This window comes from Hakea prostrata, chromosome 4, assembly GCF_041222555.1.
Source record: "Hakea prostrata isolate BN-2017 chromosome 4, UWA_Hpros_2, whole genome shotgun sequence".
Taxonomy (NCBI): Eukaryota; Viridiplantae; Streptophyta; class Magnoliopsida; order Proteales; family Proteaceae; genus Hakea; species Hakea prostrata.
This window is the reverse complement of record NC_142603.1, coordinates 37,015,088-37,143,673: the sequence shown is the minus strand read 5'-3', so window position 1 is coordinate 37,143,673 and position 128,586 is coordinate 37,015,088. Positions and strand designations below refer to the sequence as shown.

At 38.5% G+C, this 128,586-nt stretch overlaps 1 protein-coding gene, 1 non-coding gene and 1 pseudogene across 3 annotated transcripts; 1 reads left to right on the top strand and 2 right to left on the bottom strand.

Moving 5' to 3' along the window:
• Positions 1-22,339: 22,339 nt before the first annotated feature.
• LOC149018775 (uncharacterized) lies at positions 22,340-58,122 on the bottom strand (annotated as a pseudogene). The gene is made up of 3 exons (XR_016172981.1): positions 58,014-58,122; positions 57,822-57,894; positions 22,340-28,072 (listed from the first exon to the last, which is right to left on the bottom strand). The product of XR_016172981.1 is annotated as an uncharacterized LOC149018775 (transcript).
• On the bottom strand, positions 22,446-23,191 carry LOC149018777 (uncharacterized). The gene is made up of 2 exons (XM_089153964.1): positions 22,987-23,191; positions 22,446-22,822 (listed from the first exon to the last, which is right to left on the bottom strand). Exons 1-2 carry the CDS (start codon positions 23,189-23,191, stop codon positions 22,446-22,448), a joined length of 582 nt encoding a protein of 193 aa, XP_089010090.1.
• Positions 24,210-24,316, top strand: LOC149018776 (small nucleolar RNA R71). Its single transcript, XR_016173219.1, has one exon. It is a non-coding gene; the product is annotated as a small nucleolar RNA R71 (small nucleolar RNA).
• Positions 58,123-128,586: the final 70,464 nt, after the last annotated feature.

The window sequence follows — 128,586 nt, the reverse complement described above, 5'->3', positions numbered from 1 at the left end:
ATGAATATCTCAACCATGTTAGCTTGCAATCTTGACTATTCATATTCCCATATTAATTGAAGATTACAACAATCTATTATTCATTATCAATATCAAGAGTATCTTAATTTGTGCAATAATCATATATTGTATTTCCTTGTAGATTCTAATATTTTCGTATTAGAGAATATGTTATTTCTATTATAAACTAGTAATGACACACGTGCATATGCACGTGTGGTTTGTTCACGTGGATTAAACATTCGTTAGTAAATGAAAGAACTTACGTGAATTCATAAGTGAAATGTTGAAACCAAGAATAGCCTGCAAAGAATATAAGTTTCATTACATTTTTAAGGTTATGTGGTAATATATATAATTGATTTTCTGATTTTGTGTTGAAAATGTGTAAAATATCACTATTTGGCCCCCTCCAAAAATTAAAAATAAAAATTTAAGATATAAATTATAGATACAAATGTCATTCTTAATCATAATCTAATGGTTATCATTAAACCCCTAGTTTTAAGTAATAAAATGTTAAATTCTAATTAAAAACTAACTCACGATCCATGAATTTCTCCTATATTCTCTCTCATATTTTCATTCCAATTTACTCTCTCATGAATCTCCTCTTTTATTCCTATTTTTTTTTTCTCACACGTCTCACAAAATATTGGAGTACTTAGGAGACATTGGAATTTTTCGAAATCTTCTCCACACTTATCAGTATTCACTCTCTTTCTCAAATTATTCCTCTCTCTCTCTCTCACTCACTATTTTTCTAGTATTATTTTCATAAAGCATAATTTTATTTTATATATTTAATTGTTATTTCTTTCTCCTAAAATTTGACTCTACTAATAGCAATTTAAATCTAGTTACAATTCAGCCATTGATTTTATCAGATCAAATCATAGTCATTGATTATTTTTTAGTCCTTCAACTTTTTTCCTACAATTTCATTCTTATTAATGGAAATTTAAATCTCGTTTAGAATTTCAGCTATCAATTTTATTATATCTAATCATAATCATTTTATTTTATTTTTGAATCCTTAAAATTTCTCATAAAGTTTCCATTCCTATTAATAGCAATTTTAATTTTAAGTTTTATTAGATAGATGTTTTAAATTTCTGCCATTAATATTATTATTTCTGATCATAATCATTGTCTTTTTTAAAAATTAATTTATGATAAATTGAGTGTTTATCCCCCGAATTTTGGAATTTTAAAAATCCTTACATATTTGCCTAATTTTTCTCACTTTACTTGTGAAATATGATTATTTGGCCCCTCCAAAAATTAAAAATAAAAATTTAAGGTATAGATTATGGATACAAATGTCATTCTTAATCATAATCTAATGGTTATCGTTAAACCCCTAGTTTTAAGGAATAAAAGGTTAAATTCTGTTGTGGGGAAATATGGTCCCGATTCTCCCCCCTCGGGAGAGAGACACCCCCCTCGGGAGAGAGGCACCCCCCTCGGGAGAGAGGCACCCCCCTCGGGAGAGATGCACCCCCCTCCGGTTGATGCATCTCTTCCCTCATGAAGGGTCCCGAGTGCCTCACTCGGGACAAATACACCTCTCTTGGTTATCTGATTTCTTCCTTGAAGAAGGTCCCGAGGGCCTCATTCGGGAGAGACACCTCCCATGTGGGATGGCTCACCTCATGTGGGAGGGCCTCATTTGAGAGAGACACCTCCCTCTTGGGCAGGTTCATTTATTCGTCGGAGAAGTGCCACATTTGGGAAAAATATCCAACTTTAGCATTTCTCAGAAGACTCTCTTGACTAAGTCAAGAAGAGTTAGCTACGCATAAACACTCAGCATATCTATTCCGAGAATTGGGGAGGTGAGTCAGCATAACGGCGTTATCAGGTGCGACAAAGAAGGAGCCGTTATTCCACTACTCCACTCACTCCTCAACTATCGATCCGGAATCTAAGGAATCGCCGCCTCCAGGTAACTTCTATATAAACCTACCTCCAACATGGAGAAAGGTAACGAGAACTTTCATCTGAGTACTTACTCATTACGTTCTTGAGAACTCTCTCAAGAACCATTATTGTTACCTAGGCTGATTTGAGCGTCAGAGGCGGTTCCCCGGCCAAAACTAGGCCGGACCGTTCTTGCTTTCTTTATGTGTGCAGGCATCTCAGTTATTCCAACTTGGTTGGAGAGCTCTTAAGGTGGTCATCTCAATATCCGGCTCTCGAAGAAGTTCTAGACGCAACAAATTCTAATTAAAAATTAACTCATGATCCATGAATTTCTCTCTATATTCTCTCTCAATTTTCATTCCAATTTACTCTCTCATTAATCTCCTCTTTTATTCCTAATTTTTTTTCTTACATTTCTCACAAAATATTGGAGTACTTAGCAGACATTGGAATTTTTTGAAATCTTCTCCACTCTTATCAGTATTCACTATCTTTCTCAAATTAGTCGTCTCTCTCTCTCTCTCACTCACCCTTTTTCTAGTATTATTTTCATAAAGCATAATTTTATTTTTTTTATTTAGTTGTTCTTTCGTTCTCCTAAAATTGGACTCTACTAATAGCAATTTAAATCTCGTTATAATTCAGCCATTGATTTTATCAAATCTAATCATAGTCATTGATTTTTTTTAGTCCTTCAACTTTTTTCTTAAAATTTCATTCCTATTAATGGAAATTTAAATCTCGTTTAAAATTTCAGCTATGAATTTTATTATATATAATCATAATTATTTTATTTTATTTTTGAATCCCTAAACTTTCTCATAAAGTTTCCATTCCTATTAATAGCAATTTTAATTTTAAGTTTTATTAGTTAAATGTTTAAATTTCTGCCATTAATATTATTATTTCTAATCAAAATCATTGATTTTTTTAATTAATTTATGATAAATTGAGTGTTTATCCCCAGATTTTTTTGAATTTTAAAAATCCCTACATATTTGCCAAATTTTTCTCACTTTAAATATCAATATTTGGCCCCTCAAAAAATTAAAAATTAAAATTTAAGATATAGATTATGGGTACAAATGTCATTCTTAATCATAATCTAATAGTTATCATTAAACCCCTAGTTTTAAGGAATAAAATGTTAAATTCTAATTAAAAATTAACTCACGATCCATGAATTTCTCCCTATATTCTCTCTCATATTTTCATTCCTATTTATTCTCTCATGAATCTCCTCTGATAGAACAATTTTAAGTTTTATTAGTTGGATATTTAAATTTCTGTCATTAATATTATTATATCTAATATAGAAGAAGAATAGTTGAAGGGAGTTGGTTTGTAGTATTATAAAATCTGAACTTAACCAAATATTGAGTTTTCAGATAGCATTAATTAATACAAATGAGAAGTAATTAAACTTGACAATGTTCATAACAATTTAAAAAAAAATGAAAGGTTCAATATCTATCTACAAATCTAAGTTTTAGAAAAGGAGCAAATTTAAATTTTAACCACATACCTTTGAAGATAATGGGGGTAAACAAGCTTGCCAAACAGGTTTTCCAGACTCAGTTTCCTGTGTAATCTCTTGAAGTTGTTTTGCAATATCCTCCAATAGCTGCAACTGTATTTTCTCGTTATCCTTGTGCTCCACAAAAAAATTCAGGAGGAAGAATTTGAGCGGACAATGTATTTTCTCCTTATCCGTGTGCTCCACATAAAAACTCAGGAGGAAGAATTTGAGCGAACAATGGGGCAGCAGGAGGAAGAAGAGGAAAACTGTTGTCGGATGCCTAATTTATGATAAATCACGATTTTGGGTTTTGTTAGCACACGATTTAGTTAATTGTTTGAAAATTTAAATATCGTTTAGTTATTTGGAAAATTACATTTTTGGATATTTCTTTTTAATGAATTAAAGGTTTAGTAGTTTTAGAAGGTAGGGGTGTTTTGGGAAGTGAAATGTATACTGCTTTTAGTGGAGTATTTTAACTACTTTTAGTGGAGTAGTGTAACCGTAGATATATGTTAATTTACGATTATAGAATTTCAATTATCGATGGAAATTTAAATCTCGTTTAGAATTTCAATTATCAATTTTATTATATCCAATCATAATCATTTTATTTTATTTTTGAATCCCTAAACTTTCTTATAAAGTTTCCATTCCTATTAATAGCAATTTTAATTTTAAATTTTATTAGTTGGATGTTTAAATATGTTTAAATTTCTGCCATTAATATTATTATTTCTAATCATGATCATTGATTTTTTAAATTTAATTTATGATAAATCACAATTTGGGGTTTTGCCAGCAAACAATTTAGTTAACAGTTTTTGAAAATTTAGATTTTTTAAAATTAATTTATGATAAATCACGATTTGGGGTTTTGTCTGCACACGATTTAGTTAACAGTTTGGAAATTTAAATCTCGTTTAATTATTTGGCAAATTATATTTTTGGATATTCTTTTTTGATAACTTAAAGGTTTAGTAGTTTTAGAAGGCAAGGGTGTTTTGGGAAGTGAAATGTAGCCATCTTCCCTCAGTTCGTGCTTTTATAATAGTAGTATGATATGATAGTATGATATGTGATGTAGTGTTGCTCAGTTAAAAAACCAACAATCCTCTACAAAGAAGTCGTGAGTTTGATTCTTATTGTCTTAATTTTCTTCTTTGTCTCTAATATCTCTTCTCCATTTTATAACATAAAAGAGTTTGTATTTTCTTATTTAATTTTTATTTAAATTTGAGAAGTGTCAGGATTTTGGGAAGTTTCATCTCATTTTCAATTTAGTTAACATAATTTTTATATTATATTTGTTAGACTAAGGCTCGGACCAATAAGAGTTAGGGACAAACAGGAACAACGCTAATCAGGGATGGTGATAGGACCAATTAGCGACAAGTTCAACCAACCCTTCCCAAACCAGCTTGATAATTTGGGTGGTCCATAAAGGTTTACATCAGGGACAAGAACTTTTTTTTTTTTTGGGGGGGGGGGGGGTGTGTGTGGTGGGGAGAGAGAGGGAGATTTTATATTAGATAAAAATTATATTACAAAATTCAATAATATGGAATTAGGATATGAAGAACTAACGACCCTTTTGCTCCTCAACTACATACCGAGAAAGCTATTCAAGTAATCCTCTCGGGACAAAAAGGAATTCCTGATAAGAATCTTAGACACTAAGGGCTCTTTTTGGTATCAATTCTCATTCTCTATTATGCCTATTTAAAAGAAATAAGTACAAGAATTAATTATTGGTCAAGAATGAAAAATGGTTTGGTGAATTTTATCGAAAATAAATTATGAAATGAAAAATAAGTTTGCTGTCAAAATAAAAAATTGTTAGAAAAAAGGGAAAAAATATAGCTTTTATAAAAGAATGTGTATTGATTATTTTTGTGAAATTCAACCCTAACCTTGACCCGGAAACCCTGTTGTTTGTAGGTCCAAAGACCCGTGAAGGAAGAAGACAACTATGGGCCCTCTCAGTAGAAAACATGGTGTTTTACTCCGAACCCATGGAGATTGATGATGGTGCTCCATACTTGGAAGCTTTGGTAATGTTTGATAAGAAACTGTACCTTGAAGAAGGAGAGATTATTTGATGGACATAATGTACTCTTGGACATGATTTGAAGGTAATTCTATGACCTAGACTAGTCAATTGAGAAGTAGGAAGAAGCCCGCTTGATTTTGAGTTGATCTAGGCTGTCAAATCCCTGTCTAGGCTTGTTGTCCTAGCTTGGTCGACTAGCCAGTCGACCAGCCAGTTAGCCAGCTGATTGTAAGATCCGAGAATATTTGATTTTTAGGTCTTTTAAGGTTCTATTTAAGTAGACTTCGTGGTTATTAGCATCCTTTGTTGCTAGAACTCTATGAGAACGTGTGAAGCCTCTCTCAAAGCCTCTCCTTGGTGGTTGTGAAGAACTCTTGCAAGATCTTTTGTTCTTCTTCTCTAGTTCATCTTCAAGGTTACTAATCTCTTGTTTTCTCTTTGATTTACTCTTGTTTGATCTTGTTCTTACTGTTGTGATTAAAAATGAAGAAGGTATTGCAACCTTGCAAACACCTCCTCTACAGTCTCCTTTGAGTTAGAATGAATCTCCATTCATTCTCTGAATGCTATGATCATCATACTTGATTTTACCTATGTTTCTTATGGTTTCTTCATGAAAGCATGATCATTCGTCTAATCTGATTTCTCTAGCATATTAGATCTAAGTTTATGATAGTATTCATCTCTGATCTATTGCTAATGATTCTCTTGATATGATCCTTCATTCTCCTTTGCATCCATGGTTGTTTTTCATTGAAAACCATGCTTTGATCAAAATTAGAAAGTCATGTTTTCAAAATAGAAAGTCTTGGTTTTGATCCCTGTTTGATGTTTAAATCTTGCTAGATAATCTTAGTTTACTGTTCCTAAGATTTCTTTCAAATTTTGGAGAGTTTCGAATCCCGGAAGTATGGTTTCAAATAAAAAATTCAGTTTTGGCTTTGGGTACTATTCACTTGGTCAACTGTCTGGTCGACTGGATCAGTCAACCAGCCAGTCAGCCAGTTGTGGACAGCATTGATGCTTTCGTCCGATTTGATCCGTTCGACCTCCGATCTTCTAGATTTTTCTCCTAATTTTGTATTTACGCTTGTCTAGGGTTGATTTGCTAACTTTCGACTTGATTTCTTTGACTTTCGAAATATCTTCAAATCTATTTAAGGTAAGGACAATTGTTTCCATAATTATATAGATTGCGTGAATCTTAGTTTCTATTTTGGGAATTTCTTAGATTCACTACCACTATTGTATTTTCTTAGTATTGTATTACTGCTGTAAGTACTTCAAGTATAATTGTACCATATTCATGTATTCTTTTGTTATTATGAATACTTATTCTTGTCATTTACATATGTGATTGATCATGTTGTTATGTATCTTTCTGTATGATGGGATATCGATGTGTATGTTATGATTGAATTGGGAATGTGATTGATTAGGTATGATTTGGGATTGGGGAATGTCTTTTTGACATTTCTGTCCTTGGAATCAGTGGGAATAGTATGGGATATTTCCGATGGTGCCCTTCGATGCTTTCCCGGATTATTGGTTGTCATACTTAGGGCTTGTCTAGCGGTGTTTGGCTAGGATGTCCCTATTATATTAAACCCGATTCAGAAGGGTATTGAGACCGAGTAACCCGTGGTAGCAATGGGGATTTGTGGGTGCTCGAGATTGGTAACCAACCCGTGAGAGGACATGAATCACATTGTGGATACTCGTGAGAGGCCATTCATTGGTAGGGTTGCAAATAGTAGACTTGAGCTCATGAGCGCTCGAGATCGGTGAGTTATATCCGTGAGAGGACATGAGAGCTTCCCGTCTATTATTTTTGGATGACCAATGAGTCTATAGTCCAAGTTGGTTATAGCCATAGGATACGTTGACTCTAGTGTGAAGGATATCGGAAATGATCGCCCGGGGCAAGGAATGGACGTATCTGCATTTGAGTTGATATAACCAAGTAGATGACTTGCATTGGGCTAGGCTTTACCTTGACATGCGCCAATACTTAGACCAAAAGGTGATGTGAGAGAGTGGTGACATATGGATTGTCCGAGAGGGATACATGACCCATTACCTACCGATGTTGAGTGATTTGAGACCTTCCCAAAGAAGTATGGTGCTATGACTTAAAGCATGTCTTCCTATAGAGACTAGCATACATAGAGTTAGATTCATACATGCATTGTCTGTTTCATATCATATTGCATCATGCTTGCTATCATGTTATTTATGTTGTTGTGGAATAACTTGCTTTGCTGAGTTCTTTGAACTCACTCCTTTTTGTGCAAATATCTTTGTTAGATTATCCTGTGGGTACTGAAGAATATGAAGGTCAGTACTACGAGACGCAAACCGATGAAGCACACTTCACTCAAGGTGCTATCAATTACGAAGATTACATTGAAGATCTCTCAAGTGATTATGTTGTGTACCAAGATTAGCCCTACCTGGAGTGGAAGCGGCTATGCTTAGTTTCTTTTGTTTATATTTATGAAGACATTCTTTATAAGATGGAAGAGACATTAGTCTAGTTGATTTACTTATTTTCTTTCCTTTCTTTTGGAAATATGTTGTAATCTTCCTTTTTGTTCGAGCTACATTTTCGCTATAGTTGTGGAGTGATTTTCCGCACACTCTACATTTTGATTATTTATATATTGTTATTATTTTTTTCCGCACTTTGTTTATATTGTCTCTAATCTTCTCATCTTGATCTCATTGTTTATATTATATTACATTGATTACATCCTGTTCATGATTATGTTATTGTGTATGTAGGAGGTTGGTTTTCTCGATACTTGTTCTTGGGGACTGTGGATCACACACTCGGGTATGCCAGGTAAGGTACCGGTTGGGTGTATGTGACAATTTTACCCTCATCTTAACTATAAACTTTAAGCAAACTTGCATATAAATAAACAAAAATGAAATTCTCACCATACTCCATAATACACAAAAAGTCCATTATGGATTTTGGAGGTTTTTCTATTATTTTAAATAAAAATAAAACGGATAATAGATGCCAACAATTTAAAATAATGAAAAATTCTCAATTGAAAATGAGAATTGATACCAAAAAGAGCCTCTCAATTGTCATTCTCTATTATGCCTATTTAAAAGAAATAAATACAAGAATTCACTATCGGTCAAGAATGAAAAAAGGTTTGGTGAATTTTGTCAAAAATAAGTTATGGAATGAAAAAAAGTTTGGTATGCTGAAATAAAAATTTGTTAGAAAATGATAGTGAGCAAGTGAGAAAAGAGGAAAAAAGAAGGTATAGTTTTGAAGGGGGGAAGGCTGTGTGTAAACCTCACCAAAGAGGGGGAAAAAAAGGCTGTGTAAACCGCATGACAAGAACCTAAATAAAGTGAACCATATTATTAATTTCCACTTTGAACCACTTTATATTGATTACCAGGCCAAATAGTTGATTAGGTTGTAACTTTCCTTTGTTTTTCTGACAAATTTTTCTTCTCATAAAAATGAAAATAATAAAGAAAAAAACTAAAACATTTGCAGGACTACTGACAATGACTCATTCTCAGATGATTCGGTTTTGATTTCATCTTACAATCAGACATTTTCTAATGGAGAGTTGGACACGACCGAAGCCGGAACAATCTGATTAACAGAAGCAGTTTTCACTGAACCTGTAGATGACTTGTTGCCGTCTTTGTAAAAGATACAAGCACGGTATACAACCAAGAAGAAGGCAGAGCCGCAGAAGGCAGTGGTAACAGACAAGATGATAATTGTAGCAACGATACCAATAGCTGTAGATACATGAATTATGACAGCAAAAATTAGTGCTGTAGAGAGTACCAAAGCCATTAATATCAGAAAATATTTCCTTGTTGATTCCTCTTCGATTGGAATGAAACTAAGTGCAACAAAGCAACAGATGGTGGATACTGATAAAAGGTAGGTGAAGATGACTCCACCAATCACGGAGGAGAGATGGCCTTGTGCATGAGCTCTGAGTAGTACAAGCACTGCATTCACTGTTAGGAAACAGATGCAACTCAAATCTATAAGTGCACGGTAGTTACTATCACCTTCCCTGGCGGAGGAAGTGGTGGTGCTGGTGGTGGTTGTGATGGGAGTGGTGGTGGTGGTCATCGTGGTATGCATTTCCTTTTCCTTCTTTTTCAGGGCAAAAACGCAAGTAGATCTTGTGTTTGGAGTGGGAAGAGCTTACATTAAATAGATTATAAAGAATGAACCTTCCTGGAGACCACGTTAAGGTACAAGGAAGCATCTCAGATTTCCACAGAAAAGCGTGCTTTTCTTTTTTTTTTCTATCTTTTTCGTTGGAGTGTTTTTCGGTTCAGAGTTTTTCCTGCTGTTTCCTTTAAACAGTTCACATTTTCAATCTTGAAGTTTCTAGGAAATGATTCATTTGGAAACATCATTTTTCAAGACTGAAGTTTCCTAGCAAGGACGACTTGGCGCACCAAACAAGATGGATTGACCTCCGTGCCATCATGATAAGTGGAATGTTGACCTTGTTGATTTTCATTTTATGGGAGTCGAATTTCATAGGAAATTTGTGCCCTGATGGGTGATGGGTGGGTTAGTGGGTAAAAAATCAACATCTGAAAATAGGAGGTGAAATTTCCAGTCTCTTAAGCTCTACTTTGTATTATGTAATAGCTCAATCCCACTATATGAACTCTCCTATTTTAAAAATAATTATTAATAATAGAAAAAATTCTAGGGATATTTTGACATAATTGATGAAAAGCATAGACATCTGAAAGTTATTTCAAATTGGCAATCACCTTGTCTTCTATTAGAACCATTAATGGTTAAAGGAAATGATAAGTACACCTTAAGTTGTATTATTCTATATCTTATAGCATAAAAACACAAACGGAAGCCAATGCAGAACTATTCTAGTGGTGAAACCAACACCTCTTAGTGAAGAGGTCGTGGGTTTGACTCTTGCTGAGGCATATTAATATTCTCAGAAAGAAAAAGAGGAACTCTTGGATGAAAAAAGAAGATGATATTTAGGATTCTATTTTACTAAAGTTACACCATAAAGTCATTAAAGACAATTTTGGAATTATGAAATATCTAACCATGACTTGTCAGAATTTATAATGTAGTGCACTATGATGCAAATTTAAGACATATTCTGGGGTCATTGCTAATTTGGTATAACTTTGAATTACCTATACTTTTTTATTAATTATTTTGGGGTGTACTTGCAATTTGCCCTAAGAATTAAGTAGCTTGAATCACTTACACACTATATGATGATGATGATGATGATGATAATAATAATAATAATAATAATAATAATAATAATAATAATAATAATAATAATAATAATAATAATAATTATAATAATAATAATAATAATAATAATAATAATAATAATAATAATAATAATAATAATAATAATTATTATTATTATTATTATTATTATTATTATTATTATTATTATTATTATTGGTGATAACCCAAACTTCTATTCAAAGTAAGTGGGAGTGGAAGATGAACATGAATTAGTAACCACTCAGTGAGAAGCGACCATTCTTTTGGGCTTGAAACTAAAAGGGTCTTCTTGACTAAGAGATTCACCATAGTGTTGGACCTCCTTGAGATATAAAATGGCATACAACAGTCAAATCATTGAAAAAGAAATAAATGTCCTAAATCCAACGGATCCAAGCTAGATGGGGGTTGTACTTTCCCTTGATATATTTAATCAGTTGCTTGCAGTTAGATTCAATAAAAATCGAGTCATATCCATTCACCAAGGCCTCTAGAAGTCCAATTTTAAATTCCACCGTCTCTCCCTCCTTTGTTGAGTTGTAATTCCCTTGGAACAATGATACCCAGAGGGGTTTCCCATGAGGATCATGGATAATAATCCCTGTTGTTCCCTTCTTTAACTTCTCCATCCATGATGCATCTGTGTTCAGTTTCACAAAGCCTCGAGGGGGGGGGGTCAGTTTCCTTTTTCTTTGATGCATTCAATATTCTGTAGCTGTTGTAGTTGCTGCCTTTATCTCTATAACCTCTTCAGGTTTCCAAGTTCTTTCCCCTGCCACTCAATCATTCCTTGGCTTCAATACAATGAAGGAACTCAAGCTTCTCAAAATTTCAGCTTCCAAGTTACCTGCTCTCTTGAATTCTTTCCACATATTAATCCATTGCATTAAGGATGGGAAATTATCTTTTGAAACCTTCGAAGACAGGGGGCCACCAAACCACACTTTCTTTGCAAATGGGCAATGAAGCAATACATGGATAGTTGGTTCCTCTTGCTGGCCACATTCCCCACATATAGCTTCTATCTTTACCCCTCTAATGTTAAGACTCATTCCAGTAGCAAGAACTCATTACACACCCTCCATAGAAAATTCTCAACTTTTGGAAGTGTAATACAATTCCACACTTCTTTCCAAAGCTCTTTTTCCATCTCCTGCCAACAATAGGTTTTTGATGATGATGGGTTTTCTTTTTCTTCCAACTCTTTCTATTGCACCTAAGTTTTATAAGCCTCCTTGACCAAAAACTTCCTTGTTTTACTCCCTCCCCACACCAGAACATCTATCGACGTGAACAATGCCAATGGAATGCTTGGTATGGCCTTTGCTTCTATGTGAGTAATTCATCTAAATATTTCACTACTGTTCCATGTTCTCGTGTCATGATATATCATATCAACCACCTTAGAGATCCCACAATTATCTTGATTTTAGGGAGTTGACTTTGAAGTTTCTCAATCTCAGTACTCATGAGTCATTCCAAACATCAATTTGATCCCCCAATACCTATCTTCCAAATCAATCTTTTTTTTACTATTAAAAAAAAACTCCTCCCTCCCTTCAATGATGCTCCTCTAAGCCCATGATGGTTTGTCCCCTATCTTTGCTTAAGAAATGAGTATTTGGGAAAGTATGTTCTTAAAAAATTTAGCCCACTTTGGCTGTGGTTGCGAGACCAACCTTCAAGCCACTTTACATGACAAAGCTTTGTTTTGCATCCATGGATGTTTCAGACAAATTCCCCCTTTGCTTTTGTCATTACACAGCCTCTGCCACAACATCCAGTAAATGGTTGACTTCTCTTTTATACCACACCAAAAGAACCTTCCAAACCTTGCCTTGATTTATTATGTATGGACTTGGGTATTCTAAAATGGAAAGTACCATAGTTTATTGATAGCCATGCCACCCCACAGCCTAAAGGAGGACTTCTTTGCTAGTATGATTCAACTTTTTTGTCCAACCTTGAAATTTGTTCTCAACCACTTATAAGTGAAAAAGTTCTTAGAAATCACAAAATCAGTTGGCAGCCTGAGGTATTTGGAAGGACCTTCCCCATAAGATACCTTAAGTGTTTGGGCTGAAGCAAAAGCTTGACTTTTAATGTTGATAGCTTGTCCTGAGGCTCTACAATAAGCATGCACACTTTCCTTCAATGAGTAAATGCTCTTCAAACTTGCCTCTGAGAAAATAACACAATCATCCTCAAACATCAAGTGTGTTGGATCAATTCGCCACCTTATTCTAGCACCTCTAATCTCCTTTCTCCTTTCCCATTTTCAATCATGTTGGTGAGACCCTATGAGCATATTACAAATAAGGTAGGGGAAATGGGTTCCCTTTGTCTAACCCCTTTCTCAGGTGTCACCATAAACCTCTCTAATCCATTTATAAAAATGAGTATCACACAAATGATAAAATCTTCAGGATCATGTCTACACATTTATGACCAAAGCCAGGTTGGGAAAGGACTGCTGCTACATACCTCCATTCTGGTGGTCATGTGCTCTCTTCATGTCAAGCTTAAGTTGCCTTTTTCCCTTTCTTCTTCTTTTTAATAAAATAGAAGGTTTCATGTGCTATAAACACGTTATCAAAGATGAGTCTACCTTTCACAAAAGCTTATTGAGATGAAGGAATGATGTCTGGGAGCAAAGAGTTTTACTTGGAAGTTAAAACTTTGATGGCTACCCTCACTGTTACAACACAAATTGATTGGTCTAAAGTCTTCAACCATATCTAGATTTTTCTTCTTTAGAATCAATCAAACCAATGTATTGGCCCATTTTGGTAGAAAACTTGAGTAAAAGAAATCACAAACAAAACTTATCTACAGATCCACTTGAGTTCGCTCCTAAAATTTCTGAAAACATAAAGGGGAAAAGCCATCCACACCAGGGCTTTTTAAGAGATCCATGTCAAAGAGAGCATCCTTTACTTCTTCTAGAGAAGGGGAAGCAATCACCATTTCATTCTACTCCCTTGTTACTTTAGGATGAATCTCCTCAATACTTCCTCCAGATTATTATCCTTTATGTCCTCCTAAGAGAATAACTCATTATATTATGCTTCAAAGAGGTCATACAAATCATCCTCACCATCACACCATTCCCTTTCTCCATTTCTAATTTTTATGACACAGTTATGTCTTCTTCTAGCCACTGTACTTGCATGAAAGGAGGTGTTCCTTTCACCTTCTTGTAGCCACTTTTTCTCCAAAAATTCCCTTCACAGCTTAGGTGTTCTAATTCATTAGAAATTTCATTCTCATGCAATTGGGAGGCTTCCTGGCCGGAAAGCCTTGCAGGTAAGCATTTTTTTCTTCAACTTCACAATTTGTTTATGGATGTTGTCAAAATATTCTTTATTCTACTTCTTCAAATCATTTTGACACCATTCTAACTTTTTGAATAGTAGACAAGAGACTGAAGCTTCAACTTCCCTATGCCAAGACTTCTTCACAACTTAGGTCCTTCAACCACATTGCTTCACATCTGAATGGTCGAGGACCTCTTTGTAGTCTACCATCCGTGTCAACTGCTAGTGGGGCATGGTCAGATGCAATGGCAGCCTCTACAAAGACAACAGTTTCAGGAAAAGAACATAACGAATAAGCATTGGCCAAAGTACAAATAAACTTCACCTGAATATTCCCCATTGCCCAATCTCTTATTGCTCCAAGTGTATGTTGCCCCATGATAGCCTAGATCTTTGAGACCATAGCCACCCACCATTTCCTAGAATATTTGGCAAACGTCTCCACTCCCCTTACAAGATCCACCAATCTTCTTATGCTAAACAAAGAAATAAGCCACCTGCACATAACCATTTCCCATTCCTACAGTGGCTCAGTCTATCATTTTGTCCCAAACTTTGTATTGAGTTGCCTGTTTGTTTCCCCATATACAAGTGTCAAGAATGATTGTCCTTTTTGGAAAGAAATCTTACATTCTCTATATAAATACTTCCTCTTCAAAACAACACCAATCCACCTGATTTTCCTTTAGGATTTATAGTAGCACGGTTTTCCATCCCTATCCTCTTTTTTACTTTCTCTAGTTTATCAGATTTGACCTTGGTCTCCATGAGAAGTAGTACATCAGGTTGCCACTTCTTGGTGAGATTTCTTAGCGCCCAAATTGAAGAGGGACTCCCCAAACCATTGCAATTCCACAATAATAGTATCATTGTTACATGCGGTCCTTGTCTCCTGCACCACAGGGCCTAATAATAATAAAATGCTCCTCTTCATGCCGTCTCTACCTATTTTTGCTCATGTTCATTCAAATCACCCTTTCTTTTCTTCTTGTTTGAAGATTTTAGTTGTGTAGGGTCATCAGAATGAGGATAAATAGCTCTTTGTATCTGTTGAAAGGGAATTGAGGAATTTAGAAAGGGTATTGGTTGGGTTAAGTCGATTAGGTTTGCATTGTCTTGGGTGGTTGGGGGTGGCTTCATGGATTTGGGTACTTTGGAGCAGAGGGTTGACAGATGGAAAAAGGGGATGGGTGTAGGTACTAGGAGTAGTTGGGCAATTAACATAGTGGATTGGTTCAATTTTGAGTGGTCAATTGGGTCAGATTGGGGTTGGTAACATGGGCTAAGGGGAGGACTATTAATAGTTACGCTTAGTGGGCTTTGGGTCATGGTAATAGGTGTTAATTGTAGTTAGTATGGTGGTGTCATCGGGTTAGGGGTTTGGCGGCTGATTAAGAAAAAGGTTGCCAAGTTAGGTAGAAGCAACAAGAGGATCATTTGTACCTCATGGTTTGAGAGAGATGTCATCGCTTCATGAGAAAGAGGGATTTGGTTGAGAGAAAAGGAAAAGTGTGTTTGAGACAAGCCATTGGAAAGCATATCTTATGGCAAGAGTAGTGGTTGTAGGGGGTTTTGTCAAGAGAGTTCTTGTAGCAGGGAATTTGGGTAGAAACTGGGTGTGAGGTTGGTTAAGAGGAGCTTGTGGTCCTGATCTGAGGGTTTGATGCAGGTTTCCAAATGCATTTGAGACAGGGATTAGTGATACCATGTCAAAGCTTGTACCCCAGGTGCTTCTCCCCACCTCCGTTCACTTCCTCCAATGACTTGGCTTGATTTCTGCATCTAAAATTATTTGAAAAGGCTAGGCATAATGCATCGACGAAGCCACTTGAGTCCCTTGAATAAGCATTCCTTTTCCAAGTTCTCCCAACTTCAAGACTAACTGGAACAAATCACTAGGGATTTCATGAAATTGGTACCAAGAATCGATATGGGTGAAGGACCACTGTATGTTTAACCTCCATAGCTCCATCAATAGATTTCCTCCAACTACCCATGATGATTCCTCAAGCATGTTGAACATATCTTGTTGATGTTCAAAATAGAACATATATTGATCTTTCTTCATCTATGTGATTTCTACAAGACGGACCGTGTTCCAAGCCATTTGTAAAGCTTCAAATACTACTTGTCGTCAGTATGGCTTACTAGGTAACACCCTCCCCACCAGGGTATCAATTCTTACTTCCCTAGTTCATCAGCAATGTTGAGACCTTCATCATCTGAAAGGAACAGGTCTGAGTAGTTTGACTTGCCCGCAATCCTCTGGGATGTGTTCCTCCCTCTATCTCTTCCCTTGTGAGCATACATGGTGCTCGATAGGTAGAGCCTTTGCTTCTATAGAACTTCCACACCAGAACAAAATCTCTTCTCCTTCGATCCAGATCAAAAAAGAACAATATAATACTCAGTTTATTTCAACTAAAAAACTCACAGATTGTGGAGGGAAGAATGTTTTTATTTTTTTCTTTCTTTTGTAAGCCTTTGCTTCTACATAACTTTCCACACCAGAACAAAATTTCTTTTCCTTCGACCCAGATAAAAAAGATCAATATACTGCTCAATTTATTTCGACTAAAAAACTCACACACTGTGGAGGTAGAGTGTTTTTATTTTTATGTTTTGCTTTCTATCATAACAAAGAAAGCACACGATTTTATTGTATTAACAAACATTGGTTGGTCCATATGAGGAACTTACCTCAGGCTGAATTTTTTAGAGTCTAGATTCTCTACTCCCAATACCCCTATGCCTCCAAAAATTTTCGAGTCTCATGGCCCACCTAAAATAGGTGGACCAGAGTGGTCAGTGTCAAGTGAGCTTTGAGAGGGCATTTTGGAGGGACTGGACAGGGCAGGGGTGGAGGGATCCCAATTGGATATTTGATGCCCACAATTCTTTTCCTAGAAACTCCCTCTAGAATGCATACATTTGTCTAGACAAAATCCAAAGGACATTTTGCACTCATTCCCTAATAATGAATTACAACAAAGGACAAATTTCTCTCACATGGCAACATTGTGGTAAGAATGTCAAACAGTACAGTAATGGCATAGAAAATCAATATCTATATTTTTTTTCATACTAAATTTATAAACCATTACAATTGATATGAGTGTTCTACTTCTACCCCAAAAAAAGGGAAAAAATTGTCAATATGAGTGGTATCAAATGATACAAGACGGTTTTAGTATAGTATACAAGTCGTACAAGAACAGTATAAAGTGATACACTGAGAGTATATACAGTAAGTACCACACTGAAAACTGTTATTATACCACACTGTAACAAGAACCGTTTCTACAACCCATGCCTTTGCCGCTTTTGAGATGGTTCGGGATGCTATGGCTCCAGTATATGTGATAAGTTGATTTCATGCATATTATTTTATATGATTAATTTACTATATTTCCATGTATTTACAATTATTTTATATCAATTTACCCTAATATGATATGAAAATGAATATGTTGCACCCTTTCCTTTAATTTTGCTGATTTTATATACTTCATAACAAATTCTAATTAAGATTTATTACTTTTACGAGTAGGAAATTATCAATCAAATCTGGGTATTATTGCAAGAATCTTACCGCAAGTCAAAAACATAGAGAGAATGAGTCCTTGCATGCTTCTATGTTTTATTTCCTATTTATGATTTGATCAAATAAGGGAAAAGAGGAAGAAGAATCGAATTCAAATAAGGAAGACAGAAAAATCCCGTTTTTGAGTATCTCTGTCCAGTTTTGATCAAGATCTTCATCAGATGGTCATATGGTGTCCGATCGAGCTGATTTTTGGAGGACAGCTTCACAATTTCTTGGTCTTCAAATCCAACGGTGGGATTATGCATTGGATATCTCTAAGTTAGTCCGATTCATACGTCAAAACACTTCTTGGTTAAGTCAGATAAGAACTCTGAGTTTGATTCAAACTCTGAGTTTAATTAATCTATAAAAGGAGAGCAAACTCCAGGAAGAAGGTGAGGACGTTTTTGGGAGCTTTGGAACACCAGAGAACCTTCTTGGAGCTTTGGAGGAGCTGAGAGGCCAAACCAAGAGGCGTTTGTTGGCTTTGGAGATCTGAAACTTGGGAATAAGTTTTTCTTCACCTTCTTTCAATGTTCTTGAACTCTTCTGGAATGTTTTTAATTTCAAATATGAACTAATTTAATTTTTCTAGGGATCAGATGTAGCCTATCTTTGAATTCCCACTCTTGAATTCATCAATATAATTTTGAATATTGTTTTCTTTGATTGAGTTTTTACTTCTATTCTTCATGCTTTTGATTAATTGGCCACTAATCAATTGATTTGTTAATCATAATGAACTGAGAGGGGATTTATGTGTCTAGTTCATTGGAGTAAAAGTCATGAATTACATTTAGAATAGAAATATACTTACATGGTTTGTGTAGTTATTACATGAGAATCCATAGAATTTAATGATTTCTCAGTTGTTGTAACCCACATAGAAATATAGTGGGTTAGCAATTGAGTGAATTTTTATTAGTACTCGAGAGAGACTAGTAGATAGGGAAGGGAATCTCGACTATAAATCATTAAAATATTTCTCAAATTATAAAGATGGATAAAAAAGTGGGAGTGCTTAGTTATGGTGAAATATGACCTTTAGGTTTTTAGTTATTAATAAATTTCAATTTAAATTTCAATTTGCATTATAGTATAGAATAATTATCTTCCTTATTATTTGTTCAAATAAAATTGGTATAATTAATTTGGTACTTAATCTATAGTCTTCGAGGGAACGATCTTTTATCATTATATTACTTCTTACGACAGCGTACACTTGCATTGTACATTTTCACAACAAGTTTTTGGCGCCGTTGCCGGGGACTATTAGATTAATATCAATATTAGTTACTGTTAGTTTTAATTTGAATTCTTTTATATTTTTTTCTTTCCTATTATTTTATTTTATTTGTAGTTGTGAATTGGAGATCTTTCAGATCCTACTGATTTTGCATGAGAATGAGAGGAAACGATAATTTACTTCCTTTTGATCCTGAAATAGAACAGCATGAAAGAAAAAAGTATAAAATAATTCAAATTAAAACTAGCAGTAACTAATATTGATATTAATCTAATAGTCCCCGGCAACGGCGCCAAAAACTTGTTGTGAAAATGTACAACGCAAGTGTACACTGTCGTAACAAGTAATATAATGATAAAAGATCGATCCCTCGAAGACTATAGATTAAGTACCAAATTAATTATATCAATTTTATTTGAACAAATAATAAGGAAGATAATTATTCTAGACTATAATGCAAATTGAAATTTAAATTAAGATTTATTAATAACTAAAAACCTAGGAGTCAGATTTCACCATAATTAAGCATTCTCACCCTTTTATCCCTCTTTATAATTTGAGAAATATTTTCATGATTGATAGTCGAGATTTCCTTCCCTATCTACTAGTCTATCTCGAGTACTAATAAAAATTTCCTCAATTGCTAACCCACTATATTTCTATGTGGGTTACAACAACTGAGAAATCATTAAATTATATGGATTCCCATGTAACAACTACACAAACCATGTAATTATACCTCTATCCTACATGTAATTCATGGCTTTTACTCCAATGAACTAGATACATAAATCCCCTCTCAGTTCATTATGATTAACAAATCAATTGATTAGTGGCTAATTAATCAAAAGCATGAAGAATAGAAGTAAAAACTCAATCAAAGAAAACAATATTCAAAATTATATTGATGAATTCAAGAGTGGGAATTCAAGATAGGCTACATCTGATCCCTAGAAAAATTAAATTAGTTCATATTTGAAATTAAAAATATTCCAGAAGAGTTCAAGAACATTGAAAGAAAATGAAGAAAAACTTATTCCCAAGCTTCAGATCTCCAAAGCCAACCAACGTCTCCTGGTTCGACCTCTCAGCTCCTCCAAAGCTCCAAGAAGGTTCTCTCTGGTGTTCCAAAGGTCCCAAAAATGTCCTCACCTTCTTTCTGGAGTTTGCTCTCCTTTTATAGATTAATTAAACTCAGAGTTTGAATCAAACTCAGAGTTCTTATCTGACTTAACCAAGGAGTGTTTTGACGTATGAATCGGACTAACTTAGAGATATCCAATGCATAATCCCACCGTTGAATTTGAAGACCAAGAAGTCGTGAAGCTGTCCTCCAAAAATCGGCTCGATCGGACACCAGATGACCATCTGATGAAGATCTTGATCAAAACTGGACAGAGACACTCAAAAACGGAATTTTTTTGTCTTCCTTATTTGAATTCGATTCTTCTTCTTCTTTTCCCTTATTTGATCAAATCATAAATGGGAAATAAAACATAGAAGCATGCAAGGACTCATTCTCTCTATGTTTTTGACTTGCGGTAGGACTCTTGCAATAATACCCAGATTTGATTGATAATTTCCTACACGTAAAAGTAATAAATCTTAATTAGAATTTGTTAGGAAATATATAAAATCAGCAAAATTAAAGAAATTAAAGGAAAGGGTGCAACATATTCATTTTCATATCATATTAGGTTAAATTGATATAAAACAGTTGTAAATACATGAAAATATAGTAAATTAATCATATAAAATAATATACATGAAATCAACTTATCAAATTACCCCCAACTTTAACATTTGCTAGTCCTCGAGCAAATATTAGGATTAGACAAACTCTCATTTTGATTAAATATTCAATCTTAGTCAAGCTCAACCATAATTTAAAGGAATGTATAAAATTAGCTAAATAAGAGATGAGTAGATAGATCACAAAATCAAAACTTTGACCCCATGTGTGTGTGTATATCTTAACCAATCAAGTGCATGCATGTTTAAGATCCCAAATTCAACCGACAACTCCCTAGTTTCAAGGTCAATTCTTATATGTCCAGCCTATCATCCCTCTCTCCACTAATGAAGAGCAATCACTTATCCAAGGTCAAGAGGACTTGTGAAGGTGGAAGAAATATAGACTAGAGCTTAAAAACATATATGGAGAAGATAACATTGAAGCACCAATTTTCTTTTCTTTTCTTCCTTTTGCCAAAAATTAGCAATTTCATACTTCTTCTTCTTTCTTATTTTTTTTTATTTATTTTTTATTTATTTTTTTATTTTTTTATAAGTGATAACACATCTCCCAAGAAGTAGTCCAAGACATATCCTACACCCGTATCATGACTCTCAAATAACTATCTATCTAAGCGTTGCGGTGGCCTTTGTCCCTAAGCCCCAATTGTGCAATGTTAACCCAGTGAGAATCCAAAAGGCTCACTCAGTGGCATTAACTATGGAGACCCGCAACTACAAAGAAGATCTACTCACAATGCTTTTAACCCTCACCATGCTTTTAACAATCCATATCACCTTCGGTCTATTCAAGGGGTCACACGACTTGGGAGAGTCACCAATGAGATATAACATATAAATCATATACATCTCCACAAAGTGAAACATGGCATAGTAGAAGTGGAACATATTAGAAGAGAATATATATTTTTTCAAAAATTTAAATCAAAGAAGAAGAGCCTCTATCATATTCCTAAACAAGTGGCACTCATGAATTTCGCCTCCAGAGGAAATCTTGGTGGATTCTAATATGTTGACTGACCAAGAAAATTGCAGTCTCATTTGAAAATCCCTAAATGCAATAACTCAATAGCAAGGTTTAGTTCTCAAAGGGTGGGTCGCATAATCAAGGTTAAAGTGATTCACATACTCATTTGATATTTAGCGAAGTCATCATATTCAAAGAATTATAGAAGAACACAACTAAAACATGAAATGCTAAATAAGATTAGAGATTTACATGTCATAACTTCCTTCTATTTTACTCTACTAACTAAACAAGTAAGCTTCAACCACTAATAAAAAGTTTTGAAAATGATTTGAAAAATTCTGCTTTTGAAAAGAAATTTCAGCATAGTGAGTCTCAACCCATAGACAAGAATCTTAACATCCACCCCCAACTTTAAAATGAGCATTGTCCCCAATGCAGCGAAAAAATGAAAATATTAAATGCATGCAATGGGAAAGAAATGTAACAAGATGTGAAGTAAGGTGAAGGAGACTCCCTTGATTCATAGCTTTAAGAGTGATGTAGTCCAAATCCGCCTTCTTCTTTTAATTCTCCTAAAGAAAACAAATTATGAAAAAAAAAAAAAAAAAACATCGAATCTAAAAAAATTAACAATTGAAAAATCAAAGTAGTAAAGAAAAACTTTGGGTTGCCTCCCAAACAGTGCTTGCATCATAGTTCGTAGCCAAACTACCCCCAACTTTAGGTCAAAGATAAGAGTGACTTCTGGGGGTCGAAGCCACTTCCAAATGAGTGACTAAGTTACTAGCCATGATCCTCAATAGGAGATTTGTCAACATATATAGGTAATAAAGCTTCTAACTGCATCTCATATTCGGAAATTTCTTTATTTTCTGCATTTGTCACACCCATCAACCAAGCTTCAACTGTATCAACTGGATAGCTTATTTGAAATATCTCATTTGTGCACATTTCAATAGAGTCAATTATGAAGCAATTATCTGCTTCATTTGGAAACTTGATGGCCTTGAATACATTGAATGTGATCTTCTCATCTTGTACTCTCATAGTAAGTTCACCTGTTTGAAGATCAATCAGGGTCCTCCCAGTCGCCAAGAATGGCCTACCAAGAATAATGGGTATGTCTTGATCTTCTTCTATATCCAATACTAAGAAATCCGCTGGAAATATAAACTTGTCCACTTTAACCAAGACATCTTCAATTATTCCCTTTGGATATTTAATTGACCTATCAGCTAATCAGCCATTTGAAGTGACAATGTGGCCGGTTTAGCTTCTCCAAGGCCTAGTTTCCTGAAAATAGATAGAGGCATTAAATTAATACTAGCACCAATATCACATAAAGGCTTATCAAAATGAGAATTTCCTATAGTGCATGGTATTGTAAAACTCCCTGGATCTTTTAGCTTAGGTGGAAGCTTCAGCTGTAGAATAGCACTACATTCCTCTGTCAATGCCACAGTCTCATAATCTTCAAGTTTCCTCTTGTTAGAAAGAATGTCTTTCATAAACTTGACATAACTAGGCATTTGTTCCAAAGCATCTGCAAAAGGAATATTAATATGCAATTTTTTAAATGTATCAATAAATTTAGAAAATTGCTTATATTGTTTCTACTTTCTGAACCGCTGAGGATATGTAATAGGTAGATTATAAGGTGGTGGATTGTCTGGAAACAATTTGGATTTTGGTTTCTCCTCCTCCTTAATGTATTCATCCGTATCTTTTTGCTCATCATGAAATGCCTCAGAAGAGGGTTCAGTTACTACGGTTTTCTTGAAATGTTGCTCTAATACTTTTCCACTTCGAAGCTCAATAGCATTTGCATACTCTCTAGGATTTGTCTCAGTATTACTAGGTAGTGATCCTTTTTGCCTTTGATTCATCCCATGGGCGATTTGCCCCATTTGTACTTGCAAATTTTTAATGGATGCAAAAAGATTCTGATTGGTGGTCTCTTGCTTCTGCATAAATTGTGAAGAAACTGTAGCCATTTTCTCAATAGCATCTTCCATGGAGCTTTTTTCTGAAATGATTGAGCTTGTTGATTTTCAGGTTGTCTTTCAGTATCTTGATTGTTTTTCCATCCAAAATTTGGATGGTTTCTCCACCTTGGATTGTATGTGTTGGAATATGGATTGCTCTGTCGATTAAAGTTCCCCACATATTTTGCTTGCTCTAACTGATTTTGCTCAAAATGATTAGCCATTTGACATTCATTGCTATAATGTATTTCCTCACAATAATTGCATATTACTGCTGGAGGTTTGGTGCCTTGAGTTGCTAACAACCCTACTTGCTTTGTTAATGCTTCAAGTTGACGGGCCATGGCTGTCATGGGATCAGTTTCATTCCTCTGCAATACTCTTCTTGGGGCAACTCTATCCCTTGGCCTTTGATATGCATTTGAGGCCATAACATCAAAAAGATAAAAAAAATTATGTTGGATCCTTGTTTATGATTGATCATTTTGCTGTAGCATCTACTAATGTTCTTGTTGAATTAGATAGACCATCATAAAAAATCTGAACTTGTCTCCATTGCTCTATTCCGTGGTGTGGACATTTCCTTAGCAAGTCCTTAAATCTTTCTCATGCCTCAAATACTGTTTCTGAATCATACTGCAAAAAAATAGAAATATCTATTAATAAACTAGCAGTTTTAGATGGTGAAAGAATTTTCCCAAAATTTTTTGAGCCATTTGATCCCAAGTAGTGATGGATCCTGGTTGTAGAGAATGCAACCAACTCTTAGCATTGTCCCTTAATGAGAAAGGGAACAATCTCAATCTTATAGCATCATCAATAACGCCATTACTCTTGAATGTGTCGCGAATGTCCAAGAACTCATCAATGTGAAGATTTGGGTCTTCACTAGGCAATCTAGAAAATTTATTATTTTGCACCATTGTAATGATAGCAGGCTTGATTTCAAAATTGTTAGCTACTACAGGTGGACGCCTTATAGCTGTTCTATTATCTCTCACAGTTGGTGCAACATACTCTCCTAAAGTCTTGCGCCTTGGTGGTTGATTATTATCAAGATCCATTGCTCTAGAAGTGGAAGATGAATTTATTCTATCTTTCTTTGCTTTTGAGTTCCTTCAACAAGTTGCTTCAATTTCAGGATCAAAAGGAAGTAAATTATTGTTTCCTCTCTTTCTCATGCAAAATCAGTAGGACCTGAAAGATCTCCAATTCACAACTACAAATAGAATAAAATAATAGGAAAGAAAAAAAATATAAAAGAATTCAAATTAAAACTAGCAGTAATTGATATTGATATTAATCTAATAGTCCCCGGCGACGGCGCCAAAAACTTACCATTATACCACAACGACAGTCTGTATCATTTTCATGCTGTTCTATAACTTTTTTGTATTGTTCATATACTCTATTCTGCCATATGGAATTGAGCATTTTAGTGGGGAGTAGGATTACTGCATTTTATTTGTGCATTATATTCCTCTCAAAAATTTTGCTCTTGGTGGCGGCAATTTCCATTTTCACCTGATGTTCCCCTTGGTACTTCTGTTGTAGTGTTCTACCCACAAGAGACAAGATGGGAGGGGGAGAGCTAGGGGAGGATTCCGTTTCATCGAGGAAAGCCCCACCTGAGGAGCAGAAAGATAGGAGAGAAATGAGGAAAAGAAGAGACAGAAATTAATTGGCATCAATTTTTAACCGATCCAGATCCTAAGGTTTTTTTAGTACCACTTGACCTGGTTCCAGCTTCAATCCTTATCTGCCTCGACGGTTAGAAGAGTCTACAATCCACACAGATTGGAGGAAAGAAAACAAAATGACACTCACAACTTGCGAGCTAAACAAAGCACTCTAATATGGGTACAAGGTGAAACAAAGCTATTCATGTCATAAGTTGTAACTGAAGATGGTGGAAATGAGAATGCTCGTAAGGGAAGCAGAGCACCGAAGCATTAAGAGAGGCTACTAACATTACAATCTTTGATGTAAGGGTCGCAGGAGGCAGTTCAAAGTAGGGTACTGCTTCAGCTATTCTACTGCATAAAGTGGCCAGTTCAATCATTTCAGGTGAGCCATGTTTGTAACACCACCACCAGGCCTACTCATTTTCTAAGCTAATACAGAGTGCCATGATAGCCTAAGAAGATTACTTCCTAACTAAAGTTGAAAACTGTGCAGGCAATAGATTTGATTGCTACTAAAACATGAAAACTGGGAAGACAACAAATTCCATTGTTGCCAAAGCATGATAACTGGGAAGAAAACAGAGTTACTTGTCGTTCAAGCACCCAATGTGAGAATGCTTCTGTAAGAAATTATTGAGACATGGATCCAAGACAGTAGCATGGAGAGAACTGGATGAAGCACTTTACCTAAGTACAAGAATAACAAGTGGAAGAAAGTAAAAGTCAATAGACACCCGGGGGGGTTGGGGGTGGGAGAACAAATCAAAGATACCAATTCCCTTCAGAGGCACAGCAGGATATTTTGGGGGGAACATACTAAACACGACAGATGTTTGTGAAGAAATCAACAATAGCAGTTTGCTTCAAGCCACTGAACATTTCATAGTCTTAGAGAAATTGTAATCTCAAATATGGCAAGTCAAGATAGGGTTCAAATAATGGACCAAGCTTAGTGACAACTACCATCAAAGGCACATTCTTTTACATGACACAATCCCCACAACTAGGTGGAGTTTGATAAATGCAACTACGTTCCTTAAGACTTGCTAAATTAAAGGTTTGAGTATACTTTGTTTGATTCACATTTAGTGAGTTCACTTTATCCCTTGGGTTGTCTTGATGAACAACATAACTGACTTTTCTGGCTCAAAACAGGTCAACCGAAACTTGGTATAAAATCATCTTGACTGGTAGAACTTATCTTTTAGACTGAATCATGGTCTCGAATTCCTAACCCTCCTCTTCAACCCCCCCCCCCCCCCCCAAAAAAAAAAAAAGTAAGGGCTATGGGAGATGTGCAAACAGTGACCACCTAAATACTAATAAACACATCCTGCATACCCAAATACTTTGCCTAAAGCTTTATTTGGTTTTTGGAGGTGGCAGGAGGCTCACAAAAGGACATGGAAGAACCATGAAGTGAACCGATGTCACAGGTTGAAAACTTGAAGCAGACAAATCTCCTAAACTTCAGCTTGAACTTGACAGCGTGCTTCCTCATCTGCATTCCTCAAGAACTGATCCCATCCACTCCCTGGGCTTGTATCCAAGTAATCATAGGGGACTGCTGTCTTTAGCCCTGGACGAACTGTGCACATATGTCACAGGTTTAAAACTTGAAGCAGACAAATCTCCTAAACTTCAGCTTGAGCTTGACAGCGTGCTTCCTCATCTGCATTCCTCAAGAACTGATCCCATCCACTCCCTGGGCTTGTATCCAAGTAATCATAAGGGACTGCTGTCTTTAGCCCTGGACGAACTGCGCATCTGCTCTCTATAATCCTAAATTCAATACAATCCCCCTCTTGCCTAAAGCTGTGCTCCAATTTCTCCCAACTGAATAGCAACGGCAAAGTGAATTCTGCCCAAGGATTAAAATCCATAAGCTTAACCCTCTGATCCCTTGTCACATAAACATCAAATGTGTACTCTGATTCAAATCTTGGCAGCACATAATTGCTAAAAAATTCAGAGATCAGGAGTTCAACCTCATCTTTCTTCTCTTTAAGGACAGGATAGAAAACTGTAACCTCCCGCTGGGAGATACCAATAAGTCGACGATCCCGAACAAAGCAACGGAATTCCATCTCAGGGAGGAGAGATGGATACCACTTACGGAGTGCAAGAAAGAACGTTATGGGTCTTGAAGATGTCTTATCAGAGCATGAATCATAAGCATGGCAGCAAAGATCATGAAACAAAGATTCAGAAGATCGTAAGACAAGTGCAATCTCACTGAATGAAGTACAACAGTGTCCCTGATGTGGTAATCCAAGCAGCATCCTTTGGCGCACTCCAATTCAGCTTAGGGAAGACAGCTCCACCAAGGGTCTTGATGGATTCCTTGATCTTCAACTCAAGTTCTGGAAAGCAAGGTGCAGGTGGGGATCTTTCTGATTCATCTCCAGACTCTTCTGAGACTTCATAATCCTCCTCTTCTTCTGGATTGTGGATTCTCCGCGGCAGGGCATCATCACCAGAGACAGACTGAGGAAGGATGAAAGGTCCAGATTCCTTAAGAAGGTAACATATAAAGGACTCTGGAAGTTCATGAATTAAGGTTTTGATGGAGACAGATTTGAATTTTGGGTACCATTCATTGATCTGGCACCTATCAACTTCTGCTTGTTTCATATTCTTTTTGTGTTTTGTGCCGAAAAGCAAAGGTGTCTTCTTTTACTCCTTGCTTGATAACCAAAAAATTTCAGTGCTTCAGGTTTCTTGTTCTTACCATCTTTACCTACATCGATAGTATATCATAAGCATTTCTCACAAAAAAAGTATAGATCATTTAACAATTGAAGAAAAATGCAAATGCTGCAAGCCTAGTTCTGTTCCAACAAATCAACGAATTACAATAACATGAGGGCACCTATTTGTGTTTGCAGAATTGACAAGAGCTGGCAAACTCAATGTATTTGAACCATTACCTATTACATTCAGATTGATCATACAACTAACCCCACAGTAGGGAGGAGCCATTTAAACCATTTCTTTATATCTTCAAATAAAAATGTCCCATCATGACCATGGCAAGTGATATAATACTAATGCAATTCAAATAACCGAGAACAAAAATGAACTCAACCAGCCTTTGTTATGACCGAGGATGGATAAATATATGCCTAGTGGGTAATATGGGCCTACCCACCAAGGGTTTTTAGTATTCCTTTAGTTTTCTATTATGACAGGCCAATTCTACATGCCCAAATATCAGAGATTTGGGTCCTATATGGCATCAAGTTCTACTTTGTTATGTCCTAGAATAACTTCCAATTTAAACAGATGTAATGCAGTTCAAGGAAGTCAGGGAAGTTAATGTTTATGAAAGTTTACATGGTATTGCTCATATGAACAGTTCTGTGGGCCCATTGGTGATATTCAAGGGAAGAACCAGGTCTGTACTAAGTCAGTTTGGTTCAGGCCAGATCCTAAAGACAATATTCTATCGCAAGTTGTCAAGATGGAAAAAGTAACTGATGCATATCTGCGGAGGAACATATCGATCAATTCAGATCTTAGATTTGGTCAAGAAGTTCCAAAAGCAATATCTGCCGGAGAAGGAGAGAGGAAAAAAAATAAAAAATAAAATTCAGTTCGTTAGTTGAACCAATATTTAAAGCAGAAGTCTCATTCCAGTCCACTGTGCCAGTTTCCTTGTTAGTTGTGAAAGACCTTAATAATGTAAATGATGCAGAGTTGGTTTGAGTTGGGTCGATTAGTTCAATTAACTTGTGAACCTGGAGTCCTATCTAATCAAGCCAGTTAGCAGTTCAGAACATGGAGCATCTCCTTGGCAGATTGTTTTCAATTTTTCATCTTATTTTATGTTCTTTATTGTAAGTAGCTAATGGATCACTTTATAAGTCCAGCCATATTCAAAGTTGTCTTAGTCAGTTTCATTGTCAGATTAGGACACTGACACAGACAGGTCGGACATGGTTCCCTTTTGGTTTAGGATTTTATTCCTTTTGGTATTAGTGTATGAGTCTGAGCTAAGGAGTTTTCCTTTTAGGCTATCCAAGAAAATATTACTTTATCCAGTCTTCTTCTCAAAATTCTCCTAATAAATACCCTTGCTTTACTTACTGTTTGCTCTCCCCTATGTTCTAACCTAGAAAGGGTTTGGATCTTGTCAGCAAGGCCAAACCAGGACATCATCATTTAGTATCACGTGACTGCCATAGAGAACAAGATTGAAGCCAAATATGGAACTTCATTATGTTCTGTCATAAAGCCCAAGGAAAGCTTTCACAGCATGCCATTGACGCCAATCTAAATACAAAATTCTTTAATGCAGTAGGAGGTTCAGGAACAACCTCCCAATAATGATATGGCAGTAGTGACGGAGGACACTATGCCTTATGTTTGGTTCTATAAAAAAAAAAAAAAACCAAGGATTAAAGGATGAGGAATTTAAAATATTTACTACCACAAGGGAAGTGGAGGAAGAAGAAGCCAATAAAACATTACGGTAGATAATACAGGTAAACTCTTAACTCTTGATGATGATTGCAACGTAATATGCATTGATTCATCATTCAACCATAATACCTTGAAGAAGAAGCTCCTCAGGTAGAAAAAATTGTTCGTAAAGTCCATACATCACAAGAGATTTGTTTGGGATTGGACAGAGCTTCTATTCACATGTTGCTACTCCATCTCTATGAAACTCTTTTTTCCAGGCCAGTGAGAGCTGATGTAGTTCAAGGAAGTTAAAGTTCATGTAACACTGTTCATGTAAAAAATGGGGTGGGCCAACTAAGTTCAGTTGGTCATGTGAAGACCCTACAATCCTAAATATTCTAGCATAAGTTTCAATAACTCCAATCAGGATGGATGAAGAGCTGCCTCAAGTGACTGAGTGAGTCAACAACTCCACTGCAACCCCCCCCCCCAGCGGGGGGTGGAGAGAAGGGGAAAAAAAACTGCCCAAGCTGCAGTACATCCACTGCCCCTGTAGCACGAATGCCTGTACATGAAGCTCAACTAGCTGCGTACTTATATCAAACCCATATAGACCTGAATTCACCCCATCCTCTTTTTGTTAAAACCCTAAATCTTTCCCAAAACCTCCCACACCCAAGTTAAACAATGTATATTTCTCATCTTTCTCCATCCAAACCATCCCATAGCTTATCCGGTAATTTTTGGCCATCTCAAAGTGTGTGTACCCAAACCCTCCCATAGCTTATCTTTTTTTATATAATTAATACCTTTATGCTCCTAATTGAATAAAATTCTAATGTGTGAATTGATGTAGATACTCTAAGACGTATATACTGTTATTGGACAAATTCCATTCTACATGGGTTCCAATGCACGAGGTCTTTATTCTTTTCTTACTATTCTTACTATACGCCTTGTTTTGACTGTATCGCACTATGTATCATTTGAAAACCCAAGAAATACCCGGCCTTTGATTCAAACCTCATTTCAAATGGAGGAATTCTTATCGATACTGGAACTCATAGGGAAGAAAATGGATTTATGGATGGAATCAAATATGCAGTATTTACAGACAAAGGTATTCGGTTATTGGGGAACAATCAATATACTTCTAATGTCGAATCTATACTATCAATAGGATCAATTATAACAAGTCACACACTCATATTCCAGAAATACAGAAACAAAGGAATTCTGCGATCAAACTACCAAGCGGGTAAGTTTCGCAGGATTGTAATCCCGCAACAGGAATACGAGATGCAACGAAATCAGTTCCGTTTTTCATTGATTGGGCGAGCTAATTTTCGCATCACAACCATGGATGAATTGCGAGAGCTAGCTAGGGGTGCTTGGAAATTGTCTCAAGGGGTGATCTTACATTCATTGGGGAAAGGGTTTATCATCTTTCAGTTTCATAGTGAGGCAGATATGTTTGAGGTGTCGCGCAGGGGTTTTTGGAATGTTGTAAAGCAATACATCCGTTTTCAGCGATGGAGGCCTGATTTTAATATCCACTCTCCTCAACCAGCGGGTAAGTTGGTGTGGGTTCGTTTCCCTGATTTACCTCTTATTGGCATGAGAAAGTGCTTCTTTCTATAGCAAAATCTGTCGGGAGACCTGTTTCTCTTGATAGACGAACTCATCTTGGTTCTATTGGTCATTATGCTCGAATTTTGGTTGAACTGGAGGTCGATGCTATTCGAGTGAATGAGGTTCTGATTGAGCGCCTTGAACCAGGAACTCTTCGAGTTTTTAGTTTTCTTCAGAAGGTAATTTTTGAGGATGATATTCTGCGGTGCTCATGGTGTAATCGAGAAGGCCACTTGGGTCTTCATTGTAGGTTTGCTTCAACAATTCTGTGGATGGTTTGCAGGTTCAGCCCTCTATCGTTCCTGTAGAAAACCTCCTAGCTGATAATCCTATTGTGGATGGGGATTCCTACTGACGGTGTGAGAGTGCAGACTCCCAGTTCACTCCAACATCAGATTCGTGTGGCTCTAGAGGTGGCGGGTTTGGAGGACTCTATTTCATCCAATGAGGGTGCGGCAAATTCAATTTCAAATTTCAATTCAAATTTCAAATCAACAAGGTTGGTTCCCTCTGATGTGGTGATCGCGTCTAGCGAGAACTCTTCTCTTGATCTTTCTCTCTCTCTAGAAAGTGATCCTTTTCAACTTCAAAAAATTTTAGATAAGGGCAAGAGTTCGATGTTGGTTGGTAATCTTTCAAAGAACGTGATTACCTCTGTTGGTCCCACGACTAACCAACTTCCACCTAATTCAGCCACTAAGGATATTGGCTCTTTTGAACGGTTTGAAAAGCTTAATGAGAGGCCTTGTGGGGCCTTGCTGAATTCGGTTAGAGTGGAAGACTCTTCTACGGAACAGAATTCGGTTTATGTGGAAGACTTTTCTACACAACAAAATTCGATTAGATTGGAAGAAGCTGCATTGGACGTGAACTCTAGTTTGGAGCTTCAAGTGGGGTCATGCGGGGCCCAACAAATTTGAATAATTTTGAAGCAGCTTCTTTGGCCGTGGACTCTAGTTTTGAAATTCAAAATTCCTTAGATGCGGCAAAGTGTTTTAATTCAATTGGTAAACTTCCTTTGGGGAGTTCACTAGTGGGACCTATAGATAAGCTCGAAAGTGGTTCGGCCAGCCCATTTGAATTTCAAAAAGTGCTTGTTGCAGGTAAGAGTTCTAAGCAAATTGGAAATCCTTCTTTGGGGAGTTCCTTGGTGGGACCTGAAGTTGCAAATATTATTAGAAGTTCGGTCATTGAAGGAACTAGGGAGGATGATTTGGACTGTTGTGGGGCCCATCAGAATTCGGCTAGGCTAGAGAGTTCGGCCAATGATGAAACTTTGCAATTGAAAGTAGTTCTTCCACCTTCGTCTTCGTCTATATCAATGCGGGCTGAAGGTTCTCCTCGTCGGAAACCTGGTCGTCCGAAGAAGGCTCACGCAGTGAAGAAAGTAGTAACAAGTAAAAAGGGTTCTATGGCAGAGGAATTCAAGAAGGTAGATGCAACTTTAGAGAAAGTATCTACAAGTGCATCGAGCCTCCCATTGGGAGAAGATAGTGCTGTTATGTAACTATTGCTATGAAGCTTTTCTTAAAGATCTTGATTTGGATGCATCTAGACGTCCTACATATCGTTTCTGATGGTTTAGTTGTTGTCAATGATGAGTAGGAACCAGTGAGGAAAGGGTGTATTAGGGGCAACTGTTGTTGCGGGTGAGCAATGTAGGTACTAATTGCTGTATTTCTTTTCTTTTTCTTCTTTTCGTTATAAAATGACCCTTTTAGCAAAAAAAACCCCGAACTTTCCCCTTATCAACCCATATAGTTTTGTCAAATCAAATCTTGTTCAGAACCTACCCATGGGAATTTGGTAAAATCCTAACCTTCCCTGGCATCCCATATCCCTTTCCATAATTATTCCTTGTCAAGTTAGGTCAACCCATTGACCTTTGGTGATTATTTGTTGGAAGATTTTGGGCGAACTCTAAATTTTAGGCAATTCTTCCAAGAAATCCAACCGTTCACTTGGTATCAGAGTATAGAACCAGCAAGTCCAAGTACCAACACCTCAGAGCTAGACAGGCCATTAACAACCAGAGATAGAGGAAGCAATAGTAGCCAAAAGCATGTAGGAACTAATAAGAGACTATGATGGCCTCCAAAGATTAATGAGCTAGGAACATATGATGCCGTCCATGACCTTTAGGCTTTCTATGAGTGGTTGTATGATCTAGACAAGTGCTTTGATGGGAACTACTTATCAGAGTATCCCAAGATGGGGTTAGTACATAATCAGCTGGTGGGAGGTGAGATATGCCTGAGAATAATAGAACCACAAAAGGAGATGAATGAGATATGAAGGTAATGAGCCTAACACTTGAGAAGAGATGTCAGAAGCTTTAAGCCATCTATTTTACCCACAGGAACATCAAGCTAGGCGATACAAACAACCCTACACTCTCCACCAGAAGTTCGCAAAATCTGAAGGAAGAAACCAGGACTGGTGGTAGAAAGGAGAAAGAAACAGGGATAATCACATCAGCAGAGTCAGGTTTGAGAACCCACTGTTTGAAGATAATGAAAGGCCCCTTAATCACTCACCACCCAGCACCCACTCTAGAAGAGCTTGTCAGGCCATATTATTTTCGTGATTATTATCAAGGGTTACACAACAGCAACAGACTGTCCATAGAAGGGATCCACCACCCACCAATCCTTCTCCAACTTTTTCACAACTTCCTAGGACAGACTACAAGGGGACAAGCTACACCAACTACAGCTACTCTAGATACTACATCAATGGTCATATAGCCAAAGAATGCCCTCCAAGAGGAGGAGACAGAATCTCCCAAATCCACCAACTAGTTCTTTAAGGAGAAGTCCTTTGTCTAGCTCTAGAGGCAGCCCTAGAAGATCCCATTGATAAGGTAGCACACTTGGACCATCATCAACGTCTAAGTGAGATGAAAAAAGAAACGAAACAGCTGTTCATGCCGACTACAGCCATACTAGAAATATTTGATGGTGACCAAAAGGGTAAAACAATAGAAGACAAGGAGGACACCCAAGTACTTGATGGCAAGGGCATGACTATTGACAGAGCTGCCCCCACGGACTTCAAAATCATGGCCAAATCAGTAACTGATAGGTCACTTAATTGTATTAATATTATATCAAATCCTTTGTATTTTAATGAGACTAATTGGTTGTTTTATTTGGATTTATATTATATGGACAGATTATAGCATTTGGATATCGAATCCATAAAAAGAGTAGTTTAAAACCACATCGCCACATTTTTATATCAAATCAAAGAACCAGCCCAAATTAAGATGGAGGATTTGATTATGTCCAAAGCTAGAGATTTGATTTTGTCCAAATCAGAAGGATTTTCGTGAAATCTCTTAATTCAACAAACAAAGATTTCGTTCTCTCTTGCGATCGAACATCTAAGGAAGAAGCTGAATTGGAAAGTGACTAAATTAAAAACCACTGCATTAGCAAGGAGGAAGATGGAAACTATCAAATGGGCAAGGAGAAAGAAAGGAAACAACTGAATTGGGAAGAATTGCATTGCTAAAGCGAACAATGGAAATGACAAAATTGGAAAGGTTACAGAATTGGCAAGAATCCTCTATAAGAAGTAAGGCATTTCAGAGATTTATCAACACAAACTACAACAAGAGGAAGCCATAGTTCTGAAGAAGAAACGACACGATGTTTTCTATTTTCATTTCTTTATTCTTCTTTTCCACGTCTAACTAATTCCATCTTTCAATCAAGATTAATAGAAGTTTGATTTTCGCCAATTGTGAAACTTCGGGTAATTAGTTTTCTTTAATTCTCAGGTATTTATACGTTTTCCATGTTTATTATGTTATTGGATTAATCTTTAGACAAGAGGCCTATTGTTTGATGATTAATACAATACTTAGTCAATTAGAATAATTATTTATTATTCTCATATAAGTGACAAATAACATCCTTGAATGGGTAATCAATGCCCTAGAGAGTTTGCTATGAGAATGTATGTCCTAGTTTAAATAAACAAGGCTTTTCCGGGTTTATTGACTAGGGATTGGGTCTTTCACTTTTTTATGCGATTAATAGACATAACTCAAAGGATAGATCCGAAGGTTATGTTTATTAATTAAGGTAACTCAAAGGATGGTTCCGAAGGTTATCGATAAAGTAGGGAAATATTGGTTGTTAGATGACTGATCCTCAATGACCATAACCAATCTACCCGAAATTAAAGTTTTTGTTTTTAAATCAATGATCAATTGAGAGAATCAATACTGAAATTAAATCTTGACTGAAAGTTTTTATTATTCTGAATTTCTTGTTAACTACTGCATCCGTTTATTTTATTTAGTTTATTGATTCAAAACCCCACAATTTTTATCAAGGAATAAATCTTCACCAATCTATGTGGATTTGACCCTACTCACTGCTATTACAAATTTAGTTGAGAGAAGGATTATCTTTGGCGGATTCGACACCCATCAGTAACACCAGTCAAAGTACACGGCAGAAGCATGGTGGAACAAGGAGACTACAGGGTCATAAGGGTAGACTTCGAGTATGAGAACATCAACTCTAAATACCCCCTAGATACTTTGAGAAGGTCCCCAGACTTGAAGATTACATTCCTCGTCCTATAACTTTGACAGAGTTCTGTCTTGGGGCACAAAATGTGAGGACGAGTTCACACTAAAGCATTCCAGAGAATCAAACCAGGAGCATTTGATCAGCAAATTCATCAGGGGATGGATGCTTTCAAAAAGGGGACAACTGATGGGAACAAAGGCACCCTGCCTGACTGAAACCCTGGCGTGGGCCCCAAGGCTCCACCCAGGTGGAGAAACAAAGGGCTGGCCAAACCCCTAAAACGGGCAATTTGGTCATTCTCTAGCTTAATTAGCTGCTGATTCTTATTTTCAGAAGTTTGTTTTAATTTTCTGAGTCCAATCCTATTTAGAAGTCTTAGTTTGAATTAGTTGTTTGAGTTCTAGTGTCATAAGAAGTCACTCTTTTAAGTAGGACTCTATAGATAATTAGGTCTTTTATCTCAAGATAAGCTCTTTATTATATGTTGCTGTTCTTTATTTGTCAAGGGTATCCTAACTTACAAAGGAAACCCTAGTAGAGTTGGTTTCTAATTCCTAGTTGAGTAAAGTTAGGTTTCCTTATTGGAATCCAAGTTTTTTCCTTCCACTTGTAAGGCTATACTTACTTCAAAAAGAGAGAGAAACATTTAATTACCTTCAAAAGTAGACATCATAGAAGCCAAATAGATTGCTTCCTAACTAGAAGGACTGATAGAATGTTGCGCAAGGATTGCAAGGTGATACCAGAGGAAAGCTTAACTACACAACATAGATTTGTGGTCTTGGATATGTGTTTAATCCCAAAAACTAATAAAATGTGCAAGGTTAACTATCCAAGGATAAGATGGTGGAATTTGAAAGGAGAGTGTTTGAAATCCTTCATTAATGTAGTCAAACAGCGAAAGTGGGATTTTGAGGGGGACACTAATGCGATGTAGAATGAGAAGGCTATGTGTATCAACAAAGTGGCTAAAGATATTCTAGGTGAATTAACACTCCATTCTTATAGAGAGACTTGGTGGTGGGATAGTGAGGTTCAAGCTGCCATTAGGAATAAGAAAGCGAGTTTTAAGACATGGCAAATAACTAAGGATGTTGAGGATCCTCAAAGGTATATGTTGGTTAGAAATGAAGCTAAGAAAATTGCGGGAAATGCAAGGGAGAAGTATGATGAGTTATATAATAAGTTGGGTAGGAAAGAAGGGGAAATCTATTTATAAGATAGCTAAAATAAGGGATACGAAGAGTAGAGATCTTGACCACGTTAGATGTATTAAAAATGGAGATGGTAAAATACTAGTATGTGATGAGGACATTAAGAAAAGATGGGAAATCTATTTCTCTATTCTACTAGACGAGCATGCTTCAAGTATTTGTGATTTGGATGATTACACCAGTCACCAAGGCACCAATTTTCAAACATATATGTAGATAATTTCTATGTCCGAAGTAAAAGAAACATTAAGGAGGATGAAACTAGGCAAGACACAAGGTCCTAATGAAATCCCAATAGAAGTATGGAAGAGCCTAGAACCCGTGGGCTAGTTTGGTTGACTAAGCTTTTTAATAAGATTATGAGCACAAGGCAAATGCCAAATGAATGGAGAAGAAGCATTATGGTTCCAATTTACAAAAATAAAGGTGATATTCAAAGTTGTAATAACCATAGGGGCATTAAGCCGATGAGCCATACTATGAAATTATGGGAGAGAATAATTGAAACCTGTTTGAGACACTTAACCACAATTACGGAGAACCAATTTGGGTTTATGCCCGGAAGATCTATAACAAAAGCTATTTACCTAATTAGTAGACTTATGGAAAGGTATAGAGAGTGTAGGAAAGACCTTCATATAATATTTATTGCCTTAGAAAAAGCTTATGATAGAGTTCCTAAAGCATTAATTTGGCAAGTACTAAAGAAAAGAAGTGTTGCAAGTAAATATGTAGACATAGTAAAGGATATGTATGATGATTCAGTGACAAGTGAAAGAATAGTGGGGGGACAAAGTAATGAATTCCTAATTACAGTTAGACAACATCAAGGATCAACTTTAAGCCCATATCTATTTGCACTTGTAATGAATGAATTAACCAAAGACATTCAAGACGAAGTCCCTTGGTGTACGCTTTTTGCTGATGATATTGTGTTGATATATGAATCTCAAGTGGGGATTAATACCAAGTTAGAATCATGGAGAACAGCTTTGGAATCAAAAGGCTTTAAATTAAGTAAAAAGAAGATAGAATATCTAGTCTAGTAATTTAGTCATGATCGGGTAGACGATGAAGTAGTGAAACTTAATGATAAGGAGATTCCTCAGAGGGAATGTTTTAGGTACCTAGGTATAATCATAAATAAAATAGGGAAGCAAAGAGTGAGACTGAAAAGTGAAAAGATAGACTAGACCAATATAGTTGCTTATAGAGGATATCTAGCCTTATGCCAAGAGACTAAAAAGGGAATCTCCAAGTGAGAACCTCTAAGATTAAGATTGATGCCACTTATGTTGTCTAGACTAAGGGTTTCTTTTCTAGAGGTAGAGCTTAGGTCTAGAGTTAATAAAGAAAAAGGAAAAAAAGAAAAATCTGAAGTGGGTATCAAGAAGTAATGAAAGTAATTTCATGCTAAGGTACTTTAGTGAAGTAATGGATGTATGATTTATTTGGTTGGCTTACGTGCATGGTGGGAGATCTCGCGAGATATCTCGCCTTTTTAGAAAGGCGAGACGAGATCTCTAGCGAGATCTGTGAGATTGCAGATCTCGCTCGAGATCTCGCCCATCTCGCGAGATCTCGCCAATATCTCGGCGAGATCTCGCCAACGGGACTTTTTTGGCTGCTTTAGGGGCTTTTTAAAGCCCCTGTCTCGCTCGAGAGAGGCATCTCTCGCCTCTCTCTCTCCTCTCTCTCTCTCCTCTATCTCGCTGGAAGCCCATATTTGGCCGGAAAACTTCATTTTTGGCCGGAATTTGGCCGGAATTTGTTGGGGATTCAACATAGCAACATCATCAACTATTCAACTCATCTATAACAACAAATTGAAGCATATTTGTAGTGATTCAAGCATATTTCAAGGGATCTTCAAGAAATGTAAGATTTTCCCCCAAATTTGATTTTTTTCAAATGCAAGGTTCTACAATGATTGTATGAGTGTGATATAAATATATATTGATGTTCAAGCTTAGATCTACACTTTCATGGAAAAAATTTTAATTTTCTGTTATTAATTTTTTTTTTGAATTTTTGTATTTAAAAAATATATTATCTAAAAAATTAAAATTAAAGATTATAAATAAATACTTATGATATGAATGTGATTATTATTTATGTTAAACTACATTTAGAGGGCTACAATCTCATGTATTAATATTTTGATTATCATGCTTGCTGTATTTTTTATATTTAAATAATTAAATAAAATAATTATGAAAAATAATATTTTATTAAAAAATTATCTGTTTTTTTTTTTAAATGATGCATATATTATGTAGTTTATTTTAAAAATACAAACATGTCTTATTGAGCATTGTATATATGTTATCTTAGAACAAAGTGTGTGTTTTGTTGTTTTATAAATTATTTTTACATAAAATAATTATAAAAAATAATATGTTATTATAAATTTATCTGTTTTTTTTTAAATGATGCTCATATTATGTAGTTTACTTTAAAAATACTAACATGTTTGTTTAAGCAGTTTATATGTTATCTTAGAACAAAGTGTGTGTTTTGTTGTTTTATAAATTGTTTTTACATGTTTTTATGTATCTAAAAATGATTCTAATGATTACTTGGGAATATTCATGATTCATGTATGTATTTCAGACTTTCAGTGCTGTACATTTGAATCTTAAATGGCAACTAGTGGGAGTGGCGGCACTGGTAGTGGGACTCAGGACATTGCTTGGCAACATGGGGATCCACTGACTGCTGACAAGAAGAAATCCCGATGCAAGTATTGCCTCAAGACTTTGAATTCTGGTGGTTCAACCAGATTAAAGCAACATTTGGCTGGTGGTTATAAAGATGTTGCCAAGTGTCCCAGGGTTCCTTATGAAGTCCAAAAAACAATTGCAGCAACTTTAAGGGGAGGGAAACAAAAAAGGAAGAGATGGCACAAAAGCAAAGGGAATTTGAGGATATAGTGCTATCTAGACCTACTCTTGATGTTGATGAGGAATCAAGCGATGATGAAGAGAGGAGGAGGGTTATGGGTGTTGAGTCACGAGCCGAATGGAGACAGATGAAGGCTGCAATGGAAGCTAGCAAACAGTCCTTACATGCTGATAGTGTGAGGCAATATGAACAAACAAGGGGAGCAGGTGGTTCGGGGTCAGGGGCATCCATGCCACCTAGACATAGTTTTCAGGGAACTGAGACTGAGAGGACCGAAAGGAGGAGGAGGAAGACTACACATTATGATTCCACATTTGACCAAGACCCCTCCCTCTTCAACCAACAAGACATCTATCAAAGAAGCATTCCCTATATGTTTGCTGGAGGTAGAGAAGGCAGTAGGGAGGAGGAAGCTAGGTTATCAATCAGCAAATTCATGCTCTATAACAACATTGCACCCAATGTAGCCAAAACACCATACTATCAGGGGATGATCAATGCGGTTGCTAGGGGCAGGTGTAGGGGTTAAAGGCCCAACAGCTTGGGAAGTAATGAATAAATATTTACCCAAGGTAAAGCAGGAGGTGGATGAATACATTGAATCATTAAAAGAACAATGGAGTACATATGGTGTTACTGTGATGGCTGATGGATGGACTGGTCCTACTAGACAATCCATCATTAATTCCATGGTGAGCTGCAATGGAAAGACATCCTTCCTCAAGTCAGTGGATGCCTACTGAATGCCTCAAATAAGATCAAAGATGCTAACTACCTTTACAAGCTTCTTAGGGAGGTGGTCCTCGAGGTAGGGCCAAAGAATGTTGTCCAAATTGTCACAGATAATGGTGCAAACTTTAAAAAAGCTGGTGAAATGTTGATGAGGAAGAAGAGCAGCAGGATCCACCTCTTTTGGACACCATGTGTTGCTCATTCGATTGATCTTATGTTGAAGGACTTGGGGAAAAGAAAGTCAATCAGTACTGTGGTTGAGAGGGCTAGAAGGGTAAGTAATTTTATTTATAACCATGGTTATGTGCTGAAGATGATGAGGAACCACTGTAAGGGTGATCTAGTCAGACCTGGATTGACTAGATTCGCCACCAACTATGTAGCTCTGAAAAGCTTCTAGAAGAAAGTGGTGGGTCTTCGGCACATGTTTGCAAGTGAGGAGTGGTTTGGTTGGCGTGGATCTAGCCATCCTGATGCAGTACTAGCCCAACAAACCATTGCTGATGATTCCTTTTAGAGGCAGCTGAATAGGACACTGGGCATTATAGAGCCTATTGTGTTTGTTTTAAGGATGGTGGATTCGGAGAAGAAGCCCACAATGCCCCACATATATGCTGCCCTTCAGCAAATGAAAGAGTTGGTTAGAGCTGCTGCCCCTAGCACCTTCAAATCCTACGAGAGGATCATCGATAATAGATGGGAGATGCACTTGATGCATCCTTTGCACTTCATTTGGTGAGTCACTTTTAAGTCTTTAAGTTTTTGTTGTATACTTTAATTTAAATTCTTTATTTGTTATAACTTATAACTTATAATTTATAAACAAGTAAGTTAGTAAACAACCAAATCACTAAGTCACTAACCAAATTTTTTATTTCCACAATGCAAGCTTACTACCTCAACCCAAAGTACCATTACAAGAATGATCTGGGGCTTGATGTAAAGTTGATGACTGCGGTGCAAGAGGTGGTGGAGAAGCTTGTGTCAAATCCCATCATGCAAGGGACAATTAATGGAGAGGTGAGAACTTATTCAATTGTTTCTTCAACTTCTTGCATTAGTGCATTAGCCATTAAGCATATACATAATACAATAATTGAAGAATTGGTGTACAGATCAGGGAGTTCAGGGATGCCTCTGGGAGTTTTGGAAAGCCTTCTGCAGTTGCAACTAGGAAAAAAACTGATCCTGGTAAATAGTTCACTACTCTATAAGTCATTAAGTCTATAAGTCTATAGACTATAAGTCTATAACTTTATAAATGATAACTGATAAGTTATATAAATATAAAGATTTGCTTGCCTAATGCATTCTTATTTTTGGTTATGCAGTTGACTGGTGGTTTCTATATGGAATTAGTGCGCCAAATCTCAGGGACATAGCAATTAAAGTACTCTCACAGACTTGCTCATCCTCTGGTTGCGAGAGGAACTGGAGCACCTTCTCGCTCATCCATAGTAAGGTACGGAACAGATTGGGGAGTAAGAGGCTCGAGAACTTGGTGTATGTGCATTACAACATGAGATTGAGAGTAGGGCACATACAAGATAATATAGATGACGACAATCGTGAACCGATTGAGTTGACTGATATATTCCACGAGCCCCCCCGCGAAGATGAGGAAGATGATGTCATATATCAGTGGGTTAGGGATCGAGGTGGCCCAGGTCTTGGATGGGCCGAGAAGGGCAGCCCGATCCTACCATTGCTGCTGTTGTGGGCCCAGATGCTGTGGCTGAGCACCTATCTTCTGATGAGGGTCAGGCTGCTGTAGCGGCATCAGAAGGATCAGTTGTACCATTTGTGGAGCCACCTGGTCGACTTCAAACAACTGAGGTGACAACTAGTAGTGGGGATTCAGATGATGATGCCGATGATACCACTCATACCAGACGGCCAAGTGGCCCAAATCAGACATCGAGTTCGAGTCATGGAGGCAGTCAGGCTGGTCGTGTTTCTGGTGGAAGTCAGCGTCAACAAAGGGAGTCACCTGACTCACCTCCACCAGGTCCGAGTCATCCGACACATGTGAGCCACAGTTCCCCTATCTCTTGGACTTATAATAGGAGTCGGAAGAGCAGATCAAAGCAAGGGCAGGGGCAACCGAATGATGATGTGAGCATGCATGATCTTGAATTGAACATGGGAAGCATGAGCCTAGATCAGAGTGATTCACAACAGCGAGCTTCGTCATCGGGGTACCAATACGGGGATCACAGCACCGGGTCAAATTACAGTGGGTATTCTTCTTATGGAGGTCATACTATTCCTCAAGACCCTTCACCTGGAGAGTATGCATATGGGAGTGAAGGTGGGTTGTTAAATGAGTGGTTTAGAAACCCGTACCCAAATACTCAACAACTATATGAACAACAACAACAACAATGGCTCTTTCACCCACCCACGATTGACGGTTATCCCAGACTGCTATTCCTCCAGTATTCTGACATGCAAACATATAATGATCATATAAACCGATATGTGACATACTTCAGTGATCAATTGACTTGGGAGTCATATGTGGCCACCGTTCAGAATCAATTGATGCGGAATGTTGAGTGATACTCTTAGTCTTGTAACTTGTAAGTTGTAAGTTGTAAGTTGTAAGTTGTAATCTTCTTAATTCTTATGGAGTTATGGTTGTAAAATTTTGAAGACATTTAAGTGTTTAACAATTTATTACTTTGAATCTTTGATAGTTTGAAGTTTGAACTTTGATCACTTGTTGACTTGATTCTTGAATACTTGATGTGTAATGTTATTGTATATTTGTATTTGATACTTGATGGTTGATAAATGATAACTCATTAACTTGAAGTCTTGAATTACTTGATATCTTTACATAATTACATTACATGTTGTCTCTAACTCTTTAAGACTCTAACTCTATATCTATAATCTCTATTCTCTAAGACTCTAACTTTGCATTTCACAGAATTTCGGTTTTACACATAGGGTCGACGTAGGAGACATAGTTAGGGTTATTTTCTCACAAATCTAAGGCCACCAATGTGTTCAAAAGGCCTTAAATAGGTTAAATACCAAGTTTCAGCCCAACCAGAGCCCTAAAACTCACCGAGATGGGCTACCGAGACTACCGCCAATTTTCTGGCATATCTCGACCGAGATCTCGCCATCTCGGTCGAGATCTCGGTATTTCTGAGTGGCGAGATCTCGCTCGAGAGCGAGATCTCCCACCATGCTTACGTGGTTGTTTATATCGCTTATTGAGATCGCAAAGCTTATCATTATTTATGTTGATAGGTCCCCAAATACATAGAAAGGCAAAGGATGCTCCTACCCAAGAATATAGTTGAAGAGGAGGATGGGAACTACTTTTTCGTAATTGATGTTGTATTAAACTGAATTATGTGAAATTTGTATATTTTTTCCAGGTAGTTTATAAGTAACTACATACTTCTATAAAAGGCTTACATTTGTGCAAATCAAGACTGTGGACTGTATATGAAAGTAGGAGTTTAATGTTGAATGGGTTAGTTAGTTTGGTCCTGTGCTATGCTTATTCAACATAGATTATTTGTGGCTCTTTAACAGGTTGATATGGAAAGGAACTGCCACGTGCCCCAGTTGGATTCTTGTACAGTTGACCCCAACAAATATTTAGAACTGGGGCCGTGACACCCTAATCCTTCCCTAAACCTCCCACAGCCAAGTTAAAACAATACATTTCTTATCTTTCTTCATCCAGACCATCCCATTGGTAATCCAGTAATTTTCAGCCATCTCAAAGTGTACCCAAACCCTCGCAAAGGTTATCCAATAATTATCAACCCATTTAGTTTTGTTAAACTAAATCTTGTTCAAATCATACCCATAGGACTATGGTAAAATCCTAAACTTCCCTAGCAACCTATATTGCTTTCCATAATTATTCCTGGTTACCTTAGATCATAGAAAAAATTCAAGAGAAACTCAAGTTTCGACCAGGTGAAAATGGGAAACCAAGGTGGGAAATTGGGAAATTTCAAAGAAACTTAGGACTTTTTCGTGCAAGTTTCGACATCAAGTTTCGATAGGTTTTAGGGAGTATTTTAGGGTGAGACTCTACATTTAAGCCACTTAGAGTATAAAGAAAAAATTAGCACATGCATTTGGTAAAAAAATCAATGTAGATATGTTATTCAATACACGTAACATCAATGTAGAGTTGTCTGAAAAGTACACTATAAACTAAACTACTTAAATACATAACATTCAATATATAACTTTTAAGTACAAGACATCAAATACAAAGTAACCAACAATAAAAGGAAAGTACAACTCAGTGCCAAAAGAAATGCCTCGGTAGATCCATTCATTCAGCTTAGTACTGTGCTTGTAACATCCTCTCCTCTAACCAACGACATAGACATCCCATGACATTTTATGCCTATGGTTGTCAAGGTAATCGACAACTTGCACCTTTATAAGTCTAGTCATCAACATGCTTAAGCTAACCAGTCTGAGGGAATATGCAATTTGAATAGGGAAGTCCTGATAGAGGGGATACTTGTTGTGGTATTTGGGGAAACATAAAATAAACAAAAGATCGAAAATTTGGGAAAACTATAAAACTTGGAGGGAAAAAATTCTTAGGTTTCCACGAAATTTTCCATGTTCCCTACGAAATTTGGCAATTTTTTTTCTCATGAACCAGCTGGTCCAAGGGGATTGAACCAGGTTTCGACGAATTTTCAACGGTTTCAATTGAAACTTGGGACTTTTTTTTATCACCCAAAGTTTCGTTTAAGGTTCGGGTTCCATAAATGCATGTTTTGATCGAATTTTGTATAGTGCTTTAGATTAACCCCTTAACCTTTGGAGAGTATTTGTGGGAAGATTCTAAGCAAACCCTAAATTTTAGGCAATTCTTCCAAGAAACCCTAACCCTAAAATTGGGTTTACATCACCGTGTATATATTTTGGCCAAATGGAAATTGTCTTTTATTAAGCATACAACCTTCTACTCAGGACAAGAATTATGATAGTTGGTCCAAGGACAATGTTATTATTATGATTTGGTTGTGGAATAGTATAGAACCTAGTATTGTGGCCAATGTCATGTTTCAATCTATTGCTAAGGGAGTTTGGGATGACTTAAGAAAAGACATTCCCATAAAAAAAAATATAAGTCATGTCTACAACATCTATGAGGAACTTCCAGATCTATTAACCTGGGAAATCCTTGCAAGATTTAAGCCCATATCTATTTGCACTGGCAATTGATGAATTAACCAAAGACATTCAAGATGAGGTCCCTTGGTGTATGCTTTTTGCAGATGATATTGTGTTGATTGATGAGACCCAAGTGGGGATTAATACCAAATTAGAATCATGGAGAGTAGCTTTAGAATCAAAAGGCTTTAAACTTAGTAGATCGAAGACAGAATATCTAGTTTGTAACTTTAGTCATGATCGGGCAAATGATGAGGTGGTGATACTTGACAATAAAGAGATTCCTCAGAGTGATTGTTTTAGGTACTTAGGTTCAATCATAAGTAAAAGAGGTGATTTAGAGGATGAGTTTTCCCAAAGAATTAAAATAGGGTGGATGAAGTGGAGAGGCGCGTCCGGGGTCTTATGTGATCAACGTATTCCATTAAAGCTTAAAGGAAAATTTTATAGGACTGTTGTTCAACCAGCTATGATGTACGGTGCAGAGTGTTGGGCTGTTAAAAAATAATCATATAGATAAACTCAGTGTAGCAGAAATGAGGATGCTAAGATGGATGAGTGGCAAAACTAGGATGGATAAGATAAGAAATGATCATATAGAGTTGGTCTGGGAGTTGCTCCTATAAGTGATAAGCTTCGAGAAAGTCGTTTGAGGTGGCACGGCCACGTTCAACGAAGACCTATAAATGCCCCTGTACAGAGAAGTGATATAATCCATATTGAAGGAACTAGAAGAGCTAGGGGTAGACCTAAGATAACCTTAGGAGAAGTGGTGAGAAAGGATATGTATAGCTTAGGCCTTGTATCTAGCATGGCCTCGAATAGAACTGATTGGAGGGCAAGAATCCATGTAGCCAACCCCATTTAGTTGGGACAAGGCTTATTGTTGTTGTTGTTGTTGTTGTTTTAAAGGAATGATGGAAGAGTTAAATACGTTCCAGCCCCTAACTATAGATAATGAGAGACTTAAAATCCAGTGTGATGAGTTTTTTTTGACTTTGTCTATATGTTTCTTGTTTGCCTAGATCCTAAACTCAAACAAATAAAAGGACATTTGTTGGTGGGAGGAAGCATGCCTACTCTGAGTGAAGTCTTCTCTCGTTTCCAGTGTATTGTCTCGTCTAGTGATTATACTCCATCAGCTACATCCAAGTGAGGAAATCTAGCTTTTGCTACCTTCCTTGGCCATGGCCATGGTTGTGGTTGTGGTTTTGATTCAAGGGAAGGCAATTCATCTAGTGGCCTTGGTGGTCAGCATATAGATCGTGCTTCCTGTCAATGTACTTTTTGTGGCTGGACATTTAGAGGATACTTGCTAGGCTAAACATGGCAACCTAGAATGGGCTCATCAATTAGTGCATCATGTGGTGTCTGACAATGGTTCTAATATTGTTCATCATACCGATACTGCACCCATTAAAACTTCAAGAGATCAATCCAAGAGTACACATGATGATGTGAGCTAGCTTAGGCGCTGCTTCCAGAACATTTAGGCATTTGCTTCCAGTTCCCATTGGGCTTCTACATCCCTACCACAATATCTCATGCAAGTACTACATTCTCGTCAAAAATCTGAAAATAAAGGGTATTATAGTCAATAAGGAATTATTTGTAATAGTCCCACATCAGGAATTTTCTTTATTATTGTACTCTTCTATTATTATAAATAAAGACTGACTGTGTCTCTCTAACACAAGTCAGAAGTTCTTAAACCATTCAACATGGTAGTAAAGCCATATGATCTAATGATTGTTAACGTTTCCTTCTCCCATAATCAAGCCACATTTGCCTCATAATTGCCATCATAATCCTTGCTCTTTCTCCCGCTCTACTAAAGTGGCACTATGTAGGCATCAGGCACAGGTTCACTATTCACAGGATATAGTTATTATTGCTTATCAATGACTATTAAAGGTAATCATCTGGCATAGAAGTTCTTATGAGATTATGCACACAAGAAGTTATAACAATGTTAACTTGCATCTGGTATGGATACTTAGGCTTGTTATGTAGAATATTAAATTGATACTTCTCGTAATGATGAATATCTATGATTAAATAACTCGATCTCATTTTGAGGTGTTCGACCCCATACTTCATTAAGATGATAGTATACACCTCGAAAAAGGGTTACTGAGAAGATGAATAACAGAAATGGACATATATCAAAAAAGCAGATGAATACTAGATAAGTAAGAAGAACCAAATAACTTCAGATCAACATTAACATTGGACTCAATATTATGGTCAATGCAGGTGTTAAAGGTCCTTATTAAAGGGTGGAGGTACTTGTGTAGCACCACCCATTAGAAGACTATAGAAGGATAAAAACAACCACAATATGCTATACCTAAACAAAAATTGATAGCCAAATGACCTGATATGGAAGACTTTATAGCAGTGGTAAAGGAAATGTTCAGGTGCACCTTCAGTCTTCAAACAACAATCATGGTGGGAGATCTCGCGAGATATCTTGCTATTTTGAGATAGCGAGACGAGAGGAGAGAGGAGATCTGAGAGATGGGAGATCTCGCCAAGATCTCGCCGAGATCTCGCCTCTCTCTCGCTGCAACCATCAAAACTTGCTAGAAATTTGATTTTTGGACGGAATTTGTTGGAGAATCAACTTCTAAACATCTTTAAGACATCTACAACATCAAACTATCATCATTCAAATTTATTTCAACTAGATCTTCAACACAGGTAAGATTTTCCCCCAAATTTGAATTTTTTTCAAATAGAATATTTTACAATGGTTGTGTGAGTCTAGTGTAAATATATGTTGATCCACAAGCTTTGATTTACACTTTCATGGAAACCAATTTAATATGACATTTAAACCGATATGTGACATGCTACAGTGATGAGTTGAGTTGGGAGTCATATGTGGCCACCATTCAGAATTAATTGATGCAGAACGTTGAGTGATACTCTTGTTGTCTTGTAGTCTTGTAATCTTATTACTCACATACTCTTGTGATTGTGAACTTATGAATTATGATTTATGACTTACTAGAAGTCTATAACTTCTTATGGTTGTAAAATTTTGAAGACATTTAAGTTCTTTGATAGTTTGATGTGTAATGTATTTGATACTTTATAGTTGATAACATGAATTACTTGATATCTCTACATTACATGTTGTCTAACCTTGCATTTCACAACATTTCGGTTTCACAACATTTCGGTTTTACACATAGGGTCGATTTAGAAAACATACTTAGGGTTATTTTCTCACAAATCTAAGGCCACCAATGTGTTCAAAAGGCCTTAAATAGGCTAAATACCAAATTTCAGCCCAACCGGGGCCCTAAAACCCACCGAGGTGGGCCACCGAGATTACGCCAAAATTTTGGTAGATCTCGACCAAGATCTCGCTATTTTGGAGTGGCGAGATCTCACTCGAGAGCGAGATCTCCCACCATGACAACAATCACAATGGCAATAGAAGTCTCACATGCAGCAAGAAAAATGTAGGAAAAAAACTGAAAGTTAAGAAAGGGAAAAGAAGGAAAAGTGGTCTGATTTGGCCACAAGACCTGCAGCAGGTTTGAACATTTTGTTTGCACTTGATTCACTAGGGCTATGCTTCATGGAGAGAAACAAATGTTTGAATGCTCAAAATGATGGGCTTGGTTCCCCTTTCACATCCATTTATAGAAGTAAAAGCTTGTACAAGAAGAATATAAAGCTAAGCTACAGAGTGGCTTCACCACTCTGAAAAATCAAAAACTTACTTGAAGATCTCATTGCTGATAGACAAGCACCTAAAAACTAATATGAAAACTGAAACTATGATAAAATACTAAATAGATATCCTTCATATGTGGCAGCAACATAGGCCCTAGAATCTGCCAAAATAACCCTTACAAAGCTGCAGATCAGTGGCTGCATACGGGGCAAAATGCTTGAAGATTGGCTCTAAACAGAGTAAATCATACAACAAATTTTGATGGCAAGTTTAGCTGAAGAAGGCAGTTAATTGTTAAACATCTTTTTGACATAAGCAGCCTTCTAAGCAGACATTTTGTAACTTGTAAACAAATGGGAAGAAGCGCCAGATATTCAGCACCTTACTTAATTGCAGTACAAATCCTAACATAAGGGAAAGTGGAGGTAGGACATAAGTTCCTAGCTCAGATTGAAGATGACTAGGTACATAAACCAAAAAGGAAAGAATCATCTATAGATAAAGGCTTAACATAGATTTAATTATACTTTCACAGAGAGAGAGAGAGAGAGAGAGAGAGGGGGGGAATTTGAATTAGGAAGAACATAAATAAGTAGAGAATGAAATGTTAGAAGAGAGGGTGGTGAAAATTAAACACAAAGAAAGGACAGCAAGATGGATTCAAAACCAACAAGGATGGATCTAGAATCACCTCAACTTGAAGACAAGGAAGACATATTAACTAGGAGTTAGTTTCAGAGATTAATCAGCAGCTCCAAAACACAATGAGAAAAGCCCCAGAAGATGTAAATAAGAATAAGAACCTTGGCCAATTGTATCTAGTTGAGAATTGAGATACAATAAGCTGGCCGTTAGAATCAACAGACCCTAAATTAATGCAGCCGCAACCTATAGAAATTGCATCAAAGTGGAAAAAAATTCCAATCATGAAAGATTCAACAATCCAAAGAGCAGACTATAGAACATTCACAGGGTCCATCCAAGACAGAACCATCTATTATCCAGTCCAAACAATACAACAAACAGCCAAGGTATAATTAAAGCAAATTCATTCTTAGAAGATAGCAATTATGCAGTTCCAATATGCATCTATCCTATGCTTTCTTTCTCCCAATAAGTAGACAAGATTCTAACAAGAGGACGAATGGATGAAGAACCACAAGATAATAGCTAGAAGAACAAGATATATAAGTCACAGTGCTACATAAAAGTACCCTGTAGGAACTCCCTGGTTAATTAGATTTCCTGCTAAGTGATCGATTAGATAATTTAACAGGATATTCTCAGCAATCAAAGTCTATTTAACCATCCGCCTAATAAAAAAAATCTGAGCAGCATAACTCTCCAACACCTAGTCAGGAAATTTTTGGGATGGCAAGAAGTTCAAACTGAGGTAGAATTTTCAGTTGCCAGAAATAACAACAGTCTATTACAAAAGCAAAAAAATGTGTTTTCTTTTACCCAGAATGATAGAACACATATGGCGAAACTGCACTTACAAAAACCACAGGAAAAAGAGGATCCTCTGCAGCTGCCAATGATGTATCACCAATATTGGGCAGAAAATGGTTCCGCTTTTTAAGCTAAAATCCAATACTCGACTAAGCTATTTTGGACTTGCATCAAGCAACTGGCGGGGGGGGGTTTTTTTTGTTTTTTTTTATTAAAACCAAACAAAATAAAAAAAAAAAAAAAAAAAAAAAAAAAAAAAACCCAAAAGGGAGGAAACCAACCTGGGGTCGTAATATCAAAATTCCTCATGCCCTAATCGTTTCGGACCGATCATACAAGGGTAAAAACAAAACAAAACAGAGAAGACAATCGACTGATGACGGAGTTCGGCAGAGCCTACTCTCCGGGACTCGAGTGTGAATCCAATCCACTATAGGTTTGGGTGATTACAAACTAAAGAAGAAGAACAGCAAGGAACATATAACCTGTAATACACTGTCTCTGGTTCTCATAAGACCATCGAACGATCGCCTTGCTCATACGATCAGAAGCCCTATCTTTCCATCATCAACAACCACCTAGAACCATAGGTACAGAAGATCGAAGACGAACGCCATGAACGAAACCTCAAGAAGCTTCAAGAACCCGTAGCAGAGAGCAACCAAAAATCAGAAAAACGAGTTGCATAACTCGTGCGAACCAAAACCCCAGCCCTAATATAATAAGGCTTGAACCACATGAACCAAAAGAAACCGGTTCGGTTCAACACTAATAATACAAGATTACCAGATTACCCCAACATTCTCCCCCTTAATCTGTATCCCCAAAGAACTAACTATAGTGAATTGGATGCGACCGTCATCGTCCACGTATACCTGCACACACAAGACAAAAGAAAACATAGTACAAAACAAATAAAGAATATGCAAAATACCTAGACACACTAACCATGCAACACTAATGACTCCATGCAGATATACCATGCAACAGACTGCACTAGGTAGAGAAAACCCTAAACATAACTCATAACTCATAACTCACTCATACAACAAATGAAGAGCAAACATGCACACACCAGGCATATATTCCAAAAACAGAGATAAACAGAATAAGAGTTATAAAAATTTGGGCAGCATCTCCCCTAAAACTGCAACAAATGCAAACCTGATAAACAAACAAATAATCACAAGACACACACCACAATCTAAACAAGTAATATACAATTCAAAAAACTTACAGAACATATGTACTAAAAGACAACATTACCAATTCCCAACAAATCAAGACAATGTAAAAATTTAGAAAGAGGCAATGACTTAGTACCACAAATACAGGATTATGCTCAAGATTTACCTTTTCAACTAAAAGTGAACCATCAGTTATTTTATCCCTGAGAAAGAAGTATTTAATATCTATATGTTTGGTTCTATCATGATAAACAAGATTTTTACATAAGAAGATAGCACTCTGGTTATCAACAAAGACAACAGGTTTAATCTTCAAAATACCAAGTTCACATAACAAACCATTCAACCATATACTTTCTTTAACACATTCAGATGCAGCAACAAGCTCAGCCTCTGTAGTGGACAGAGCAACTATAGGCTGTTGTTGCACCTTCCAACTGATGCAATTACCAGATAACAGAAAGAAATAAGAAGATAATGATTTCCTGTTATCTATATTACTAGCATAATCTGAGTCAGTATATCCTTCAAGAATAAGATCACCAGGTGTGGACTTGAACACTAGACCTTTATGAACAGTACCTTTCAAATACCTTAAAAGCCACTTAAGAGCAAGCCAATGTTCTTTACCAGGGTTAGACATAAACCTACTCAATACACTAACAAAGATGAGCAATATCAGGTCTAGTACATATCATAAGATACATAAGAGAACCTAAAAGACTAGAATAAGGGATCTTTGACATTTCATCTTTTTCAAAAAATATTCTTAGGACAATGATCATTTGAGAGTTTAAAATGTGAAGCTAAAGGAACATTTACATGTTTACAATCAAGCATGTTAAACTTCTCAAGCACTTTCAATAAATATAACCTCTGACCAATGAACATAGTATCCTCCCCCTTATCCCTATGAATCTCAATCCCTAAAATTTTCTTGGCTGTCCCAAGTTCCTTCATCTCAAATTCAGATTTCAGCTTGTTCTTAACATCTTGAATAAGACTAGAATCAACACAAGCAATCAATATATCATCAACATAAAGTATAAGATATAACACAACAGAATCCGAAATGAGAAAATATAGGCAACTCATCATAAACACTTTTCTTAAACCCTACACTCAACACAAATGAATCAAAACATTTATTCCATTGCCTAGGAGCCTGTTTAAGTCCATAGAGAGATTTCTTCAACAAGCAAGCTTGTGATTCATCTCCAGCTGCCGAGATGCCTAAAGGTAGTTGCATATATATCCTTTCTTCTAAATTGCCATGAAGAAAGGCAGTTTTCACGTCCAATTGCTCTATTGTCATTTTGTTCTGAGCAACAAGGGACAACAACAACCTTATAGTCTTATACTTGGCAACCGGAGAGAATATTTCATCATAATCCACCCCTTCTCTTTGAACAAAACCTTTTGCAACAAGTCTGGCCTTATATCTTTTGGAATTATCAATTCCATCATCTTTGATTTTAAATATCCACTTACAAGGTAATAACCTTTGATCCTTGGGCTTCTGAACTAATTCCCAAACCTGGTTCTTATTTAATGAATCTAATTCATCATTAATGGCTTGAACCCATAAATCTTTATCTTTGGAACCCAAAGCTTCTTCATAGGAATTAGGTTCTTCTAACCCAATATCGAGACAAATATCGGTCTCATGTGCAAAGTTGGCTACAAACCTTCTAGGTGGCCTAATCATTCTCCTAACTCTATCCCCCGCCAATTGGTAACTACTCAGATCAGGAACTTCTTCCACCTTACCAGTAGAAGACTCAGGAGAGGGCATTGGCCCACTCTCACTCTCAGAAACTACAACCTCAGACTCTTTATTACCAAAGCTAGGTTGAAGGGAAGTCAAGGGTACTTTTGGTATACTAGAATCAAGAGTCTGAGCAGGACTTAAGAAAACATCAGCCGCCCTAAATCAAATTGAGTGAAGTCCGTCATTCTTTGATCAAGTGGATTCAAGTTGGTATTGTCAATGGAAAGACAAGGGAACACACTCTCCCTAAAGAGAACATCCCTACTAATAAAGGTCTTAACACCAGGCACAGTCCTATCCCATAGCTTGTATCCTTTCACCCCCTCAGGATAACCTAGAAAGATGCTCTTTTTACTCCTGGGTTCTAATTTTCCAATACTCTGATGAGCAAAGGATTCACACCCAAATACCCTGAGGTAACTAAGACTGGGAGGTTTACCCCACCACATTTCCTCAGGGGTTTTAAACCCTAAGGTAACAGAGGGACTCCTATTGATTAGATGAACAGCTGTTGTAACAAACTTCACCCCGTAAAACCCTTAGGTACCCCCCGAACCGATGAGCATACATCTAGTCTTGTTTAAAATTGTCCTATTCATTCTTTCAAGCAATACCATTTTGCTTGAGGGGTGTATTTAACAGTCCTATGCCTTTGAATCCCTTTATCATTACAAAATCCATTAAACATTTCATTAACAAATTCTAATCCATTGTCAGTCCTTAATGTTTTGACTTTCCTATCACTCAAGTTTTCTACCAAAGCAACCCAATACTTGAACTTTTCAAAAGTTTCATCCTTGGTCTTCAATAAGAAGATCCACACTTTCCTTGAGTAGTCATCAACAAGGGATAAGAAATAAGAATTTCTACCATAAGACAAGACTGAAGCAGGTCCCCACAAATCAGCATGTACATACTCTAATATATCCCCAGATAAGTGAGACCCAGCTCTAAAGCTTAACCGGTGCTGCTTACCTAAGACACATGACTCACAAAACTCTAAGTTATCAATGACATCCTTGCCAAACAGGCCTTGTTTACTTAGAGCTTGCATTCCTTTATTGCTTATGTGTCCTAGCCTAGCATGCCACACACTAGTGATATTTGATTCACTTGACAGACAACAAGTATTGGAGATATTATTAAGGAATGTACTACCATCAAAAACATACAAACCAGATCGAGAAATGCCCTTTAAACATACATGAGATCCCTTAGATACGTAAAGACTACCCCCAGAGATACAAGTTACAAATCCAGCCTTGTCAAGGCTACTAATTGAAATCAAGTTTCTCTTTAAGTCAGGTATGTATCTAACATCATGTAATGTAAAAACAGATTTATTGTGATTTAACAATTCAACAGAACCAATACCAACTACATCACATAAATCATCATTACCCATCATAACTTTGGCATTATTCAACTCGCACAAGTGTGTAAACCAGTGTAAGTGTGGACACATGTGATATGTACAACCTGAATCTAAAATCCATCCTTCTTGCCTACTAACCTCAGAAATGGTAAGCACCTCACTGATGTCTTCATAGACATTGGCTTGACCATTCTTGGGTCCAGGCATATCAGAATGGGTATTCTCCAATTCCTTCATTTTTTCTCTTATAAGCAAAACAGTTTTTCTTAAAATGTCCTACTTTCTTGCAAAAGAAGCATCTCTTGAGGTTTGTATCAGACTTGTTGTTCCCATTATTATTCTTATTGTTAGACTCATGGCTTTCAATAACTTTCCCTTTTCCTTTTGGTCTCCCTTGTTTGTAAGAGCCCTTGCCCTTTACAAACAAGTTTTCCCCATCGCCCTTAGTCTTACCGGAAGCCAATAGTTCGACTCCCTATTCTTTAAGGCATCAATCAATTGTTCTAGGGAAATGTTTTGACATGCATATTTGATTGAGTTCTTCACAACAAGGTAATCATTATGTAATGAATTCAATAGGATAATAGACAAGTCCCGATTTTCCAATTTAGTCTTTTCACCGTATTGGCTAAGTCTTGAATAAGCTTCTTAAATATATCTAGGTTCTTGTCAAGGGTAGTTGTAGGGTCCATCTTAAACCCATACAACCTCTCCTTCAAATAAATTTTGTTACCTAGATTCTTCTTCTGGTATATCTGCTCAAGCTTGTTCCAGACTTTTATAGGGGTGTTGTCTTCATCATCAAGACACCCGATGACCCCATCTCGTGATGTTCCGAGCATGCAACCAATTGCATTCTCCATCACTTCAGTCCTCAAGACCGGATCAATACTTTCAAAGAAAGCATCCGGGTCATCAATTGATCTTAGGAGCTTCGTTGAGCCATTAAGGCTCGAACCTTCCTCTTCCAAATCCCAAAGTCCCCAAAGTGCCATCGAACTTCTCAATGTCTACCCTGGAACTCCCCATAGGAGTATCCAAACTTAGGTAACTAGGATCCCTCCCTAGTCCTACAGCTCTACTAGAGCCTGTGGTTATAACACTAACCACACTGGGAGGTGTATCCTCCCCTGGTAGACTTAAACCCTTTCTGGGCTCCACTTTGAACCCGGTCCAAAACACTAATCAGTATATATAAGAATCCAATTCACAATACTGATTAATCAATTCTGAAAAATGAAGATTATTCTAACAAAGTGTTAAATAATCAATATTAATTAATCACAAAAAAAAAAAAGAATAATCTCAGTTTATACAAATTATAAAAACAGCAGCCTAATAATCAAATGTTAACACCACAGATCAATACATACCAAGTATTAGATCAATACTAACACAGAAAAATTAGACAGCATATAGTATAATGAGAAATTCAAGATTAAATGAGATTAATTAAAGCCAAAATCATATCAGAATCATATATCTATACTCAGATTGTCACCTTAACAGATTATAGACAGCTTAACAGAGCAAACAAACAGTTATATGAAAATATAACAGAGATTTATATAACCCGAATCAGAGTCATATCACATACCAAACATATGAGATGAGAATCAATTTCATACGTTAATACTTATGACAGAACTTGAATGGAAATTATACAAACAACATCATCATTCATATAACAGAAATGTCAGCAGCGAAAGAAATTAAAGAAAATTTAGAATAACCTGTTACAACCTTAACCGTATAGACAATCTTCACAATTTAGGATTTAATTGTTTTCACAAAACCTAAACGAAGCAGGGACCATGATTGAGATGGCTCTGATGCCAATCTGTGATCGTAATATCAAAATTCCTCATGCCCTAATCGTTTCGGACCGATCATACAAGGGTAAAAACAAAACAAAACAGAGAAGACAATCGACTGATGACGGAGTTCGGCAGAGCCTACTCTCCGGGACTCGAGTGTGAATCCAATCCACTATAGGTTTGGGTGATTACAAACTAAAGAAGAAGAACAGCAAGGAACATATAACCTGTAATACACTGTCTCTGGTTCTCATAAGACCATCGAACGATCGCCTTGCTCATACGATCAGAAGCCCTATCTTTCCATCATCAACAACCACCTAGAACCATAGGTACAGAAGATCGAAGATGAACGCCATGAACGAAACCTCAAGAAGCTTCAAGAACCCGTAGCAGAGAGCAACCAAAAATCAGAAAAACGAGTTGCATAACTCGTGCGAACCAAAACCCCAGCCCTAATATAATAAGGCTTGAACCACATGAACCAAAAGAAACCGGTTCGGTTCAACACTAATAATACAAGATTGAACCCAAAAAACACAAAAAAAAAACAAAAATAAAATTTTTAAAAAACCCAGATTTTACGTTGAATAACTTGATTTGAAATTCCTAATTCGGTTGAAGAATCCCACTGCTGGATTATTAGAAACAGACGCAACTGAAAAATCTCAAAGCAGAGATAGGGAGGGTAAAAAATATACATAAGAACAACTACAGGCAAGAAGGAATGTTAAACGGAATTCAATGGCAACCGTGAAGATCGAGAGAGGGGAGAACCTCAGAATATGTTCGGTTTCAACTGTGGTTGAGAGCCTGAACCAGATACAGAGAGAGGGGAGTTGGGAAGAACCTGAGCGCCATCGAGAGAAAGGGAAGAAGCTGATGATCGCGAGTCACGGAGAAGGACCAAGGAGACTCGGTACGGTTTTGACAATTCGGTACAGTACAAATTTTTATTTTTTATTGTTTTTTTAGAACGGTACGGTACCAACTTTGAATACAAAAGTCAGAACCGTACCGAATTTACACGGTACAGTACAAATTCGGTAGTTGTAAAAACGGTTCAGTACGGTTTCGGTATTAAATCGGTACGAAAAAATGATTTAAATACGATATTTAATGGGGGTACACTTTTGATACAAGCAAACCCATACCACTTTTGTTATTAGTTCATTAAAATTTTAATGAAATTGTAATCGAACATTCGATAGAATTTGATATTACCAGAGGCAAAACAAATAAATCTAATTAATAGAGACAACACAAATAAATCTAAGAAGAGGAGTGAAAGATGAAATGAAAAATTATGCTACGTTTGTTTCTGATGCGTCCAAAATCTGCTCAGCCCTTAAATATCCTCGTGATGACCTACAAAACGAAAGCGTCAGATGTGGCCCGACCGCTGGGGTCGGGAGTCCACCTCCGAAGGCTAAGTCAGTTGATGAACTTAATCACAAACGGCTCTGCTAGAAGCACAGAGCTAAGGAATGAAGAACTGGGAAAGGTGATCTAGATAGCAGATCGCTGATAGTTTTGGTCTATCAGTATGTATCTGAACCTGAGTCTCTGATAGTATTCTTTTCGATCCCCTCACCTTGTATGGTAATGAGGTTTATATAGAGTGTACCTTCGAATCTCCTTCGTTGGATGCACTTGAGCCTTCTTCGGGTAGTCGTTGGATCTTAACAGTTAGATCCGTTGAGCAATAGACTTCTACTAGTTTGGACTAGTAGAGGACTCCTGAGATAACCTTTAGGTTATGTGATGATTATCCCTTCGATAATGATTATCCGCAGCCGTCAATTTGAGTCTGTCATCATTAGGGTGATTACCCTAATCCATAAGTAGGATTAGGGCACGCTTGTAGCCGAATAAGCTTTCTTCATCAGCAAGCCATCTTCTGGATCCGGTTCGCTCGGGAGCGAGTCGGTTCTCTCCGTCTCGACCGGGGTTGAGGGTTGGACCAGGTATGAACCCGGTCTGATCATAATCTCTCAATCGTAGTTTCCAAAGGTGGGGTGGGAAAAGGGGTGGGAAAAGGGGTGGGAAAAAAAACATGTGGATCCCATGTATAGTGGGGTGAGAAGAAGGAAAGAAAAGGAAAGAGTTTTGTGGAAAAGTGATAGGGGTGGGTCCCACTTTTTATTTTTCCCAACTTTCCCACAAAGTCCCACCAAATATGTGGGGTTTTAAAATGGCATAGAGTGGGAAAGTTGAGCTGCCACATCAGCAGACCCACTTTCCCACCCCGAGCAACCAAACAATGTACCATTTTGGGATTTAAAGGAAAAGTAAGAAATCTACACTTTTTTCAAGAATTTGCCACCCCTTTTTTTCCACCCCACCTTTATTCCAACAAACAAACGCAGCCTTAAAATAGGGAATTATAGATAGGGTAAAGTTAAGGTGTTTTAATTGTAAAATTACATTTACATCTTTTAATTTGGTACGGTACCAATTCAGTACAATTTCGGTACATACCGGTATGAGTACCTAAAATCGAAACCGTAATGAAGAAATTCGGTTTCGATACGTACCGTACCGAATTTTGAATGGTGTGGTATTGTACGGTTTTAGAAGTGCAGTTCAGTACGGTTAAACGGTTTTGGTACGCAAGTGACACCCTTATTAGTATGTGTCTGATGACGTTTTCGTCCACAGTGGTCAGCGGGCCGGGGGCCATGGGCCCCTTTTTTTAAATTATATTATTCTCTTGATTTTTTCTATTTGTATATTAATTTTCGTTTTAGTTTTTTCTCTTTTCACATGTGAAATATCACTATATAGCCCCTCGATATTGAGAACAATTTTTAATAGTAAAATAATGCGTATAACTAACTCATCAATCCCTATTTATTCTCTCATCTTTTCTTCCTATTTATTCTCTTTTTTTTTTCTTTCTATAAAATTGGATAAAGGAAATTTTTGAAAAAAAAAAATCTTATTAGGTATTTATTCAAAATGTTATTCCTAATTAGAAACTTATTCTCAATCCCTATTTATTCTCTTCTATCTCTACAATTTTGGGGGAAAAAAAATCTTGTCCACAATTAGGTATTCATTTTCTTTCTCAATTTATTTACCATTTTTTTGTTATTCTTTTTATTTGATATTATATTGTGAACAAAATGTCTATAATTAGTAAGGTAAGCTACCAACCATTGGTTGCATCTCCTACCTAGGAAAAAATTGATTTGCATCTTTTTCTACCAAAGAAAATTTTGATTTGCATCTAACTTTTTAGTGTTGAAATCATGTATATATTTTTTTGTATTATTACTTTAAGTACCCATATTTTGTCCCAAAAAAAGTATTATTATCAATAATTTACCTATTTTTTTCAAATATGTGTGGACCTCACAAAACATGTGTGAACTTATTCCTTAATCTGATATAATATTTCAAAATTGGGACTCCCAATGGGTCTTATAAAGACCCACACTACGAAAAAGCATTAGTGCTTTCCCAACGGGAAGGTTATCTGGACTTTCATTCTTCGCCCCCCCTCCCAATGTTGAATCTCGGTTTTGCCCCTGAACAACGACAAGCCTTATCCCAATTAAATGGGGGGGGGGGGTGACTACATGGATTATTGCCTTATAATAAATTCTATCTGAGGTCATATTAGATACGAGGCTTAAGCTATATCTATATATATATATATATATATATATATATATATATATATATCTTTTCTCACCACTTCTTTTAAAATTATCCTAGGTCTACTCTTAGCTCTTCCAGATCACTTTAATATGAATTATATCATTTTTTCATACAGAGGCATTATAGATCTCCATTGAACATGGTCATGCCACCTCAAACGATTTTCTCAAATTTTATTACTTATGGAAGTAACTCCTAGACCAACTCCTATGATTATTATTTATCTTATCCTTTCTAGTTTTGTCATTCATCCATCTTACCATCCTCATTTCTGCTACATTGAGTTTATCTATATGTTTTTTTTTTTAATAATATAACACTATGCACCATACATCACAGTTGGTCGAACGACAGTCTTATAGAGTTTTTCTTTAAGCTTTAATTGAATACGTCGATCACATAAGACTCCGATTGCACCTCTCCACTTCATCTAACCTATTTTAATTCTTTGGGAAATATCATCCTCTATATCACTTTTTTTATTTATGATTGAACATAGGTACCTAAAACAATTACTCTGAGAAATCTCTTTATCATTAAGTTTCACCACTTCATCATTTGCCCGATCATGACTAAAATTACAAACTAGATATTTTGTCTTCGTGCTACTTAGTTTAAAACTCTTAATTCCAAAGTTGTTCTCCATGATTCTAATTTGGTATTGATCCCCACTTGAATCTCATCTATCAACAAAATATCATCAGCAAAAAACATACACCAGGAGACCTCATCTTGAATGTCTTTGGTTAATTCATCTATTACAAGTACAAATAGAAAGAACTTAAAGTTGATCCTTGATGTAGCCCTACTATATTTGAAAATTTGTTACTTCGTCCTCTCAATGTTCTTACACTTGTCACTGAACCATCATATATATAGACATATTTACTTGCAACATTTCTTTTTTTTTCATACTTGCCAAATTACCGCTTTAAAAACATTATCATAAGCTTTTTCTAAGTCAATAAATACCATATGGAGGTCTTTTTCATACTCTCTATCTTTCCAAAGTCTCCTAATTAGATAAATAGCCTATGTTGTAGATCTTCCTGGCATAAACCCAAAATTGGTTCTCCGTATTTGTGATTTTTGTAATTGTGATTAAGTGTCTCAAATGGGTTTCAATTACTCTCTCCCATAATTTTATTGTATAGTTGATCAGTTTAATGCCTCTATAGTTATTACAGCTTTGAATATCTTTTTTATTTTTGTAAATTGGAACCACAATGCTTCTTTTCCATTTATCTGGCATTTTTCTTGTTAATCTTATTAAACAACTTAGTCAACCAAATTAGTCTATGGGTTCTTAACCTCTTCCATATTTCTATTGGGGTTTCATCAGGACCTTGTTTCTTGCCTAGTTTTATCCTCCTTAGTCCTTCTTTTACTTCAAACATCGAAATTCTCCTTATATATGTTCGAAAATTAGTGCCTTGGTGAATGACGTAATCGTCCAAATCACCTGTTTGAAGTATGCTCGTTTAGTAGACTAGAAAAATATATTTTTCATCTTTTCTTAATGCACTCATCACATACTAGTACTTTATCATCTCCATTTTTAATACATTTAACATGGTCAAGATCGTTACTCTTCCTATCCTTCATTTTAGCTTTCTTATAAATATATTTTCACCTTTTCTTCATGCTCAACTTATTGTTCAGAGAGAACTGTTTTATGTAAAAATGTTTTTACATATTTTTGTGCTAAATAATCATTCTTTGTTTGGAAATGGACATTTGATAATCTGTTTTGAAAATATTTTCAGAACACCATTAAAACAAGTTGGTGTTTGATAAATTTGTTCTAGGAATGGCAAAAAAAAGGAAAACTTATAGAACATATTGTTGTTTGATAAACTTGTTATAAACAAAAATGTTCTTATTATATAAATTTACAATTAGCAGAAAAATTATGACTAAGTTCATGCCCCACACAAATATACGGATACAAAATCGAAATTCCATGAAACATATAAAATACTCTTATGTTATATATAGATGTTTGCAAGAAGTACATGGACTGCCAGGTCAAGGGTCAAGTTTAATGCATAACCTTTCTACATGTTCTCTGATAAATAAATTTCCATGTAAATGGTAGGAATCCAATAAGGTTTGTAGATCACTTTCTCCTCTCTCCAAGTCAAAAGGTTTATCATCCAGCCAGTCGAGTTCTTTTTTGATAGCATTCATTTCATCAAATAGGTTGTGTAGTTTTAATGTAAACCTCTTGAACACCATATGAAAGCTCAATTTGCACATAAATCTAAAAGCATCATCCAAAGGTTCTAAAATGCATTCTATCCTATAAATGCTTTCTAGGAGGGTTTCTCCCTTTACAATCATCATCAAAATATTTTAGGAAGCAAATCATTGAAGTTCGTTACAAAAGGAACCACTCATTTGACAAATAGAAAGCAGAAAACACAAGTCATGAAAGCAAAATTGAAGTTTTATCCTTGTGGATGAAGAGGTGATTTCAAGAAACCAACTTCTAAAGAACAAGAAATTGGTAGGAGGAAATATAAACCACTTCCACAGCATTTTGTAGTCTAGTAGAAAAAAAATTACATGCAAAGAATATGAAACAGGATGTCCTGAAAACGTAAACCAAGATACAGTAAAGAGATGAACATTAACGTTACCGTAAAACTAAGTGTAACACTCCCAAAAATCACTATCAACTAATTACCAAAACTAATGTACATAACACTCCCAACAAAAATGCAATTGCATCAAAGAAGTGGACAAGAAGATCTAAAATGAGTGCGCCACATTTGTAGACATATTTTCTCTTGTGACAAATCAACTAAATCGGTTGACGACATAGTCATCAATGTGCCCTTTGGCAAAATAGAAGAGAGGAAAAAGAAAGAACAAAGAAGGAAGATAAGATAAATTTAGTTTTGCCAAAAAAAAAAAAAGAAAGAAAGAAAAGAGAAATTTAAGGTCACAAAGCATACCTTTTGTAGGGTTATTGAAGTTGGAGAAATTGCATTTGACAAAGAGATCGAGGCAGAAAAATTATGCAGGTCGAAAGGAGGTTGGAGACAATTTCAGCAGCTGAGCTTTGAAGTACAAGTTGGACCAATCCTTGTTGGAGCATCCCTCGTTAAATACAAGTAATTCAACCATCAAAGTAGTTATACCAAGAGGGAGAGTGTAAGCAAGAGAAGAAGAGAGGGGTTAGATTACAAGGTGAGAGAGAAAGGGTTGCTGGGTTCCTCTATTTGTCAACACAAGACAAAGAAGGTGGACTCAGCCACTTGAGTTGTAGAGGAGGAGGTTGAGTCATAGAGAGACTTTTTCTTCACCATTGTTGGAAGCTTACCATGGAGGAGATGGGGTTTATTGGAATCACTTTACGAGTTTTATTTCTGTTGTTGTTTTGTAAGACATATTTTGCAAGGGGCGTTCTTGAGATCAATCTTCATGCAGGTTCGTTCTTAAAGAATGGAAGAACAAATTGTTTTATAAACACTTCTAATTTGTTTTTATTCACAAAGAGTAGAAAAATGTTAGAAACGTTCTTGAAGAATGTTACTAAACGTGCTTAAATTTACATGGTTAGTTATTTTTAGGTTTTCATTTATAAAATAGTTACTCAATGTTTCAATTAACAAAACTAACTAAAATTGAGTTTAGGTTTACAAAACTAATCAAAATAGTGATTTTCATCCATTAAACATTCTTACCTCTAAAACTAACCACCCTGAAGTGGAAAAATCACTGTTTGTCCAAAGGGAAAAATCACCAACCTAATTGAAGTGGAAAAATCACTATTTTGTCTAAAGGGAAAAAAGATTCATCCCCTTTAGACATTTTAATCCACATGTCGATATGGTCATTTTTAGCTGTAAATATGTCTAAAGAGAGGAACAACCACTAAATATGTCTAAAGAGATGAACAATCACTATTTTGGTTTGTTTTGTGAAGGACAAACTCAGCTTTACCTAGTTCTCTGAAGTTAAATAGTGAGTCCATACTTTTGTAAAAGGAAATTTAAAAGTAGCTAATCACGTAATTTTTGCTTGAAATTTTTGCATCAAAATATTTCCATTCCCCTTGCAACCAAACAAACTCCTAGCTTTTTACCTTTGGGGCGGAAAGCTTTTCCTTTAATCCTTTAACTAAAAAAAAACAAACAAACTTGGTGCCAAAGGCTTCCACACAAGCAAAACTTGGGAGACAGTTCTCCTGTGCAACCTTATTCTAGCAAATTTTCTCTTAGGAAGCTATTTCAATAAAGAGCTTTCCTCTTAATGTTACGTCAAAAGTGAAAGCCTTGAGAAGACCACAATTTTTCTTCTTTCCATGTTTTCAAATGCTTTGCTTGGAGCCAAACCTTAATCAATGTTGGCAGGAGGTGGTAAAATGGTTTCATTGATAGTAGTCCTTATCTCATGGATTCTTACAAGGAGAAATTGAATTTATTTATTTATTTTTTAAATAATTTACTGAGAAACAGAGCTTGGTATAATATTGGCTTCTACATTATAGATATATAGAAGCCATGAGTTGGGGGTTCATCCCCATGGTTAGGAGCTTTGCCAAAAGTGCCACCTTAGCTAAATAGTCGAGCACTATGTTGGCTTCTTTTGGAACATGCTTAATCGCATAAGAATTTAAAGATTCACATACCATAAGGATATCTTGAACAACTACAAAACTTAAGATTCATGCTTTGGTTTTAGGAAACCAAACCAAACTTGTTAAGTGGTTGGCTAAACCAACTTTGATTTGATAGTGGTCTCGATTCAAGCTAATTTGAACTTAAATCTAAATATTCCAATATCCCAACCAAGATATGTGAAATGATCTTTGGCAACTTAATAACAATTGCTTAATTTTCATTTGGACCCCCTAAGGTTTTGGTCCCCAATAAATGACATCTTGCATTTGCCTCCCTTGCAAGCATCTAGGGTAGCAGAGTTAGGTGTTTAACGGCATGATCTTGTAAATTTGTAAACTTTTAACCCTTAAATATAAATACAAAAACTATATTTGTAGGGATACCCCTCTACGTTGGGGCTTTGATGTGGATAAAGAAGAAATTAAACAAGCATGAGGGTAATTTGGTTTTCAAAACAATGATTTGTCCTTAGTTGACTTTTTTGGAATACCACGGGGAGGAAAATGCAATATGATACATTTTTTGGATTAAAATGACTTGAATCAAACCTCATGGGTCCAAATGAAAATTACCCTTTCCTTTTTCTTTTTGGATGTTAGGTGAGGTAGTCATAGTTATTAGGCGTGATAAGGATGATTTTTCATCCTTTCCCTAATTGTCTCTAATTTGAATTTTTTCCATATTATTTTCTTTTCTCAGTTGAATGCTTTCCATATTATTTCCTCCTCTCATTTGAATTCTTTTTATTCATCCTTCCTTTAATTCAAATTCTTTCCATACCATCTCATCCTTCCATTTCATCAGTATCCTTATTTGGCTTGATTGGTTTATATATTAAATCATTTCCATACATTGTATTTCCATACAAACATTTTCATGTATTATATTTTCATACAAACATCTCCATGTATTGTATTTCCATGTTTTATATCTTTCTTTTATTGTTTATAGTTACCATTTCATCCTTCCATTTCATCAGTATCCTAATTTGGTTTGATTGGTTTCTTTATTAAATCATTTCCATGTATTGTATTTCCAAACAAACATCTCCATGTATTGTATTTCCATGTTTTATATATTTCTTTTATTGTTCATAGTTACCTAACAGCATGGGATGTATGCTACCTATATATTTGAGGTTCTCTCATATAAAACTATTCAACCATTTTTCTTATTGAGGTTGGTTTCTTATTATGTGGTTCTCAAAGGACTTTGGGATGAGCTTTTTTTTGTACAATGATCTACCACCTTGCACATGTGGTCTTCTAAAGAAGCATTCTAATCTTATTCATAGAGATCAGCTTCTTGAATTTTTTATGGGACTTAATGATTCATACGGCTCACTTTGTAGCCAATTACTTTTGATGGACCCTTTGCCGACAGTGAATCGTGCTTATTCTCTCTTACTTCAAGAGGAGCGTCATCGTACAATTCATGAGGCCATTGCTCCCGCTCTCATGCACTCTGCCTTGGTTGCCACATCTCCTCATTATAGTTCCAAAAATGGTACCAAGAAACACTATCATTGTAACTTTTGTGGCTTAGATGGCCATTCGAAATCCTGTTGTTTTAAGAAACATGGGTATCCTCCCAAACATGCTACAAAGTCCACTGCACCGTCATCTCCAACGATTCACTCTCTTGCTGCAACTGTGGTCCTGTCTGCTGTTGCACCATCTTTCACCACAGATCAATACAATAAACTCCTATTTCTATTGGAATATGGTAACATTACACCCTTGGCAAATGCTGTAGGTAAAGTATCTTCTTTATGGGTTACTGATTATAGCACCAGTCTTCATATGGTTTCAAATTTGTCTTTATTTTATTTGGATAGTCTTGTTCCCCACACCCAATCCATTTGTCTTCCAAATAGTGGTTTTGCTCCTATTACACATATTAGGAATTGCAGCCCCATACCCACTTTACATTTCACAAACGTCTTACATGTTCATTCCTTTGGTTTTAATTTGTTATCTGTTACCCAACGTACCCAACAACTTTATTATTTCTTAACTTTCTATCCTGATCATTATGTGATACAGGACCTACGCACGAAGGAGATGATTGGGCTGGGTAAGGCGTACAATGGACTTTATTATTTGGAGTTGGATCATCCAGTTGCTGTTGTGGTTTTCCCCCCAAGGACCTTCGGCATTCTCATTTAGGCCATCCATCTTTAAAAGTTTCTAGTTATATTGCACATTTGGATCCGACTATTTCTTTTCATAAAAATTATGTTTGCTAGCTCTATTTGCCCTTTAGCTAAGCAAACTCAACTTCCTTTTCCATCTAGTGCAAGTTCTACCACCTCTTGTTTTGAACTGATACATTGTGACATATGAGGACTTTACTTGTTCCCTCAATTTGTGGTGCAAAATATTTTTTAACTATTGTGGAAGATTTTTCATGATGCACCTAGGTGTTTTTGTTAAATCATAAATCTGATGCTTGGTCTCAGTTAAGAAAATTTTTTACTGTGATCAAAACCCAATTTGGATACCAAATTAAACAACTCCAAACTGATAATGCTAGTGAGTTTTTTAATTCTCATTCAAATGAATTTTTTACAACCTATGTATTAGCCTAAAACACGATTCTGCACCTTAATTTGCCACGTCTTCTTCTTCCTCATCTTCTACCTCCTCTTCAATGGCTACCAATACTAAGTATGTTGATTTGGATTCCTCTTCCCATATTTCCTTCATCACTTGAACAATCTGGGTGCCATTTGGGTCACCCAACCATTGAAGGGTGATAATTATTCGACTTGCTGACACGCTATGCATATGGCTTTCAAAGCGAAAAGCAAACTTCAATTCACTGATGGCTCTCTTTAAAAACCTGTTTCTGATTCATTTTTGCTTCCTCAATGGATCCGTTGTAACAATATGGTTCTTTCCTGGCTCGTCAATGCTCTTGTTCCAAATATTGCTCATAGTGTCCCTTATGCCTCTACTGCTCATGAGGTTTGGGAGGACCTTGAGGCTCGTTATACTCAAATTGAGGGGGTTGATTTCCATGAGACATTTGCCCCAGTTGCCAAGTTGGTTACTGTTAGAACACTTCTTGCCATTGCTGCTATCAAAGGATGGTCATTGCATCAATTGGATGTCAACAACGTCTTTCTCCATGGCGATCTTGATGAAGAGGTATACACGACTCTTCTGCCTTGTTATCATCGAAAGGGGAAGGAATTGGTTTGTCGCATGCAAAAATCACTATATGGGCTTAAGCAAGCATCCTGTAATTGGTTTTCCAGGCTTTCTGGTGCCCTTATTGATCTTGGATATGCACAATCTTAGGCAGATTACTCTCTATTTTCTCTACTTACAGAGTCTTCATCTACCTTTGTGCTTGTTTATGTTGATGATATTTTAATTGCTGGGTCTGACACTTCTGTGATTTCAAACTTAAAATCACTTCTTCAGCAATGTTTCTGGATTAAAGATCTTGGTTCGCTTAAATATTTCCTTGATCTTGAGGTGGCACGTTCCAAGAAAGGTATTTTCATCAACTAACAAAAATACACATTGGATATCTTAACTGATGTTGGTTTCGTAGGTGCTAATTCGACTCAATTTCCAATGGAACAATACCTCAAGTTGACTACTTCTGATGATTTCAAACTTAAAATCACTTCTTCAACAACGTTTCCTTTGTGCTTGTTTATGTTGATGATATTTTAATTGCTGGGTCTGACACTTCTGTGATTTCAAACTTAAAATCACTTCTTCAGCAACGTTTCTGAATTAAAGATCTCGGTTCGCTTAAATATTTCCTTGGTCTTGAGGTGGCACGTTCCAAGAAAGGTATTTTCATCAACTAACAAAAATATACATTGGACATTTTAACTGATGTTGGTTTCGTAGGTGCTAATCCGACTCAATTTCCAATGGAACAATATCTCAAGTTGACTACTTCTGTGATTTCAAACTTAAAATCACTTCTTCAGCAACGTTTCTAGATTAAAGATCTTGGTTCGCTTAAATATTTCCTTGGTCTTGAGGTGGCACGTTCCAAGAAAGGTATTTTCATCAACTAACAAAAATACACATTGGACATCTTAACTGATGTTGGTTTCGTAGGTGCTAATCTGACTCAATTTCCAATGGAACAATACCTCAAGTTGACTACTTCTGATGGTGAGCCCTTACCTGATCCAACACCATAACGTCGGTTATTGGGCGGACTTATTTATCTCACAATTACTCGTCCAGATATTGTTCACACTGTGAATTTTCTTAGTCAATTCATGCATGAGCCTCGTAAACCTCATATGGATGTTGATAATCATTTACTACATTACCTCCATGGCACTCCAGGATAAGGGATTCTTTTTCTGCTGATAGTGAGTTATCTCTTCGTGCTTATTGTGACTCAAATTGGACAAGTTGCCCTATGACTCGGCGATCTACCATTGGATATTGTATATTCCTTGGTTCCAGCCCTTTATCTTGGAAATCTAAAAAGCAACCCACTGTGTCCCGCTCATCTGCTGAGGTTGAATATCTTACTATGGTCGTCATCACTTGTGAACTCATGTGGTTAGTTACATTGCTCCAAGATCTTAGTGTCATGGTCCCTCGACCAATACCTTTATTTTGTGACAATTAAGCTGCTTTACATATTGTTGCGAACCCAGTCTTTCACGAGCTCACCAAGCACATCGAGATTGATTGTCATGTGGTAAGCGATAAGGTTCGCCATGGTCTCATTCAACCCACCTCCACCACTAGTGCTGCCCAAGTGGCTGACATTTTCACCAAGGCCCTTAGAAAAGATTTGTTTCTTAGTCATAGAGGCAAGTTGGGAGTTCTTGACATTCACTCTCCAACTTGAGGGGGAGTATTAGGTGTGATAAGGATGATTTTTCATCCTTTCCCTAATTATCTCTAATTTGAATTCTTTCCATATTATTTCCTCCTCTCATTTGAATTATTTTCATTCATCCTTCCTTCAATTCGAATTCTTTCCATACCATCTCATCCTTCCATTTCATTAGTATCCTAATTTGGCTTGTTGGTTTCTCAATTAAATCATTTCCATACATTGTATTTCCATAGAAACATTTCCATGTATTATATTTTCATACAAACATTTCCATATATTGTATTTCCATGTTTTATATCTTTCTTTTATTGTTCCTAGTTACCCTAATAGCATGGGATGTATTCTACCTATATATTTGAGGTTCTCTTTCATATGAAATTATTCAACCATTTTTCCTATTGAGGTTGTGTCTTAATAATTGTGTTATACGTTATCCTCAGGGAAACACTCCTTTTTAGGCCCTAAGCACCTTGGAGATAAGGCAAAAAAAGAAAATGAAATTGTATCATTGGAGTTTGAGGTATCGTATAGGTGTCAACAAAACCCTATCAGCTTGAACCAACCCAAACCCACATTGAACCTGACTTTTTACTTGAAAGGAAGGTTTGGATTACAAAATGACTAGTCTTGACATGGTCAGATAGGGTTCGACTTTAGCCAACATAGTTAGCCCTACCTAACCCTATGTTTATGTAGATTTTTTTTTGGAATATTTAAATTAACATGGTTTTTTTTTTGGTGGACATTAACACGGTTTTTTGGTATTGAGATCAAATAGGCCCGGTTTGAGGTATTGAGATCAAATAGGCCCCAAAAAGTATGATAAGAAATTGTGCAAGCAAGGCAAACTTGCTACATCATTTATTTACATGACACAACCATGAAGAAGAAGTTTGATGTTTACATAATGCCACTAAAGATTCAAAAGTGAAGTTTTTCTTTTTTTAATGAAAGTGAAAATTCATTAATAGGAAACAAATTCTAGAGACTCTTGGACAACAAATGGGAGAAGGGCGCTGTTCTGGGGCTAAAAGAGCACATTGTAATATATATCTTACATGTTCAGAATAACAATAAAACAGATAAACAACAATAGGATAAGAATTCAAAATATTCAACAACACCCTAATCAAATAGTAGGACCATGGACTAGTATGTTTTGATAAGAATTTTTCAATCATCCTACAATTGGTCCAAACATGACTTTGTTTTCCAAAATCTTCAAAATTCTTATTGGCTTCTTCATGTAAACCCAAAGTAACTATTGGCAATATATCCGCCTAGCGACAATATTCCTAATTTCCTAAGTAAGCATCGACCATCTTTCACAAAGCAAAAAAGCCCATGCTCCTCCATTCACCTCTTTTATATCTACTACAACCCAAATTTCTGAATGAGAACTACTAGACCACTTAAGGGCCTATTTGGTTACATGAGTCTGGAGATTTCAAATATCTAGAAATTTCAAATTTATAGATTTCAAATCTATGGAGTCATAATTTATAAAATTAGCTGTTTGGCTAACCAAATATGTGGAATGAAATTTGTGGATTCATCGGTGATTTTTGTGAATGCGCAAATGTTCAGCATTTATATAATAGGGATGAAATCTCTGGATTTCACCCCATGCCCATAAATATACATATTCACGTTTTTAGTGTAAAAAGATGAATTTCTAGATTTCATGAATCTAGAGATTTTCACAACCAAACAGGTATAAATCTTGCATTCATGAATCCAGAGATTTGAAATCTCTGGATTCATGTAACCAAACATGCCCTAATAAGTTCAGCCATGGGGTACTTGAACAAGATTGTTATTCAAATGGGAACCACTGCTAGAAGATATCCGATGAAAAATATCAAGATGTGAACGAACTCCAGTAGATTAATCTAGTACATAATAGTATAAAGGATAGTCTTTGATGTTACCTCGGCTCCTTTGAACACTTTTTTATTCTTGAAACCCCTTAGATAACAATAAGAAAGAACACATACAGAAGAACCAAGATAGGGTCTTTTGATTCCAACAAAAAATGGGATACAATTGCACACAAAGTTGTTGAATTGAAGAAGCAACAAACCATTTAGTTTGAACCCCCAAAGGCCCACCCTGCCTAGACATGCTTAGACTAAGATAAGTGAAGTTTTAATGTTTCCTCAACTCGCACACACTAAGGTTTTGTTGCATTCTATACTATGATGACACGTGTAGAAGGTCCCAAAAAATTAGGTAGGACTCTTCTATAACATAGAATAGGAACTAAGGCAAAGCTATGGCAATCAAGGCCTTAACTTTGTTTCAGGGGCTGGTTGCCTACCCTGGATGCCCCAGATGACCAGCCTGGTTTCAGGGAAAAAGGACAATTTTGGGGGGAAAAAATGATTTTTAAAGCTCTATTTAATGTGTTTTTCGTTCTAAAACATGTCATATGTTCTAAAGCTGTTAGGTCTCATCAAGGAACACTCCTAAGCTGAAAGACAGTGTGGAGAGAATCCATCAAGGTTTCCGAATGGTGATTTTTTTTAAAGGTTAGTATTCATCTTCTTCGTTCTAGTTCTCATCCATGATTGATTCCTCCTACTGCCAAGACCTAGTTGAAGGCTTCTAGTTTTTGTATTAACCTAATTCTTCTACCCTCTTTACTCTAGAGTGAATCCCCATTCAATCTGGCTTATCCGTAAATCTTTCGAATAGGTTTCAGAGAAGACTTAATATAAGATTCATTAAGTTTTCATTATTTTTGCTTTGTTTGATCTCTAAACAAAGATAGATCATGTTCTAGTATGATTTCAGAATTTTCTAAGTATTTTCAGAGTAGTTTAGAAGCCAATTGGGAAGCTTTCTGACAATTTGAGTCAAATCTGTTCTTACACAGAAGGCTGGTTAAATGGCCTAGTCGCCCAGGGCAACCGACCCAAAAGACCAGCCCATGGTCTGGCAGATTGCTGCCTTGGTTGCCCTAGGCAACTAGTTCGACCAACCACACCCTGTTGTGTTGGTTGTTTGTTTTCTTTTTCAATGTCATACCTCTAGGGTTATTTCTAACTTTGAACCAACATGTTAATAGGACTTTTAAGGAACTGTGAACACACTCTTTAACCTACTTTACAAGGTTACAAATCAATAGCAAGGTGAGGACGTTCACTTGCATATAACCATTATTGTATTCTTAATACTTATGAAACTTGCTTACATGATTACATAGTGTTGTTTTAGGGTTTAGGAATGATTATTATGACTCTAAAATTTCAGTATAAATGTGATTAATGATGTTCTTGACATATGGATCAACATGTGACTGTATGGTCTTAGATTGACTTATGAATTGAGAATGTGATCGAACCCTCTTATTATGTGAATGTAAGTCATGATTGTGAATTGGGGAATACCTATTTGGGTGTTTCCGTCTTGGGACATCAGTGGAGGTGGTATTGGACACAATCCTATGATGCCCCTCAAAGCTTTTCACGATTACTAGATGTCATAATTAGGAAGTCTAGTGGAGTTTGGTTAGAAACCTCATCATATCACACCCTATCGGCGTGGGTATAGATGCCGAGTGACCCATGGCAGTAATGTGGGGTGGTGGGCGCTCAATATTGGTGATCAACCCTTGAGAGGACACAACCACATTATGGGCACCATTCATTGATAGGGTTACATATAATAGACTTGGGCTCATGGACACCCAAGATCAGTAACCAACCCATGAGAGGACATGAGAGCTTCTCGTCCATTATAAGTGGATGACCAACAGGGTTGAGAGAAGGCGTAATCCGAGCTGGTTGTGCCATAGGATAAGTTGACTCTAGTAGGGGAGGATACTAAACCAAGATTGTGAGATGCATGAAGGAAGGTATTTGAAACTAAGTTGATGTGACTAAGTAGTTGACTTGCATTGGACTGGGTATAACCCTGACATGAGCTAGTAACTCATACAAATGGTGTGGTGAGAGAGTGGTGACCTAAACCCCAGCCATGGTGAATCAGTGATAGTCCAAGAGGGATGCCTTTACCCCTTGCCTGGGATCTCAAGACCGAAAACCAACCTTTTAGTCCGTGAGGGATGCCTTAACCCCTTACCCGGGATCTCAAGACCAATAACCAACTTGTGAGAGATCAAAGTGACGAGACCTACCTAGAGGAGGTTGGTGTTCTATCTTAATGTGTGTCAGCCATTAGAGACTAGCATCCGTTAGAGTATAGTTGCATTCTTGCATTTTGCCTCATGTCATATTGCACTATGTGATGTATTGATTTGGACTGTGATACTGGTTATTTAAACTTTGTGAACTACTTGCTGAGTTCTTTTGAGCTTTGAGGAAATTGTTGTTTTAGTTGACTATATAGGTGAAGTAGAGATCTTGAACTCCAGTTCGAAGATACTTCTCATATGTTATACAACTGAGGAAACAATGGGAGCTGACTGTAGCTCTTGATACAATTCCTGTACTAGTATGGAGCACTATTATGGCCATGATCAACAATGATAGGCGACACCTCATTTTCCAGTGGGACTACGAGCTGTAGATTGATCCTAAGTTACATGTGTACAAGCAATTGAAGAAGAAGCGAAAGACTAGGACACTTAAAATATTTTGATTTTACTTTTTTCCTTTCCAATTCTTTACTTTAGATTTGTTATCACTTCCACACTCTGATTCAGTTTTGAAATCCTTCTGAGATCCTTAGTACTTGATTATTTCTTTATTTATATTAATACAATGCTTTATTCTTGCTCATGATTGGACTATTGTGTGGATTGGTTGGTGATTATTTGAGACTTGATCTGAGAGACTGTGGATCACACCCTCGGGTATTTGGGTAAATGGATATTGGCTAGGTGGATGTAACAAATAACTTATAGAAACAACTATAAAATGAGTTAATTTGGTGAGTTGTCCACCACAACCATACAACATCAAACCCTTGAGGATTCTTTGGTAACGAAGTTACAAAATCCATAATTACATGCTCCCACTTCCATTCAGGTATATCAAAAGGTTGCGATAGTCTTGAGGGCCTCTGATGCTCCCCCATTCACCAACTAACAAGTGAAAAATATCTTTTTTTTTCATCTTGTTCCACCATAAATGTTTCTTCAAATCTTGGTCATCTCTATTCCACCTGGATGCACTGAATAGGTGTGTTGTGAGCTTCACCCATATAGGATTCTTTCAGTTCTTTAATATGAAGTACACACAACCTGGCTTATACCTCACCACCCCTTGTTCATCTAAATGGAAATCAGCTCTCTTTACATCCTACTTCCTTCGGTTGGTTTTTTTTTCTTTTCTCTAAAATGGAAGGTTGAAATGTCAAAATTTCCACATAACTTGTGAACCATTGATCCCCCCCCCCCCCCCACAACTTTAATGCATCTTCAATAATTTGAGGTTGAGTGGTAAACATAGCTGCAGAATACCCTTGAGATTTTTTACTTAAAGCATTAGCTACCACATTGGCTTTCCCATGATGATAGTTGATATTACAGTCATAATCCTTTAATAACTCTAATAATCTCTTTTGTCTCAAAATCAATTTCTTTTGGATGAAAATGTATTTGAGACTTTTATGATGAGTGTACATTTCACACTTCTCTCCATATAAAAAGTGTTTCCAAATTTTCAAGGCAAAAAAGTTTGTTGCCATCTCTAAATCATGTGTAGGGTAGTTTTGTTAATGGGGCTTTAACTGCCTTGATGCATCACTAATGATCCATGCTACATAAGCACACATCCCAATCCATGTTGCATAAGCACACATCTTAACCCATTATTTGATGCATCACTAAAGATTACAAACCCTCCTATTCCTGATGGCAAGCTCAAAATAGCGGTTGATACTAGTCTTTGTTTCAACTCCTAAAAGCTTTGTTCACATTCATCATTCCACACAAATCTCACTCCTTTATTTGTGAGTCGAGTTAAGGGGGTACCGATCTTTGAGAACCCTTCAATAAATCTTCTATAATATCGAACCAATCGTAAGAAACGTCTTGTTTTAGTTACCATGCTGCATAAGCACACATCCCAATCCATTCTTTGATGCATCATTATAGATTACAAACCCTCCTATTCCTGATGGCAAGCTCAGAATAGGGGCTAGCTGATACTATTCTTCATTTCAATTCCTAAAAGCTTTTTCACATTCATCATTCCACACAAACCTCACTCCTTTACTTGTGAGTTGTGTTAAGGGTGTAGCAATCTTTGAAAACCCTTCAATAAATCTTCTATAATATCCAACCAACCCTAAAATACTTCTTATTTTAGTTACATTGGTTGTTCTGGACTAGTCCATCACTACTTGTACCTTACTTGGATCCACCTCTATTCCTTTAGCGAATATTACATGTCCTAGGAAAACAGCTCTATCCAGCCAAAATTCACACTTCCTAAATTGTGCATAGAGCTTCTCTTGCTTCAATGTCTATAGTACTGCCGTTAAATGTTTTTCATGCCAATGCTAGGCATGATGAGTCTGGCACTTCCTGCCATTGTTCTTTCAACTCCTATGGGGCCATCTAGTAGGGAGCTTTCAAAATTGGAGTTGTACCAAGTATCAACTCAATAGCAAACTCTACTCCTGTTTCTGAGGGTAGCCTAAGTAAATCTTCTAGAAAAACATCAACAAAATTCTTGACCACTGGCACTTCATTTACCTTTAACTCCTTGGACCTATCAAGTACAGTTATTAAATCATTGGCACACTTGCCTTATTAATTGTTGGACTTGCACTGCTGAAATAAATTGGACAAGGGGACCCTATTTGCATCCCTGAGAATTGAATCTTTGGTTCCCCCAATGATCTCAAGACCACCATCCTCTCAAAACATAAAACACTAGTATGATTAAAGGCTAACCAGCCCATCCTTGGATTATATCAAAATCTCCAAAGTTAAGGAGTATTAAGTCTACTTTTAGCTCCCTTCCTCCAAAATTCAATTCACGTGATTCAATCACTTGTCTGCTTCCATTACTCCTGAAAACATTGATATGGTCAAGCAAAAATCTAACAATATGCGTTCCAAATTCAATTTTCTTACAAAATCTTGTGATATCAAAGAATGGGTAGAACCAGAGTCAAAGAAAGTGTACGCGAGCTCATAAGATATCCTAAGCAACCTAATAACACAATCAACATACATATTCAAGCAATCATTCATTGATCAAGATTCACTTCGTTATAGTATTTGCATTCATAGATATAAAATTATGGTACATAACATATCATACTTGCCACTACAGTTTGAGATTCCTCAAGCCTCTTTCTGGGTCATGGTGTAAAGCCTCCCATAATTCTTTATCTTTTGAGCATCTTTTGTTTCCTTTCCTTTCTTTGCTCCTTGAACTCCCTGAGTTCTTCTCATTCCAGAGTTAGTTGAATCCTTTACAGTGGGCAGTCCCTAGCAATGTGTCCTTCTTCCTCACACTTGTAACAAATGAAAGTGCGAGAAAGATACTTCCGTGGATGTTTCTCCCTAAACTTGGGACATTTCTTTTTCTCTTGTTGCTTCCCTTGGGGCTTCTTCCCTTAACTTTTTACAATTTTTTCTTTTTGAAAACCGCTAGACTTAAAAGGTTTCCGGTCCTTCTCCTTTTCTTCTTTCTCTGGCCGATCTACATTTTCTGAGCTCCTCCCATACCTTCCCAAATCTAGGAGTGGTGGACTACTTCTGTATAAGACTTCAATTGAAGCATAACAACAGATCTTTGAATATCATCTCGTAAACCTTGCTCAATCCATTAAGCTTTCAACTCTTCTGTACTCACCATGTATGGTGCATACGTAGAAAGTTCTTCAAACTTCCTTTCATACTCAATTACAGACATAAATCCCTACTTTAATTTCATAAATTCTACTATATTTTGTCTCTCTACACATGGAGGAAAATATTTTCAATTGAACTCTTCCTTAAACATCTCCCTTGTAACCTCTTTGTTCATAGCCTCTAGGGTGGGCTTAGCTATGGTAAAGTGGTTTGCCACCACTAGTCTGCCTCATCCTTAAGCATGTAGGTAGCACACATGACCTTCTGTAAATAGTGCACTTGATAGTATCAAATGTCTTTTCCAAGTCTCTTATCCACCTAGTAGCCAAGAAGTTTTTGTAGTTTAGGAAAATGTACAATTTTTGATGCAATAAAAAATACATTACTTCGTGATTTTTTTTCCCCCAACACTGTGAGTTTATAGATCGGCTGATAATGTTCCTTGTACTTTAAATTCATACCCATCCAACAAAATCATAGCATTCATTTTGTGAAAAGTAAGTTTGGAGAACAATGGTTAACTTTGAGATAAAGATCTCCAAGAATTGAGCAAAATGCCACTTGATCGACACGATGCACATGATTGTCGACAATAATCAAGCAAAGGAACACCCTTAGATGCTGAAGATTGCTGGAGAAATAGCAAGAATCACAAAATCTTAGGAGAGAGACACTTTGGATGGTTTCGTCGAACTTCAGCAAGATGAGCCAGAAGTTTGATGGAAAAAAGGGTTAAATAGCGACATTTTGGTGATTTTCCGCTGATAAAATGCGATATTTTGACTGTTGGGAAAAGAATCTCCAACCTATCGTCGAAATATCAAGGACATTTGGGAATTTCATTTTCCATTGCCTGTTTTGTTTCGCCACTTATCACCACACTGAAATATCTCCAAGTTCCAGCAATTTTTCATTCTATGAGTCTACCATTTTTATCACTAGCAAGATAGCGGGGGCTTGAGGTGGTGGCATAGGGCTGTTCGGGTGTATATCCAAGATAACGGGGCTTGAGGATGTATACACTTGGGATGTTGAGGGGAGTCACTCGAAGACATCGGGTTGCTTGAGGGCCTATCCTAAGCCCTGGATCACCCAAAGTAGAGACCATACATTGGGCTAGGTAAGTCCCGACATGTGCCAGTTTGTGCTAATGGTCGTGATGAGCGGATGGTGAGCATGATTAGGGATCACAAGTCTGGCATGGGCCTACTATCCCTTGACCCTGGTTGTGGTATGGAGCGTGGACCTTACCCTATACCCCCAGTCGTGCACTATCTTTTCATGGACAAAGAGACCATCCCTGGGGATTTTTTTTTTGGTCAATCCCTGGGGATTGGTTGTTCATTAAAGTGTGTTACTATAGTTAGAGACCTGCATCATGTATATTGATTGGATGACATGTAGGGCAGCATCACATATTGTGCTTGTTTCTTCTCTCAATTTAAGTGGAACTCACACCTTGGAGAATCTTTCCTTTTTATATGAAGTCACAGATGATGGGCTGCTCTATTGAGGGAGGCGTGGCATAGATCAGAACACAATAGGATTTGACTTCCATTTATTATCTCTAGAATCAGAACTGGATAATTGTAACCAGTATCAAACCTCATGAGTAAAGAAGGAAACCATTGATACTTCTTCATTTTGTAAGTTATTTGGTTATTTATCCTATAAATGTTATCGACGTGCATCACTTATGGTGTTTGCAGATCTTAAGAGTGGGCCTGTGCGCGAATCCTATGCCCGTGAGTAAATCAGATAGACGCAGGGTCGGGATGTTATACTTTCGATTTCTTGTCAAAACAAATGCTCCGACAACATTGATGAAGTAGGTGTTTAAAGAGGAAGAAAACAATGAATCTCATTTTAATTGTGTAGATGCCTTGAAATATATCTTGCAAAGGAAACTCGAAGACAGAGAAGACAAGTAAGCTTAAATGTCTAGAGACGATTGGTTGAGACTAAACCCTCAGAGATGGAATGGAAATTTTTAATGGCGAGTTTGATTAGTAGGATGGGAGAGAAAGATCAAGCCCAGAAGGTATATGAAGAGATTATGATGGCAGAACCTCTCGTTTTGAGACCTTGTTCAAGAATGCTTTACTCATGTTGGTAGGGGAAGGTGGGCGTGGTGTGGTTCTTTGTGGTGGGGGGTGATTTCCAGCATGGTGTAGGAAGAGTGTGATCTCATGCAAACAAAGCGAAGGAAGAATATGGGTGAAGGGGGAGTCCTTTCACCCTTCACCCTCCCCTTCACCCATCCAAGGGTTGGGTATGAGATGAGACAATGATGGGGATAATTTGATCATAACATGTTACATAAGGGTATTTTTCTTATTTGATTTAGAAATTTGAATTACTTGAGAGAAGGTTACTCATTCTAGTAAGTGTTAAGTATCCATTATTAAAAAGATGAGCCACCAGTAATATTTGGCACTTAAGGATATATCTTTAGTTTCATTTCCACTTAAGAGTACAAGCAGAAGTTCATTTAAAATTTAACCAAACATTTTGGGAGCTAACTCATAAACTGAAATTCTCAAACATTAGAAATAGATGAAACCCGTGATAAATCATCCCATATCAATACATTTGAATTACAAAGAAAGGAATCATAAAAATACCAAAACAATACTCCATTAGAGGGAATATGTATGTTTCATGTATCTATAGTCTGTATACTTCTATAGTAAATATTATAAAAACATTAAATATAGTAAGAGCTTAACTGGGTCTTTCCAACATAAATATAAATGTCAAAGACAAATTTTCTTTCCCTCTTCACTTGTATTTCTTCTTATTGATACTAGTGATAAGTAAGGGAATAAGTTTAGTCCCTTCATATATGGAACTAATAGATTGAAATCATCTTTCTTTTTTTGTTGCTAGTGTTGCTTTTGCTCTCATTTTCATGTACTGCATTATTTGCACCATTTAATTGAACAAGGTTGTGAGAAGCCTCCATGTCTAAGTTACTTAGTTCCTCAGATCCTTCTTCAACCCTGACTTTTACCAAATGAAATTGAAATAGAATATTCAAAAAAAAAAAAAAAAAATGATTTGATATATTAATGGCCATAAGATATGATACTATAAATTTAGCTTTATAATACCAAAAGTGGAGTAATATTTGATGGTTAATGTATCAATCAGGCTTCCAACAGATCATAATAATAATATATTTGTAAATTCTAATTATGAAAGTAAAACCAAAGAAAAGATAATTACTACTTGCCACTTAACCCAACAGAAGCAATATAAGATACACCTTCACATGAGGTATTGCAATGACTAAAATTGCTACAAACTTGACAAAGACTATTGAAAGAAAGAAATATTCCATTAATTACATTCTATGCATATTGTCAACATAGACTTTGATCACTTCCTTCAGTATAAGGTCAAGGAGTTTTGTGGTTGCTGCTTTTCGGTATGTTGCTCCAAAATGACCATTCTTGAGTTCAAATGTTATAATTAAGCTTTTCTATTAATACTGAACAAACATTTAGTATAGAAAAACATTTATTTAATGTATAGATGAAGCAACAACTGACATAATGGGATGTACAAAACCTATATCTTATCCTAACAATTTTGATTCTCAAATCTATAAGGTAGAAAGAAAAAAAACATAATTTTAACAAGAAAAATGAGAAAACAACCTATGAGCTATAAGCTTCGAGATGTTTTTATTTCATCAACTTAGATTTACATACAATTATCATACTACGTACAAGAAAAGGAATGGAAATTTAGAAGAAGAAAAAAAATGTCAGAGTATTACGCCTAACTCAAGCCAAAACTTTAGATGGCAAATACACTCTATAAATGAGTATTTGACATTAATTAATGTGGTTCAATACGTTCTCTAGACTGTATTGACTGTTATTTTCAAAAAAATATTATGACTTCCATTATTTATCTAAGTCAAAAGTTATGGTTCTTGAAAACTATGCTTGTAGATTAATATTTGTTAGTCTTCAGCACACACAAAAAAGAAGAAGAATTTGCTAAATAAATTGTTTAAAAATATTTTTTATATCAAAATTAATAATTGGGGGCCATTAATATATGAAATTTTTTCAAGGTGTAAATATTATACATTAAGTTCAAGTTCCATGGCTCAGTCAATATTGTAACCATTCTTCAAGATATTCACTCAATAGATGCTAAACTCCAATTGTTCTTTCCATTTTTTTAGTTAGGAGAAGAATGTAATTGTTCGCCGCTTATCCCGGATTGCCCTATCCCTTCAAGGCAAGATGGTACGACCATGTTCCACTCTGTGGATTTGGAAGTAGATAACCAAAATCCATTGGATATTGTTGAAGGATGTTGGTTTTCCAAATAAGAAGTTTAGAAGTTTAGATCTTACATGCATTTACTACAGATGTCTTGAAAATTTAAAGATATAATGATGAATTAATCTGAATATTACAATGTGGGTTCTAAACATTATTTTGGAAAGTCTAAAATGAAGTTATGTTTCAGTTAGCTCCGAGAATAAGCAATATTGTTTTTCATTTTACACTTTTAGATCCTATAATTATGTGTTGTGGATAAAATTTGTACCGAACCAGTTTCACCTTCAGTTCAGTCTTTGACCCCGGTCGATCGCTCGACCCACGGTCGGATTCGAACATCCGGTCAAATCATTGTAGCATGATGAAGAAGGAACCCTACGGTTCCAAAGATAAGCACGACCCCGAGAAATTCAAGATACATGATTGAGTTATAAACGGTTACTACTACTTAGAGTAGTGAGCAATCGTGTTGAACATGGAAACTGCTTCTACCGCCGAGAAAGGGGAAAAACTCTACAATCGGACAGCCACCAAGAAGGATCATAAACGAATCCAACGACCGAGAACAATAGGTAAAACATATATAAACAAGTGATCTACACCCAGCGGAGGTAACTGAAACGTTCTTCTTTTATTCTATCTCTCAATAAGCTCCGTAACTAGCCAGGGCTTTGTGGTGTTCCAACTACAAACTTAGCCTTTGGAGGTGGTCTCCCAACCCCAGGGTCGGGTCACGTCTAACCTTGTTTTGCAAGTCACTCCCCAGGGATCTCAAGGCTGAGCAGATTTTGGACGTATCAATACGAAAGGAGATGTTACATAAACCAGTGAAAACCTCATTATAAAGACATGATAATGTTGTCTTTTAGGTACAAAAGATTTAACTATAAAGAGCAAACTCAATGCCAAAAGGCTTTTGTACAAGTAGAGTCCCGTGGGAAGGGGGGACGGAGAGGGCATTTTTCCTAGGCAGCCTTAACCCAAAAATTTTGAAATTATAGAAGATTTAATATGTAAAATTGAAAGTAGACCCACAAATGGTGTAGAATAACTTTTTTTCTTCATGGTTAATAATATTTATCACCATTAGACCTAATAAGAATACAAATGGCAACATATGCATATCAAGAAAGGCCAAAAACAATTTATAAGCAATAGAAAAATACAAGAAAGGTACAAAGTTTTATAGTGAATAACCTTATGGAGAGAAAGACACAAATATTCCAAGGATGCTATTTGCTACTCCAACTACTAAGTGCTATTTACCTTTTAAGAAGGAATTACAAATGCTAACATTTTTGAAATTGTCAGCTAGTGCTCTACTTACCCAAGTTTTTTTCACTATGGTCAAGGATCTCAGAACACTTTTCCAATTTTGTTTGTGATTCATAAATTTTATACATTTTATTTTCTATATTATTTGTTTCATGTAATATATTTTAGTGTCTTTAAATATAAGTGAAAATTGCTTTGCTTTTTTGCCCTTCTTTTGCATTTAAGTTGGGGTTTTCTTTCAAGGGTTGTGAGATCTCAAAGAAGAGTAACCCCATAACATGTGTTGTATTTCATTACAAAGTCTCAAATCCTTTTCCCAACATATGTGATGGATGGAGACATCAAATAAAGCTTTTCGATCTTAACACAAAAAAATAAAATAAATAATAATAAACAAAACTTACAGACGATCGAGTCTCCACACTAGTGGCCATGGAGGACAACTTATGCTTAACATAGAAGGAAGAGCAAACATGAAACTGTAAACCATTTCATACATTTCTTCATGAACTCCATCCTCTCCAACACCAAAAGAAAAGTTCACTTTTCTTATGATTAATATAGATTTAACTTGTTTCAAAATGGATGAGAAACACACAAAATGATTAAAAAGAACAAAAAAAAGGTCACCTTGAACAGTCTAAACAAGTATTTGTTTTGATAATGAAAGGAGAACCAAAAGAAGGTAATCTCTTTCATATATACACACTAAGGAGGAGAAACAAAATACTGATAAAGCAAAACGGACTTGGATTTTTCCAGTAACCAAGAGTAATTTCTTCCTCATTGGCATCTTGATTATCTAGTATTCCCGGGATAACCAATGACTTACAAAGGATTTGTCTTTTTGTAAACGGAGGCAATCGATCGGTATCTCCTTCTCCTTTTCACTTTAGTTCTGGTCTTTCTGCCAACCATTTCTTCTTTGTGGCTTGAACTTGAAGATGCTTTATTGCGATATTTCTTCTTCACCTTCTCCCAAATTTTCTTTAATGTCAAATTGTCACTGCTACTAGAGTTTTCTTCTTCACTGACCTGAACAGGAAGCTCTCCAACCTCTAAATTTGAGTCTTTTGAGTCCTTCAATGGTCCAAAATCAGATGCTGACATTGTCAAAAGAAACATACAAACAAATCATAGATAGATTAGAAAAGGATTTTCAAATGTTGTAGAGTTGTGGTCATAAATATTTTCTTTTAGTAAAGTTAGTGATTTTTTAGCCCCAATCCGCTTATGCTTGAACTATCAATTCAAATTTAGGGCGATATATGTGTTTGGCCAAATATTCCCTATACAAATTGTTAATAGGACATCAATTTTTGTTTTTGGTTTCAGAGTGCCAAAGAGTTCCAAACAATACTCTATTTTTTTATTTTATTTTTGGTAAGAAGAGAAACACTTCATTCAGAAATTAAGAAAAGTACAGACAACAAAGAAAAGAAAATTCAATAGATGCATGACAACACAAGGTTCAGATCAAACCAAGGAGCAGAAATTGACCAAACTGTTGTACATGCAATAGATAGGGTCATCCAGACTAAGGGAGGATCAAGTCCAATAAACCTTTAGAACGAAAGCTGTACCAAAGACAGCAACAGTTAAACCAAAGATACACGCCACAATACTCTATTTTCAAGATATAGGGGCCATGCAACTAAGTAGTGTTCTTTTAGATTAAATTTATGTGTATATTTAGGGAAAGTTCTGCAAAAAGCTGTCAGTCTCTATCTCGCGTCCTCGCCTCTTCGGTCCCATCGACAAATTTTGCCCTATGCCCTGTATCTGTTAATTTCTCTACCATATTTGACTTTTAGAACCATCTTCCACTTATTTATGGACTTATTGAAACACGATCTAATGAATCTTTTCACCTTCGATCACAAATCCAAGATCATGAAATGAATTAAGAAACATAAAATCAAACAAATTCAATTGAGTATGAGCATACCTGAATCCATGGAGATGAAAACCACAAATATCGATAAGCCTAGATCGATGAAACCAGACTTCCTATCTTTTGCAGGTATGGTCGCTAGAGTGAAGAAACCCTTGCTTTGCCGCGGTATTTGTCTAGGCGGAGATTGGACTAACTTATAAGCCTAAGAACCCTAACTCATCTTAAGTAGGCAATTTCTTAAAAAGTACTTGAATAGGAAACGGAGAGTTGCGATATTAATGGGTTTCTAGCTGAAGTAAAGAATACAATATTTTTGTGCATCTGTGAGCTAATGAGATATACAACTAGACAACCAAAGAAACTTTTAAGATTAGTTCTTATAGGATTTACCATAAAAAGTTGCAGGTTGGATGAGGATGATATTTGGTCTATTGGAATATCTCAGGTTCATCTTCTAGCATCTCAAGTTTGAGCCAAATAAACTTTGTCACATAATAAAATGAAAGTGGTGTGGGTGGCCATTGGGCGAATGCCTCGGCCTATCCAACTGCATGCACAGGCATCCACGTATGGGGGTAGGATCGTCTTTTCACATGGCTATGTATCCAGGCATAGGTGGGTCTTCTCAAGTAGTAAACATATGTAGGGAGTGATTTGACTAAGTGTTTCACTCAATCAATGTATAAGCTTTCCAATAATCATCTTGTAAGAAGTGTAAATGAGTTTTCTTTGAAGATAGAGTCAAATATTGTTCTTTTAAGTTAATGGAAAGATGATGAAGAAGGGGAGAGGTATTTTTTATAGCTAGAGACTAGAAAACCACAAAGCAAGAAATGGAGGAAGAAGAGGTCAGTGAGTGACCAATTGAGTAAAACAAAGAGAGAATGTACAAAGGATTTGGGTTTGTTATGATCTCTCCCTGTCATCTATAGTTGTCATCTCATTGACCATCCTAGTGTAACTAGTGTTACAAACTATATACTTCCTCTTAAACATTATATAGTGTTAAAGATCGGGTTATCCACCCGGACAGACCATGGTTCAGCCCAGTGAACTAGGCGGGTTCGAATGATAACTGTCACATCCCCCCAGCCGGTACCTAACTACAATATCCAAAGTTGTGATCCACAACCCCGAAGATCAATTCTCTACAATCATCCTCCCACATAGCACAACAGTATAATCAAGAGCAAAGAATAATCATTGCATAAATATTATTAAAGAAACAATCAAGGATGGATCTTAAGAAAGATCCCAATGAATATCGAGTGCCAGAATAAATGATACCAATAATAAACCACTCATAGAGTATAGCGAAAATAACTCTAAAGTCAAAGCGGAAAGGTAGACCATTATTTGTAGTAGTCTAGATTGGCACTCGAGTCATACCATGAACCATTATCTTCTCCCACTGTTTCTGTAGCTACATCATATAGGGAAGAGTCCTCACCACAGGAGCTTGGGATCTCTTCCTCAACTGCATAGTCATCTAACAAACGTTGTCCTTAAAAGGTGAGCTCAAAAGAACTCAGCAAGTAGTTCAACCACAAATAACAACTACAAATCGTTCGAAACAAGCATGACGCAATATAATATAAGACTAATGTAAGTATGCTTCTAACTCTATATATATGCTAGTATCTAGTGGAAAACACGCATTAAGATAGAACACCATACTCCTCTGGGTAGTCTCAGTGACTCTCCCTCAACAATCTCTGTATCTTGGGTTCTTCGTGGTAGTTGGGTCAGGGCATCCATCTCAGACATTCCATGGCTGGTGTTTAGGTCACCACTCTCTCACTCCACCATTGGTATGAGTATTGGTGCGTGTCAAGGTTATACCTAGCCCAATGCATGCCATCTACTAAGTCATATCAATCTTGGAGTTAGATACTTTCCTTCTGTGCCCCATGCAGTCTGTTCCAGTATCTTTCTTCCTAGAGTCATAATATCCTATGGCTCCAACCAACTCGGACTACGGACTCTTAACCCTATTGGTCATCCACATAAAATAAACGGGAAGCTCTCATGTCTCACGGGTTGTCTACCGGTCTTTAGCACCCATGAGCCCAGGCTTATTATGTGCCGCCCTACCAATGAATGGCCCCCTACAATGTGATTGCATCCTCTCATGGGTTGGATACAGGTCTTGAACGCCCACAATCCCCATTGCTGCCACAGGTCACTTGGCCTCAATACTCACGCCAATAGGGTGAGATATGATGGGGGTTTTCCTAGCTAAACACATCTAGAAAAGTCCTAGATATGACATCCAGTAATTGCGGAAAGCACCAAGGGGCACTATAGGAATGCGTCCCATAGCATCTCCACTGGTGTCCCGAGACAAAAATGCCCAAGTGGCATTCCCCATTACATAGTTACAACCTAGGCAATCACATCACAATATGATTCCGAAACACACATCATATCATGGTCCATTCACAATAGAATCAATCACACTCTTACAAGTATGCAAATCAACATATGAATCATATTATGAAATTGCAAAGATATAACAATAATGAATAAGTCCTAAGACAATAGTTAAATCATGCATACAAGTTCTAACATAATGAAGAATGTATCATGTTAATTGTGAGTGAACATACTCACCTTAAGCTTGATTCGAAAACTTTGGAAAATAGATCAAAGGGTAGGTCCAAAGAAACCCTAATCATATAAGGACTAAGTATTAGGAACAAAATCTAAAGGATTGGAGATGAAACATGACCAAAACAGGGACACTAGATGTCACTGTACCCTTTGGTCACTTGGGGCGACCAAGCCTTTTGTGTATGGACATAAGAACCCAATTTTGATCGGAAACTCATTGTTCAGGTTTCAAAACACTCTGAAATTAACACGAAAATTCTAAAATAGTATAAGGAGACTATCTATCAAGGTCTAGGCATCTAACATGGTCAACGATATAGAAATCCAACGGACCATATAATAGCCTTAATCCGAAATCAGTCAGTAGATTTCACAGATAGACTGGAGTGGATGGGAATTCACTCTAAGAATAAGAAAACACTAGATCATTGTCAGAAAATAACCTAGGAATAGATCTAGCATGGATTAGAAATCAATAAGATCAAAAGGGAAAACAATCATGATAGTCATGCTAGGGTTTTACTGAAATCACATCATGTTATTCACATAAAAGAATAGAGTGAATGGAGATTCACTCTAAGACTTAGAGAACGAAGGAGTAGGCCATTACAATAGCATAAGCCCTTCCTCATGATCTCAACAATGGGTAGTTTCAATGAAGAATATAGATATAGAAGGAATGAGAGTGTTCGCTAACCTTGCAAAGGAGGATTCGTCGAGCATAAAATCTCACGGATGCTTGGGGATCTTCCTTGGCCTTGGAGAGAATGCTCTAGGGTTCTTCGAACGTTCTCCGAAAGCTTAATGACAATTTGACACAAATTAGACCAAAGTTTGAATATATAGAGCTTCAGAAACCTAATTTCCAAAAAGTACCAAATCTGTCTTGGGGAGGTTTGGTCGCTGGCTTGGCCACTTGGGGGCGACCGTGGCAATCGACCAAACAACACCTTTTGGTCCTCGAAATCCACAATCTCCTCTTGGGTCCTTTTCCAACTTATGAAAGAGTCTTACCTAGATTTGTAGGACCTCCTGTAAAACCCAGCCCTAACCTTGACCCAGAAACCTTGTTATTTGTAGGTCCAGTGACCCGAAGTAAAGTAAGAAGTCAGCTTTGGGCCATCCCAGTGGAGGACTTGGTGTCTGGCTTTGAATCCATGAGAGTTGATGATGAAGTTCTATTTATGGAAATTGAATCTTGATGAAGATCGGATTAGTTGATGGACTTGGAGTGCTCTCTATCATGGTTTGAAGGCATTTCTACCTATTAGGTAAGTCACTTGATATGAGTGCAAAACCCCTTTAGGATTGGATTTGATCTGGGTCCTCAATTCCCTGTTTTGGAATTGCTGTCTGCATTGGTCGATCGATTGGTCGATCGGACCAGTCGACCAATCCACTCGACCAATGGGTGCTGTCTTTGGCAATTAGGTCTTGCTTGCTCTATTTAAGTCCAATCTCGAGTCTACTTCGTATTTGCTGCCTCCAAACTCTTTGGAACGAACCAAAGACCTCTGCAAGTCATCTCCCTTGCATCCTTGGTGATTTTCTTGACGGATCTTCGTCAAAACTCTTCCTTTTTGCATCAAAGGTATGTCTACACTCTCTTCTTCTCCTCCATCTCTGTTTTTCTTTCCTTTTTGAGTTGAGACAGTAGAGGAGATGCTGCATTCTCTGTTGCAAACATCTCTGGACTTGTCTCTCATGATCTTCCTAAGGATTAATGGCTAAAACAATGATATTAACCATGATCATTGCAAGCTTTTGAAGGAATCATGATCAAACCATGATCTAGTCTTTGTTTAACTTTTGATTTGAATTCTGATCTCCTTGGATCTTCTATATTGATCATGTTAGTAGTCAATTGCTGTGTTTTCTTTTCATGATCCATGATCTATCAATCTCTAGTTGTTTCTCTTCTACCATACCATGTTTTCTTCATGAATCATGATAGTTACATATATGGTAGGTTTTGTTTCCTTATTTAGATTTATGCTCTTAGGTCTATTTTCTTGAAGATCTAAGTATGCTTTTCATGATACCTTTACCTGAATCAATGATTCATTCTCCTATTGTTCTTGTCTTTGATTTCTATCTTGAATTCTTCAAGATCCATGATTGATCTAATTATGGTAACTTTTTGTTTCCTAATTTGGATCTTGATGACTTGATTTGATTAGTGTTTTGAGATCCCCTATATGTTAGGATACTACTAATGTAGTTTACCCCTTGATTAGTACCCTTTTGAACCACCAAATTCGGATTTTATATCTCAAAACTCTGATTTTATAGGCTACTGTCTGCATTGGTCGACTGATTGGTCGACTGGATCAGTCGACCAATCCACTCGACCAATGAGTACAGCAACTCCAGAATTGGTCTGTGTTGGATGTTTTGGTATCTTTTCTGTTAGGGATCTTTCCTAATATGTTGTATACACTTGTTTAGGACCTTCTTCTCAAGTTTGTCAAGATCTTACTTGATTTCTTAGGATTCCTTTGCGAGTTATAAAAGGTAAGGATGGTTACTTCTTTAACAACATAAATTGCATATCTTAGTTTCTATATTTGAATCTTGTTAAGTTATTTCTTTAATTAGATTCTTATAATGTCATACTACTGTGGTACTGTCTTGACATCAATAGCATTACTTATTCATATTGAATTGACTCATGTATGATTTACTTTACCAGTTATATACAAATTGATTGTAGTTATTGATTTCTTTCCATATATGAAGTTACCATATATGTGATGATATGAATTGATGCATGTGTATGCTTAAGTATGGTTTGGAAAGGAGAGGTGTCCTTTTGACACTTCTGTCCTTGGACTACTACGGGAATATTATGGGATGTTTCCGGAGATGCCCTCTGGACACCTTCCTAAACTGTTGGATGACATATCTAGGACTGTCTAGTAGTGTTGGGCTAGGATGTCCCGTTATGTCAGACCCTAATCGGAGGGGTATTGAGACCGAATGACCCGTGGTAGCAATGGGGATTCATGGGCACTCAAGACCGGTAACCAACCCGTGAGAGGACAGGAATCACATTGTGGGGGCCATTTATTGGTAGGGTTGCATATGGATAGACTTGGGCTCACGGGCGCTCAAGACTGGTAACCAACCCGTGAGGGGACGTGAGAGCTTCCCGTTTACCATATGTGGATAACCAGTAGGGTTGATGAGTCCGTAGTCAGGGACTATGAGGACTCTAGTGTGAAGGATACCGGAAAGGATCGTCAGGGACGAGGAATGGATGTATCTGGATCTGACTTGATGTAACTAAGTAGAAGACTTGCATTTGGCTAGGCTTTACCTTGACATGCGCCGGTACTTAGACCAATGGTGATGTGAGAGAGTGGTGACCTATACCCCCAGCCATGGAATGTCTCGAGGGATGCCGGACCCATTACCAACTGATGATGAGTGATTGAGACCTTCCTAAAGAAGTACGGTGCTATGACTTAAAGCATGTCTGCCAATAGAGACCAACATATGTAGAGTTAGATTCATTCATTCATTGTTTGTCTCATACCATATTGCATTTATGTTTGTTCTGAAATCCTGCCATTTATGTTATTATGGATTTAATCGCCTTCTCGAGTTTCTTTGAAACTCATTCCTTTATTGTACAATGTTTGTTAGACTATTCTACAGGTACTGAATATTATGACGGCCCCTATGAAGAAGCGCAAGGAGAAGAGGCATATCTCCAGGAAGGTGATTGCGGTTACAACAATTACACTGAAGATCCCGCGAGTGGTTATGCTCCGTACGATGCTTAGTTCGACTATAGAGTGGAGGCGTCCTTGTGCTGTTTATGAGATTTATACTTATAGGGATGTTGTCTATAAAGTTGAGAACAATTTAGTTACCCATTGTATCTGCTACTCGGATTAGATTCTGTCTTGCTTATTCTCTTTTAGAACTACTTTTCCGCTGGTTGTAGAGTGGGATTTTGCCTCACTTTACTTATCTGTTTTAGACACTCTGACTATCTAGTACTCTGATTTATATATATGATTCAATTCTTTCCTTATTTGGATCTATGGTTTATCTTCCGCACTTTTATTATTATTGTTCATGATTATGTTATTGTTTATGTGGGAGGTTGATTACTCAATACCTGATCTTCGGGCTGTGGATCACACTCTCGGGTATGCCAGATAGGGTACCGGCTGGGAGGATGTGACACCTCCCAATTGTGTCAACATTGTACTCATAGTCCATCTTCCAAGTCCATCATCATTCAAGTTGCATCTTCTTCCAAAGTTAGTCAGAGTTTCCATAATAGGATCTTCATCATCAACATCCAATGGTTCTAGGTCAGACCCAATGGGTTCAAATGAGATGGCTTATAGCTGTCTTCTTCCTTCACTTAGGGTTTTCGGACCTACAACATAAATTTTTGAGTTAGGTTTGTGAGGGATTTCACAATAACGGTTTGACCACAGAGAAAGAGTAAGTGCCAAGTGCCCAAGATGAGCAGGTGTCTCATTCACAATTAACTTCTTAAAGCAGTTAGGATAAGATTCCTAGTTGAGAAAATATTCCTACTTTGTAGAGTCCAGGTCGAACTCTTTAGTAAGGACTCTAGTCAGACTCTACTATCATCATACAAGTAAACAACCTAAAATCTATATAAAGGGGACGGAGGGTCAGAAGAAGGTAAGTGACTTAGCAGGATCTTTGTAGCAACATATAGTATGTTAAAACTTTTGATTTTCGGGTTGTTTAATTTCAATGTAGTAATTCAACCCACATAAAGTTCATGATATTTCTCAGAATTTCTCCTATGTGGCTTTGACAAACTATGTTGGGTAATAGCTCTATGAAAACTCCATCTCTGAGATTTTGTGTGTGTGTGTGTGTGTGTGTGTGTGAGGGATAGAATTCCATCCCTTCAATGAGTAAACAAGCATATAAATAAATGCTAGGGAAGCAATAGGGTTGGCTGTAATAGGTTCCTTAAAACCTTGACCTTGCATATGCTACCCTAACCTTGATCCATAGTGTGATATCCTCACTAACCAAACTCGACACGTATTGTAGGTCTAGACCCGAGAGAGCTGGTGCTACTATGTTGTCGGCCCTAAGGTTGAACCCAACAAGTCTACCTCTAGGTATGGAGACAAGAGAGGGACAAAAGAAATAACTCATACCAATAGGGAGTGGGGAGATGGATAGTTAGATTCCAGGAGTTGCACCTATGAGATGACTTCACTAGGTAAGATTCCACCATGTGTTAATTTAGTGGCTTGAGTACTCTGTACTATATGATTACATAGACATGTTGAATAGTAGTGGTAAGGGATCCTGACATACTTCTAATGAATAGCCGATGGGCTCAAAACCTAAGTAAACAAGGGAATTGAACCATGAAACGATAGGAGAAGAGGAGTAGACCATGACTGGGACCTAGCCATATGGATAACAACAAAACCACCTAGTTGATAAGGAAGTTGATACCATATCAACCGCCTTGTCAACCCGGTCAATAGATACAAATATGGGGTTAGATCTAGAAAATGACCCTCAAGCCCCTGTGATAGTCCCTAATGCATAAATTAGACATTTCATTTCATTTAGAACAGACTAGAGCTTAAGAGAGGGGAGAGAAGAGGAGACTAAGGCTCTAATGGTTTGTCCAACCAATTTGGGTAGTAGGAAGCTATTGGATTGCAAGGAAACCAGAGAGAAAAGGTAAATCTCACTCTCCTCTACCTTCATGTATGTTTTTGTTAAGTTTAGGCAAGAATAAACTTATCAATATGTCTACTGATTTAAGAAATTGGGGAAAACAAAGGGATTTTTAACTCTAATGATCTCTACCTGTTTATTGTGTTTAGAATAACCCATTGAAGCAATAAAATGTTGTTTACAATTGTGGATGGATCCCAATTGGGATTTAAAATGGGTGAATTGGAACCATAGAATATGAGGATTACAAGCCAACTAGGGGGGGAAATACACCACATAAATGTTGTAATTGCAGGGAACCTTCGCTGGGAAGTACAACAGAGATTAGGGAAGATTAGCCCCAAATTTTGGACTGGGATTTTGTTAGTAGCATAGGTGGTCGATATAGTCAGTTGATGCCATAATGATTGGCTTATCCCCAGGTATCAACTAGGTGTGGTATAGGACAAAATTTGGGGTTAAGTGATTCAACCCACACAGCCGCTAACATGTGTGCATTACAATTAAGGAATTTGTGTAACAACCCCCGTATTTCTAATCCAAAATCCATATTGCAGATTTGATAACCCAAAGGTCAATAAGTTGTGGACCGGATTGAAGTCCATGATCCATACCCTAAATCCATGGATCTGGATTCTCTTGATGAAGAACCTGCCTTGCTGGGAAATTGGATCCCTAGTAGAAGTCAAAAGGTGTTTGTAGATGTCTGGAAGGAAGGTAAGACCTCCCCCATGTATTATTTAGGGTTAGGTTGGAGTTGGGAATCAACCCCTTGAGCAAAGCACCCATGTACTGAAAAGTACTAGGGGGTGGTTGCTTAAGATGATTGATTGGGCCAATCAACCGCCCCAAGCGACCACCATGGTCTACTTCAGGGATTTTTCCCTATGTCCTCTATAAATAGCAAACCCCATTTTTTTAACTCATTATTATATTCGGGATTGCTATTGTGGACGGTTATGAGGCAAAAGACACGTGCTGGAAAGTGAGAGAAGCATGGATTGCGAAGTGGATCCATTCCCCTGTCTATTTTGCGAATCTGGAAGAGGTAAGTGATCTCCCTTCACTCCATTCTCTTCCCTCATCTTTTGGAATGGATTAGATCCATCTCCTTTATGTTGGGGTGACCTAATTGTTATTGGTTCTATTCCCTAATCAATGATTTTGAGAAGATCCTGTCCGAAAATAAATCCCTGCATTCAAATAAAGGATGGATTTAATCAAGGGAGATGAATTGGGTAGTGAATCTTTTTTTAGAATTTTAGGTTACCAATTTTACACCTTTTTTATAGACTTACTAAGATTGAAATTCGGACTAAAATCATCTCGAAATCGGATTGAAATTGGATGATCAAAAGTCAGAATTTCGAATCTTGCAGACTGTCTGTAACAGGGGCAGTCACTTATGGCGGTCGCTTGACCCAAGCGACCGGCTGGGTCATAGTGGCTATGTGAGATTTGTTTTTACTTTGATTTGACTCATGTCCTTAATGTATTCTTGTAACCTTATGTTTAGGTGTTCTCTGACTTTACTGGAAGTCCTGTAATTGAGGTTTGACTGCCCTTTAGTTAGCATTTACTTAATTACAAGTAAGGACACACTTTCTTGTTTATATGCAATGACATGCTATATGATGAATCAGTTGTTTCTTGCATTATTCATTAATCATGTAACTTGTTGTAGTTGTATAAATCATTGTTATACTGTTGAATATCTGTTGTATGTGATGTTTCAATATACTTTATCACTTTATGATATTGAACCAATGATTATGTTATGATGGTGAATGATGTGATATAGTTGTGATGGAAGGGTATCTAATTGGGTATCCATTGCTTGGGATATCAAAGGGATGTGGTATGGGACACATGCTCACTGATGCCCCTAGCACCATTATGACTGTTGGATGACATACTTAGGGAGTCTAGATTGCATGGCTAGGTACCCTACATGCTATTACCCTTTCGGTAGGGGAATTGAAGCCGAATGACCCGTGACAATAGTGACATGACTCTGTTTCATCCTATAGCAGTAACCAGTCCATGCGAAGACTTTGTGGTCCACTGTTGATAATGCAATGGTAGGGTTGCATATTTTAGGGTTGGGCTCATGGACGTACAATGTGTCACATCCACCCAGCCGGTACCCTACTTGGCATACCCGAGTGTATGATCCAAAGTCCCGAAGATCAATATCGAGGAAATCAACCTCCCACATTCTCAATAATATAATCAAGAACAAGACTAAATCAAGGTTAACAATATTATTTAATAAATCAAAGCAAAGTAACGAACATCAGAGTGCGGAAATGATACCGATATATATGTATAATCAAAATTTAGAGTGAGTACAGCGGAAATGTAGTTCGAATGTCAAAAGGATATTACAATCAGTTCCATAAGAAAAGGAGAAAGTGATAATCAAACTAAGCTAGAATCTATTCTACTTTATAAAGAATGTCTTCATAGACATAGACTTCATCAATCAAGCACGGACGCTCCCACTCCACGGTAGGGCTAATCATGGTACGAAGCATGATCACACGAGGGATCATCAACGAGATCTTCATAGTTGCCAACACCTTGCGTGTAGTACGCTTCCTCAGCTTGCGCTTCCTCATATTGGCCATCATAGTCATCTACACCTATAGAGTAATCTAACAAAAGATATTTGTAACAAAAGGAGTGAGTTCAAGAGAACTCAGCAAGGCAAGTCATTCCATAGCAACATAAATAACATGATAGCAAATACATAGTATGATGCGATATGATATGAGACATACAATGCACGTATGAGTCTAACTCTATGTATGCTGGTCTCTATAGGTAGACATGCTTTAAGTCATAGCACCATACTTCTTTAGGAAGGTCATTCACTCCCCCTCAGCCATCTTGGCATCTTGGGTCTGCTGGTGGTAGTTGGGTCTTGCATCCCTCTTGGACATTCCATGGTTGGGGTTTAGGTCACCTCTCTCTCACATCACCATTGGTCTAAGTATTGGTGCATGTCAGGGTAAAACCTAGCCAAATGCAAGTCATCTACTTGGTTACATCAACTCAGATCCAGATACGTCCATTCCTCGCCCCTGGCGATCCTTCCCGGTATCCTTCACACTAGAGTCAACATAGTCCCAGACTACGGACTCATCAACCCTATTGGTCATCCACAAGTACTAGACGGGAAGCTCTCATGTCCCCTCACGGATTGGCTACTGGTCTTGAGCGCCCATGAGCCCAAGTCTATTAAATGCGACCCTACCAATAAATGGCCCCCACAATGTGATTCATGTCTTCTCACGAGTTGGTTACCGGTCTTGAATCCCCATTGCTACCACGGGTCGTTTGGTCTCAATACCCTTCCGAATCGAGTCTGATATAACAGGGATATCCTAACCAACACTATTAGACAAGTCCTACGTATGACAACCAATCCGGGAAAGTGTCAAAGTGTAACATCGGAAATATCCCATACTATTCCCACTAATGTCCAAGGACAGAAATGTCAAAAGGACATTCATCAATCCCAAATCATACCTAAACAATCACAATTCCAATTCAGTCATATCATTCATGACAGATATCTCATCATATAAAAGAGTATAATAAGACAAGATCAAATGAACATACAACATACATGAGTAAGTATTCATACATGATCAAGTACATAAAGTAAATAAGGAAATAAGATCCTATTGTACTTGCAGCATTCATATCATAATAGAAACTATCATAACAGTAGCAAATCTAAGTAGTTCCCAAATTAGAAACTAAGATTCATGCAATCTATGTTAATATGGTAATAACTATCTTTACCTTAAATAGATTCGAAAATATTACGGACGGATAAGAGGATGAATCCAAAGTTAGGAAACAAACCCTAGAATAGCATCATACCATCATTAAGAAGCAGTCCTAAAAGAATAAGCATCAAACGAATCGCAACAGACAAAGAAATCCCATTCTGTTACTGCGGGTTGATTGGCTGGGTTGATTGGTCCAATGGACCCAGGCAATCTGCCCAGTGAACAATATGAGTCAAAAATTAGATTTTTGGTCTGAAACCTATTCTACATGATCCGGAATGCTACGAAACTTGGAGGGAATATCTAACACGGTATTCTAAGACTATCAAGCATATGTTAGATATCAAACAACGATAAAAACCAATACTTACTAATTTAGAATCATACTTTCTAATTTGGTAGAAAACATAGTTTCAATGAAAACATGCTATGAACGAAAGAGATGAACTAGAGATGATGAGATCTCATTCTAGTATATGAATACAATAAATTAGAAGTATGAATAATCATAGAGATGCATCTATAATGCTAGAAGAAATCAAAATAAGAATATGATCATAGATTTAAGAAGAAATCATAAGAATCATGTTGGAAATTGAATATGAAGATCATAGCATAAGAGGATGAAAAGAGATTGTAGAAGATATGATTGCAAGGATGCTACATCTCCTTCATGATCTCAATTTAGAGAAGAGAATGATCATAGTAAGAATGAATCAATAACATAATAAAGTGATAACTAACCTTTGATTGAAGAACAAGAGAGAGAACTTCAATGTTGCAAGGTTTGATCTTCTTCAACACTCTTGGAGCCTTGGAGAGGAGTTCCTTTCGTTCTCTAAGTGTTTTGGAGGCTAGGGATACTAAAAATACGAAGTACTATGGTATATATAGCAACATAGACCTAAACAGAAGATCCTATTCGAACTCTGTCTGCTTGGGTCGATTGGCTGGGTAGACTGACCCAGTCGACCCAGGCAATCAACCCGGGCTGTTAGCAAAGCCTGAAACAGGGATTTGAGGGCCTTCCACTTATCGTAATCAAACGAGATTTTAAACACATAAACTATAACTTACCTAGCATGGAGAAATGCCTTCAAATCATGTCTAACCATGCTCTAAGGTTATCAACCAATCTTCTCTTCATCAAGGTGTAGTCTCTTATCCAAATCCAACAAGGTCTTCAAGTATGGGGCATCACCGTCAATCTCCATGGGTTTGGAGTCGAACAACATGTCTTCTACTAATTTGGCCCATAGTTGACTTTCACTTCTACTTCGGGTCTTCGGACCTACGAACAATAGAGTATCCGGGTTAAGGTTAGGGTCAGGTTTCACACAAGGAGTGGCCCGAGTGTCGTGAGGAGTCATGAGAGCATTCCGCCCCAACAAATGTGGATGACCATAGGGTTAGGGAGTGGAGTCCAATAGAGGTAGCTAGTCTGTGAGGATTCTCATTCCTATGTTGTGAAGGATAGAGAACCGAGTTGGTTGGTGCCATAGGGGAAGTATCTAGACTTCATATAGTGTGTTACCAGTATGACCTTGCATTGGATTAGAAACCCCGACATGCGCCAGTACTCATGCCAATGGTCGTGGTAAGAGAGTGTTGACTTAAACCCCAGCTATGGATGCCTGATGAGGACTTAACCCCTTTACCCAGGATCCCAATAGAGGTAACCAGTCTGTGAGGGATCAGAATGACTAGACCTACCCAGAGGAGGGCTGGTGTTATATCTTAAAGCATGTCAACTATCTAAGACTTGCATAGTTAGATCTTAGTAGCATTCATATTATTGCATATCATTCATTTCAATATATGCATTGCTGATTGTATTACATATGTATGAGAAATGTGTAATCCTTATTGAGTTCGTCAGAACCCATTCCTTTCTTTGTATGTTATATTTTTATTGTATAGATGGTAGCGCGATGAAAAATGGAGAGAATCCATATGATCTAACTTTCATCTATGAAGAAGATGTGGTATTGATGCGTTCAAAATCTGCTCAGCCCTTAGATCTCCCCGTGATGACCTACAAAACGAAAGCGTCAGATGTGGCCCGACCGCGGGGGTCGGGAGTCCACCTCCGAAGGCTAAGTCAGTTGATGAACTTAATCACAAACGGCTTTGCTAGAAGCACAGAGCTAAGGAATAAAGAACTGGGAAAGGTGATCTAGATCGTAAGAACCGGATCCAGAAGATGGCTTGCTGAGGAAGAAAACTTATTCAACTACAAGCACACCCTAATTCAACTTATGAATTAGGTTAATTACCCTAATGATGGCAGACTCAAATTGGCGGCTGCGGCTAATCATTATCAAAGGGATAATCATCGCATAACCTAAAGGTTATCTCAGGAGTCCTCTACTAGTCCAAACTAGTAGAAGTCTATTGCTCAACGGATCTAACTGTTAAGATCCAACGACTACCCGAAGAAGGCTCAAGTGCATCCAACGAAGGAGATTCGAAGGTACACTCAATATAAACCTCACTACCATACGAGGTGAGGGGGGACACAGACTGAGACTCAGACTCAGATTCAGATACATACTGGTAGACGTAAACTATCAGAGGCTTACGATCTAGATCACCTTTCCCAGTTCTTTATTCCTTAGCTCTGTGCTTCTAGCAGAGCCGTTTGTGATTAAGTTCATCAACTGACTTAGCCTTCGGAGGTGGACTCTTGACCCCCGTGGTCAGGCCACATCTGACGCTTTCGTTTTGCAGGTCATCACGGGGAGATCTAAGGACTGAGCAGATTTTGGACGCATCATTTGGCGCCTTCTGTGGGAAACGACTTGTAAAGCCATGGTGACTAGATCGGCAGCAGCCGCAGCAGCCGCTGCACAACGCGATTCCGGTGTTCAGATCCCTGGAGTGAATAATCCAGATGTTCCCCAGGGAAGCCAAAATCCTATCGAAGTAGATGGTGGTCAGGGAGGACGTAATCCTCCTGATACATTCCAAGATCAATTGAATCAAGTAAAGATTCAATTCTTAGAGGTGAGCCAAGCACTCCGCATGCTCACCAGACCAGTGGTGTTACCACAAGAACCTGACCATCGTGATCCAGGGAGGCGCGTGTTACCGCGTGATCAAAGATTGGCTAAAGACCGGAATATCGGTTAGAACTTTCGTGAAGGTGACCGAGGACCTAGGAGAATTGACGATCAACCTAGGCGAGATGATCGGTTCGACAGACTGTAGGAAAGTACAACCGATTCAAATACAAGGTTGGACACAGGGGTGAGAACTCACTCACCAACTGTCAGAAGAACCGATCCCGATGATCGAGCAGTTCGCAATGAGCGGAATGTTCGGGAAGGATTGGCTGTTCGTGATGATCGAATAGCACGTGATGATTGTAAAATCCAGCTTTTACCTAACCTTGACCCGACCCGGTCATTGTTATGTTTGTAGGTCCAAAGACCCGAAGTGGTGGTAGGAGGGACTTATGGGCCCTACTGGTTGATGACGTAATGTCGGAATTCCAGTTTATGGACATTGATGATGCTGCTCCTTCCTTGAGCACCTTACCAGTGTTAAGTTAGAATCTGCGCACTGATGAAGAGCGAGACAGTTGAAATAGCAAACGGACTCCTGTGCATAATCCGAAGGTACTCCCTGAAACTAGACCTCTTGAGTGAACTGTAGGAGAAAACCCCATGCAATTTCACCTTGTATAGCCCTCCAAGTCCGCACCTAAAGTTGCTGAACTATTCTGTAAAATTTCTGCAGAGTTGTTTTGGTCGATACTATTGGTCGATACCATCGACCAAAGGTATCGACCAACAAGTCTGCTTGAGCCCGGACTTAAAGATTCTTGGAATATTCTTTTCTATTTATTTATTCCTCGAGACTGGAGCCCTATTCTCGCGTCTTTAACATCCGGGAACGTGAGAGAGCCTCCCAAGAACTCCTCCTTGGTAGTGGTGAAGCATCTTCTTCATCAATCATTGCCAACCACTTATTCCTACTTTCTTGTTCCACTTTAAAGGTATGACTCTCTCTCCTAATCACTTTCTCACTCATCTTTTCTCTATTTTACTGTTGGGACCATGGTCAAGGTGCTGCAACCTTGCATACACCTTGCCATGAACCTTCTAAACCCCATACAATGATGTTTTCACCGATATGACTATGATTGATTCACCTCATGATCATTGACTACACATTTCCATGATTTATTGCTTACCAACTTGCTTTATTTACCAAAACTGAGATGAAGCTCGTGATTTACCTAATCTATACCTTGCATATGTGCTCCATGTTACTTCTAAACGATTCCCTACCTAATCCCCCATGTTTTCCCCTAATTTGCATTGAGTTATAGCCAATGCTATGATCTACAACTCTTAACCTTAATATGTCAATTTGGGGATTTCCAAATGGACCATTGGATTATGAAAATTTCTTGATAATTAGTGTCCCCATGTTGTGCTTAGACTATCCTCCAAGTTTCATGTCAATCCGAGACCCGGAAGACCAAATCTGGGCAAGAATCCGAAAAGCCAGCTTGCTGTCCTGGAATTGATTTGGTCGATACTATTGGTCGATACTATCGACCAAATGTATCGACCAATAGAGTTGCTTTGTCGAGCAACTTTTGCCCGATTCGATTCGTTTGATCTCCGATTGTTCTGATCTCTTCTCTAACCTTTCATATATGCTTGTTTAGGACTTTAAGACTATTTGGGGCACTGCTTGTGATCTTGGACCATTCTCTTCTCCGATTCAAGGTAAGGATAGTTATCGATGTAATTACCTAGGATATGGAAATCTTGACTTGGTATTCCTAACCTAGTAAATATAGTTTCTATTTCAGATTCTTATCATGTTAGACTTGCTACATATGTCTTTTAACAGTAGCTTTGTGTTTACATTATATTACTTCAATGTTTTATCATGTTTATCAATTTCAATATATGATGACTTATGTCAATGTCATGAATCGAATGTTTATTATGACGTTGTATCTTGTGAACTGATATGATGAACTTGGGCATGTGATTGCTTAAGTATAACTTGGGATTGAGGGGTACCCTACTAGTGCTTCTGTCCTTGGACATCGGAGGGAATAGTATGGGATGTTCTCCGAAGGTGTCCATTGACGCTTTCCCGGGTTATTGAATGACATGCATAGGATTTGTCTAGATATATGGCTAGGATGTCCCTATCATATCAGACCCGATTCGGAAGGGCATTGAGACCGAACAACCCGTGGTAGTAGTGTGGATTTGTGGGCGCTCAAGACCGGTATCCACTCCGTGAGAGGACATAAATTGCATTACGGTTACCCGAAAGGGGCCATTTATTGGTAGGGTTACAAATGGCTAAACTTGGGCTCACGGGCACTCAAGACCGGTGAAATGATCCGTGAGGGGGACGTGAGAGCTTCCCGTTTACCATTTGTGGATGACCAATAGGGTTGATGAGTCCGGTGAGTAATATCCGTGACTCTAGTGTGAAGGATACCGGAAAGGATCCCGAGAGGGGAGGAATGGAAGTATCTGGAACTGGCATGATATGATTAAGTAGATGACTTGCATTGGGCTAGGCTATACCCTGACATGCGCCAATACTTAGACCAAACGGTGATGTGAGAGAGCGGTGACCGAAACCCCCAACCATGGATTTGTCCGAGAGGGATGCAGGACCCAATTTCCCCCCGGTGATGAGTGACTGAGACTACCTAAAGAAGTATGGTGCTATGACTTAAAGCATGTCTACCATAGATGACCAGCATACTTAGAATAAAGTCATATTGCATTATATGCCTCATATCATCTACATCATTTTATGATTATCTTGTGGTTTATGTGTGGTGGGATAACTTCCTTGCTGAGTTCTTTTGAACTCATTCCTTTTCTGTTGCAATATTTTGTTAGGCTATTCTACGGTGATTACTCGATGGCACCCTCCCCGAGGCGGACCCGGATACCTCATACTACCATCCGGAGGCTGGCTACGTTGAAGACTTCGGTGACCATACCGAAGAAGATTACCAGGCGTACCAGGGTTAGCCCCGGAGTTGTATGGGAGCAGTCATGTTGGGTCTCCATGGTCCTCAACTTTGAAGAAGATATATTTATTATGGAGGAGACTTATGAGTAGTTACCCCTTCTTTTGTGACAGTATACTTAGAAGAATTGTAATAACTTTAAATTACCTTTATAACTTGAGACGTGTACTTAACTAAATTTTTGACCTCACTTCCGTTCGGTGAAGGAGTGGATTCCGCCCACTGCCTTCTTAATTTATCTGATTTGATATTTATTTCCGCACTCTGATTATGTCTGACACCTTATTTCTGAATTCCATGATCATTCATTGTTAGTTTATGATTATTATCTGTTCATGATTGTATTATCGTCGATGTGGATTATGTGGTCCCTGAACTAGGGATCTTTGGGGCTGTGGATCACATCTCGGGTATGCCAGATAGGGTACCGGCTGGGTGGATGTGACAATGATCGTGTTAATCGAGGTCGTGGTCATATCGCTGAAGATCACCCGACCCAGATTGGTTAGGAATTTGCCAACATCAATCAGAAGTTAGGGCAGTTGGCTAAAGGAAGGATGACTGAGGATATTTACTTAGTCATTCGGAAGACCCCCTTTGCCGAGCCAATTGCAGGATATCAGTTTCCCCATAACTTTCGTTTGCCTACCTTTTCTACATTCGATGGCTCCGGAGATCCAACGGCCCACATTGGTTATTATCAGCAGACCATGGCAGTATCGGGTAATTCTGATGAAATTTTATACAGGGTTTTTGGTTCATCTTTAACCGGAGCAGCACAAAAGTGGTTTTCGAACCTCCCCTCTGGAAGGATCGTAAACTTTGATGAATTGGCGCGCAAATTCATAAGGCAATTCCAGAGTGGAATACAGGTCAAGGAAACAGAAGAAACCTTGTTTACTGTCAGGCAAGGAAGAAGCGAATCGATCAGAGAGTTTCTGAAAAGATTCAACAAAGTAACGATGGAGATAGAAAATTTGGATGAGCAAGTAGCCAAAACTGCTCTATTCACTGGACTCACTAACCGGAAACTCCTGGAGTTATTACTACAGGATATGCCTGCAACTTATGCTGAGTTGGTACAGAGATGCCAGAAGCAGGCCAAAGTCATGGAGATACTAGATGCGCGCCAAGGAGATAACAAAGTCTCCAATAAGGAACAGAAGGCTCCTAAGCAGAAGCAGAAGCCAAAGAAAAATGTCCGTGATCGGGTTGGAAAATCTCAGGCTTGGCGCCAGAGGTCTCCCGGTAAAAGTGAATATACTCCATTGAATGTTCCTCGGGATGATATTCTAAATATCATCAAAAGGAAAAATATTTTGAAGTGGCCACCTAAAATTCTTTTGAAACCTGGGGAGCAGTAGGATCGAGAAAAATACTGCCGATTCCACAAGGACTATGGTCATTATACAAATGACTGTCGTCATCTGAAAGTAGATATTGAGAGATTAATATCTCAGGGACACTTGTCCAATTTTGTTAGCAGAAGGAGGGAGGAGCCACGTGAGCCACGCGCGGCTGCTCCTAAAAGGGATCGTTTGGTTAGTTCAGAACGATCAAGGGAGGCTCCGAAGTATAAAAAGGGCAAGGAGGTGACTGAAGCTACCCGATCACCTATCCTTACCATTTTCGGAGGACCAGAGCCCGAATCACTTTGCAGTTTGAAGACAAAATCCAAATTTTTCGGAACCGGAGAGACGCAGAAGCGAAAGAAGCTGAATGGTGAAGATTTTATCACCTTTGGCGAGGAAGATGAATGAGGCGTTTGTTTACCTCATGATGACGCCATAGTCATCAAGGTAGAGATTGCACGTCGGGAAGTGCATAGAGTTTTGGTTGATACAGGGTCTGCAGCTGACCTGATTTCTTATGAAGTGTATCAAAAACTGAAGGTGGATGAGGACTTGATGGAGCCTTCATCCACGCATCTATATGGTTTTGCAAGGTCGTCTACGGTGGCGGAAGGATCTGTCCAGTTGGACTTATCTATTGGAAGTTTTCCTAAGGAAACAACCGTCCGAATCAATTTTTTGGTGGTTCGAGAGCTGCCAGCTTACAATGTTATCCTCGGGCGACCATCTTTATCCAAGATAGGTGCTATTGTTTCGACAAAACACCTGAAGATAAAATTCCCGACTGATATGGGAATTGGTCAAGTTTCCTCTGACCAGAAGATCTCTCGGCAATGTTACGTTGCCTATTTAAAAGACAAGGAGGGCTCGAGGAAGGTGATTGCCCTACCTATAGAAGTTCGAGACGATCGGGAAGAAGCAAAGATGCAGAGGCCCGAACCAGTGGAGAAGCTGGAGCAAATCCAACTGTGTACCGAAGATAAGAAGAAGATCACTTATATCAGGTCTGAACAACTGGAGAATTTCAAAGATGAGTTGAAGTTATTTCTTCAACAGAAAAAAGACGTATTTGCATGGTCTGCTGAAGACATGCCAGGAATCGATCGGGCTGTCGCAGAGCATAAACTCTGGATAGATTTGAAGGTGAAACCAATGATACAGAAAAGGAGAAATTTCTCCATTGAAAAGTATGAAGCCGTTCGGGGCAAGGTTGAAAAACTGAAGAATTCTGGTTTCATAGAACCAATTGAATGCCCAACCTGGTTAGCTAACGTGGTAATGGTAAAAAAGTCAAATGGGAAGTGGAGAATGTGTACAGATTACACAGATCTCAATAAAGCTTGCCCTAAAGATTGCTATCCGTTGCCTCGGATTGACCTCTTGATAGATGCGACTGCAGGATATGAAACTCTAAGTTTCATGGATGCCTACTCAGGGTATAATCAAATCCTTATAAGTAAGGAAGATGAGAAGTTTACAGCTTTTATGACTGATCGTGAAAGCTACTACTATAAAGTCATGCCATTTGGCCTGAAGAACGCAGGAGCTACATATCAGAGGGCCGTCAACAAGATTTTTAAAGATCTGATAGGAAGGAATGTTGAAGCTTATGTTGACGACATGCTAGTGAAGAGCTTTACAAAAGCAAATCATATTGCAGATTTGACTGAGGTATTCTCAGTACTGCGAAAATATCAAATGAAGCTGAATCCAGAAAAGTGCACCTTTGGAGTTTCCTCGGGCAAATTTTTGGGCTTCATGGTGTCACAGAGAGGTATTGAGGCTAATCCTGCCAAAATACAGGCTCTAATTGATATGGAGGCTCCCAAAACTGTTTGTGATGTGCAGTGTTTAACAGGGAGAGTTGCCGCTTTGAATCGATTCATCTCCAAGTTTGGAGAAAAGTGTTTGCCATTCTTCAAGGCACTCAAAGATTCGAGGGGGCAACAAGGAGGCAAAGTGGACCAAAGAATGCCAGAAAGCTTTCGAGGAGTTAAAAGAAGCACTTGGACAACCGCTGATCTTGTCCCGACCAGAGAAGGGGGAAATATTACAGCTATATCTAGCGACTTCCCTTTCAATGTCGGTCGCAGCGGTACTTGTTCGTGAGAAAGATAAAAAACGATGGCCGATTTATTATGTGAGCCACGTATTGCTAGATGCGGAGACACAATATTCGCAGATTGAGAAGCGGGGCTACGGCTCTCATGATGGCCGCCAGGAAGCTAAGGCCATACTTTCAGGCTCATCCAATTGAGGTATTTACAACTTTTCCTCTCAGTAAAGTTCTTAATAAACCAAATTTATCTAGAAGGATGGTGTCCTGGTCAGTTGAACTCAGCGAGTTCCAAGTGAGTTTTAAGCCCAGAATGGCAATCAAGGCTCAGGCGCTAGCCGATTTTGTAGTAGAAACTACTGCACCAATGGAGTCCACCATTGAGGATCCCATTATACCAACCACTTGGGAGGTATATGTGGATGGTTCGAATAATAAAGATGGAGCAGGAGCTGGAATTCTATTGAAAAGTCCAGCAGGCTTTATTATTCAATATGCTTTGAGATTTGCTTTTGAAGCAAGTAATAACGAAGCAGAATATGAGGCTCTGATAGCTGGACTTCGGTTGTCAAAAGCATTATCTATCACAGATGTTACTATTTATAGTGACTCTCAACTTATAGTCAACCAAGTCCAGGGGGAGTACAGTATTAAGGAACCACGCTTGCAAAAATATCAAGAGATAGTGCAGGCATTTCAAAACCAATTTCGGAATTTGAAGATATCTCAGATTTCGAGGAATGAAAATTCAGTGGCAGATGAGCTATCCCGACTAGACAATGCCAAAGAAAAGAATCTAGACCCTTCGGTCTATATTGAAGAGATAACATTTCCAAGTTATCATGAGAAAGAAATTTCTTATATTGAAGCAGAGCGTTGCTGGATGGATCTGATAATTGAGTATCTAAGAGATGACAAATTACCTGAGGATCCGAAAGAGGCAAGGTTGATCAAGATACGATCGGCAAGATTTGTCATTCAGAATGGGAGACTATACAAAAGATCTTATTCTGGACCCCTTATGAGATGTATAGGCCCCGAAGGAGCAAAGTCAGCTTTGGCTGAGGTTCATGAAGGAATTTGTGGGGCTCACATGGGTGGACGAGCCCTGGCCCACAAAATTCTAAGACTTGGGTTATATTGGCCTAAGATCCAAGAGGCTGCTATGGAGTATGTTCGTCAATGTGGCAACTGTCAAATTCATGCTACAGTATCAAAGCGCCCGGCGGAAACCATGACTTCAATTCTAGATCCCATTCCCTTTGCGATGTGGGGAATTGATATCATGGGCAAATTAACCAAGGCGTCAGACGGACGGGAATATCTGATAGTAGCAATTGATTACTTCACGAAATGGGTTGAAGCCAGTGCACTGGCAACAATTACTAAGAAAAAAGTGGAGAAATTCGTGCTTGAGTCAATCATATATCGCTTTGGGATTCCAAAGATTATCGTCACTGACCATGGTACTCAGTTCGACTGTCCGCAATTTAAGCAATTTTGCGAAACATATATGATCGAGCATCGTATGTCCTCAGTGGCATACCCCCAGAGCAATGGACAAGTAGAGGTTACTAACCGAACGCTACTGGAAGGAATAAAGAGAAGACTCGAAGAACTTCATAACGTATTGTGGGCCTATAGAACTACGGTTCGAACACCCGCAGGAGAAACTCCATTCAGGTTAGCATATGGATCCGAAGCATTGGCACCGGTGGAGATAATGGCGGGGACATTACGGGATCGAGAGTTCGAGGAAAAAGCAAACGAGCAAGGACTGCTTGATAGTCTTGATCTGTTGGATGAAGTTCGGGCAAAGGCAATAGCACGAACTCAACATTATCAAAGAAGGATAGCGTCTCATTATAATACTCGAGTGAAGAATCGTCGGTACTTAGCCGGAGATTTGGTGCTGAGAAACGCCTTAGCTTCCGACCACGTCACCAAAGAAAATTGGACCCTTCCTGGGAAGGACCTTATATGGTTGTAAAACCAGTTGGTTCAGGAGCCTACAGGCTGAAGAACATCAACACCCAGAAAGAGTTGGATCGTTCGTGGAATGCCAGGCATCTCAAAAAGTTTTATCCTTGATGATGATTTCAATTTTGTTCGTGATGTAAACATTTTCAACTCAATCAATGCAATTTTTGGCTTTCAACAAATTATCTTTTGATTGGGGGGCATCATACACCACATTCAAGAACAAGATTCAACTATAAGGCATTGGATGAAAATCCGTGTCGGTCCTTCAACACTTATGGAATTTTTTCGGAATCTCTTAAGTCGAGGCATCGGATGAAAATCCGAGTGAGTTCCTTCTGCAAGGCGTCGGTTTGAAACCCGAGTAAGTTCCTTCAAGACTTATTGAATTCTCGAATTATTCTTAAGTAAAGGCATCGGTTTAAAACCCGAGTGAGTTCCTTCTCAGACTTATTGTATTTCTCCGGAAATCCTTAAGTAAAGGCATCGGTTTAAAACCCGAGTGAGTTCCTTCTTGGACTTATTGTATTTCTCCAGAAATCCTTAAGTAAAGGCATCGGTTTAAAACCCGAGTGAGTTCCTTCTCAGACTTATTGTATTTCTCCGGAAATCCTTAAGTAAAGGCATCGGTTTAAAACCCGAGTGAGTTCCTTCTCAGACTTATTGTATTTCTCCAGAAATCCATAAGTAAAGGCATTGGTTTAAAACCCGAGTGAGTTCCTTCTCAGACTTATTGTATTTCTCCGGAAATCTTTAAGTAAAGGCATTGTTCTAAACAACTAAGACCTAGTACAACAGTGATTCAAGTGGCTAGCAAAGTTCAAGATGAAGTTAATTTCTTATTTCTTCAAAAGACCAGAAGAGGCCGGTCTCAACATCAAACATAAGATTACAAGAGCCGGATACAATCTTCGGTCCAAAAAGAAAGTCATCATCGATGATCATTAAGAAGTCATACAAGATCGGCACAACTTTGCTAGAACAAACACATGAGTCAATCATTGGTATGGATTCAAGGAAAAGAAGAGGAGAAATGAGGATTACAAAAAACATTTCAGTATGTATAAAATCCTCCGCAATTTCATACTCTTTGTCCAGCTTGTCCAGGAGAAGTATGGTCTTCGACCAAACTTGCATTCAAGGCGAGCTCATCATAATTGAATCCTTCCAAGGGAGAATAAACAGGAGAGTCTTCCAGATAATGCATAATATCTGGATCAGAAGGCGGAGGATCAATCTTATTTTTGGTCCAGTCAGGAGGAGGAAGGCCCAGTTTGGTAAATACTTCAGGATGGCAAACAGCACTGTACGGAGTCGTATCAAAATGAGGATCCTTCCCTAATATTGATTCCCATACTTCGTTCTCACCATCCCGGTACGCCTGCAAGTTATAAGCATTCAGGATATCAACAAAGGGCTTACTGTGTAAATACTTGAAGACGCAGGCCCTGCGAACATCAGTTGGAAGGTATTCGGGCAAAGGAACGACAACTTGCCTTTGGGGTAACGTTTCAGATCCTTTGGCTCCTGACTTTCCAACTCCTCGCTCCAGGTGCCGAATCTTCTCCCCGGCATCATCCAAGTCCGATCGAAGACGATCGATCATCGAATTCTTTTCTCCTCGCAACCTCCCAAGCTAGTTTCCTAAGGCGAGCAATCTCAACATCTTTAGCTTCAGAGATTTCCCGAAGCCTGGAAACTTCATTGCTCAACCTATTGAGCCTAGAGGCTGCTTCCACTTGATTGTGGAAGTTACCAGTAAGACTCCTGCAAACAACTTCCGAGTAAAAAAGGAGTAGAAGAGTAATATTCAGAATCAAAAGATAATGAAAAAAGACTTACATCACCAGTGACTTCATAAAGACTTCATCTGGAAGTTTGGAAAGAACTGCGCTCTCAGAAGTCATTCGAGCAGCAGTGCACCATTCCAATGCTCTGTCAAACTCGTTTGACACTAATTCGGGCGAAGGATGAGAAGGATGAGCTACATCAATAGAAGGATGAGCTGCATCACTTGTCACCCGACGGCGCTTCCTGGTGGCAAAATCCTCCAACTCCAAAGGAGAGGAGGAGGATGCCAAACAAGCACTAGAATTGGAAATAGGAGCAGCACTTGCTGGGACCACACCTTCATCAGACGCCAACATAGTTGCCTCAGATGCCCAAAGAGTCTCCTTCGGGGGTGCACCAACGGTCTCTGCAGCAGGGGCGTCAGCAGCGCCATCAACAACGGAGTGATCAAGATCTTCCTGGGAAAGACGAGCGATCACTTCGGGCAAAAGAGGCGCAGGGACGACATCAATAGAAACTGTGGGAATCTGACTTGAAGATTCACCAACAGTAGTCGCCTTACGCTTGGAGGATTCACTAGCTAAAACCACCTCACTAGCCCCAACCACCGCCGATGGAACAATTTTCTTACAAGATTTCGCTCTGATAAAGTTCGGGTTGATCTTGGGAGCCACTATATAAACAGAAAAACCGTATTAGTACAGATATCCAACAACAACGGCAACAAAGGAAAACCCTAGTTCTCTGTCAAAAGCCCAAACACGATTAACTAAACCCCAAGTATTACTACTATGCAGTTTACTCAAGGGGAAAGGGGGAAAGAGATGAGTAATCAAAACTCACTTGTTCAGAAGTTGATTGAGTTATTGTTGGAGTACAAGGAATACGGAAGCAAGCAAGAGGACGGAATGTCGCTTTAGCAAATCTAACTTGCAGATAGCAAGATAGATGGAGAGTACCCATGAAGGCTTTAAATAGCCTCAGGTATTAAGACGACGGTTGAGAGCTAAGGACAACCAATGGCCCAGATCGAAATGACGCTTCGAAATCCGCAAAAAGCAAGATCAACGGTCGGAGGGATGCCACATGGAAACATGTGGAGGCGAGCACCCGATGCAGGGATACCTCCAATCGTCGCACCGCCATTGTAATAATGGATGTATTTCCGATTCATTGGAAACAGTGAATGGTATACCAAAGCAAGGAAACGTTTGGACTTCGCAGATACGAGAAGGGAAACGTGTGGACTTTGCAGTAAATGAAGTAGTGGGGAAGATTAATGCATCTTTCCAAAACGCATCTTCATAATATCTCTACAAGATTATTATTCGTCGAAGAATGTGAAGTTAAGTGATAAGTTTAATCATTTATATTTTGATATTCAAGACAAGATTTCAGCAGGAGACAGGGAAATGGAAAGGCCAACATGAAAAAGAAGTGTCTATTCATTAGCAAGGAGGTCAATCTTTACAAAAAAAAAAAAGAGATAACTCCCTAAGCCTCTTCTTCATTGTTGCCCGAGGAGCCCTGGTCGGGAGGACTTTTCTCAGGATCCTGAGAAGAGCCTTCCTCAAGAATAACATTGTCAGAGTCCTCTTTAGCAGCAACTTGTGACTCGGCTTGTGACTTCTCCTCTGGAAGTGCCGGCTCGTCAGCCAGATATGCCTTATATTGTGGGTCAGCTGGAAAAGGATCATTTTCTTCACGAGCCCAATCTGGGAGATCCATGCCTAATTTCCCGAAGACCTCTTTATGGCACACCTCACGAAAGGGAGCAGTATCGAAGGAAGGGATTGATGCTAGAATTCGCTCCCAAACGTCATTCTGCCCCAAGCGATAAGCTTGGATGTTGTAGGCACCTAGCAGTTCCGAGAAAGGTACGCTGTTCAAGTACTTCCGAACACACTCCTTCCGAAGCTCTAGCTTGATGTGCTTGGGCTTGCTAAGGACTGCCCACTTCAGATATTCTTCGTTCTCCATACATTTAATTTCAAGCCTGTCACCGAACAACGTGGCAGCTTCTTTTTGCTTCCTGGCCTCGCGCTCGGCAGCAGCGGCACGAGCCTTTGAAGAATCAAGGGCCTCTTTGAGGGAGATCACTTCTTCCTCATGCTTCCTTTGCAGCTCCTCGGCAGCTGCAGTCAGCCGGTCTATCTCAGAATTGGCTTTGGCCAAATTCTCTTCACAGGTCTGCAGCAAAGAGCTATTGCGGCCAACCCGGCTCAATGCTTCCATGTGTTGATAGAAGCTCAACACAACATTCCTGGGAAGGCGGAAATTATCAGAAGAAGTCATAAGAAATTGTGAAAAAATAAGTAAGCAAGAAGACCGGTACCATGTGGATTGACTAACAAGGGCAACGTCATCCAGGGTTTCAAATTCCTGGCGATCAGAAGGAACAAGACTGAGGGAGCTCCACTCTGCAGCTTTCTCAGGGTCCCGAGTCACCCTGTCGGTCAACTTCAGGGTCCACTGAGGGGTGAAGACCTCCTCACAATCCGTTGAATTTTTGGATTTTTTATGGGAGGAAGCATCAACTGTATCATGCCTCCTTTTGGTTCGGGCAGAGGAGGAGGCATTAGTCCTCTCCACCATCGGCTTCTTCCCTTTACCCGAAGCATCAGCCACGGGCCTGATATTCCTGATACCCCTATAAGAGGGGTCGGGAGAGGGAACAGAAGCCAGAAAGTGGACCAGAGCAGCAAGGAGAATCTTTCATATCGATCCTCTAACATTTGGCGTCATCTGTGTGGAATTGCTAACAAAAAGTTTGGTAGCTTTCCCTGTAGCTGAATTTATCAGATCACGAGAGATGACCGAGGGTCCAAATCTCAAGAAATCACCCGCCCTAGGAAGAAGGGGCCCAGTAGGAAGTCCGAAAGTTCAAAAGAGGTGCAACCCTTCGTGGAACATGAACCCCAGGAGGTCAATCCTGACCCTCTTGTCGATCTTTCCCCACAAGGGGTAGCACCCGCTCTAACTTCCAATCTTGAGACTCAGGCAAGCATGCAACAGATGATGTTTGAAATGCTCAGTTCCCTTCATTCCATGGCAACTCAAGGAGGACACTTCAGGCCCTCTCCAGTCGCTGCCACTAGCCTTCCCGAGATAATAAATCCCTCCCCTTTTGGCACTGCTGACAGGGCCCAAGGAGACAGGGCAAACGCATCACCCCTGACGAACCAGACGCAAAGAAAAGGGGAAGGCCAAGGAAATGGAAGGAGGAGCTAACAAGTCTTTTTTTGACAAGCTGGGAGCCCTCCTCGATAGATACTCCTTCCCCAGAGCTATCACGAAACAACCACAGGCTCCAAAAGTAAGGAAGGCACCGAAGGAGCACGTGGTAGAATTGAAGGGTCCCCGGCGAGATGATAGAGCTTCTGGGACATCCGTGTTAGTTCTTGATGAAAGCCTTTATCAGCAGGTGCAGGACATGAATGAGCACCTTTTCCAGCTAGAAAAGAAAGTCCCTGACGAGGTCCAACTCGTGTTGAGTCAAGACCCTTTTGTGCCAGAGATAATGGCGGCACACCTTCCAATAGGCTTCCATACCCCTACTTTCACCCCTTACAATGGGACTACGGATCCTATGGCCCACATAAGTCACTTCACCTCAATCATGACCATGTGTAGTGGAGGGGACCCCATAAAGTGCAAATGCTTTCTAGCATCATTGACAGGCCCAGCTACTACTTGGTTCCCTAGGCTACCAAAACATTCCATACACAACTTTACGGAGCTAGGCTATACCTTTGTGGCCAGGTTCAAAAGTGGCACCAAGAGGGACAAGACGGAGGATAACCTACTAGCCCTTAAGCAGGGACGTCACGAGTCTATTAGAGATTTTATTTCTTGTTTCAATAATATCTCCATCATGATCAAGGATCTTGATGATAAGGTGGCCTTTACCGCTTTCAAAATAGTAGTGACCAGCAAAAAGCTGATCACATCTATCGTGGAAAAGAAGCCAAAAACCCATGCAGAACTTCTCGACCTAGGGTATGAGATGGCCATGGTGGAGGAAGTTCTGGAAGCCAATTGAAGCCATTATAAGGACCATAAGGGTCCACCCGCTAGAAGAACCCCTGAAACCAGTTCCAAACCTCGTTTCTCGATGAGATATTCGAGGCATAGGCCAAAATGGCATGGTAAGAAGGTAGTAGAAGAAGATGAGAAAGCATTCACTCCCCTCAACAAGTCACGATCAACAGTACTTATGCAAATTCGAGACTCGGGAGATTCTGGATTATTGAAGACCCCTGGAAGTTACATGCTCGACTTCAAAATAGGGCGGATATGGACAAATACTGCCAGTACCATAAGGACAGAGGGCATCACACAAACGATTGCCACGTGTTAAAAGTTGAGATCGAGAAGCTAGTCACCAAGGGACATCTAGATCAGCATGTAAAGGCCACTCATTGCCGAAATGTCTCACCTTCGCCGAGATGACATAGTAGAACCCCTTCTACTGAAGGACAGGGATCTAGGGGAAAGCTCCGATGGCCCCAAGGGACGAGGACCTTCCACGAATAAATGTTATATTCGAAAGGCCCACTCCCGGGTCAATTAGGCAAATGAAGCAACGAACGCGTGTTGTAGGCACTGTTGCACCTACTACTATGACACGTTTCGTCCAGAGTGAAGCTATCACTTTTTTCGAAAAGGAGCTTGTGGATGTTTATACCACGCATGAGGATGCCATTGTCATTAAAGTCAAGCTGGCAAATCACATGATATATAGGTTCTGGTCAATACCGAATCATCAGTAGACATTCTGTCTCTAGATGCTTTCCGAATGCTCAAGATTGACCAAGAAGCCCTTCAGCCAACTGCAGCTTTGCTTTATGGTTTCACCAGACCACGGTGGAAGGAAACATACAGTTAGATTTGACAGTGGGAATTTTCCCTCAACAGGTAACCATACCTACCATGTTTATGGTCATGCGTAATCTGTCAGCTTATAATATCATCCTGGGCCGTCCCACATTGACAGCCCTGGCGCAGGTGACTTCCCCTAGGCACATGATGATGAAGTTCCCCACCACTGAAGTGGTAGGAATCTGCAAGACTGATCAAGAAACATTTAAAATCTGTTACCTAAACTTCATTCATAATCAACCGGCGACACCATTTGTGGGGGCAACCCTCACTGTCGAGCTACGTGACGACAAGGATGAGAGCCAGCTGCAGCGGGGGGAACCAGTTGACAAGTTGCAAAAGGTCCCTTTGAACCTCACACATCTTGAGCGAGAGACTAATGTTGGTTCCGAGCAACCGGAAGACTTCAAAAAAGAATTGACTTCCTTCCTACCCAAAATGCAGACATCTTTGCTTGGTCAGTAGAGGACATGCGAGGAATTGATAGGGGCATCCTGGAACATCATCTATGGATCAACAACGGGGCTAGCCTCCCTGGGTTCAATCTGTAGTAAAAAAGGACTTGCATGACGAAAGCACAAAGGGGAAGCTCCATGCCTCCTAGCATAGAGTCAAAATACTAAGGGATTTTTCCCTCCTTCAACAAGCATGCCCTCTCACGAGGGCCAGGGAACCTCATTAGAAATTCATCTGGAATCCTAAAGGTTGTCTTCATCAACTCAACATGATGGTAGGGACAAAAATTACTGGGAAAAAAATAGGGGCCCTGAGGTAGCTTCATTGTCAGGATTATCATAGACCGGAGGGCTCCACAGCACAACCCCTAGGGTTGCGCCGCTTCTGGTATGAGTTTCCAAGACTTCACCCTCGTGGGCGGACAACGGCAGTTCCCCGACGAAGCCGGGAACCATGTCAAAGGAAGAAGAGGGGGCGAAGGGCTTGTCACTAAAGGGATCACCAAGGATCCCTACCTCAATCCAGGGATTCGGAGAGGATTGGGTACTCAACGCATCAACTATGTTGCACTTCTTCACTAATTTCCTACCCATGGGACTAATCGAATAAGGTTAGCTTATGCGAGAAGCCAGAAGAATGAAGACTTCTTCAAATGGGCGCTAATCCAGGCTGACACCTTGAAAATTGTAGGAATTCTAGAAGACGACGTTGAGAAGATATGGTCTAAGACTGTCTGCAACTACTCAAGAGTCGAGACTACACCCAGCGATTTCACACTTATCAACGCTTCGGTTTTGAAGCGATATGTTCCCTCAAGCATGTGGCAGAAAGATTAGTCGTGTTGAATGTCATGTGCACACGACATTTCAAGCTACGTGACTAGAAAAAGCAACCGTTAGAGCATCTGGTGCCCACAGATGCGTATGCATCGAGATCTCCCACTTTTTGATGACGATTCGGCAGGGCATATGAACTTTTTGGCTGACCCTAGAGCGAGACGTCACGTTCGACCCCGAGATAAATTTTATGAAAAAAGTTATCACAAAGACTAGTGGGATAATGTTATGGACAGAACAATACGAGCCCTTAGATCGGAACGAACCGCCCGAGTTAAACCAAGGATCCCAAATTCAATGCAAATAAGGCTCGCTAGCAGGGCTCACATGATGGCACTTCTCAAAGCAGATGCTAGCCAAGGTACCAGAAGCCACAGGGTTCGATGACACCTCGTTGTCACCTTATGACTTTTCAGCCGGAATGGCGCTGGGTGGAGATTCGGCGAATCCTCTCTCCGAACGTCATGCCTCAGCATTTAATTCAGCATTAAATGCCCTGAGTCACATTAAATACCTAGGGACAAGTAGGAAGCTTCTCATTTGCTCCGAGGCTATCTAGAGTATTGCGAACCTCCTTTCTGTTCCCCCAACTGAGGAACAATGTCACCTCAAGATCGTACTCATGCCGACTTCCTGATTCATCTGCGAAGCCACCAGCTGTCTTAAGGACAGCGATTACCAACCAGTAGTCACTGTCACATTATGAAGCCATCTTCACCGCCCATCAAAATCATCCTAATCGGAGAGCTAAAATGGATCCTATGACCCCTGAGGGTAGGGGTTTGATGTATAAATAAAGGATGGCTATGCAGGTAAAAGAAGGCTCTCTGGCCATTACTCTCCTTGATAAATTCATGAAGAACATTCTCTCCTTCATTATCTTGAACCTATCTTGAGCATTTACTCTTCAAGGAGGAATCCTTAGCTTTCCTACAAGGACTAACTTAATCATTAGAGGTGGCTTCCCATCTTGAGAGGCGGCCCACTCTCACCTTTATTTTTGTTTCAGGAGAACTGGAACAAGATCAAAAAGTGGACCAGAGCAGAAAGGAGAATCTTTCATATCAATCCTTTAACACAACCATTTAAGAATTATATACTTCAGTGCTACACATGTTGTTTTTGGACATTTGTGAAAACACCCTGAAGTGGAGGTCCTGACATGTTAAATAGTGCATCCATAAATCACCATATTTAATGGCCTTACTCAGGTAGGCAAAGATTTGATAATGTCTATTCGAGCGAAAGCCTCATCCAGTCTATCCGGATGCACAAAATAACGCATATTACCCAATGAAGAGCATGAAGACGGCTCATGATATTTGGTGTACAGGAAGAGGAGATCATGCAAGGGGTGGATCAAGGTTCGTATAGAATAAATTTTTGGGAAATAAGCCTAAAGCTAGAGTTGCAAGAGCAAAAAAGTGCCACCAGATGAGTGGAAATTATGCTTGACGACTTTGTTACATCTTCTATACAAGGCTAAAAGGACAAAGGAAGCCATGTCAACCAATTGCCCGTCAACTAGAGCATTGGCATGTCTCAGATAAGCCTTGGTGACCTTGCCAACCCTAGTAAAAATCAGCGACCTACAAATTCGAACTAGTAGGAAGGCAACAAATTCGGATCAATAGACAGAACCAAAGTTCTTCCTGTACTAAATATATCATATAGTTTGATTTCTTGGAGAAATTGAGATAGTAGTCTTTGTCAGAGCAATGGGGGCCATTGAGCTCCACCCCATTTGGACGAACACCTAGCAGAGCAACAGCTACAAGTAGTGGTTGCTCAAGGGAGATGGAGGAAGTGGATAGGATAAGTGCTCGTTATATACCTAGTCCTTTGACGTGGGACCTGTACAGTTGCAATTTGAGAAAACTGATTATTCAAAGAGACAATCTTCTAGTCATTAACATTTTCAATCACAAGTCTTCCTCATGCCTATAGAATGTTAAATCTTTCATTCAAGGCTGCAAAGTTCGTTTGCTGAACTTCTAAAGAGGTTTTCCCAAGTGCAGAAATGACAGACTTACCTGGAAAGAAACCGAAATGAGAACAATGGCTTTGGTTGAAAGACTACCTTTTGTAGGTGGGTTGTTAGGAGGCGTGTGTTAGTATATGGAGGAAGGAAATTTCCACCACCGCACTTGGGGTTCGGAACTGAGAAGTTGGGAAGCAAAAGAGGCAGATTTTTATTTGCAAGGGTTTTTCTCACCAGAGGATGAACCCAACTCGGGGACCTATTCCTGTAAATTTGAAATATATAATTCTATAAGAGTAAAATAAAAAAAATTAATTTACACCTAAGTCCCTGCTTTTTTATTCATGACCGTTAGATATATTATTGAACACGTGTCAATATCTTGACTGTTCGCTGCATGCTGCAGTGGCACCTACAAATAAAAATCCTAACTAATTAATTAGTAAGAGAAAAATAAGGTGATTTGTTGCACATTTAGCCAAAAGATTCACACAGTCCAGCTACCACCTTCTCAAATAGTATTTGAATCATTATATTTCCATTAGGTAGTTGGTATAGACAATTAAAAAAATCAAGCATGAATTCAAAGATCAAAAAGTCATTTTACTACTTAATATTTAGGTTCTTGATTTGTATAGAATGAGTGGGTTTTTTTTTACTAGAAATTGACCAATAACAACTTTGCTTTCATATAATTTTCGCTTTTGTTGTAGGATGCTCAATTGTTTCTTCTTGTTCTTTTTCTTACACACCATAAACTGTTAGTCAACCCGAATCTAGACTATTAGTCCAAACCGTTAGCCTGAACCCAAACCGCACCAAACCGAAACCGGCCCGAAATCGTTATTTTGCTAATGGGCCGTGTTTGGGCTAGGTGTTTTTCAACTCGAAACCGTCCCAAACCGCACCGTTGACACCCCTATTCCTAACCATCCTACTACTCCTTCATTGGCAAATTTATGGTTATTCTTGAATCTATCACTCAGCTTTCAATCTTGAGCGTTAGGCTGGGGAGCAGTGCCATGTAGCTACTGCTCCCAAAAAAAATCCGTGATGGAAACATGTGAAATTGTTGAATGGAAAATGTCCGATCAGATGCCTAGGGTCTTGTTCTACCCAACTACAACAATGATTTTTTTTTTTTTTAAACGGACGGCTTGACAAAAATGATTATGGCACAGTTTTGAGAAAAAAACATCACATTAGAGAATCAGTTCTTTTCAAAAATGGGTCTTAAGTGAAAGGCGAGCATTGAAGGAATTTTCCATTAGAACACAATATGACCCAAACAAAATGATATGGAGAGTTTATGATCCGACCGGGTTCATACCTGGTCCGACCCTTGACCCCGGTCGAGACGGAGAAAACCGAATCGCTCCCGAGCGAACCGGATCCGGAAGATGGCTTGCTGAAGAAGAAAGCTTATTCGGCTACAAGCGTGCCCTAATCTTACTTATGGATTAGGGTAATCACCCTGATGATGGCAAACTCAAACTGACGGCTGCGGATAATCATTATCGAAGGGATAACTATCGCATAACCTAAAGGTTATCTCAGGAGTCCTCTACTAGCCCAAACTAGTAGAAGTCTATCGCTCAACGGATCTAACTGATAAGATCCAACGACTACCCGAAGAAGGCTCAAGTGCATCCAACGAAGGAGATTCGAAGGTACACTCTATATAAACCTCACTACCATACAAGGTGAGGGACGGATCAATCGATCAAAAAGAATACTATCTGAGACTCAGGTTCAGATACATACTGATAGACCTAAACTATCAGCAATCTGCTATCTAGATCACCTTTCCCAGTTCTTCATTCCTTAGCTCGTGCTTCTAGCGAGAGCCGTTTGTGATTAAGTTCATCAATCCGACTTAGCCTTCGGAGGTGGACTCCCGACCCCAGCGGTCGGGCCACATCCGACGCTTTCGTTTTGCGAGGACATCACGTGGAGATCCAAGGGCAGAGCAGATTTTGGACGCATCATTTGGCGCCGTCTGTGGGAAAGACTTGAAAAGCCATGGTGACTAGATCAGCAGCCGCAGCAGCACCGCCGCACAACGCAATTCCGGTGTTCGGATACACGGGGTGAATAATCCAGATATTCCCCAGGAAAGCCAAAATCCTATCGAAGTGGATGATGGCCAGGGAGGACGTAATCCTCCTCCTGATACAATCCAAGATCAATTGGATCAGGTAAAGATTCAACTCTTGGAGGTGAGCCAAGCACTCCGCATGCTCACCAGACGAGTGGTTTTACCACAAGAGCCTGATCAACGCGATTCAGAGAGACGTGCATTGCCACGTAACCAGAGAATGGCTGAAGACCGGAATGTTGATCAGAATTTCCGTGAAGGAGATCGAGGACTTCGGAGGATCGATGATCAACCGAGGCGAGACGATCGGTTCGACAGACCGCAAGAGAGTACAACTGATTCAAATACAAGGTTGGATACAGGGGTAAGAACTCACTCACCCACTGTCAGAAGAACCGTTCGTGATGATCGAGCAGTTCGTGACGAAAGGAACGCTCGGGAAGGACGGACTGTTCATGATGATCGAGTAACACGGGATGATTGTGTTAATCGAGGTCATGATATTGCTGAAGATCACCCGACCCAGATTGGTCGAGAATTGGCCAACATCAATGAGAAATTAGGGCAGTTGGCTAAGGGAAGAATAACTGAGGATATTTACTCGGTCATTCGGAAGACTCCTTTTGCTGAGCCAATTGCGGGATATTGGTTTCCCCATAACTTCCGTTTGCCTACCTTCTCAACATTCGATGGCTCCGAGATCCAACAGCTCACATCGGCTATTACCAACGCGACCATGGCGCTTTCAGGTAATTCGATGAAATTTTATGCGGGTTTTTGGTTCATCTTTAATCGGAGCAAGACAAAAGTGGTTTTCGAACCTCCCCTCCGGAAGGATAGTAAACTTTGACGAATTGGCGCGCCAATTCATAGGCGATTCCAGTGGGGGATACGGGTCAAGAAAACGGAAGAAACCTTGTTTACTTGTCAAACAAGGAAAGAGCGAATCGATCGAGAGAGTTTCGAAAAGATTCAACAAAGTGACGATGGAGATAGAAAACTTGGATGAACAAGTAGCCAGAACCGCTCTATTCATAGGACTCACTAATCAGAAACTCCTGGAGTTATTACTACAGGATATACCTACGACTTATGTTGAGTTGGTACAGGATGCCAGAAGCAGGCTGAAGTCATGGAGATTCTAGATGCGCGCCAAGGAGATAATAAAGTCCCCAATAAGGAACAAAAGGCTCCTGAGCAGAAGCAGAAGCCAAAGAAAAATGTTCGCGATCGGGTTGGAAAATCCCAGCCTTGGTGCCAAAGATCCCCCGGTAAAAGTGAGTACACTCCATTGAATGCTCCTCGGGCGGATATTTTGAATATCCTCAAAAGAAAAAATATTTTAAAGTGGCCGCCTAAAATTCTTTTCAAACCCGGAGAGCAGCAGGATCGGGAAAAGTATTGCCGATTCCACAAGGACTATGGTCATTACACTAATGACTCGTCGTCATCCGAAGGCAGATATTGAGAGATTAATATCTCGGGGACATCTGTCCGCTTTGTTAGCGGGAGAAGGGAGGAGCCACGTGGGCCACGTGCGGCTGCTCCAAAGAGGGATCGTTCGGTTAGTTCAGAACGATCGAGGGAGGCCCCGAAGTCTAAGAAGGGCAAGGAGGTGATTGAAGCTGCTACTCGGTCACCGATCCTTACCATCTTCGGGGGACCAGAGCCCGAATCATTCCGGAGTCTGAAAACAAAATCCAAATTTGTTGGAGCCGGAGAGGCGCAGAAGCGGAAGAAGCTGAATGGTGAAGATTCTATCACCTTTAGCGAGGAAGACGAAAGAGACGTATGTTTACCTCATGATGATGCTATAGTCATCAAGGTAGAGATTGCACGGCGGGAAGTGCATAGAGTATTGATTGATACGGTGGTCCAGCTGACCTAATTTCCTACGAAGTTTATCAAAAATTGAAGGTTGATCGGGACTTGATGAAACCTTCATCTACACACCTATATGGCTTTGCGGGGTCATCTCAGCGAGAGCGGAAGGATCGGTTCAGTTGGATTTATCCATTGGAAGTTTTCCTAAGGAAACAACTGTCCGAATCAATTTTTTGGTGGTTCGAGAACTACCAGCCTATAATATGATTCTCGGGCAACCATCTTTATCCAAGATAGGTGCTATTGTTTCGACAAAACACCCGAAGATAAAATTCCCGACCGACATGGGAATTGGTCAAGTCTCCTCGACCCGGAAGATCTCTCGGCAGTTGTTATGTTGCCTATTTAAAAGACAAGGAGGGTCCGAGGAAGGTTACTGCCCTCCCCATAGAAGTTCGAGATGATCGGGAAGAAACAGAGATGCAAAGGCCCGAACCAATGGAGAAATCGGAGCAAATCCAGCTGTGTACCGAAGATGAGAAAAAGATTACTTATATCGGGTCCTGAACAAATGGAACAGTTTAAAGATGAGTTGAAGTTATTTCTTCAACGAATAAGGATGTATTCACATGGTCTCATCGAGGACATGCTCGGGATCGATCGGGCCATTGCAGAGCACAAACTCGGATAGACCCTAAGGCGAAACCAAGGGATACGAAAAAAGAAGAAATTTCTCTATTGAAAAGTATGAAGCCGTTCGAAGCGAAGTTGAGAAACTTAAGAATTCTGGTTTCATAGAACCAATCGAGTGCCCAACTTGGTTGGCCAACGTGGTGATGGTGAAAAAGGCGAATGGGAAGTGGAGGATGTGTACAGACTACACAGATCTGAACAAAGCTTGCCCAAAAGATTGCTACCCGTTGCCTCGGATTGACCTCTTGATAGATGCGATCGCAGGATATGAAACTTTAAGTTTCATGGATGCCTACTCGAGGTATAATCGGATCCTTATGAATAAGGAGGATGAGAAGTATACGGGTTTCATGACTGATCGTGAGAGCTATTATTACAAGGTCATGCCTTTTGGCCTGAAGAATGTAGGAGCAACATATCAGAGGGCCGTCAACAAGATTTTCAAAGAGCTGATTGGAAAGAATGTTGAAGCTTATGTTGACGACATGCTAGTAAAAAGCTTTACAAAAGCAAATCATATTGTAGATTTGACTAAGGTTTTCTCAGTACTGCGGAAACATCAAATGAAGTTAAACCCAGAAAAATGTGCCTTTGGAGTCTCCTCGGGCAAATTTTTGGGTTTCATGGTATCACGAGAGGGGAATTGAGGCTAATCCCGCCAAAATACAAGCTCGATTGATATGGAGGCTCCCAAAACCGTTCGGGATGTACAATGTTTGACAGGGAGAGTTGTCGCTTTAAATCGATTTATCTCCAAGTCCTGAGAAAAATGTTTGCCTTTCTTCAAGGCACTTAAAGACCTGAAGGGCGATAAGGAAGCAAAGTGGACTGAGGAGTGCCGAAAGCTTTCGAGGAATTAAAAGAAGCACTTGGAAAACCACCGATCCCGTCTAGGCCAGAGAGAAGGGGGAAATATTACAGCTATATCTAGCGACGCCCCTTTCGGGTCGGTGCGCAAGACTTGTTCGGGAGAAAGATAAAAAACAGTGGTCGATTTACTATGTAAGCCACGTGTTGCTAGATGCGGAGACGAGATATTCGCAGATTGAGAAGCAGTGCTCTGCTCTCATGATGGCCGCCAGGAAGCTAAGGCCATATTTTCAGGCTCATCCAATTGAGGTATTTACAACTTTTCCTCTTAGTAAAGTTCTTAACAAACCCGATTTGTCCGGAAGGATGGTGTCCTAGTCGGTTGAGCTCAACGAGTTCCAAGTGAGCTTTAAGCCCGTAACTCGCAATCAAGGCTCGGGCATTAGCCGACTTTGTAGTAGAAACTACCGCACCAAAGGAGCCCACCATTGAAGATCCCATTATACCAACCACTTGGGAGGTATATGTGGATGGTTCGAGTAATAAAGATGGAGCAGGCGCTGGAATTCTATTAAAAAGTCCAGCAAGATTTATTATTCGATATGCTTTGAGATTCGCATTTGATGCAAGTAATAACGAAGCAGAATATGAGGCCCTGATAGCAGGACTTCGGTTGTCAAAAGCATTAGCTATTACAGATGTTACTATTTATAGTGACTCTCAGCTTATAGTCAACCAAGTCCAGGGGGAGTATGGCATTAAAGAACCACGCTTGCAAAAATATCGGGAGATAGTGCAGGCATTTCAAAACCAATTTCGAATTTGAAGATATCTCAGATTTCGAGGAATGAAAATTCAGTGGCAGATGAGCTATCCCGACTAGCCAATGCCAAGGAAAAGAATTTAGACCCTTCGGTCTACATTGAAGAGATAACTTTTTCAAGTTATCATGAGAAAGAAATTTCTTATATTGAAGCAGAACGTTGCTGGATGGATCCGATAATCGAATATCTAAGGGATGACAAATTACCCAAAGATCCAGTGGAGGCAAGGTTGATAAAGATTCGATCAGCTAGATTTGTCATTCAGAATGGGAGACTATACAAAAGATCTTATGCTGGACCCCATATGAGATGTATAGGCCCCCGAAGGAGCAAAATCAGCTTTGGCTGAAGTTCATGAAGGAATTTGTGGAGCTCACATGGGTGGCCGAGCCCTGGCCCATAAAATTCTAAGACTTGGGTTATATTGGCCTAAGATCCAAGAGGCTGCTATGGACTACGTTCCTCGATGTGGTAATCACAAATTCATGCTACAAAGATCGAAGCGCCCGGACGGAAACTATGACTTCAATTCTAAATCCCATTCCCTTTGCAATGTGGGGAATTGATATCATGGGCAAATTCACCAAGGCATCAAAGTGGACGGGAATATCCGATAGTAGCAATTGATTACTTCACAAAATGGGTAGAAGTCATTAAGGTACCGGCGACAATTACGAGAAAAAAGTGGAGAAATTTGTGCTTGAATCAATCATATATCGCTTTGGGATTCCAAAGATTATTGTCACCGACCATGGTACTCGGTTCGACCGTCCACAATTTGAGCAATTCTCGTGGAACATATATGATCGAGCATCGTATGTCCTCGTGGCATACCCCCAAAGCAATGGCCAGGTAGAGGTTACTAACCGAACGCTACCGGGAAGGAATAAAGAGAAGACTCGAAGCCGACAAAGTTTCTTGGGTCGAAGAACTACATAATGTATCTGTGGGCTTATAGAACTACGGTTCGAACACCCACAGGAGAAACTCCATTCAGAGTTGGCATATGGATCCGAAGCATTGGCACCTGTGGAGATAATGGCGGGGACGTTACGGGATCGTGAGTTCGAGGAAAAAGCAAATGAACAAGGACTGCTTGATAGTCTTGATTTGTTGGACGAAGTTCGGGCAAAGGCAATAGCACGAACTCAACATTATCAAAGAAGGATAGCGTCTCATTATAATACTCGAGTGAAGAATCGTCGGTACTTAGCCGGAGATCTGGTGTTGAGAAACACCCAAGCTTCCGACCCGCGTCACCAGAGAAAGTTGGACCCTTCCTGGGAAGGACCTTATATGGTTGTGAAATGGGTCGGTTCAGGAGCTTACAGGCTGAAGAACATCGATTCCCAAAAAGAGTTGGATCGTTCGTGGAATGCTAGGCATCTCAAAAAGTTTTATCCTTGAGGATGATTTCAATTTTGTTCGCGATATAATCATTTTCAACTCAATCAATGCAATTTTTGGCTTTCAACAAACTATCTTTTGATTGGGGGGCATCATACACCACATTCAAGAACAAGATCCAACTATAAGGCATCGGATGAAAATTCGTATGGGTCCTTCAACACTTCAACACTTATGGAAATTTTTCGAACTTTCTTAAGTCGGGGCATCGGATGAAAATCCGAGTGAGTTCCTTTTGCAAGGCGTCGGTTTGAAACCCGAGTGAGTTCCTTCGAGACTTATTGAATTTTTGAATTATCCTTAAGTAAAGGCATCGGTTTAAAACCCGAGTGAGTTCCTTCTCAGACTTATTGTATTTCTCCGGAAATCCTTAAGTAAAGGCATCGGTTTTAAACCCAAGTGAGTTCCTTCTCAGACTTATTGTATTTCTCCGGAAATCCTTAAGTAAAGGCATCGGTTTAAAACCCGAGTGAGTTCCTTCTCAGACTTATTGTATTTCTCCGGAAATCCTTAAGTAAAGGCATTGTTTCAGACAACTAAGACCTAATACAACGGCGATTCAAGTGGCTAGCAAAGTTCAAGATAAAGTAATTTCTTATTTCTTCAAAAGATCCAAAGAGGCCAGTATCAAAACAATTACAAGAGCTGGATACAATCTCTGATCAAAGAAGAAAGTCATTACAGGTGACTGTTAACAAGTTATACAAGATCGACGCGACTTTGCTAGAACAAACATATGAGTCAACCATTGGTGGGGATACAAGGAAAAGAAGAGAAGAAATGAGGATTACAAAAATATTTCGGTATGCATAAAATCCTCCGCAATTTCATACTCTTTGTCCAGCTTGTCCAGGGGAGAAGAATGGTCCTCGACCAAATTCGCATTCAGTACAAGCTCGTCATAATTGACTTCTTCTAGCGGAGAATAAACAGGAGAATCTTCCAGATATTGCATAATATTTGGATCGGAAGGTGGAGGATCAATCTTATCCTTGGTCCAGTCGGGAGGAGGAAGACCCGTGTCGGTAAATACTTCAGGATGGCAAACAAGATCGTAGGGAGTCGTATCAAAATGAGGATCCTTCCTTAATATTGATTCCCATACTTCGTTCTCACCATCCCGGTACGCCTGCAAGTTATAAGCATTCAGCATATCAACAAAGGGCTTACTGTGTAAATACTTGAAGACGCAGGCTCTGCGAACATCGTTGGAAGGGATTCGGGCAAAGGAACGACACCTTGCCTTTCGTGTAACGTTTGCACCCTTTGGCTCCTGACTTTCCAATTGCTCGTTCCAGTCGCCGGATCTTCTCCCTGGCATCATCCAAGTCCGACCGAAGACAACCAATCATCGAGTTTTTTTCTCCTGCCACCTCCCAAGCTAGATTCCGAAGGCGAGCAATCTCAACATCCGGTAGCTTCAGAGATTTCCGAAGCCTAGAAACTTCATTGCTCAACCTATCGAGTCTAGTAACCGCTTCCACTTGGTTGTGGAAGTTACCAAAGAAGACTCCCCAAAACAACTTCCGAGTTAGCAAGGAGCAGAAAAGTAATTTTTCAAAATCGGAGGATAATGAAGAAAGACTTACATCACCAAGGGACTTCGTAAAGACTTCATCTGGAAGTTTGGAAAGAACTGCGCTCTCGTAAGTCATTCGAGCAGCAAAGACACCATTCCAACGCTCTCACAAACTCGTTGGACACTAATTCAGCGCGAAGGATGAGAAGGATGAACTACACCAAGAGAAGGATGAGCTTCATCACTTGTCACCCGACGGCACTTCCTAGTGGCAAAATCCTCCAACTCGAAGGAGAGGAGGAGGATGCCAAACAA

Coding starts and splice junctions, on each gene's coding strand:
- LOC149018777 (XM_089153964.1), bottom strand. CDS start 23,191: ATGCCTAGTTATGTCAAGTTTATGAAAGACATTCTTTCTAACAAGAGG. Junction 22,823..22,986: donor TTTATGTGATATTGGTGCTA/GTATTAATTTAA, acceptor TTATATTTCCAG/CGGATTTCTTAGTATTGGAT.